At 42.2% G+C, this 144,179-nt stretch overlaps 1 protein-coding gene across 1 annotated transcript; it reads left to right on the top strand.

Annotated features, from left to right (window-relative positions):
* The first annotated feature begins 27,683 nt into the window (after nucleotides 1–27,683).
* Nucleotides 27,684–139,268, top strand: LOC135081335 (dynein axonemal heavy chain 1-like). The gene is made up of 89 exons (XM_063976053.1): nucleotides 27,684–27,895; nucleotides 28,520–28,630; nucleotides 29,077–29,199; nucleotides 29,783–29,928; nucleotides 30,987–31,128; nucleotides 31,973–32,058; nucleotides 33,745–33,849; nucleotides 34,289–34,433; nucleotides 35,475–35,601; nucleotides 38,052–38,173; nucleotides 39,168–39,257; nucleotides 39,760–39,839; nucleotides 40,138–40,225; nucleotides 41,802–42,020; nucleotides 43,969–44,086; nucleotides 44,803–44,944; nucleotides 46,140–46,281; nucleotides 47,293–47,385; nucleotides 47,766–47,900; nucleotides 48,503–48,601; nucleotides 49,062–49,205; nucleotides 50,110–50,311; nucleotides 52,822–52,970; nucleotides 53,995–54,094; nucleotides 54,786–54,977; nucleotides 58,075–58,252; nucleotides 60,918–61,050; nucleotides 61,491–61,579; nucleotides 62,146–62,284; nucleotides 63,452–63,590; nucleotides 64,477–64,655; nucleotides 65,164–65,327; nucleotides 65,850–66,026; nucleotides 66,662–66,785; nucleotides 67,620–67,717; nucleotides 67,826–67,898; nucleotides 68,443–68,560; nucleotides 70,955–71,133; nucleotides 72,209–72,371; nucleotides 72,885–72,995; nucleotides 73,471–73,562; nucleotides 74,172–74,326; nucleotides 76,014–76,131; nucleotides 76,582–76,785; nucleotides 79,346–79,559; nucleotides 80,448–80,610; nucleotides 81,412–81,530; nucleotides 82,809–83,014; nucleotides 83,980–84,142; nucleotides 84,638–84,798; nucleotides 87,038–87,256; nucleotides 87,844–87,938; nucleotides 89,336–89,474; nucleotides 90,088–90,250; nucleotides 91,003–91,172; nucleotides 92,041–92,262; nucleotides 92,764–92,925; nucleotides 94,913–95,090; nucleotides 96,165–96,295; nucleotides 96,671–96,776; nucleotides 97,239–97,393; nucleotides 100,971–101,159; nucleotides 114,485–114,614; nucleotides 115,724–115,871; nucleotides 116,600–116,703; nucleotides 116,963–117,039; nucleotides 117,173–117,240; nucleotides 118,068–118,197; nucleotides 119,366–119,509; nucleotides 119,990–120,156; nucleotides 121,774–121,999; nucleotides 122,659–122,854; nucleotides 124,256–124,449; nucleotides 124,952–125,109; nucleotides 125,354–125,453; nucleotides 126,274–126,406; nucleotides 127,216–127,349; nucleotides 127,948–128,025; nucleotides 128,216–128,279; nucleotides 128,492–128,616; nucleotides 129,251–129,415; nucleotides 130,305–130,457; nucleotides 131,106–131,241; nucleotides 133,163–133,298; nucleotides 133,851–133,946; nucleotides 134,570–134,700; nucleotides 136,197–136,378; nucleotides 138,389–138,518; nucleotides 139,054–139,268. The coding sequence occupies exons 1-89, from the start codon at nucleotides 27,728–27,730 to the stop codon at nucleotides 139,266–139,268; spliced, it is 12,576 nt and encodes a 4,191-aa protein (XP_063832123.1). The 5' UTR covers nucleotides 27,684–27,727.
* Nucleotides 139,269–144,179: the final 4,911 nt, after the last annotated feature.

Raw genomic sequence — 144,179 nt, 5'->3', positions numbered from 1 at the left:
CTACATACTAATATTTTTACAAATAAATAATAAAATAAGTATTAAGTTTGTATCCTTAATTATATATGACTCTTTTTAGATTCCATCTGGGGGCCGTGTATGTTATGCGTGCTGGGTCTCAGCACGAAGAAATGTGTAAAGAGCCCAGAACATTGATGAGGTGCGTCAAAATCCAGTTTCTGCACACCACCAAGATGATTCTTGTGCATTATGCCGCATGTCTTTGTTCCGGAGGCAAACGCATGCCATACCTACTGGGCCTGCGAGATATGAATTAGCAGCAAGCCATTTATCCACGCGAGGTATGTGATTACTTTTTAGTGTGAATAATTTACTATTATACGCTTAATATTAATATTTTATTTGTTATGATATTATTTCAATTGCAACGTAGATTGATACAAGGACTTATTTATTTGTTTAAAATATTATGTAATGATTATCTGTACCTTTCTCTTTTAGTTATCGGGGCACCTTTTGTGTACAAGTTGCTGGACTATATAAATGTTAGACGAAATGCATCCCAAATTCGTGAAGAAGCTTCACCATCTGGAACGATGATGGAAAATGTACCAGTAACAACGCCAGTGATGGAGCTTGATGATTTTACACACACTACAAATTCAAGTAGACATTGTTTTGTGTCCAACTGCACAAATCCTGAAAGGTACAATGTTCCAATTAGTCTTAGAAAGCGAATTTTAACGTCCCAAAAAATATTTGTATCAGATAATGCTAGTGTGTAATGAACACATACCATTATACATATAATTGGGAGTTTCTAGAACAGCATGAATTCTCAAAAGTGTTTACAAAAACTGAGATGCAGTCTATGCTAAGACTTAGTATTCGAGAAGTAGAAAGTCATTTAGATTTTGAAAGCATTGAACAAATTGATGATGTTATTTTTAAATTCTGGACAGGCTTATCAAAACATAACTATAATATAATTTTTAACCAAAACCGTCCAGCTATGGCTTGCAAAAAACCCCGAACTGCCTTAGGTGCTTACTTAATTAAAGCTCGTACTGGAGACTCCCACAGAAGAATCTCTTCTTTGTTATGTGTGGGGACGGATACATTATAAACGTTACAGGAACATACGATGCAACCTCTGATGCATCAATAATGCAGCAGATTTTACAAAACCACGACGGTCCTATGGAAGAGGCCCCGATTAATTATTTTTTGGAAGAAGGTGACGTCTTCATATTGGACAGAGGATTTCATGATAGTATTCCTCTTCTAGAGTCATACGGCTATGTTGCACATGTACCCCTGTCTGTAACACGCGGTGGTGAAAGTCAGCTGACAAATCTGGAAGTGATCACGAAGAGTCACATTATGCAGGTGGTCGTAGAGACAATTAACGGTCAATTCAAGCGCGACTTTAAAATATTTAGACACAAAGTATTTAATCGCACTACCAAACACCATGAAGGATTTTAAGATAGCCGCAGCCATCATCAACTGTTTTCAAGAGCCCTACGAGGACAGTAGGTACACAAACCAATTCATTGATATAATAAATAATGTAAATAATCACAATCATTTCCACATCATTAGCTTCTTTCAACTTTTCAAGTCCCATAGGAATCTATGTCTGCGCGTGGCCAAAATCGTAACTAATCTCAGGCCGCCATATCGTTGTTTATGTCGGGTGTAGTGAGCGTTTAGGAGTGTCTTGCGTTATTATTAGTTTTCAGTGATCAAAATGACTAATCGTCATGCCAAAAGTTATTAAAAGTGCCGGCAGAGAGATTGTTTTGAAGGTGAAACGTTCTTGTGAAGCAGAACGGACTGCTTTCTTGACAGGTAAATTTTTGGGTGACCATCGCATGGTATTTTGCTTTCGTGTGGGGTAATTTTTGTGTTTTAAGTATTTCAAATAATCATAATATATTTGTTCGTTTCAGGTATTTCTGAACGCACTGTCACTCAAATAACTCGAGAAAGTAATTTAGCTGAAGCTTCTAATTCGAAAATTGTAACTCCAGGAAAAAATAGAGACCGAAAGAGTTTTTTGGAAACAGACGATTTTGACTGTTACAACGAACTGACCACTGAACACTGTTACAACGATGGAATGGATTAACGTGTGTCAACACGTGGGAAAAATCGAAGACAAATATTTCGAATCCGACAGACTTATGGGTATAGAACTCGACAAAATATAATTGATCCGACAAGTGACGATGAAAGCTTAGACTCTTCTGACGACGAAATGTCCGAAGACTCAGAAAGTAATATGATGGAAGGCATTAACCCACTGGACGACCATAATTATACAAAATTTATAAGTACTGCTAGATACTCAATAAATGATTTTGAGAAGTATTAAATGTTTTATTTTTTTTCAATTAAAAACACTTGATGAAAAGTATATACTACAATACCTTTACCTGTACATATTAGTGGGGTATTTTTCAACTTTTTATTTAATCCTTATACCTATTATGTATATTTTAGAACTATTCTTGACTATAATTTGTACAATATTTTTATTTGTAGTTCATTTAACTAACTACTTGGATTTTTTCTCATCTCCTATTTTGTCTGTTGAATCATTATAGAGTTGAATCAGTACAGGGATTTGGGACACCAAAAACAGACATTTGCTCCAAATCAGTATTCTCTGTCTACGGGCAATATGGAGGTCGAAGTAACAGCTGCCGTTGCAATGTGCGCTCTTTGCCCCGATTGCGCTATTTTTTAACGTCTCCAATACATTGCCGCTTCTTTACCAGTTACGCTCCGTTTTTCATTCCAGCTGAGGTGCAAATTCGGTATCGCGGTAAAGACGAAACAACGGATTTAATCACTTTCCAATAAAAGTCCGAACACCTTATTTTTTCACTAAAAACAGCAAAATTAAATGTTCGTGAAGGCGTTTCACTTGAGTTTGAGAAAAAGTAGCTTTCAGCATTTACACAAAGAAGCAGTTGCGTTTTGTTTTCGTTTGAACTAGCTGTCACAGCGACACCGCGATACGAATTGAATGCTAATGTGGTTATGCAATAAACGATTGAGTATTGAGAATTTGTGATTTTCGTTCGTCGTCTAGTCGCGTTGTATGTAGTTGAAAATATTTAGCGCAATCGGGGACCTGGCATATTATAAGTACGTGAAATGTCGTCTGGAACTTGCCAAGAAAATTAAATATAAAAGACGGAGAAGAAGATGGTGGATGATTGCTATGCACAGAAACAGAAATAGGTTCTAAATGGGTTGATAGGAAGCCTATAACTTTTATGTCAAATTTACACGCCGACCAAACGATTGATGGCTGTGAAAGATGGTCCAAAAAAACAAAAAGGTATGTTTCGGTACCGCGACCACAAGTTGTTAAACAATATAAAGGTGGGTACTGACCAACGTTACGAGGTGTAATGTAACATGATACACAGCGAGCATTCGTGCAGTCAGTACGTCGTATTACGGGGAAACCAGCGAGCAACGAGCCGCTCGTTGTTCACTTTGAGTGCTCCACCCGGCTGTCGGTTTTTTGGCGAATCCTTTGAGTGTTACACGGTTCGGTCAGTACGCTCTTGCAAGTCGTCCCGAGCGCACGCGCGTCGCGAGTAATTACACGTCGTTCCTCTCGTATTTATTTCTTAACATGGAGTGGGACAAAGAAAAAACTCTGTATTTTATAGAAAAATACAGAGAAGAGGAAGTGTTGTGGAACCCAGCTCATACAGAGCATTATAACAAACTCAAGAAAGAAGACGCTTGGAATAGATTGGCTTCGTTACTCGACAGCGAAACAGAAACATGTCAAAAGAAAATGACAAGTTTACTGGCATCATTGAGGAGGGAAAAACAAAAAACTAAACAATCAACTAGTACAGGAAAAGGTACGTAATTATTTATTAAGTTTATAAGTACAGTCGGTTCCCTAATATAAGTATCCACCCCCACCAGTTAAGATTGAAATTTTCTAAAAATCGTGCTCATTTAATAGCCTAACTTTGAATTAATTATACGTTACGTATATTAAATTATACGTTGCAAAGACATGATGCTCTCTTAAACTACATATTTTTTTATATTTTACAGGTACATGCCAAAGAAAGCACCAGAACGAATAATCTGTTCACATAAAAATAAACGTCTAAAATGTTCAAGTTTGACGATGACTGATATTATGAATTTTCACACTTCGTTTTATTCCTCAAATAAACGGAGTGAACAAGATGCTTTGATACTGAAGTGCTGTAAAACGCAGAAGGTAAAAAGAAGACGTCCTACCAAAAACACAAGATTTGGTAGAGATTTTAATATAAAGTATAGCGTTTTCAGAGCTCGCAATGATTGTGTTCCTGTTTGCCAAAAAGCGTTCCTGAATATACTTGGCATAACAAAATATCGTGTAGAGTATGCTTTGAAACATTTATTTTATACGGGGCAGATTCCCAGGGAACGAAGAGGAATCGTAAAATAAATAAATTTAAAGATCAGAAGGAGTCCATTCGACAATATATTATGAAACTAAAATGTATCGAATCGCATTATTGTCGATCATCTTCTCAAGAACGCAAATACTTATCTAGTGACTTGAGTATAAACAAGTTATACAAAATGTTTAAAAACGAAAATCCTCAATCTCCTGTAAAACAGTCATACTTTCGCCATATTTTTAACAGATAATTTAATTTAGGTTTCGGTACCCCTAACACTGACGTCTGCTCAACTTGTATAGAAATAAATGAGAGAATCAAAAAAGAAAACGATCGAATCAAGAAAAATGAGTTAATGACTTCACTGAGAGTGCATAAATTACGAGCAAAAGCGTTCTTCAAAATGCTGCAGGAGCAAAAAGACGATATGATAACATTTTCCTTTGACTGCCAAAAAAACAACCCACTTCCTCGAATTCCAGACCAAAGTGCTTACTACAGTCGCCAATTTTACTTATATAATTTCACTATTGTGCAAGGAACCTCTAAAGACAAGCTTAATAAGAACACAACCTTTGCATACACCTGGACAGAAAACGAATTTGGTAAAACGGCTAATCAAATAGCATCAGCCGTCTATGATCGATTAAATAAAACGAATTTATCAGGTATCTCCATCATACGCTTGTTTGCCGACGGATGTGGTGGGCAAAACAAAAATAGCATAATGCTAAGTATGTTATCTAAATGGTTATTAGAAAATGTCTCTGTCAAACGCATTGAGATAATATTTCCCGTAACAGGGCATAGTTTTATGCCCCCGGACAGTCTTCGGCAATGTAGAAAAGGTTCTAAAGAAACGAGAAGCAAACATCCAACCAGAAGAATATTGCAACGTCATTTCAAGTAATGCGACGATCACGAATCTAAGGGATATTATTATGTTAGACTTTAAAACAGCCACTCAAGAGGTCTTTAAACCGACAGCGAAATGGCCATTCAAAATAACCCAATGCAAAAGATTCATTATAAAAAGATCGAAGATCTCAGGAAACACACTTATCCGCGGTGAACAGTTTTATAATTCAGAAATCGAGCTTTATATAATATAGATACAACTAAAGCCGTTAATGTCTGCAAATCTGGCAAAAAAACATGTATGCTCCAACCTACCACCATTCCAAAGGGAGTGCCTGTGTCGCAGGCAAAAATAACTGATGTGGGAAAATAATTGACAAAACATTTTGGATTAGAATGGCAAGAAAGAGAAGACTTACAATTTTACTTAAGTATTATTAGAGGGCCTGTTGTTGAAGGAAATCAAGATGTAGAAGAAAGTTTTTGTGAAGAGATAGCAGAAGAATCACCAGTCTTAAGAATATAATAAGGAGAAAACAATAAGTGCAACTATTTCATTTAATTGAAAATTGATTAAAAATTTTAAAATAATATAGCTGTTATTGTTTTTATTTATCGAACGTACAAGAACATCACTAATCCCCAGAACGCAAAATGGCGGCTGTCATGATCAAACTCAGTTAAATCCAGATAATTAGAATCAAATACAGCAATGTCCTTTAGTTAGAATCAAATACAGCTAAATGCAATTTTATTTTCACTCTGTACTCAAATGCAGAGGGAGTTGTATCATTTAAAATTTAGATTATTAGTAATATTATCATTCTTTATAAATCTGTTTTAAAATATAGAATTTCGTAGGTACCTCAACAAAGTTATCGATTTTTTTAGCTTACTGAATAATTGACAGACCTGGATTTAGCTGTCTTTGATTTTATAAGCCTCAATATAGGATACCTGCAATGAAAAATAAATTTCATCAATAATTTTTATGTAATTGCGTCGATACGCATTGGTCGATACCAATGGTAACGCGGGCGCGATTGTCTATGACGGAGTAACAGCTACAATGACAGATGACAAGATGGCGTTGCGCACCCAAAATTGTGGTTTCAATGTAAACAACAACAACAAAGACTATAAATATTCAAGGTTTAACTATTAAAAGTTTAGTTGATAGTGGTACTGCTGTGAATTTAATAACCTGTAAAGCATTTTTCACGTTAGGAATTACAAAGTTTACTCAGGAAAATGTAATGTTAACTGGGCTCGGAAAAAAGCAAGTAAGTTCTTTTGGCAGATTCACCGGAGTTTAAATGCATTTTCACATAATTCCCGATGATGTAATACCCTACGAAGTAATTTTAGGGCAAGAGTTCTTACGAGATGTAATAATGATTATGAATAAAGTTTTTTCCCCAGCTGAAAGTAACTGACGATTCATCATCATCATTTCAGCCACACGTCCACTGCTGTCAGTCTACGGGCAATATGGACGTCGAAGTGTATAACGAAATTAAATATTAAACACTACATTTTATAAAACTTAATATTTAGGCTCTTTAATTGAAATTCTAGTTATTTTCAGTATTTTCTTCAATGTTTATATTAAAATAACATTATAATGTATTTTGATTGATCGTGGATTCGGAACGTTCTAGAAATTTGACATATTCTGAGTGAAACGAAACGCGCGGGAGACGTTCCGAATACTTGTGTTTGTGTTTCTTTTATTTCTAAAGTTTATTAATTAATTAAATCTAAATCAGAGGAGCAGTATTGTGAGTTCTCATATCGAAATTATTCATTAAAAGGCTAGTTGACACAAATAGCACTTATTGAAAATAAAAATAAAAATAAAAATCTGCTCGATTTATTGACTGGCTAGGTTGAGAAGTTTGAAACGGAAGTCTGGTCACGGGTGATGACCGGCGCTTTTCGATGGGCCCTTTTCTTCTGCTGGCCGTGCTGGAGGTCAGAAGTTTCGTAGTGTATGGTGTTGTGGCATTCTGAGTCGGCTCTAAATGTGCCATTCCCAACTCAAACGGGCAGGGCACGCATATTATTGTGGTCGAAATAAGGGAATTCCGGTTGAACACCGAAATCCCGCTGTTCGCCGATTTTGTGGACTCACCGCCACGTGCTGGAGTTCTATTACTGAAGGTAAGCAGGTTCTATTCCAAGAATTACCTTGAGTTTCTTCCTGTTATTTTCTTGTTTGCATTGGCGGCATTGTTAACCAATGCACGTGGTTGTTATTCACAGATTTTGGTTGGGCAGTGCTCGGTGGCGAGCTCTGGGCTATGTCCTGCTATATAGCTGCTGTCGCCGGTTTTTTCCTCCGTTGAAGGTATGTTGTAATTTCTTTCTCAAACTCATTCGCCTCTCCGTTGAGTTAGGATAAATTATTAGAAACGTGGTACTCGGTGATGTGTCCGCAACTTAGTAAATTTTGTTCAAAAGGTGACGATGGTGCCTGGGAGTCGTTCCCTGACCATGACTGGCCGATATGTGCATTACCGAGGCCGTCCACCACGGTCCTGGGCTACCCTACTTCATAGGTTGGTTCCGTTTTCTATTGAGCTTGTTAACTATTTTAGTTTACTTTGAAAAAGTAGATTACCTATGTAATAATTACATTTTACCAAAATGTTACTTCTTAGATTTACCATTGTAATGTATTATCGATGGATTTTGTTGTGTTAACTATTTTAGTTTGCTTTGTAAAAGTAGATGATGTAATAATTACAATAATTACATTTTACCAAAATGTTACTTCTTAAATAGATTTACCATTGTAATGAATTACCGATGGATTTTGCTGTGTTCACATTTACTCCATCCTTGAGAGCGATGGATTGTTTTTTTTGTGTGTCGTAGTAATTTAACTAAGCGAACACAAGTAAATTAATTTCTTTATATTAATATACCTATTACTACCTGTTTAAGCGGTAGGGTATTAATGATACCTATTACTACCTGTTTAAGCGGTAGGGTATTAATGCACCAGTTGTACACTTACTGTTTTGATATTTTTTTATAATATATTTTTTTGTACACTAGGAGGTGTTTGGCACCGGCTGTCCCGCAGTGCCGGACGCTTGCTGCACCCGACGGGTGCGGAGGGGGTTGAGCCGAGTGGTGAAGAGTAGCGCGCTAAATTTAGTAACCTTAAGTTTTTAATTAGTACCAACCAAACGGCCCAACGACCCATCCCTTTTAATTTAGTTTTTTTTGTGTCACATACACAATAAATTGTATTGTTAAAAAAAATATTTTTATTTTGCCCCGGATTTTTTTTCAAATTTACAAACGGATTTAATCACTTTCCAATAAAAGTCCGAACAGCTTATTTTTTTACTAAAAACAGCCAAATTAAATGTTCGTGAACGTGAACGCCATAGCGCAATCGGGGCCCTGGCATATTATAACTACGTGAAATTTTAATGTCGTCTGGAACTTGCAAAGAAAATAAAAAATAAAAGACGGAGAAGAAGATGGTGGATGATTGCTATGCACAGAAACAGAAAAAGGTACTAACTACTAATAATTACTATTTAACGTGTGAGCTTTTTTCACCTGAAACACAGGTTTTTAACCTAGCTCAGGCTACAAAAGACTAAGAACTATATGTAAACTCTAGCATAATAAGTTCTTATAATGCTCTTATTTTAATGAAAAAATTATTTATTTATTTATTATATGTGACTGTATTTTTTAACTTACTTTTAGTAAAATTACTTAGTTTTACCAGGTAATTATGGCATCCGACGACCAAATACAACGCTGGCTGATGGAAAATGACCAAAACAATGATCATTTAACTGAAAGTGAAGAAGAAAAAGACCCTTCCGAGCTGAGATATCTACCTGAGAATTCTCCACACGTATTGGAAAGTGAACAAGAGGCTGAAGTTGCAAATGAAGATGTCTACCAAGATTCTTATGAAGATGATGTTCCTTTGTCCAGATTGGCTACTTATCAGTCCCGAAATGGTACAAAATGAAGTAAGTTTCCACCATGCACATTAAGAACACGATCTCACAACATTGTCGCTCGCCCACCAGGCATTTAACAGTTTACTTCACTTTAATAATCACCATCATGACGGAACATCTAGCCACGATTGTGGCCATGCAAACATCCAACCTTCAAACGATGCAAAAACAAATTAAAAAATTGGAAACTATAAGTGTTCCGTGGCCCATGTAAGATCATGGGAAAATTGTTGCCGAGTCACACAAATACAAGAAAGGCCAAAAGAAAAAAATATTTGAATTACAAAAATATCTAATTTTTGCAACCTGTAACGCCAACATCTATTCTATGGGGGAGCTGTAAAGTTGTAAACCCAAGGACCATCTTAGGAGCTGAACAGCGATTTCGCGAGTGGGGCTTATTCATGCCGGCGGGAGATGGTGAATTGGAAGAACATATTCTGAATTTCTTCCGTCGACATTCAACGGCTGCACAGCTGATGCAGGTGCTGCATTTGATGTGGCGCCGATAAGTGTGTTGTTGTTTGTAAGTTCGGCGTGTTTTACGCCGAAACGACAGCGACCGTTCCACTTTACGCTTGTTCAGGAGCTTAAACCCGCTACAGTGTCAACGAGTGGGTGGGGTTCCTGGGTGACCAGCTGATCGGGCCAGTATTTCTGGAACACCTCAACGGGCGAAGCTACCTGGAACTCCTCCAGACAACCTTTGTTGCTGGCAGTTTGGCCAGCAATCCTCTTTTGATATTGTTTATGGATTTTTATGATAATTCAAGAAGAGGTGGATGAAAGCCAATAAACATGAAGAAGTGTTTTTAAAAACAAGCCGCAGAAGCCCCGAACAAGCATTTCCGGTCATATCGGCTTAACTTTGCTAGAAAGTTTTCTAGAAAGGAACGCAATGTAGATAGGCTTTTATTAACATCAGACCCCTTGATCAGCTCCAGGAGACACATTAAGACCTTCTCGCAAAGCATTCCTTCCTGAAACAATGGAAATGTTGATGTGTGCCAAGCCAAGTAGCAAGTAGTGACCCAATGAGGAATGCTCTCAAAGTGAGATTGATATACCTACCTACTTATTGTTATTTTATAAAAATACAAAAATTTGCCAAGTGCGTGTCGTTCCAAGCGCAGAGTAGGGTTCCGTAGTTGTCAGTCGTTACCATAATATATTTCATAAGCAAGCAATTACTTCATCTAAAGTCACTTTTAATATTTTCTTCTAAGGATTTTTTATTAAGTATGAAATTTTACACGAGTTAAACGACTATTACTCTTGAACTAACTGATCTATCTTAACCGTCATAGTTTTCCTTAAAAGTTCATGAAAAGCACTATTATTATGAATTTTTCCAGATTTTTCAAACCAACACTTTAGTTTTTAGAGGGGGGGACGCCATTTTCGAAAAAAAAATTATCACTTTAAACTTTAATATTTTGCAAACGGATCACTAAATCAAAAAATAGTCTTAGAAACCCCTAAGTCATTTTAAATGACCTATCCAACGATACCACACACGATGGGGTATCAATGATAACAATGAAACTTTTTAATATATATTTTTGTTAAATTTCTATATTTAAGTGAAAATTTTTTTTATTATCATTAATAATAAAAGAAATCAGTCAAAAATGGTTTATTTTAATTTAATTATGTACTTTTAACTAATTTCAAGCAAAAAATATTTTTGGCCGCCTAAATCATTGAAATCTACCTATGTGCGTCGTGGGATGTATTACCAGCACGATGGTGCTACAGCACATTACGACCGTGCGGTACGCGAGTACATAACGGAGCAGTACGGGCGTCGGTGGATCAGTCGTGGAGGACCTGTAGCGTGGTTGGCCGTTTCCCAGACATAACAACACTGGACTTTTTCGTGTAGGGTCGGGCTAAAGATTTGGTGTACAGTGAAGGTGGACACACGATAGAAAGCGTTACTCAATTAAAGGAGCGAATTGTGAACGCTTTTAATATCATGAGAGGTGAAAGTGACTCTCTATTAAAAATCAAACGAAATTTATATAAGCGAGGCTGGCTCTTCATTAACGTCCAAGGAATCAATTTTCAGCAGTTTTTGTAAATAATTGTAAATAACTGTTTTTCTTTAATTGTGAATGAACTGACTTTTAAACACGCCAAGTACTACCTACCTACCTAATACCTATCTAAAAGTAATTACATACTTAATTTAGCTTCAACTTATAAAGCAAGTAGGTAAGTAGGTACTTGCCAGTCCAAAGCCTGTAAAAGTGTGATGGAAAGTCTTTATTTTATTGTAAACTTTAAATAAAATAAATGCCTTTTGGAATATAATGTTGAATTCTCAAAATGTTGAATTTTTCAACAATATGAAAGGGTACGTAATACTCTTTTAGTATGTAAGTAAAGTAACAGGAGACTACCACGAAGAAATGAACGCCGATAAGTTTGAAGAGAGGCTCATTACTCAACTTTTAGAAAATGTAGAAGAACCAAGTATTATCTTATTTTACAATGCCAAATACCATTTAAATAAACCGCTCACACCAATTGAAAATATGGTGACTATAGTGTAATGGCTGAATAAAAACAATGTACCAGCCAGCAGACTTATCGACTAAATGAAAAACGAATAAAACTTATAAATAAATGGGGTATTGCAAAATAACTCTGTATTGATTAATAACGGTATAATCATGCACCGTTTACCAAATACGTCCAGTCATTTTGGATGAAAAGTGAGTTTATTTGCATTTGATGTGTATTTGAAGAACGTTTGAGAACTTCTAAATTTCTAATTATGAGGAAGGATGGCAATGTAGCTATGCAAGCTCTGCTAACTCTGCAAGCATTAGAAGCTATTGAACGCATTGAAGGAGCAGAAAATGTTCTACGTCGTCGAAAGATTTACCAGGAGAGATGTGATACGGATCACTTTCTTTGCCAGATGTAGAGTTTAAACGACGATACCGTTTCAACAAAAATACCATGAACTTTATAATTGATCTCTTCAGGCAAGACTTGCAGTTGCACTCGCGAGGTGTGGAACATCACAGTTACAGGTGTTAACCGCTATATGATGTTGAGGTCGTCGTGAAGTACTCTACTTACAAGTATTTAATACATACATATAATTTGCCGCATTTTAATACACCTACATAAGTACGTTTTTAAATCTCTTTGTAACATTTTAGGTTCAAGATGATGGAGGAGAAATTCATGGGTTATCTCAACAAACTGTAAGTCGCATTTGTGCCAGAGGAGCGCCACTCTGAAACCTATATAAAAATGCCAGAGTCACTGGCAGAACAAGAAAAAGTAATGAGGGAATTTTAAGATATTCGGCGATTTTCTTGTCTTGGAGTGTATTGATTGCACCCATATAAAAATAAAGAAATATGGTGGTGACGCAGCTCAGTATAATATAGACAGAAAAGGATATTACTCTATGAACGTACAAGTAACTTGTGATGCCGAACTAAAAATAATAGACATTGTTGCAAGGTGATTTAATGAGTCCACTCGCTTTGAACGAGGCGAGTTCAGAGGAAGACTTTTGGGGGATTCTGGGTATCAACTAGTTATATCTTTTTACACCCATATTAAGGCCTCAAAATGAACAGGAACAAAGATACAATCAAACCCAGATTGCCACTCGCAACTGTGTTGAACGTTGCTTTGGTGTATGGAAATAGCGGTTTCAATGTTTATTAAATGGTTTAACAGTGCATATGCACAATGTAAAACCAACTATTGTCGCACTTGCAGTATTGCACAATATTGAAATAGGGAATGAGGACTTGGTATGCTTTCTTTTTGGTCATTTTAATTATGCTCCATTGAGATTTTAATTGTGGAAGGGAAGCGCATGCCACCTGTGCACATACTATTGAAACTGGATGTAACCACTGCAGCACCCGCGTCAACGAGCAACAAGTTCTGAATATCTCATCAATGAAGCTAGCAAGCAGATGAAGGAGACATTTAATACTTTGAATAAAGACCGAAGAACTGAAGAAGATGAGTGCGATTTGTACTGCAAGTTACTTGCCAAAAATTACGAGGGCTACCTGAAAATGAACGTACTATTATCATGTACGAGATACACGGCATGTTTATAAATAATTAAATAATCGTAGTACCTCATCACCCACAACGACCTACTTCTTCTCAATCTTGTAACTCTGAACCATTTCATAATGAAATGAGAACCCCAAAACGACCCAATTCTTCTTTATCATCCTATTCCGACCCAGCTATACCGAACAAAATTGTACCAAATCATAATATGTCGGCTCAAATAACATATATTTTATCCTCCACTTTTCCAATACGTCCCAATTCCAAATCGTAGCCCACAACCTATTTTGTCACATTCATCTAATTCCAATCCTATCAGGAATACTCCAAAACAACAAAATACTGCTCGAATGCCATCACCTAAGCCGACAACTGCACCGAATCATACAATATCCCTACAAACTACGTATCCTCCTGTGTTACATATTCCAGATTCGAATCATAACCCAGACGACAATTCACAATGAATTACATTTCATTCAATTACCGGTCAAAGATTATTTTCAAAATTTTAAGTGCAGTCAGGAATAATGGTTGTGGTTTGTGCACCTAAATTGAAAAAAAAAAAAAGAACACAGAGCCAAACAACAAGTAGAATATGAAGGTGAATCTGGCTGCTCAAGTCCTGAGCCACTCAGTAGCGGCAGGCATGTTTGCCAGAATAGCACAAGGTATGTTGATATTATTTTTAAACGATTTTATTTAGTAATTGTAAACATTTTGCTCATTGTGTGTGTTTTGAAAATAACCATGTTGTATATCTGTCACATTATTCACTACCATATTCTTATCAAAAGTGATCAAAAGTGTAAATTCATGAAATATCTGGTAGGTTTATAGGTTGTTTTAAAATTATTATTGTTTTTAACTTTATTTATTTTATTTTAGGAAAATTGTCCACTGAGGCAACACTAACTGCTGAACTTCTTTCAAAGATGGATAAATTGTTTAACTGTGTCAACAGTGACAGCTGTTGGATTTCGTATTTTTGCGGTTTGTAAAAATAAAATTATTGTAGGGTAAGCTTGCAAATATTTTAAATCTTATCATCTCCCATCCCTTTCCAACATGTCACTTTTGCTGTTGCCGTCTTCGTCTATCACCGCGATCTACGAATGTGCAACGCATACTTGTGCGGTGTGCGCATACGGTGGACATCACCCTTCCTATTTTGCGCCTACGCTGAGACAGACGTGTCCTGCTTAATTTGTGCGTGACCTATATTTTATATCGATTTTGTGCAAGACCGCTCTAAAGAACAGTAATTGCCAAGTGCTCGGCTCGGAACCATCGTTTATGGCTTGTGAAACCTGGAGAGTGCCCGACGGAGATATTATTGGTAAGTGCGCATGTTTCCTTTCCAAATTTCCTGTCGCCATTTTTCTTCAGTCTCTTCGTACCAGTTAGTATTTGCAAGCTTACAACTGCGTTCTTTAGGCATCTGTTTAAGCATCCGCAGAAATACAGTCCACTAATATATCGAAAACCTAGCCTAATAGGTCATGAACCAAAATTTATAAATTTAACCGCCATCTTATTTCAAACCAAAAATGATGTAGGATTTAGGCTACTACAACAGCAGTAAATTAAAAACGTTTTACGTTTTTAACATATCTATCTGAAAAATCACCCCATTTAGACCAGTTCAAGAAAATGAAAATTTTTTTGGAATCTGCTCAATTTGTAGGGTGTCAAATTTCACCTCCACTGAAACAAGGGTGGATCTGGACCCTTAATAGGATTGAGAAAATTTATCAAAATTTAAAAAAGAAGCATAATATTGTTTCCCTCTCAACACGTCTTCTTCAACAAGATCCTCTAGAAAATTTATTCGGCACAATCAAAGGAAACTGTGGTGCTAATTATAACTCAAATGCTGAGCAGTTTGTTGGTAGATTAAAAACGGCCATATTATCCAACCTTGCTCAGATGGGAACAGGAAATTGTGAAAAAGGCAATTTTGACACAATGTCAAACTTTAAACACATTTTATTACAAACTCCTACAAACAAAAGTGCTGAACCTGAAATTGAAATGACGCCGCTTCTTTCAGACATGCTATCTTCGATGGATACTTCATTTGAAAAAAGTTTATCTGATACAAGTGAATCTAAAGCCTGTGCGTATGTTTGCGGGTTTTTATTTAAAAATCTAAAGAATAATTGCCTCAATTGCGAAACAACTTTGAAGGCCTCAAATACGGACATTGCTATTTACACATTTATAAAATTTAAAGAATATGATGACATGAAGTTAAAACTTAAATAGGACATCTTTAGATTTAATTAAATGTGTGGAAAGTTGTGCCACTATGAGTAATAATTTTTATTCGGTATCATCATCTATAAATTTAAAACACAAGCTCTCAAAGAAACTGATTGAACAAATTAATTTCAATTTTTTATCAAAGTGTGAAACACAAAGATACCAATAAAACAATTATAATAAACAGTGTATTTCACATAACCATAAACGATTTTTTACATTGAAAAAACCGCGAGTTTTCTGAAGCTGAAATCACAAAAGACGTCGTACTGTTGCGAATCTTTGTATCATAAATTGTTTCAAGTCATAATATCATACATCACGTTCATTACTTCATTTTGGTACTTGAATGATAAGAAATATATTCATTTACACATTGTTTTTTTTACAGAATGATAAAATATACTTTCGTTATTGAATAATAATCATTTACATCAAAGGCGGTAATTACGACGCCATTTTCTCGCTCGCGCATGTGTCATCATTCTTAAATGACATTTCGTTTCCAAGGTTGAAGGCACAAAAAGGGTTAATAGAAGTTGATTGAAATTCAGTAAATCTCTAAACAACACAATCAAGTGAAAAAGGAAATACTGTACACTTAATATTATGTGACCTCACGCACAGTCAGTTGGAATGCTTGTCTGTGGAAATTGGTAAGAATTTAATCTCGCCAAGAAAAGTGTTAAGGCCCCAGTACACAATGGCCCAGCGATTCTGTCTTTTTTTTTGCAGTATGTCATTTAAATTCGTGAGGACAGTAGAAAGGGGACCTCAGTTATGCATTGTACCCGCTCAGTGGGAAAGTATTTTATTTCAATGAGCGTACCTCAAATTAAAAACGAAGACCAATTTATTTGAAATCCCCACAATGGTTGACCTGGGTACACTATTAAACATCATCCCATCGTTCGACCAAATTTATAGGTTAGTTAGATCTGGTGATGCGGCTTTCCAAAAGTGTCATAACAGTCCATACATAAAGTTTTTGTATGAGTTTCTGTCACTTTGCAGTAGATGAAAAAACACAAGGCAAGCAGACCACAGTTCCAACAATAAATAACTGGTTACGGACTATTAATAATGTGGAATATTTAATTGAAAAACTTTGTTCAGAATTTAGTATAAAATCTGTGTTTAAGAAGCATTTTAACCAAGATCCCTTGGAAAATTTCTTTTGGTTGATTCGAAGCCATGGCTTCAGACATACTAATCCAACCGCAGCTGGCTTTGAATTATCCTTTGCAGCATTATTAATTAATAATTTAAGTGGCCAGTACTCACCTGGATCTAACTGTAAGGATGATGGTTGCCAAACAATTTTTAAATCGATGTCATGTTTGTTTGCAATCTCAGAAAACCCCTCCATACCCACAGATGCAATAGATTTTGACTTTAAAGGAGTAAATGTAAATTTTGAGGAAATAACACAAAACCCCAGAATTTTAGCCACTTTGCAGTACGTAACTGGTTATTTATTTAAAAAAAAAAAACAAGAATAAATAATATTAAAAAATTGAAAAAAATGTAAATAATGTTATTACGATGAAAAAATGTCAGCGATTTTTTTAAAATACGAGAGTATAAAAAAGGAAAGACATATTTAACGTATCCAAAAATTGAGTTATTAATATGTTTTTAATTTTAGACTTACTCATTGATAACCAATTGTTTTTCTAGAGAATTCAATAGATAACAGGTAATTTACGTATTTTGTTATAAATAATTTATGATATCCCATAAAAAATAACCTTGAAAGTTTTGTGCTCAGCGTAACAATAACTGACGGTCGAGGTCTAGATGGGACCATTGAATTTATACGAAACATAAATAATTTATTTAATTACCTAAATTCCTGAAATATGGCCCAATATTATTAGGAACCTTACCATACCACCTACCGAGGTTCGGAAAGAAAGAAAAAGTATTTGAGTTTTTTGATAACAGGCTTATAGGTATAACATCTCAGAAGCTCGATAATGAAGACAAGACCCATGTCGTGAAATCAGATAGAAAAACCACCTTTACAGGGTTTCTAACCTACATAAAAAGTATGAAAGCTCTTTACAATGAGCACGTTGAAAACTAAAAACAATTGCGATATATTCCCGCATACAGGCTCAGTCAAGGTCATCTTTAACTTTTGTTCGGGAATATACGGGCACACAGTGGGTGTAATACCAACCCCACTGCAAGACAATTTCATGCGATTACTAACGCTAAAAGTGGAGCTCAGGGACATGGATACCGGAAATTACCAATTGCTTGAAAATATTAGTTATTGTGATTTACGTTTGATTTAGTAAAAGTGAAATCATAAAATTGTGTCTTATTTATACCCAGCTTCTACACATACTAACATACTCATCAACTTCAAAATGAAGTCGGTTAACAAATAAATATGTCTATAAAAGCGCGTTACCTTAGCGATAATTCTGAATAGGATGACATAAAGCCAAATATACGAACAGGCTCTTTATGAGATTCAGATACTCGTTAAAATCATCACAGAATTCGGCTCTCACGAAGAGGCAGTTTTTGATGAGGTTAATGTAACTTGTTACAAATTGTGACAAAAAGTTCCCAAAGTCAGACTTGTCTGACTTTCTGACTGATAGCGAATTGGACCAATCGCGCCTACACGGGTTGATGTGGTTGAAAATAATCAACAGTGACGAATGGTTTTTAAAGTCGTTCCTGAGAAATTTTCAAGAGAAGGCACTTTACTTACGAAGGACAACAATTTAGTTTCTTGGTCCTATCCTGAAGAACACCGAACAATAAGGCTAAAAACGTCTTGTTTCTTTTTGTATCAGACCAGCCGTTCTTTTTTCTTCATAGCCACTTTTCAACTATTTTCTTTAATTTACATTATGTTTCATTGCAGTCTTGACTGTGCCATTCCCAAGCAAACGGACAGGGCCCGCATAATTCTCAACAGAGAAAAGAAAATTTTGGAATAAAAACCGAAAACACCGTAATTTCGTGGACTCACTGCCACGCGCTACACTTGGGCCCACACTTACTGAAGATTTTGGTTGGGCAGTGCTCGGTGGCGAGCCTCTGAGCTGTGTCCTGCTGTATTAGCTGCTGTCGCCAGATTTTGGTTTGTGGTGAAGTAGACAGCGCGTTAATTTTAAATTTAATTTAATGGTACCAGACAAACGGCCCAACGACCCACCCCTCTAAATAAATTCTTTTTTTTTGTTGTTTAGTGGATAAACAATAAATTGTTATTGTTCTAAATCAATTTTTATTTTGCCCCGGCAATTTTCCAATTTACAATATCACTACATACAATGTCTTTGAATCAAATGAAATACCATCAACAAGAAAGTGTGAAAAAAAAACATCACATACAGATTGATGTGATTCGCAGTGTGGATTCGCAAACTACACCAGGCGGTTTATAAAAAAAAATGAGAAAAATTGCCGATGAAAACAAGACTTTTCATCGGCAAATTTTGTTAACGCTTCATTGACAAGAAAAGTAAACAAGTTGTGATGATTAGAGATGCAGTATTTCTTGAAAACAGTATAAGCCAGAATTTTAGCGAATCTCATAATTCTTCTGTGATGGAAAAAGAACTTAATAAAGCAATAGAAAAATCTATGACCAAAAAGCAAAACAGACCCCAGATGGGTGAGATCGGAGAGGAAGACAAATATTTTAAAACATTAATTCGCATTGAAATGACCCTGCATAAAAACGAAAATTTATTCTTGGATCAAAGAACGTATTTTCTTTAGTATTCTTAATAACCTATTACTTTAATAACTCATTTTGTGGTTTCTAGGGAGTCGATAAATAGTTTGAGTGTTTCTGCTATACAGTGTGAGTCACGTTAAAGTGTACATATGAAAATAGATGAAACTAGACCTATTTTTATCGACAAAAAAGAGGTCAAAAAATTTTTGAGATTTTTTTTAATTTTTTTATAGATTTTTTTTTCTTCCAATTACTTATTGTAAAGAAAACGTAATAACTTTTAAACTAAGCGGTATATCCTGATAAAATAAAAACAGTAATAATGCTAAATAACAGGCAATACTAAAAAAATACATAAAATACCCAGAAAATGCCAACAAACAATTGTGATAAATAGACTGAAGCAAGGTGATTGTTACGACAATCACCATACCAACACAATCAGAAGCCTAAGTCTGTTCCATCATGTGTCGCAGACCACTGTCTCAAGGGCTGTGAGACAAGTGACTGAGGCACTCAATGTGCCTGACATATTTAAAAAATATGTTGTCTGGCCCATGCAAAGGCAAGACAGGAACAAAATCAAGGCAAAGTAAGTAGACTTCTTCTATGAAGATATACATTTATTTATTGGTGTTTGAAAGAGGTATTCATTTTATACTTGATGTTATAGGTTTTATAGATTCGGGATTCCCAGAGTGTTGGGCTGCATTGACGGCACTCACGTGGCCATCCTGAGTCTGGTTATCCACGAGGAAAGATATTTTAACAGAAAGGGATACCATTCCCTTAATGTTATGAAGTTATATTACTATACCAATAAACAATTCATTTAATTTAAAACTACATTCTAATTTACCAATTACTTGTAGATATGTAATTCTGAACTGAATATCCTGTGTGTGGATGCAAGCAGCCATGAGTCAGCCCATGACTCGAGTGTGTGGAAAAGCCATCCCATATACAATCACATGAAGGAGTTATGTGATGCTGGGGAGCACGTGTTTTTATTTGGTAATATATTGACATTCAAGAATGAAGAGGTTAATTTTTAAATCATTTGCAAACATTATTGATATTTTTAAAATATTTAAGGTGATAGCGGATATCCATTAAGGATGACAATGATGACTCCAATATTAAATACTGTAAAAGTGACACCTGGAGCCTCATTACGCAGGCCTACGCTCAGAGTCAGTCTCGGATCTATAGGATTTGTTTTGGTGCGTTGTGAACTTGTTGGAAATGTCTGCAAGCTCTAGAAGGATGTGTTAACATGATGCCTCTTGGGTCAAAGACGAGAGGGCTTACTAAGCCTTCAAAAATTTGCCAAGTTGCAGAAAAAAATCTGAGAGAATTTGAGACTGTAGTACCTAACAAAAAATCTGTTGGGAAACCACAATATTTCTCAGAAAAGATCAAATATCACAAGGATTGTTACAAACAAACGTTCTTAAGATCTACATGAACATTCATTAGACAACTCTGTATAAATTGATTAGCAAACTCTGTTGACAAAGCAGAGAAAGGTATGGAGTGATTATAAAAATAAAAATAAAAGAAAACAGGCAAAAAGAAATAGAGTTGCAACCGGTAGTGGTGGCGGACCTTCAATCGTCGTTGCCTGATCTAGAAAACAGTTCTGCAAATAATTGGAGTGGTGGCAGCTACTGGCATAACGGTGGTGGAAGCCGGCTTTCAGCAGGTTTGCATTTATTTCAGTGTAGTGCAGCTTGAAATTGCTTTCAATCAGGTATATGCTTTCCAGATTCTTGAAGAATCACCAATCTTGACAAACCATATTGAAAACTGTGACGCAAATTTTCCTGAACAAGCCAAGACCAATGAACAATTCGATTCAGCACGTCAAGCTATGAATGTCGATCAATCACAGCTATTCCCAATAGAAACATGTGGAATTTATGTTAATAGACGAAATATCCATGGTACCTTATGAAATGCTGTACGTAAACTGGGACGTAAACGATACGTCAACTGAAAAAACTAATGAACCATTTGGTGTAATAGATGTTATTCTCTTGACCTTATGCAGCCTATGGAGCTCCATGAGTTCTGTTTATCTTTTGGTTTATATTAGAGTTCATTAAAGAATTTCCTTTTTTTTTGTTAAATTATTTGTTAAGAAATATATTTTATTTTCAATATTATAACTTGTTTTACTTGTATTAAATAATATTAGCTAAAATAAACCCATATCATTAATGTGTCCCGTCCTGCGCGAGCACTCAGGAGTATTTAGGGGTGCGAGCACCCTAGTGTTAAGTTATGGGATTCGGAAATTCGGTACGATATTGTGGAGGTAAACGAAACACACCTGTACTCATACACCAACAAATATTACAGGGGAAGGCTTCTACATAGCCAAACTTGGCCTTTCGGCTGCATAGCCTTTTGACCAAAAATGAACATGTCGAGCTAATTCAAAATAAAGATAGGCCCACATTGGATGCTATTGAGGGGTCGTATTACCTAGTACGATGTAATGTGTACCACCTATCTATGTATGTGTAATTGTATGTGTTATTCCCGATAGGTAGGAGTCAGTTGTGGAGGCGCAGGCGCATTGATCGGGCGCTGCGTCAATAAACCGGAATTTACTAAATACGACGTGCATCATTTACTATCCCATGTTCACGGCCGACATCCAGTCCTGACACTGGTGACCCCGAGACACGCAAAAGTCAACAATGTGGATACAAACCACCAAAACTCAGCCGATTCCACAACCACCGCCATCTACGAGCACAATGCCAGCAGCCAGCAGAAAGGCTGAGGACAGCGAAGTGTCAGTGTTATCAGTGAGCTCCAGAATTCCTGAGTTCTGGACCGACCAACCTAGTCTGGTTCATCCGTGCAGAGTCAGTCATTCTGCCATAAAAAGTGAACGTCGAGACACGGTTTAACATCATCGTGTCTAAGCTGGGCAAAGATGTCATTCAGCAGGTGACATACCTCCTCATCAAACCTCCGGAATCCAACAAAAGGACAAAAACATTGCAACAAAAAATACAATCTTACTAAAACAAGAAGCATCAGCCCCACCCTAATCATTCCTGACGATGTAGACAAAGAAACAGAATCAGAATTGGCTGACAGCCTCTGGTATTTTTCAATGGATATTTAGCCTATAGGCTATTAAAAGGCAATGATTGCAAAACATGCCCTTCTTCAAGAAAAAGTTGTTGTAGATAACCCAATCTACAAATATGCAAGTCTGAAAGAGTGGTAGAAAGACAAACGTTCTTTAACTTATCCATCCATAAACTTAGGGGTCATCCATAAAGTACGTCACACGTAAAGAGGGGGGGAAGGGGTTTACAAAGTGTGACATGGTGTGACAAGGGGTGGGAGGGGTCCTAAGTTTCGTGACATCACATTTCAATTGTTTTAAATATTTCATATAATGTTGATTTCATAAAAAAATGTACTTAATTTAAATGGAAATAAAACTAATTTCGGAACTGCTGTTAATTTAATAATTTTTCGATGTGAAATTGCAAAACATGTGACGTCACACTAGGGAGGGGGGGGGTCTCAGAAATGTGACCACCTGTGACAAGGACGGAGGGGGGGTCAAAAAATCATGAAATTCGTGTGACGTACTTTATGGATGGCCCCTTATGCCGAACTACTGAAGCTGCATTGCTTTGTTTAAAAAAAAATGAAAATTTATTGCATAATTGAACATTTTAGGGACATGCAATACATTTTGATTGATAAGGGATATGTTGATAAAATTACTTACCAAAATTTTAATTTGAAAGCAATGCCAAATTTTAAATTCTGAATTCATAAAAGCTGAAGAAACAGTGGCTAACACTTAAAATAGCACAAGCTCAATAATTAATAGTTCTTTGGTTCCTATTAATTATCCCTATTGGCAGTGATAAATGGATATAAAAATCCAACTATCCCTACCGGTGCAAATCGGTGGAGATATGTGGAGCAAAAGATTCCATATAACCCTACCGGTAGCTATAATTGAAAAAAAACCTAGTATCCCTAACAGTGGGGATATCTCAGTAGGGATATGTGGAATAAGAGATAATAACATTAGAACTCAAATGGCTATGCTAGCCATGGTCCATACAAAAGTTCCCATATTGTCTATGACGGATTCATATCATTCAATCTAACTGTTCAGATCATGTCATACCTTTACAAATATGTTGGGCATTAAAATTATATTAATCACCGTCTGTGTACCATGTTTGTTTCTTAAAAGTAAATTATTTTGTTTCATTATAACATTATCAACCAAAAAACACAGTAAGTACTTATTTTCTCACCTGAAACACAGGTAATCAACATAGTTTAGGTTAAAACTGACCGACTGGTTATGTATGAATGACACAACTTTGATTTACACATAATATGTAGGTACATCAATACTTGAAGATGCGTTTACTGGTCAAATTAGACAAAGTTAAAACAACGCTGTGTACTACAAAACAAGTTACTGTTTTCAGTAGGACACAAAAAATTAACTACAATAGACAAATACCCAAAGTATACGAGATGTGTGTGGAAACGAAGTGAAATTCTTTTTCTTCTCTATAGCTATTGTGTTTCCATGTTAGCCAATGTCGAAGTGAAGTTCTACATTATGTAGCAAAGATTCATTTTCATTGTAAGATGCCATTTGATTAGAGTATGTTTAACTTTAAGAACATATTTATCGAAAGTTTGATACATCAAATAACTAGTTATTCAAAAGATCTAACGAAAATACTGCTGCCTGTAGAAAAATTGCTTCATTTAAATGGGGATGTAGGTACACATTTCAACTCTATGAATGAATAATAAGAGATATACTGTTCCACCTATAACGTTTTACTGTTCCCACCTTCCGACCTGCGGTTTGTGGAAAATTAACTTATTTATTGTACTTTAACTACAGACATGAATAGAACACTTAAATGAACCGTACAGGGGACAATGGGGTTAGCAAATACGACTTGAAAATAACACATGAGAGACGAGACGATGTGACTACATCAAAACAACGACGAAAATCGATATCAACAAATCAAATTACTTAAAAACAAGGTAAGTATCTAAATCATGATTATTTCATGGTAAACCAACGAATTAAAGATCCAAATATACCAAAATAGACAACATTTGGTTATACACAAAGAAAAAAGAAGCACAACCAACAACCAAAACCAAGCGACGAAATCAAAAAGAGGAATGTGTGACATGTGTGAGATGTGTGTGTCAGTTGCAACTTGACATCTCAAAATGTCTATGGTGCATTCTCTCTGACCTTTAGTCTATGATATAGTAGGGATGTGAATCACAGATTAGAGCACAGAGCCCCGATTACGGTAACTTTTAACGTCTACAATCCAGACGCGTTTCTAATTCTGCAATACGATTGGTCAAAACAGCTGACGTACGCTGTTGAACGACCAATCGTATCGCAGAATCGAGAAGCGTGTCTGGATTGTTGACGTTAAAAATTACCGTAATCGGGGCTCAGGATATGGATAGATGCAGCATGTGAAAAAATTTGTATGAAGCCGAGCGTGCCACTTTTTAAACGTCATTAGTGTCATTCTAGCGAATTTTAGTGATTGCCGCAACGTAAAAATAATCGTATCATCGTACTGCATTCGCATAGTCATCGAAAGATATCAGGTGACTCGATTTGACAATTAATTAATTCCGATAAAACTGATAATTTGTTAAATACAAAAATCAAAAACATCTTTATTTACCTTTTTAAATAAATTAATTCTAACAAATCGTCAAATCTCGTTATTTTTTTTACCCTACCTGCGGGGCCGTTCAAGTATTACGTAAGCAGATTTCTTACCATTTTTTACCCCCCCCGCCCCCCTTGTCATCAAAAGTAAGCAAAGCACTTACCCCCTCCCCCTATGCTTACGTAAACATTTTGTTATAAATGTTTTTTATATTGTCATTTTTAAAATAGGAAAATTCATGAAAATATTAGGTTTTTACTGATACACATAGAGTAGGAACAAAAAAATATAATCTGAAAAAAAAAGAACACAACAAACATAATTGCATCAATTATGCATCAACATAAACACAAATGATAACTTTCAATGCTTACAATACGTTTAGTATCCAAACAAAACACGCGCGCGGGAGGCCGGCTTCGCGTATAATAATATTTTATGCGGACTGCGACTCTCAAATTTCAATGGGCAATGTCGGCACGAGAGTTAATTATTAGACAAGTGAATAGCGCACGGTAATATCCCTAATGTGCGGTAATTCCCCTAATCAGTTCTCAAGGCGAGTGCCTACGCAGCGTCTTTCCGTTCTATACATAGCCAGAACGCAAGGGTGTGAAACTAATCGAGTATAGTTTGGAGATGACTTTTTTTACTAAGCTCCTCCAAACTATACACGACCAGTACGCATATGCTGCGTACTGCTCGCGTATACTTTGTAGTGACTTAGGTCAATTATCTTACTCCAAAATATACATCGCCAGTACGCATGTATGTATTGTAATAAGTGCGTGATTACAATTTATACGCGAGTAGTTGCATGCTAGTCATTTTGTCTTATTGACCTCTCTTTCTATTACATATTAATTCATATCTGCGTGTCTACTTTAAACATTGAATCATCTTTCGACACGTATTCTGCCATAGAAAAGATATTTGTTTTGAGGCTGATATTTAATTTTCACCAATTCTCGAATAACTCTTAAATTAAGAATTATGTAGGTATGGAAATATGTCAAAATGATTTTGTTCTTGAGACAAAAGTTAATAAATAAAATAAATAATAAAAAAATATCCTTAGACATTTTACACTGCGCTTCTAGTCCCAAACTAAGCAAAGCTTGTACATAATACTAAGTATTAAACATACATACTTAAATACTTTTTTTTTTGTAAATACATACTTACTATACATAGAAAACACCCAGTCCAATACAAACAAATATGTTCATGCACACAAATGTTTGTACTGTGCGGGAATCGAACCCGCTACCTCCGGAATAGTAGTCCGTTTCGAACCACTACACCAAACGGCTGATAATACAAACCTAGCATTTAAAGTCTCGCATAATGTATTAATAATGCACGTTGAACTTTCTTCTCTCACTCTCTCTCATTTTAAATGAATTTATGATTACACTAATAATTGTTATTTAATTTGAAATCTACCTAATCAATTTAATTTAAAAAACCACTTACAATAGTGTTAAAAAACTAGATTTATTATAGATTCAGTAAAATAATAATATTTTATGTAATAATATCGAATAAATGTAATTTTAAATATAATTCCATATTTTACTAAATCAATATCAACTAAACACGCTCTAGTCAAGTGTAAGTGGTGTAGTAGAAACTAATCGAGTATAGTTTGGATATGAGTTTTTTTACTGAGCTCTTCCAAACTATACACGATCAGTACGCAAAATTCGTGTATAGTTTGGAGTCACAGATTTACAAACGGGCACTACAAAATATACACGAGCAGTTTCCTATGGGTGCGTTCTGGCCATGTATAGAACGGAAAGACGCGCCTACGCATATGTATTATTTGCGGGAATCCCCGAAAAAACGTAAATAACTAACGATGACGTAATCATCATCTAGACCCCCCTACCCCCCCATGTCATCAAAATAAGCAAAACAGAGACCCCCCCACCCCCCCTTGGTGCTTACGTAATACTTGAACGGTCCCTCGTTTCAAGACATAAATTTGTCAAGTGCATGAATACATGGATCAGTGTGTGTCTTATTGTTATGAGTAAGTACGGTTCCTTGGGATCGGTATGAGTGCACCACATACAGGGACCATGGTTTTAACTCTTAAGAGTACATCGCAGGATATGTATTAAAAACAATGCTACTTTATACTTCTTCTACTGCTACTTTTTCTAATTAATTATTTGTTACTTGTGCTGTTATTTACAATTCTCAATCCGTAAATAATTTCTTCTTTCTACCGTGTTCGTACTACTGTCCTCGTAAAATCATCGTAATCGATTGTTGTAATCGGATTACATGAACATCACTTGACCATGTATGTCCATTTGGACATATCGGAATGGCACGCTTTGACGATCAACTTGCTGTATCTACTCTAATCCATATCTGTGGATTAGAGAGTATGTCAGTGGGTCTAGACAAAGTGCAAATTATAATCGCAAACCAGTCGAAAAGTGGTCGAAAAGCCCCTTTTTTGTATGGAGTTTTGACGGATTCGATTTTCGATTCGATCAAAAAGTGCGTTTTGTCTAGGGGGGCTGATGTGAATGTGAACATAAATGTAAACTTTTTTGTTTATCAAACTGATAAATGCTTTAAAAAGAGAATTCTTGACAATGTCACACGTGACATCCGTTTTATTATTACAAAAGTAAAAATAAGTTAATGTTAATAATTATTCGAATAAGTTGTTAATTATTGATAATGTATAGTAAAAAGAAAAAAATAAGACAGCATGATGTGGTTTACGACAATACAACTAGAGATTCTATTCCTAAACGAGGATACTACTCCGAATTGGTTTCCGATATGTCAAAAGAAGACCCTTCTAAGGATATTTGCGCAAGAAAACGAATGAAACTAATTCTACAGGTTTTTATTCATCTTAGTTCGTTCGTTCGTTTCAGTTCAGTCAAATTGATATCCACTGCTGGAAAATGGTATCCTCTAAGGATTAACGACCGTCCTGCTCTGCTGCCAGCATCCAGATACTTCCCACGACCTTCACCAGATGGTCCACGTAGTGCGAGACCTACCCACACTACGTCTTCCGGCCCGTGATCGCCTTCGCCATTCGCCACACAAGAATTCTGCTGCTCCAACGGCCACCAGCTTTGAACGCGTTTTTGCCACATTTATTTATCTTATTCAGCTTAAAATATCTGATTTCATTAATATTTTATACGAATCCAAATGGCTTTGGATTCTGAAATATCCGTATTAATAAAAAGCCATCTTGTTCTGTATTTGTTCAGCATCATATCCACACGAACAAAACGAAAATCATCGATATTTCATTGCAATTATTTGAGGTATATTCAATTGAACAGGTAGGAAGCGGCAACACTAATTTGACAATGACAACTTTGAAACAAAAAAAAACAATATTGTTTTGGATTTTTGGCGCATTACTTTTAAAACTTGAGTTTACTATTTTTTGCATTCAAATATGACAAATAAGCATAGAAACTGTATTTTCTCATATATTTACCTCAGGCTAAGACGGATAAACTGGCGCCGACATTGGTTTCACTGCCGAAACCTCAAAAACCGAAGATTCTTTTGCCGCCGGGTCGGTGGACGACGTACAGAGAGGATGATAGCATTGTAAGCAGCTTTTGATGATTTAATTACATTAATTACTCAGGGTATGTTCCGATATAACACCGCGAGGACCCCTTAGTGCTCCACATCAACAGGTGAGAGCACTGGCTGTGATCGCAATGCTGTATAGGAACATACCCACAGTTTGATACGCGTGTACAATTAACTTATGGAATGCTTAAACGCAGACCTACGCGCGCTATTTGAGCGGTAAAACTATAATATTTCGCTCCGGTCATATACGATACATTTTAATCGATTTTAAAATTAAAATACAACTTGATACAGTCTGAGATTCTTTATTATATTATTCCTGACGAATGAACAATCTTTGATAGAACGTTTGTAGTCTTGTGATATTATAATCGCTTAATACTGTACCTAAATTACAAAGTGATACTATACTCATGTACAAATTATACCCATGGATGTATTTTGTTGATTTTCAGCAATTTCCATTTGAGACATTTGTGCCGAAGCTGCAATTTCTCAGCATTGTGCTGCCGAAGGAGTTACCAAGGCTCGTGAAGATTGAGCGCTTGCGAAGGAAATTTCTTGCAGCTAATATCAAGGTATAGTGCAAATGTTTATCTGAAAAACTTATTACTACACTAGCGAAAGTATGGAATCACAAGGATGTTCTGTTCCATGTGATTTTACGAACTGAATGTCTATGCTTGTCCGTGGTAATAGTTTAAAGTATATAATTTTACCTTTAAAATAGTACCACTTTCATGTATCTTCTATTAGCAATTTAGTTCTTAAGGTTGTTCAAAACAAATAGGGGGATTCCATACTTTTGCTTGCGAGTGTAGATGTGCCTACGATTTAGAACGACTAAAAACAGTTTGAATAATAGCCTAGTCTTCCTCGTCAAAAGAGCTATCTAACACAAATTATTTTTTCAAATCAGATCAGTAAGTAGTTTCTGAAATTAGCATGTTCAACCAAACAAACTTCAGCTTTATTGATGATTTCTTGCTGTCTTTCCCGCCCTGGCTTCGCACAGGTTCAATGTATTATGCTTAAAAACCTTCCTCTTGAGTCACTATCTATTAAAAAAACTGCATGAAAATCATCCATAGGGACATAGGGACAGACAGAGGGAAGCGACTTTGTTTTATACTATGTATTGAAGTATAATTTGTTTTTTAGAAAATGCTGCAAGGTCTAGGCATACAACCGTACTGGCTTCTCCCTCCGTCTGAGTTCCAGCTGAGCGACCAGGAGTACTACGGGTTATACAGCCCGTTCCCTAAGATGGAACTGGAGATTTTTGATAACACCGACTTTGATTGCCGGTATGTATTTTCTCTGCCAAGTTAGTAAATGAGCTGATGTATATTTATTTACATTTGCATATCCATCAGATTATAATATCGGGCTTCATGTTAAAGGGGCATTATACAAAATTTTAAATTTTATAATGCCAGTTGGTTAATATGATAAAAATATGTAAACAAAATCACTGATATTTCAATAGTGGTGTCTAATTTAACTTTAAATTGAGCTGAAGTGGAGCTTGATCATTACAAAATTTTATTAATCTATGCTGTAGACTTTACTAACACTAAAACCAACCAAAAAGTTCGCAACTCGTTTATGTTTATATCCGTTGTCTAGTACCCATAGTTTGGGGCTAGTGGCGCAGTGTAAAATTTCCAAGGATATTTATTTATTTATTTGTTACGGTTGTGTTGTCAACTTTTTGGCCACTGGGTGTCACAATGCTGAGTGAACATTGATTCACCAAGGCACATGACTATCTTAAAAGGTTTTTAATGGTTTTCTTCTTAATCGGGCACTCTTGAGTGGTCGTGGTTGCGCTGACGAGACATACGATGGAGTGTTTGATGTCATATCCGAGGGTAGCTCTCTCTCATGGCGATGTGCTTCCATCTCTGACAGTTAGAGACGTGGCGAGTACACTGGACCATGGTGGACTCAGTAGCCTTTGTATGGCAATGCCATCATGGCATCTATCCAGCGGGTTGGCGATCGACCGCGTGCTCTCTTGCCTTCCACTTGGCCCTGAATTACCAGTCTCCATCGAGTTCTCATTTCTAGCTCTCTTTTAATGTTTCGGCCGTTTGGTGTAGTGGTTCAGAACGGACTACTATGCCGAGAGGTCCCGAGTTCGATTCCCGGCCGGGCAGAAATTGAAATAATGAATTTTAATAATTCCTGTGATGGGTCTGGGTGTTAATATGTATATTATGTATGTATTTACAAAAAAAGTATTTGAGTATGTTTATATCCGTTGTCTAGTACCCATAGTACAAGCTTTGCTTAGTTTGGGACTAAAAGCGTAGTGTAAAATGTCCAAGGATATTAAAAAAAAAATGAAATGGTGTTACAGTATCCCGGAAGAATGGCTCTCCCTGGGCATGATCGAGGGTGAGCAGTATCCGTGCCCCGGACTGGCCTTCATCCCTAAGGAGGAGGGCAAGGCAGCCAAGGGCGCCGGGGACACGATACAGATGCTCAACAATTTGTATGAGGTGGGTATAGGCGGGTTTTAGGCTGGTTTTAGTCACGCTGACGCACGCTGACCGTCAGCGCTGACAGCCGAATTGTATGAAGCGTCGGCGCCGAGCGATCAGCGTCACTCAGAAAGTGCGGTCGCTGATCGACGGCGCTGACAGATCAATATGTATGTAATTGAAGGGAACGTTCCTGAGTGACGCTGATCGCTCGGCGCTGACGCTTCATACATTTGGGCTGTCAGCGCTGACGGGCAGCGTGCGTCAGCGTGACTCTAAAACCAGCCATAATCTTGAACCTCTACATCGTTCGTTTCAGCCGAAAGACGTCCACTGCTGGATAAAGGCCTCCCCTAAGGATTTCCACAAAGACCGGTCCTGCGCCGCTCGCATTCAGGCACCTCCCGCGACCTTCAGATCGTCGGTCTACCACGCTACGTCTTCCGGCCTCTACATGCTATTACGAAAAGGAGACATATGATAATAATATTACCTATGTATTAATGAATAATTTTGTTTGACTATTTTGTCGAACGTCGGCATTCGCTTTCCCTGCTACTTTTCAATCAACATTGAAAGCATTGGGGGAGGCCTATGTTCAGCAGTGGACGTCCTATGGCTGAAATGATGATGATGATGATGATGATGATGACACAAATATTTATAGCATTGTGTAACTTCTCTAGCAAGCAGTAATTATGAAAAAAAGCTGTAGATCCTGGCTGCACAGGAGTTGCAGCGGTGGGAACGACAGGTGGGAATAGTCCCGTAGTCATTATGAAAATGATCACAACAGGGTATTGAGCCCACAGGGACAAGTAAGCAAACTATTGAGTAAAAAGCATTTTGTTTACTGTTTCAGTGGACTAACGTGGCTGCGTTCAGTTACGACAAGGAAACTGATCTCTGGGAGGTGATGGCGTTGGACGGAACCAAAAGAAAATTCAAGTGAGTTGTGCTTTGTTATTATCTAAGCTTGTGTAACTATCCAATTTACAATGTCAGTCCACTAGTCAGTTTTTAAAGCGACGAACCAACTAAAAAACGAATTGTACAGTTTCTAATTGGGTGTAAGCAGCTCTGCTTCAATTTATTTATTTCCATGTCCAACATCGCCAATTATTAAATAATACAGCATTCCGCTAATCCTAATACGTGCGCTTGATATTATTCTGTAGCTCGACTTTCGCCTGGCGCGGCATCCCCATAAAAAGCCGGACAGGCCGGACAAGACAATTTTTGGCCGGACACGACCGTAAAAAGCCAAACATGGCAACTCTAGGTGGGGCGCTTCTTCGTGGATAAAACGATCTATAGGTATCTACGTGGATGTCATGAGGCGCCTACAAAATAGAATCTTCTAGAAATTGTATGAAAACTATTGCCTTTGCAGTGCTACCTTACGCGTCTGATTTGAAGGCCTAAGGCCCGGTTACCACCAAGCTAGGTGAATCGGGCCGGGATGATTTCATTCAGAATGAAATCTAATTGGTTATTTAAAACATTTCTCCGCCCCGCCTTGGTGGAAACCGGGCCTAAGATTCATACGAAACTACGTAGGCTACTATTTTTATGCGATGTCGCGTTGCGATGCCGCGTTTGTCGTTCACCTAGTTTCTAGGTAAACTACAAACGGTCCTAGAATAACGGGTTCTAGGTCTAACGTTTCTAGGTCCTAAAATAATGTGTGAGCGACAAAACGCGATATAGAGCGATGTTGCGCGACGTGACGTAATGCGACCAATAATAAAGTTTCAACTACACCAACGTGTGCACATCACCATCGCCGGCGCGATCAAAGGCCAATGACAGGTCGCGCGACCCATGACAGTCCGCGCGACCTGTCATTTGTCTATGATCGCGCCGTGATCGCGCCGGCGATGGCGATCTGCACGCGTTGGTATTAGTGCCTTTTCACACGTTCCGGTTGCCGGCTATCCGGCGCCGGGTACCCGGTCGTGAATGTATGGGCATGCCGGATTAATTACGCCGGAACATGTGAAAGCTCCGTACCATGCCCATACACTTCACCACCGGGTACCCGGCGCCGGATAGCCAGCAACCGGAACGTGTGAAAAGGCACTTAGGGATTGCAATCCGGTATCATTTTCAATCCGGCCGGATTTCACCGGATTGACGCTAATCCGGCCGGATCCGGACGGATCTGAGTCTGACTCTCACTTATTGCTGTATGTAAGTATCTGAAAGTGCTTAAGTAATAATAATATTAAAATCTTATTAATAATAATCTAGGTACACAGACTTAAATCAACAAAACAGTCTTTTAAATTTGTACTTATAAATTCAACTTCAGTTCTTTTTAAGAAACAATCTGACTCCTAAGAAACAATAAAACAAGAAGCATTTATTTTTGCAAAGGAAAATACAATGTAGTGTCGCGGCGGCACGTCTAGCGATCTGGAAAATGCGCGCGCGCTCGACTTTCCCAGTTCACGTTCGCCTATTTTTTGCTTTACCGGATCCGCCACCGGATCCGGCGCCGACTCACCGGATCCGGTAGGTCCAAAAACACACCGGATCCGCCGGATTACCGGATCCGCCGGACCGGATTGCAATCCCTAGTTGGTAGATATGGTTGAAGTATAATTAATAGTTTGGATTTTTCCTAACTAGTATCCCGCGCATCCGGCTGATGTTCAAGGCGGATGATCCGGAGACGTTTGCGCAGCGCGTCAAGTTCGCCGTGGACCTACGGAGAGAGGTCGAAAACAACTTGCGGTTGGTGGTCACTTTATGTTTTTGTTCCCGGTTTGTCTATGAAATGCTAACTTATACTTACGAGCAAAGTATGGAATCACCCCATTGTGTTTGGTTCCGTTTGGAAACTGGAAACATTGAATTTACGGATAGATCCAGTTTATTTGTAATCTATTATTGATACCGTTGGATAGAGCTAGAGAAACACTTTCAGGATTATTAACCAGTTTCTGGATTTCCACCCTGTATGTATAATGTATACGTATACACAACGTAATTTGTTGTCTAGTACCCATAGTACTTAGAGAAACGATGGCGCAGTGATTTTTTTTTCAAAATTGGATATTGGTCCAGTGGTCCTGTAGGAAATGTATTTTTATTTGAAGAATTAACTCTTTGGTTGGATCAAGTAAAAATATTACAACCTTTATTTATGTCCGTTGGTGGTGTGCCGTGGCAGGTTCTACTTATACTTGGACTGTCTACTGCTGGAGGGTCTGCCGATGATGCCTCTGCACTTCATGCCGGCAGTATGGCGCATGGTACGCGTGCATCGCCAGGCACGCTCGCTTGATGAGGACCACGCGCAGGCTCTCAGGAAGGAGGTAATCATAATCATGATCATAATAATCATAATCATAATAATCACAATCATAATCATCCCAATTTTGATAATCATAATCATCACAACAATTATAATACCAATCATAATCATGATCATAATCATTTGATATCATCCCTACATTATCGACATTGCAGCTTGCACTAAGCGTTTCGATAACTCTTTTATAATCTGAGGTGGAATTGTGTAAAGCAATTGTAATCATTTGACAGTTAATAACGTACAATAAAGTCAGTTAAACAAAACATTTGACAGAATAATCGTACGTCCTGTCCTGTACGTACCTGTCAAATGATTACGATTGCTTTACACAATTCCACCTCTGAACTGGACTGGAATTCGCTGCCGGCTGAATAAGCACTTATAGGGCAGGGGCATGTATTTACCATCCTAGACTGCATCTCACTTAACACCAGGTGCAATTGCGGTCAAATTGACCATAATGATGATCATAGTCATAACTGTTACGCGTTTCCACCGCCAGACGCTCTCGCTGGATGATTACCACGCGTAGGCGCTCAGAAAGAAAGTAGCGTCATAATCATAATCACGCGCGTAATCATAACCGTGTTACGCATGAAGATGGTATTGGCATAACCATACATGATTAGAATCACTATCATAATCAGAATCAGAATCACAATCATGGTCAGAATCACAATCATAATGGCGCATCCACACATGCCGGGCGGCACGGCCGGCGGCCAGGACGGCACACTGGCAAGACATTTTGAAAGCCGGCGGCAAACCCGGCGGCATGTGTGGACACGCCATAATAAGAATCACAATCATGATAGCCCAACGGTGCGGGTTTGACTTTGACCCCCCTGCCGCCACTGGAATATTGTAGTAAACCCACTTGTAACACAAGCTTTAAAATAACGATGCTTGCTTATGTGAAGCAGCAAATCGAACGCACAGCGTTGATAGATCTCTTTGATTGGTTCGTGTGTTACCCTGTGCGTCGACGTGCACTGTGAGACATCATAGTAATGTTTGTAAATGCGGGCGATTATCATTACAGGCCGAGCTTCTGTACAGAAAAATGGAGGGCAAGATGAAGATAATATACACGATACAAAAGTACAGGGACTTGTATAACTTCATAGACGTGCCGACCAAAGACTACGTGGCGCCCGTGCCTGATTATGGTGAGACAGCAGACTAGATATTGACCGCGGCTTCGCTTGTGATATTCGGTCTGTCATAGTAAGACTATCCGTTGACCCATTTACTTCTATGTTCAATACTCAATCGTTTGTTGCATAACCACATTAGCACATTCACATTAGGTCTTACAATTTAGACAGTTATACAATGTGGACCCAGTTAGGGCATAGCAACTTTAGGAAGGAGACAGAACGACGATCTTAACAGTTTCAAAATAAATTAATGTACAAATTGAGTTTGAATATTTTTCCCTGTATGATTTCTAGTGCTCTGAAAAGGGCCTGCATGCTAATTAAGGATCTGATTTTTTTTTAAATTTTTTTGATGGCATAGTGTAAAATGTCCAAGGATATTTAATTACTATTTATTGTCTGTTCAGGTATAGGTCGCTCAACAAAAGTTGAGGCGTTTGTTGTTTTGCACATTCATTCAAGTTCAAATATTGAAGCTACCACGCTCTTGTAAATGTCTGTAAGCGAGACAGAAAGCATTGTTATAGTCTATCCAATATAGCTTGATTAGAATGACAGCTGCCATCAAAAGTAACGACATAACTTTGTAGTAGCGATCAATGAGAGCTAAATATTGGCGGACAAGAAATAATTCACGTCTGACCTACAAACAATATTTTCGACGACAGTGCTTCCAATAAAAATGATAATTTCGTGTAAATGCAGCGTTAAATTACACCAATAAGTAGTAATTCGAAATTATAAAAATCAAGCTAGAGTATTAACGACGTCTCTACAAGGTTATCTCGAGTTACAAAAATGTTAGTGTTGGGACATATCGACAAATGTCATATTAAATTAAAACTACACTCAACATCAAATAAACCGCACCTTCCGCGACGCGAACTTTAAGGATTTTCTTCTGACACAATCATGGTACCCCAACAATATTGGTGTTATTTGAAAGCCCAATAAATATCCTTAAAGAAAAATACATTTCATTTCTAAATAAGTGATTAACATATACCATAAATGTGACTTGAAAATAGACCTCACTTTGGGCTCACCTCTGGGATCAATTAGACCAATTTTTATGGTTATAAAACCAAATAAAGATCTCACGTGTCCTCTTTAACAGATGGATAGCGATTAATCCCAACTTAACAGTTTTATAGTCATAAAAATGGCTATAGCGTGACTACCTATTTTTTGAAGAAGTGACTCTGGATCCTTGTAAAGACACATTTTTGGGGTAAAAACCTTTCCTTTAATGAAATGAAGCTTAGAACTAGGCTTTCAAATGGTACCAACGTTGGTGGGAAGTGGGGATGCATACGTTTGATAAGTGCTTGTCGCGGGAGGTGCGATTTATTTGATGCCGAGTGTATTTTTTTAACATATTTAACAAAAATTTTTTCTAACTAATTTTTTAACATATTTAAGTCAAGTTATACGTGTTTCTAAATGTTCACTATTAAAATCCAAAAAACATTTCATTCTTAAATAATCAAACATCGGAAATCAATCACCGGTAATTTTTTGGGTATTCATAGCACCGTTGCTCTAGAAGAGATGCCCACCGCCCTCTAGCGAGAGGAAAAAACCACTGAAGAACACTGATGATAATGACTACGACTTAGGTTGTACACCCTTGACATGAATTTTAAATTTTACTGTCTTTAAATTTAAATCATAATTGTCATTTTCTATATATATAAAAGAAAGTCGTGTTAGTTACTTCGCTTATAACTCAAGAACGGCTGAACCGATTTAGCTGAAAATTGTCCGGGAGGTAGTTTAGAGCCAGGAGAAGGACATAGGATACTTTTTATCCCGTTCGAAATTAAAAAAAAGTCTGCTTATTTATTGCCATTAAGGCGGAACAAAGTTCGCCGGGTCAGCTAGTTATGAATAAAGATATGAAGAAAAATTGGGTGCATTTTTTTATATCATTTTTTCGAAAACTTATCGATACATCTATGTGAACCGTACGAAACATACCCATCACTAGTCACATTCGTTTGACAGCCGTCATTCTAATCAAGCTATATTGGATAGACTATAGTTCGACAACACAAGATGACAGCGCAGAAAGCATACTGATCAATACAAGTCTTTTAGTCCAAGAAGGGACCGTAAGATACCCTACTTCATTTGATACTAAGATAAGCTCTATGACACACGTTCAAAAATGAATAATTAATTATTAATAAACTCCAATTTGGGCGAAAGTAAAAAAAAAAGCAAAATTATGTTTGACATAATTAATGGGCATGTTTCGGCCATATAAACCTTGGCAGACTAATTTATACTCAAATGTCGAGTTGATATCTCTAAACGTGTGCCATGGAGCTTATCTTAGTATCAAGTGACGTAGGGTATCTTACGGTCCCCTCTTGTACTATTTGCTTGTGTTGATGGGCTCAACTTTCTTTGCGCGACCTATACAATAATAATAATTACTGTTTACTTCTGTCCAGGACGCTATCCGTGCGTGATGGAAGACTTCCAAGGCAGGATGGAGTACAACCAGTGGTATTCTCTGTACGTGCTCACGGAGGCTGTGTCCTGCATACATCTTGTCGTGGACGAGTGCTTGAAGGTTAGGCCAGGACTTTGAATTAACAACTAATTTTGGACTTTGTGTTAAAGACTTAAAGCTTAAACTTTACTTGAAGCAATAAAGATATTATGATTATGATGATTATGAAGCTTAGAATCCACTGGCCTGATGACGACTATTATTTAAATGTCACAAACATTAAGCTTATCAGAAGTATGCGCTCGACACGGCCCGATCGCGAACGTCGGTCTGCAACCGACGATTGCCAAACGGCTAGAGTACCTTCTGTACTCGCCACTCTGCCCGGTGAAGCTGGAAAAGCTCTTCAAGCTGCTGGTAGCTTGAAGGTAGCACGTCCCTAAAAAAAAGCTTATCAGAAGCCGCTTTTTAATTGTCCTACAAGATTGACATAAAGGGTAATAAACCTTTTCAAGTTTCGTATTTGTATTTTGCCAACCACTCTTGTTCCGTTCGAACAGTTCAACGAAGTTTCTACATCGAAGGGAATGCCTTTTCCCTTCGATGTAGAAAATGCAAATAAGGGGCAAATATGAGTACATTAGTGCCCGTTTTCACCATCAATCCCTAATTTTAAGTGACCCCTATGGTAACATTTAAAAGGCATTTTGTTTACATAGGTGTCACTTAAAAATTAGGGATTGATGGTGAAAACGGGCATAGGTCTCTCAAACCCGTCTAACCAGCATGGGGATTGTAGGCCAAATCATCCGTTGGCTTTTAGTAAACTATAGTCTGGTCCGGGAGCACGTAGAATTTTGTCCAATGACCCCAAGCTACCCATCCTTATCGCTCGCGCGTAATTATATTGCTATCGCGACTGTAGGACGGGCGCCCGCAGTGAGTGTGCGAGCGTGACAGCAACATAATTACCCGCGAGCGATAAGGATGGGTAGCTTGGGGTCATAGGTCAAAATTCTACGTGCTCCCGGACCAGACTATAGAAAGGTTGATGCTCATACAGTGGAGACTAATGATGATGATGATGATGAAAATTCCTTTTTTTCATCATTAGGTGGAGTCGATGCTATTCTTCACAGCCAACTATGGCCGAAATGTGAGCTTAGCGGAATTCGATGCGGCCCAACAACATTGCACCTCTATGGTAAGTGTTACCTAGTATTATCTGTGGTGTTACTAGAGACCTTAGTATTGAGAGAACTGAGTTTCTTGCGCTGCTTCTTCTCAGCACTGGCCCGTTTATTTTCCTCAAGCAGTGGTAGGGTTAAAAGTGCATTTTTAAAGCCTGTTTGCAGAAATAAATGAGTTTTATGAGATTTTAATGAAAAACCAATCAGATCTCCTGTTTCTTGAATAATGTTTGATTGGTTTTTCAAAACACTTCTCCGGTCCGCTCCTTGGTGGAAACCGGGCCCAATGTCCGTTTTCACCATCAATCCCTAATTTTTAAGTGACCCCTATGAAAACAAAATTCCTGTTATGTGCTACTACCATAAGGGTCACTTAAAAATTAGGCATTGATAGTGAAAACGGGCATAGTCTTTCGTGATATTGTGTGCTAGTTCTACTTTGATTTGCTGTTGACTGATTTAAAACACCATACTAGTGTAGTACATCATATTGCATGGCTTTTTGTGATATTGCAGATGCTGAAATACCTAAATATAACTTGGTTGAACAACACAGCGCATGCGATCAGAATGTCCTTCAGGGATGTCGGTAAAGGGTGAGTATGAAAATGTACAGGGTGACTATGAAATCATTGGCATTCTTTTAGGGCTATATTTCACCGGGACACCATGGCGGCGCAACCAGTCGCCGCTACCAATAAAATGTATACAGCTTTGCGCAACCAAACGGACACCAGGTGAGTAACTCTCTATAGAGCTGTATACATTTAGTTGGTAGCCGGCGACTGGTTGCGCCACCATGGTGTCCCGGTGAAATATAGCCCTTAATAGACTCTACACATGATACATAGTGCATTCCCCAAATATGACTATTCAACTGAGTGTTTTTTGTAGGTGGTACAATATTTACGAGAAGAAGTGGGAATTCTACGGCGTAAGCAAGCTTTGTCGGTTCATGCAGCTCGTCAGGTTCCGAATGCAGGTTGGTTTTGTTCTTATACGTTCAAGGAATTTAATTGTCAATAGTGTCCAATATTGTAGAACTGCTTTTATAGAGACGATTGACTAATAAGTACTATTGTCCAACTACAACGAATCGTCCTATCTGTGACATTGACAGGGGGCGCCACCGTCAATACCGGATCGCTGTTTTCGATTTTGGCCATGTTGAAAACTATAATACTTAGTAGGATGAGATGATGGTGGCGCCTCCCTGTCGATGAGTTTGGTGGGACAGTTCAGTGTAGTTCATCTATAATATCGGCTCAGGAGAGCAAGTCTAGATAACAATATAGATGTTTGGCGTTGAATAAAATTAGTTTATCTCTGCCCTATGTCCCAAATTCTGAAAAGACTGCTGCAATTGACCGCAGAGTTCAGAGACATAAGTATTTGATGTTAATTTTAATTTCTTCCACGAGTTCCTAAGTGGACGCAGGACAACAAAGTGACCCTAAAAGGCTTCCGTTTTTTTAAGCTACGGAATCCTAAAAGTAATGAAAAGTTTTAACTTTTTTCTCTCACCCTTACTGGGTTACACTTATGCCCGTTTTCACCATCAATCCCTAATTTTTAAATGACCCCTAAGGTAACATCTAACAAAAAAATTTGATTTCATACTTAAAAATAGAGATTGATGGTGAAAACGGGCATTAGTGTTTTATAATTTGGGCGTAAATATATTGTTTCTTGTCAGGGGCGTAGCTATCGTATCAGCCGTATCAATAATAGGTACAGGGCCCCCGGCCTATAGAGGCTCCAGGGGCGGACTTTTTCGAATCAGTCCGAGTTGGCAACTGCTTAGGGTAGATCTGCAATTTTGCAACGATCCTTTTCTTGATGAATTAATTTAAAAAAAAAATAAAACCGACTTCAAATGCGTAAACACAAAAAAAAACTAAAAATTGAAAATATTGCGTATAAAAAAGTTCATCCCCAATTTTCCACCCTTGGGGGTGAAATATTTTCTTCAAATTCGCATGAAACCACCCTTTTGATAATACCTATTCAACAAAAAAATAATCGTTCAAATTGATTTATAATCGGCGGAGATATTGCGTATAAAAAAGTTCATCCCCAATTTTCCACCCTTGGGGATTGTTTTTTCTATTATTAAATTTAAATGGGACCACCCTTGAGGTATTACCTATACGCAGAAAAAAGATTTGTTCAAATCGGTTCATAATTGGCGGAGTTATCGCGTAACAAACATAGAAAAAAAAAAAAAAAAAACGGGTCGAATTGAGAACCTCCTCCTTTTTTGAAGTCGGTTGAAAAGGCCTTGATTTTTTAGATTGTCCCTTATCAATGTCTTTATGTGTTAAAGCCTTGGTAACCTCTTCAATATACACACTGCTCATTTTTTGGGATATATTTTCAACAACTCCCACTGGTCTCTGGTAGGATCCAGTTGCGTAAAAAAATTAGTGCAAATAAAAATAAAGTTTAAGTTATGGTAATGTTTAAGGTGTATTCTCAAAAATAAAACACTGGATACATAAGTTGCACATAAAAATCACAGATAAGAGAGTTAAAACACGCTATGCCATTGTTTCCAGTACGCCCTTCGCTTCTGCATCGAGCAATCGATGGCGATGTTCGTTGCTATGTGTGAGACTCCATGCCTCTGTACCTACTGGTGCGAGGACGACTGGGAGTGGGACCCCTCGGACCTCATCAACTCGCCCTTCCGCAGCGCGGCGCCCACGCTGTTCTACTTCTACCTGACCATGGGCGCCGACGGGCCCTACTACACCACCAGCCCGGCGCAGTTTGAGGTGAGACTCTACCTCCTGGTGCGAGGACGACTGGGAGTGGGACCCCTCGGACCTCATCAACTCGCCCTTCCGCAGCGCGGCGCCCACGCTGTTCTACTTCTACCTCACCATGGGCGCCGACGGGCCCTACTACACCACCAGCCCGGCGCAGTTTGAGGTAAGACTCTACCTCCTGGTGCGAGGACGACTGGGAGTGGGACCCCTCGGACCTCATCAACTCGCCCTTCCGCAGCGCGGCGCCCACGCTGTTCTACTTCTACCTCACCATGGGCGCCGACGGGCCCTACTACACCACCAGCCCGGCGCAGTTTGAGGTAAGACTCTACCTCCTGGTGCGAGGACGACTGGGAGTGGGACGCCTCGGACCTCATCAACTCGCCCTTCCGCAGCGCGGCGCCCACGCTGTTCTACTTCTACCTCACCATGGGCGCCGACGGGCCCTACTACACCACCAACCCGGCGCAGTTTGAGGTGAGACTCTACCTACTGGTGCGAGGACGACTGGGAGTGGGACCCCTCGGACCTCATCAACTCGCCCTTCCGCAGCGCGGCGCCCACGCTGTTCTACTTCTACCTCACCATGGGCGCCGACGGGCCCTACTACACCACCAACCCGGCGCAGTTCGAGGTGAGACTGCTGCGAGGAGTCTTGAGTGCTTCAGGACATCCAGTATTGATTATAGGCCTCCCCCAATGATTTCCACATCGCCCGGTTGGTAGCGGCCTGAATCCAGCGCCTTCTTGCTATCTTTATGAGGTCATCGGTTCACTACTACTTCTACGTCACCATGGGCGCCGACGGGTCCTACTACACCACCAACCCGGCGCAGTTTGAGGTGAGACTGTGGAAGCTGGGAGGAATGAGGAAATCCGTAAACGAACTAAAGTCGCTGATATAGCCCGACGGATTAGCAAGCTGAAGTGGCAATGGGCAGGGCACATAGTACGCAGAACTGACGGCCGATGGGGCAGCAAGGTTCTGGAATGGAGACCGCGTACCGGAAACCCAGCGTGGGACGTCCACCTACAAGGTGGACCGACGACATCGTAAAGGTAGCAGGAAAGCGCTGGACGCAGGCCGCTACCAATCGATCAACGTGGAAAGCATTGGGGGAGGCCTATGTTCAGCAGTGGACTATGGCTGAAATGATGATGATGACGATGATGGACGACTGGGAGTGGGACGCCTCGGACCTCATCAACTCGCCCTTCCGCAGCGCGGCGCCCACGCTGTTCTACTTCTACCTGACCATGGGCGCCGACGGGCCCTACTACACCACCAACCCGGCGCAGTTTGAGGTGAGACTGTGGAGGCTGGGAGTGAGTTTTGTGGGTCTTTTAGAATGGTGAGGCCTGCTCACTAATACCTGAAATGTCTACCCGAGCCTTAGGAAGGAACTTCTAGTTATTGTCCTGGGCTAAAGTCCGGTCGCCGAGCAGATAGAATTTCGTCTAATGACCCCATCCTTATCGCTCGCGTGTAATTATATTGCCGTCGCGACTGTACGACGGGCGGCCGCATGAGTGTGCGAGTGCGAAAACAATAAAATTACGCGCGAGAGATAAGGATGGGTCGCTCGGGGTTATTGGACAAAACTCTATCTGCTCGGCGACCGGACTTTAGTCTTTTGGAACGCCTCCCAAAGCATAGCTCTCTAGCAGAACGGCCCCAAGAGAGTAGGCTCCCAAATATCCCACCACTATCGTTCCAACGTTACATTGCCTGTGTAACCAGCATTTACCGATTTATATGATTCAAGATTAAATAAATGAATATTTATCACTTCACGGGATTTATTGCAACAAAATCTTTTTAACGGTAAATAAGATATTTACCCTCCCGACGTTTCGGCTCGGTTGCACGAGTCATGATAATTTTATAGTAAAAATGCAACATAATAGTTTAAAATATTAAACAAATATTTATAGTTTAACCGTTTTCTTTCAGATCGTAATCCAGCGGTTATTCCGTGAGATGCTGTATCGGTGCCATTTCATCCCACAAGTGCACCCCATGATTATGACCGGGCTGGTCTTCGACAAGGAGCTGTTCCTCACTTCGATCGGTAAGCTAAATCAATCAACTACAATGTGACTTTCCCCATTGCACTTCCAGCTTAACTACTTAGGCTGAGTTGTATCACCTTAACCGTAATTACAACTTTAACCGGTGTTTTTGTAAGGAGTTTGACAGACTTTTGTTAAAGTTATAGTTTAATAATTTTGAAACGTCAAATGGCAAAGATCGGAACCAGTAAGCATTGATGGCAGCGCCCTCCTGCAAATGACATTTCAGTGTTTTCCAACGTGGCAAAAAGCGAATTGACGGTGGCGCCCCCTGTCAATGTCACCCAACCCAGGGATAATAAAAACAAACTTCTTGCTTCATTTTGGAAATAACGAATTTCTGTCAACTTACCAAACAATTAAAACAGCGCTAGATCGTTTATAAAGAATGTCTAAGTCGCACTAAAGTAACGTGTACGGATGCAGTACGGTTAATTTCAACATAGCGAGTGTTATTTAATGCCACAATCGCGAAATCATATGCGTAGTACGTATACATCGATGATATTTTGTAGGTAAATAATTCAAAACAAAACTCTTTTTTTTTCTTAACTCCAGGGATAGATTTCAGTGCGCTTGGGTTTACACATTAGTATAGGCCTGAGGAACAAATTGCACTATGGGTTGATTCTGGGCAACACTTGGTCCAGACCCTGGCACCATCCTTTATTCAAATTGGTTCAGCAGTTAACTAACTTTCGCTAACATTTATCAGGTCTTATGGAGCCGAACGTGGTGGAATACCGCGACCGACTGCTCAAGGCGTATCGCAAAGCCATCATCCCATTAATAGCGTATATGCGCCAGTACGAGTGCTACAAGGAAATATACTTGCTGGACATCGAGGAGTACGTAGAGTGAGTGCTGCTAGTATACAACAATAGTTTTTTATACCTTCTTAACCCTTTATAGAAAGAATAACGAAAAAAGTTTATTGGTACCTGGCGTGTTGCCAATATTGTAAAATCCAAATGTAGCAACATGATGCAATAAACGTTTATGACTATGACCATGACTATGACTATGAATACGACTATGACTATGACCAGGCCTGTACATCTCCGCGAGTTTGTATCGAAAACAAAACACGCGCGACTACCCCTCCTGAGGTACCTAATCGACAGGGACAATCACGAGCGAGTATAGACGGACGCACGTGTATTCTTCACCCATTTGCATTGTAAAGACAATAAACTATATGTAAAAACGGTGGTCTAATTAATACTGTGCAGTATTTTAACTGCCTGAATAATAATAGAAACACAAAATATAATTCATGCTTATTCATGTATTTCCTCCGCCATTTTCCGCAGTTTGGCACCTCACGTCACACAATATTTTACCGAAGTCAGCCCTATGGCTTCGGCGCAGTACCGATCACTGACGTTTGTCAACAAAATGGTGCTGGACTCTTGAGACAAGCTAAATTACACCATATTGTTAAGGACATTGAACATACATTTTTTTACATACCTTCGCGAAGAAAATGTTCTGTACGAAATACTTATTATTATTCTGTGGTATTACAACAATAGTGTTTATACCTTAACCCTTCATAGAAAGTAAAAAAAGAAAGAAAGAAAAAGTATTTATTCGATACAAGTAAAAAATAAAATAACACATAGTTGTAATAAAACCAAACAGTAAGGTACATGCACCAAAATGGCATCAGTTCAGTATAAGCCGTGACGGCTCAGTATTGTAAGATCCAAATGTACCAACATGATGCAATAAACGTTTATGACTATGACCATGACTATGACTATTGCCACCAGAATCTTATTCACGCAAGTGAATATAAACATTGCATTGATTTTTGATCTCATCCTTCACGGTGTGGATTTTTATTGGTGGTCAAGTTGTAGATCCTGGCTACACCAGAGTTGTAGTGGTAAGAACGAGAGATGCTAATGGTCCCGTTATCAAGGCTAGAATATTATCTTCGAGAGAAGATAGGTCTTGGTATTAGCTTAATTTTAATGATTCGTTTGTATGAGTTCGATCCCCTATTACATAGTGTCAAAGCATCTCTAACAACTATATTATTGACAGGAACTTCCGCCTGGAAAAGCACTCGGCCTCAGAGACGCGGGAAGAAGTTCAGATGCATTACGACGCGAAGCAGGACTTGATTTGGCGCCTGCCTCAGTACATCAACATTGGGCCTTTTGCGCTGAACGTAGACACGCTTAAGGTATCTTATATGTCTTCTATCTTATTAGGCTCTGTTTTGAATTAAGTTTAGCTTCGAATAACTGAAAAAATACACTGGTCATCACAAAAATCGACTCCCGCGACAAGCACTTTCAAACGTATGCATCCCCAGTTCCCACCAATATTGGTTCCATTTAAAAGCCTAGTTCTAAACTTCATTTCATTAAAGGAAAGGTTTTTACCCCAAAAATGTGTCTGTAGAAGAAATCAGAGTCACTTCTTCAAAAAATAGGTAGTTACGCTTGAGCCAACTTTTATGGCTATAAAACTGTTAAGTTGGGATTAATCGCTATCCATCTGTTATAGAGGACACGTGAGATAATTATTTGGTTTTATAACCACAAAAATTGGTCTAATTGATCCCAGAGGTGAGCCCAAAGTGAGGTCTTTTTTCAAGTCACATTTATTGTATATCGCGTTTATGTTAATCGTTTATTAAGAAATTAAATGTGTTTTTCTTTAAGAATATTTATTGGGCTTTCAAATAACACCAATATTATTGGGGCACCATGATTGTGTCAGTAGAAACGAGTTTTCCTGTAAAACGTAGGTGGGCCGATTTTTGTGATGACCAGTATACAGGGTGTTAGGTAAATGGGTATATGAGCCGACACTAGCCCATGTTAACATGGGCATATAAATGGTATGGTGAAGTCAGAAATTTGATATCATAATTTTATTTTTTTTAATTTTCATACAAAATAAATAATATAAAATCCGATTTGTATGAAAATTAAAATAATTAAAATGAAGATATCAAATTTCTGACTTCACCATACCATTCATATGGCCATGTTAACATGGGCTAGTGTCGGCTCATATACCCATTTACCTAACACCCTGTATATTGGCCATGCGTGTGTATGTATTATAGTTGTAATGCGTCCCATTTTATTTATGTGTATGAATTTTATGTGGTCAATATTCATAAATATCAGGGAAATAAAGTTCCCTAATTTAAAGAAGTTCTAAATTACGTTTTATTCCACAGCAACTTCTGGTGAACAAGCGGTCAGACATTATCAAGGCCTTACTGACGATGTGGGCGGAGGAAGTGCGAATGGTGGTGGAAGACTCCATCCAGGTATGATGACAATCAATGATTTCTTGTGCTGCTTCTTCTTAGTACTGGCCTACATTATTGTCCTGAAACAGTGAAAGGGTTTCATTTGGGCTTATAAGAGTGCTTTTCAACCCTAAGAGTAGGCGCACACCGTTGATTTTTAGTTGACCGATAGTTGTGCCCGATTTTAATTTGTATGAAGAATCGGCCAAATCGAATCGGCGTAGTGTGCGCACTCCCATACATGCCCATACTGATCAACTGCCCGACTAAACTATCGGCCGACGAAAAATCAACGGTGTGCGCCTACTCTTAACCAGACTTAGGAATTATTTTTTTCATTGATTTTCAACGGTATCTTCACAGCATAAAGTTTAAATTGATCTCTTTTTTTACGCCAGGCCTACAAAAGCATAATGCGCAAGCTGGGTGAAAAGCCAAACACCATAGAGCACGTATTCGAGATCCGAGAGTGGATGGAGTCCATTCCATTCGCGCTCAAGACGCAGGAGGATATTATGAAGAAGGTGCACACGGTAAGTGACACCTATTTATACATCAGTAAGCGCCATGATAAACTATTATAATGAGGGTTTTCGCGATTGGAAAATCCGCCAGATGGCAATACCTACGTATTGCCATCTGGCGACTTCCCGTCTACACGGGAGGTCCAAATGCTGCGTGATTGGTTATTATTTGACATGACATTGACAGATATGTCAAAATCCACCAATCACGCAGCATTTGGACCTCGCGTCTACGTATTGCCATCTGGCGGATTTTTCAATCTCGAAAACCCTCATTCGTTCCATCCACGAAGACGCGCCCCACCAATTTTTGGTCGAGGGAAGTGCGGGGTGCGGGGAGTTTGATCCGAGCAATCCGAGCGTCATTATTGTAGTGTGCGTGTGCACTCATGGATAATTTAGCGTGTACCCATAACACTCAAACATTAGCGGAATAATGGTGAAGCGCGTCTTCATGGATGAAACGATCTATATCGAGGCATTTTATTGAGTTAACGCGATAAGTCATTTGTCGTCCAAAATCATCAATAAGATTTTACTATATGTAGAGCGCATCCTAACCTGTGTATAAAATTAAAAAACAAGAGCCTATGTTACAACAATTTTTGCAGGATTATGAAGTTCTGGATGCCTTCTTCATGCCATTAGAAAACGATGACTTCAAGGCTTTATGGGAAGCCATCGGATGGCCGTTGTCGATAACAAAACAGGTTAGATGGTCTTCTGATGATTGTAAATTAATAAGATTAGGATCTTGCTTATTACATTTTCCTGTTTTAATATTCTAGTGTATGCATGACTAAGCAGTGATTTCAGAAGTACCTTTTAGGCTTGTTTTAGTGTCACGCGGACTGTCAGTGCGGATCGCTCCGCACAGCCGATCTGTATGAACTGCTAGGGAGCGAGCGGTTCCTCCGGACCGCATTATTTTTTATTTTATTTTATTTGTTTATCTCTAAAACGCTCCCTAGAAGTTCGTACAGATTGGCCGTGCGGAGCGGGTCCGCACCGGACGGTCCGCGTGACACTAAAACCAGCCTTAGTTATTTAATTTCCAATCCACGAAGAAATACATAGGATTAATGATATATTCTCAAATCTTGTATCATATTTGATTCACGTTGTTTCACATCACAACATACATAATGCTCGATTTGCAATGCTATCCAGGTGGACGTAACGACCGAGTTCCTGGAGGAAGAGCAGGAGAAGTTCTGGAAGCTTCACCAGATAGACGAGCAGACTATGTTCGATAAGATCGACATGTACAGCGCACAGTGCATGGCCTTGACGCTGCAGAATGACTTCGCCAAGGTATGTATTGTGTATCATAGACACGAATAAATCGTCTCATCCACGAAGACGCGCCCCACCATTATTCCGCTAATGTTTGAGTGCTATCAGTACACGCTAATTATCCATGAGTGCACACGCACGCTACAATAATGACGCTCGGATTGCTCGGATCAAACTCCCCGCACCCCGCGCTTCCCTCGACCAAAAATTGGTGGGGCGCGTCTTCGTGGATGAAACAATCTATATCGAGATATTTCCCACCTCTCGTTCCAACCGCTTCAACTCCTGTGTAGCCAGGATCTACAGCTTGACAGCCAATAAAACCCATCCAGTGAAAGTCAAGTTTGTCCCGGGGAAAGTGAAACTGTCATTGGACCCGCAAAAAGATTAATCAGACGATCTATTCGTTCACCAGATCGTCGGTCTACTGTGTGGGAAACCTTCTCCATATAGTTAGTTCATTTCGGCCAAATGACGTCCACTGCTGGACAAAAGCCTCCCCCAAGGATTTCCAAAACGACCGGTCTTGCGTCGCCCATATCCAGGCACCTCCTTCACCAGATCGTAGGTCCTTCTAATGGGGGGCCTGCGTCTTCCGGCCTGTGGTTGCTACTGGAGAACTGTCCTGCCATTTCTCCATATCATAAATACATAAGAGCATCGTGCTTCGAATCCAGATCAGATTTTCGCCAGACCATCAGCGGCTATCATTTACAACTACATCAGCGGTGTCCTAACGTGTCAACATTGTTCGCGCACGTTTACCAACAAGATTTGCTACTGTAGCCATGTTAGGGCACATGATAGGGCAGCCCAGCGTAACCCTTTTATTGCGGACTAAAGGAACTTTGTGGTAGTTACCGTAGCCGATAGCGGCTTGGGAGTATAAAATATAAATACTTAATTTTCGAATTCTTTGCAGGTCCATGAGATAGCTAACGACATCAAGAAGGCGTGGAAAGGGATGAAGGATTCTCAGGAATGGGGCCGTATCTTAAATCAGCGTCAGAAGCTGTTCGGGCAGCCCGTGATACCGTTTACGGATCTCAACCGCCTGGTGAAGGAGTTCGAACCCTACAGGAATCTTTGGGTCACGGCTTCAGGTAAGAATCAAATATTTTGTGGCATTGAAGTGAATAGGGTGGTTAATTTAGTTTTAGTCGGCCGTTTGGTGTAGTGGTTCAGAACGGACTACTATGCCGAGAGGTCCCGGGTTCGATTCCCGGCCGGGTAAAAATTGAAATGATGAATTTTAATTTCTGTGACGGGTCTGGGTGTGACTATGTATAGCCTGACCAGGAACATAAAAACCCTCGCCATGTTGCGGAAAACTGATGGTACTAATTTCTTTTAATGGCAACAGTAACTGAAAACTTCATTGACATGTCACCTTGCATGTCAGTCTATTGCTGTCAAAGTGTAAACAAACTTTATTTTAAATGTGCGCAATTGATTTTGTGAATGAAATTGCTAAAATCTTTTTATAGTCGTGAAAGAAAAGTGGTTCACAATGTGGTAAAGTATTTGTCGAAGAGAAATACCAAGGGTTCGGACAATATTTTCATTGAATAATGTTTCCAACAAAGGTTGTCAAATTGACTGACATGTTTACCGTATAGTACAGTCCACTATGAAAATTAGCTGTGGTTTGTTTCAACTACCTATTTTAAAGTTTTTTGTCACTTTCTAAGTGTTGAATTTTATGGAATTGGGAAAGAAGTACCGAGTTTGAAGCGTTCATGAGCAGACATTGCAGTTGAATATTCAAAGTTCTGAATTTGATTATTGATGAATAATAAAATAATCCTACTATAGTCTATCCAATATAGCTTGATTAGAATGACAGCTGTCATCAAAAGTAACGACATAACTTTGTAGTAGCGATCAATGAGAGCTAAATATTGGCGGACAAGAAATAATTCACGTCTGACCTACAAACAATATTTTCGACGACAGTGCTTCCAATAAAAATGATAATTTCGTGTAAATGCAGCGTTAAATTACACCAATAAGTAGAATTCGAAATTATAAAAATCAAGCTAGAGTATTAACGACGTCTCTACAAGGTTATCTCGAGTTACAAAAATGTTAGTGTTGGGACATATCGACAAATGTCATATTAAATTAAAACCATGGGGTCCAAGCGCTCGTTCCTTTTATAAGGAACTGGCAAAGAGGCTCACCGAGGTGACCGGTGATCAAAAGGCTGGCAGCTATTTCGGTCAGAGAATTAGCCTGGCCATTCAACGTGGCAATGCTGCCAGCCTTTTGGGCACCATTCCTGACTGCGGCGCTGGGGGTGAAGTATTTTTATTTTGTAAATAGTTTTTATCATTAGTAATTTTAAAATTTTAGTTTTTAAGTCATTTTAAATTAAAACTATTTTTTTAACATATTTAACAATTTTTTTTCTAACTAAATTTTTAACATATTTAAGTCAAGTTATACGTTTTTCTAAATGTTCACTATTAAAAACCAAAAAACATTTCATTCTTAAATAATCAAACATCGGAAATCAATCACCGGTAATTTTTTGGGTATTCATAGCACCGTTGCTCTAGAAGAGATGCCCACCGCCCTCTAGCGAGAGGAAAAAACCACTGAAGAACACTGATGATAATGACTACGACTTAGGTTGTACACCCTTGACATGAATTTTAAAATTTACTGTCTTTAAATTTAAATCATAATTGTCATTTTTATGAATAAATATATATGAAGAAAAATTGGGTGCATTTTTTCATATCATTTTTTCGAAAACTTATCGATACATCTATGTGAACCGTACGAAACATACCCATCACTAGTCACATTCGTTTGACAGCCGTCATTCTAATCAAGCTATATTGGATAGACTATAGCTCGATTGATGGTTTCATTTAATTTATTTAAACCAGGTTACCTATAATAATATTTTTTCGTTAATTTATGAAAATATCAAATTAGCCCGTAATCCTGAATCCTGATACATAAAGTTAGCCTATTAATTCAACACAGGTACGACTGTACTCAGTGTTGCACTATCAAATGCAATTGACGCGCCTCTATGCCAGGGTTTTTATGTTCCTGGTCAGGCTATATAATGTTTATGTATTTAAAAAAAAAGCATATAAGTAGTATATCCGTTAAGCTAGCACCCATAACACAAGCATTAAGTTGCTTACTTTGGGGCTAGCTGGCGCTGTGTGAAATTGTCCAAAGATTTATTTATTTATTAATTCCACCATTCCGTTCGAACTGTCAAACGCGATTCGCCTACCCCCTTATTAATAAAAAGTTACAACTTTGGATTAAAATGACATTTCCATACTAAATGACAACTTAAGCCAGAGTTCGACTAAGGTGTAACTTGTATTAAAAAGGGGGCTAGTGTACATATTTTTATTTGGGGCACGACTTCAGGCCTGAAACTCGCTTTTTTGTTACAATAAAGTGAATGAATACTTGACACTAAAATTGATTGAATTGTCGTACTTTTTATGAGCTGTTAAAACTGGATTCAATCATTTTAGGGCAGACTTTAAAAGCCACCAATCATCTAATAAAATGTACTCCATTATGCGCTATATCTTTGGTTGACGTATAATCAGCTAAGCAAAAATAAACTTTTATTTGTGTGCAGATTTCCTGAAAGCGCGCGAAGTGTGGTTCGACAACCCGCTGATGTATGTAGACGCGGACTCAATCGAGCCGCTCATCAACGAATACTACAAGACGATCGTCAAGTGCGTGCGCACATTCGCAGACATGCCCAAAGTGCAGCAAGTAGCCACTACTATACGGGTGAGTGGGCAGTCTAACGTGACAGTCGTTATACACGGTGACTGGTAATTAGTGGCGGAGTCGTTACGGGGATACCTCCCCTCCCCCGCCGATGGGGACGGCCAGTGGGTTATGTGGGACTCTCCCCGCCTACCCACTAAAGGTGGGGCCTACCCACTAAAACCCGACGGTTTTCACCAGAGCCAGGCCTGTTCATCTCCGCGAGTTTACATCGAAAACAAAACACGCACGATGGCCCACCTACAGGATACTATTCGACAAGGCCTCACATACGAGCGAACATTGACTCACGCACGCGTATTCTTGTGTATGATAGAAGAAAATAAAGAAAATGGTGTACTAAATACTGTGCAGTATTTAACTGCCTAAATAATAATAAAAACACAGAATGTACTTCTTTAAGTTGCCTCAAGACACTGAGAGATAAATAAGTAGTTAATATTATTCGTGATAATTCATGCTAAATCATGTAGTTCCTCCGCCATTTTCCGCAGTTTGGCACCTCACGTCACATCATTTTACCGAAGTCAGCCCTATACAATCGGCGCAGTGCCGATCACTGACGTTTGTCAACAAAATGGTGCTTGACTCTTGAGACAGGCTAAATTACACCATATTGTTAATGACATTGAGCATACATTTTTTTAAATACCTTCGCGAAGTAAAACTTCTGTACGTAGTACTTATTATTATTCTGTGCCAGAGCCCACAGAAACGGAGCCGCGAGTTATTGTACTAGTTGCACATTCGTCCGCAGCTTCGTATGCAGGCTAGAAGCTCGCTCATGAGCGATCCTCCCTGGCTTCGAGGGAACCCCCAATCCCCTCCTCCAGTTGTTTTTATAGAGGTTTTTTCCTCGCGGCCCTGGTACAACAGGACCCCCGGCCCGCCGTAGCGGGTTACAGTCTGCTCCATGCCGCTGCTCAGTCATTTCTGCTGATCAGAGAAGTACCGAGAGCGGCCCTCCAAAGAATGGGCTATTTGAGCTTTATTGTCGTATTTATATATTTTTGTTTGATTACAGGACGACATCGACGAATTCAGACCTCTAATACCTGTCATTCAAGCGGTCAGAAATCCGGGTATGAAGGAGCGACATTGGAATGAGTTCATGGAGAAAGCTGGTAAGATACTTTCATTCACAGTGGATATGTTAACGTAAGCCAAGCATGGTAATGAATGTCGTAAGAGGCGACTAAAATAGAAATATGTAGGCCTTCCCAACAAGTGGTTTGGGAAGGCCTGCTCTCTCTTAGCCAGTGTGTATGCCAAATCCTTCATTTGCCTCTAAGGTCTAGTTCAACAACGCGCGATAACCGCGTGGTTCTCATTTTCAAGGCACTGAAGCTGAAACTGAAACTGAACCGCCTCTGTGGTCTAGTGGTAAGACCACCTGCTTCAGACGCAGAGGCCCCGGGTTGGATTCCCAGTGGGGGCAGATTTTTCTGTTTGTTTTGGTTGGTGGTAGGGCTTGTTTTAAGTCCGCCTGGCTAGCTACCACCATCTTACCTAAGTCTGTCGCCATAAAAACTGTTAACAGCATTGTTGTGTTCCGGCAGTTAGAGGTAAGATAGCCAGTTCCTCCGTGGTTGAGGATTCCGGGTGAAGCTCGCTTCCACCTTCGGCCTGATCATTACTTACCATCAGTTGAAATACAGACAGGCCAAGAGCTTCCTCGTTGTGGATAAAAAAAGCGGTAACCCTGCGGTTACGGTTTTGCAAGTGTACGAGAAAGAGCGCTGTGTCTGAACCAGGCCTAAGTCTTGTCGATTATGAATATTAGTGATAGAGCTATACCCCTCTATCTTTCTCCAGGTATAACCGTGACGATGAACGAGAAACAAACATTCACGATGTGTCTGAAGCAAGGCATGGCTGCCCACGGCGAGCTGATCGCCGAGATTGGGGAACTGGCCAGTAAAGAATATGTCATCGAGCAGTCCCTGGACAAGATGCAGGGCGACTGGGCCAACAAGGCCATGGAGATCGCGCCCTACAAGAACACTGGTGAGTGGTGACAGCTGACGTCACGTGTGTCTTAAGGCTATTGAGTGGTGACAGCTGACGTCACAGTGTCTCCAGCGAGGCATGCGAGCTGGCCAGCAAGGAATACGTCATCGAGCAGTCCCTGGACAAGATGCAGGGCGACTGGGCCAACAAGGCCATGGAGATCGCGCCCTACAAGAATACTGGTGAGTGGTGACAGTTGACGTCACGTGTGTCTTAAGGCCATTGAGTGGTGACAGCTGACGTCAAGAGTGTCTTAAGGCCATGGAGATCGCGCCCTACAAGAACACTGGTGAGTGGTGACAGCTGACGTCACGTGCGTCTTAAGGCCATTGAGTGGTGACAGCTGATGTCACAGTGTCTCTAGCGAGGCATGCGAGCTGGCCAATAAAGAGTTCGTCATCGAGCAGTCCCTGGACAAGATGCAGGGCGACTGGGCCAACAAGGCCATGGAGATCGCGCCCTACAAGAACACTGGTGAGTGGTGACAGTTGACGTCACGTGTGTCTTAAGGCCATTGAGTGGTGACAGCTGACGTCACAGTGTCTCCAGCGAGGCATGCGAGCTGGCCAGCAAGGAATACGTCATCGAGCAGTCCCTGGACAAGATGCAGGGCGACTGGGCCAACAAGGCTATGGAGATAGCACCCTATAAGAACACTGGTGAGTGGTGACAGCTGACGTCACAGTGTCTCCAGCGAGGCATGCGAGCTGGCCAGCAAGGAATACGTCATCGAGCAGTCCCTGGACAAGATGCAGGGCGACTGGGCCAACAAGGCTATGGAGATCGCGCCCTACAAGAACACAGGTGATTGGTGACAGCTGACGTCACGTGTGTCTTAAGGCTATTGAGTGGTGACAGCTGACGTCACGTGTGTCTTAAGGCCATTGAGTGGTGACAGCTGACGTCACGTGCGTCTTAAAGCCATGGAGATCGCGCCCTACAAGAACACTGGTGAGTGGTGACAGCTGACGTCACGTGCGTCTTAAAGCCATGGAGATCGCGCCCTACAAGAACACTGGTGAGTGGTGACAGCTGACGTCACGTGCGTCTTAAGGCCATGGAGATCGCGCCCTACAAGAACACTGGTGAGTGGTGACCGCTGACGTCACGTGTGTCTTAAGGCTATTGAGTGGTGACAGCTGATGTCACAGTGTCTCCAGCGAGGCATGCGAGCTGGCCAGCAAGGAATACGTCATCGAGCAGTCCCTGGACAAGATGCAGGGCGACTGGGCCAACAAGGCCATGGAGATCGCGCCCTACAAGAACACTGGTGAGTGGTGACCGCTGACGTCACGTGTGTCTTAAGGCTATTGAGTGGTGACAGCTGATGTCACAGTGTCTCCAGCGAGGCATGCGAGCTGGCCAGCAAGGAATACGTCATCGAGCAGTCCCTGGACAAGATGCAGGGCGACTGGGCCAACAAGGCCATGGAGATCGCGCCCTACAAGAACACTGGTGAGTGGTGACCGCTGACGTCACGTGTGTCTTAAGGCTATTGAGTGGTGACAGCTGACGTCAAGAGTGTCTTAAGGCCATGGAGATCGCGCCCTACAAGAACACAGGTGAGTGGTGACCGCTGACGTCACGTGTGTCTTAAGGCTATTGAGTGGTGACAGCTGACGTCAAGAGTGTCTTAAGGCCATGGAGATCGCGCCCTACAAGAACACTGGTGAGTGGTGACCGCTGACGTCACGTGTGTCTTAAGGCCATTGAGTGGTGACAGCTGACGTCACAGTGTCTCCAGCGAGGCATGCGAGCTGGCCAGCAAGGAATACGTCATCGAGCAGTCCCTGGACAAGATGCAGGGCGACTGGGCCAACAAGGCCATGGAGATCGCGCCCTACAAGAACACTGGTGAGTGGTGACAGCTGACGTCAAGAGTGTCTTAAGGCCATGGAGATCGCGCCCTACAAGAACACAGGTGAGTGGTGACCGCTGACGTCACGTGTGTCTTAAGGCTATTGAGTGGTGACAGCTGACGTCAAGAGTGTCTTAAGGCCATGGAGATCGCGCCCTACAAGAACACAGGTGAGTGGTGACCGCTGACGTCACGTGTGTCTTAAGGCTATTGAGTGGTGACAGCTGACGTCAAGAGTGTCTTAAGGCCATGGAGATCGCGCCCTACAAGAACACAGGTGAGTGGTGACCGCTGACGTCACGTGTGTCTTAAAGCTATTGAGTGGTGACAGCTGACGTCAAGAGTGTCTTAAGGCCATGGAGATCGCGCCCTATAAGAACACTGGTGAGTGGTGACAGTTGACGTCACGTGTGTCTTAAGGCTATTGAGTGGTGACAGCTGATGTCACAGTGTCTCCAGCGAGGCATGCGAGCTGGCCAGCAAGGAATACGTCATCGAGCAGTCGCTTGACAAAATGCAGGGCGACTGGGCTAACAAGGCTATGGAGATCGCGCCCTACAAGAATACTGGTGAGTGTACCTTTAAGGGCTAAAATTGCGCGGGCGCACAGAGCAGGTACCCTATAGGTAGGTATAAAGTATGGCCAACGAGAAGCGATACCAAATGTAAACAAACCCAATGTCATTGTCATTTAGAATAGTAGGGGTGGGTTGCACCACCTATCTTTACCGGTAACTATGACGATAACCGGTGCTTTTTGTATGGAATTTGACAGATTTTTGACGTTTGTCAAAGTTAAAGTAAGATGTTGCAACCCAGCCTAAGGGTTTGACTTTGACATATTTTGGCGGGAGAACGAGACATTACGACAAATACACAAGAAGGGAAGAGACAGAATAGATTGTCAATTTGAAAGTCGAATCGACCTTTTGTATCGCTTCTCGTTGGCCGTACTTTAGATGTTAGCAACCAGTTGCTAGTAGCGTCAGGGTGACTTGTCGACAGTATGTCACTCTCACTCGCGACTCAATATCTGCGTCATACCATCGATGAGAATGTTACAACATAGTTGCTCCACAAACCTTAAGCTAGGTTGCACAATCTTACTTTAACTTTGACAAACGTCAAAAATCTGTCAAACTCCATACAAAAACACCGGTTATCGTCAGTTACAGTCAAAATTAACTAGGTGGTGCAACTCAGCCTTAATTTATTCAAAACATTCTCCCCACACAGGTACATTCATAATGAAGATAGCGGACGAAACGCTCCAGTTATTAGACGAGCATCTTCTGGCCACGCAGCAGCTCGGCTTCAGTCCCTTCAAGGCGGCATTCGAGCTGCGCATCACAGAGTGGGACGAAAAACTACGTTTGACGCAAAAAGTCGTGGACGAGTGGATCGAGTGCCAGAAGTGAGTCAGAGAGTACAGATCGAATCTTTAAATTGAAAGAAAGAAACATTGCAATGAACATCACAAAAGGCAAAAGAGGTAAATAAAAAAAAAGACAGAGGGAACACATAAAACATACAATGGAAGAGAAAGTAAATCGAGCAGTGCCACCCAGTCGCACAGCGATGCCCATCGCAACGGGACCCCACTCAGCATATGCCGTGGCCCACGGTGAGGAAGGCAACGACGCTGGTTTTCAGTGTGCCCCATGCCGAGTAAATTGCACAATTACTGCTCAGTTTAGGCCCACCAGTTGGCGCCACTGTTAACAGATCCTGTCACTCGCAAGACATTGGTAAGTGTATATTTTATAGGTATCTTTAGTGACTTTAGTAACGCAGCAGCTCGGCTTCAGCCCCTTCAAGGCAGCATTCGAGCTGCGCATCACAGAGTGGGACGAAAAACTACGGTTGACGCAAAAAGTCGTGGACGAGTGGATCGAGTGCCAGAAGTGAGTCCTTTTCTTCTTTATACACTCAGCGGCACGGAATTTGGCCCAAGCCTAAATAACCAGATATGAGCCCAAATAGGTGTTGTATGCCTAAGTTTCATGTGACATGTTAACAGAACATTTGTTTTTGTTAATTTAAGAGCCTAGATTCATAAGTAAATGCGTCTGTTTAACTTTTGTGACTCTAGAAACGCATTTCGTAGTTGGGGCGCAAAGAGTACTGGATGTTTAAATTCGATATTAAATGTTGTAAGGGTCTGGCGTTTGTTTTTTATTTTTAAATTAATCTTATGGTTATTCTCATTTCTAGAATTCCAGATAATGCCCATTACTCCAGCTCAAGTTGCTCAAATAGTGTTGCTTAGAAGTCAATGGCGTACGCAGCGGAAAATGGCTGAAACTTTAATTTTATCACGTACAATCTTAAGATAAGCATTATAAAAGCATGACCAGACTGTCCTTTACACAAGAAGACCAGGAAGTGGGGAATTAAGGTGTATGTCAGCGCGCGATGACCGGATTATCGTGCTTGCAATATCAAGGAATCGGGTTCTCATTACGGTTGAGATACGCCAGCGTTTACAAACAACAAGCCCAGTGAATATCAATGAGCACACAATAAGAAGAAGGATGGAGGAACGTAACCTGTATATTCTAAGATAAGCTCGAGGACCAGAACTTCTCCGACACTTTTGCGAAGTGCAACTAAGGTTTTCTAGAGAACATGCAAATTGGACGCAAGGCTCATGGAGTAAACTTTCTATGAAAACTGGCAGTTTGCGTAGTAACCCTTTTCCGCACCTTCTCCATACACTTTCACGGCCGTCTGGAGCTCTTAAGGTGGCTCTGCAATCATCGATCCATAGAACTTTATTCCATGAGCCTTGCGTCCAATTTGCATGTTCTCTAGAAAACCAAAGTCGCACTTCGCGAAGGTATCGGAGAAGTTCTGGTCCTCGAGCTGGTCTTCGAGTTTGTAGGTTACGTTCCTCCATCCTTCTTCTTATTGTATGCTCACTGACATTCACTGGGCTTGCTGTTTGTAATCGCTGGCGTATCTCAACCGTAATGAGAACCCGATTCCTTGATATTGCAATTACGATAATCAAGTCATCGCGCGCTGACATACACCTTAATTCCCCACTTCCTGGTCTTCTTGTGTAAAGGGCGGTCTGGTCATGCCTTTAAAATGCTTATCTTAAGATTGTACAAGATAAAATTAAAGTTTCAGCCATTTCCCGCTGCGTACGCCCTTGCCTTCTAGGCAACACTATCTGAGCAACTTGAGCTGGAGTAATGGGCATTGATCTCAAATTCTAGAAATGAGAATAACCTTAAGATTAATTTAAAAACAAAAAACAAAACGCCAGACCCTTACAACATTTAATATCGAATTTAAACTTACCCGTACTCTTTGCGCCCCAACAACGAAATGCGTTTCTAGAGCCACAAAAGTTAAACAGACGCATTTATTTATGAATTTAGACTCTTAAATTAACAAAAACAAATGTTCTGTTAACATGTCATACGAAACTTAGGCATACAACACCTATTTGGGCTCATATCAGGTTATTTAGGCTTGGGCCAAATTCCGTGCCGCTGAGTGTAGATGGATGATCTGCCGCGCGATCTTTCAGGACTGAGGACAGAGAGAACCTTTAGAAATTACAGTATAGGCTTGGGCAGACCAAGTGCGGCCATATTAGCATGACACACCGGACGCAGGGCGGTAGCAGCGCGTTGAAAGCGGTTTTCGAATATTTAAATTTTTGACAAGCGCCCGCAATGCAACTGCTTTGAAACTGCGCTGCTTTCAGTGTGCCTCAGCCGCGCTGCAACTGACCCACACTTTTTGGTCTGTGGAAGCCTTAAAAGGTTGGTCCTACTGCTTGGTGATGACGCTTTATTTGAGACTATCAGTCGACGCCATTGGCAAGTAAGATTCTGTCCCTTGGCTTTTAACGGGCTTGGTCTGGTGTTCGCATCCAAATATGTAGCAATTCGCAAGTAAAAAGTTCTTCACACTAGAATCATATCTATTTATTTTGATTTGCAATGGTCTATGTGTGATGTATTCCCATTCTCTGGTAGGTACTCGTACTACATTACTCTGCTTGCGAAAAGATAGTGCTGTATGTAACACCCAAGGGTATTCATCATACATTTCACATCCAGGGAATGGATGTACCTGGAGCCTATTTTCACGTCAGAAGACATCTCACGCCAACTGCCACTTGAAGCCAAGAAATACGGCACCATGGAGAGGATATGGCGGCGGATAATGGGCACTGCTGCTGCTTGCCCTAAGGTCGGTTATCGAATGAGTTACTGAATGAGTGATTGCAGAAGATAATATACGTTTTAAAATTAAATAGCATTTTGTGTTAGGATTTACCCTACATAGGTAGATAGAATGTACTCCGAAATGTGAAATGTTTACATTCCCTGTAAAAATTACGGATATTTCAGTTCCTATTAGTTCATTGCAACTTATCCTGATGTCACAGATTCCATTTATATCAATCATTAACTGTATCCTTATCATTTGTTGACCATATTTCGCTATTAACCCTACACTGTGGAATGCTATAAATTATTAAGTATTAAAAAAACTCTAATAAGGCAAGGGGAATATAGTTCCCACATTATTGTGAATCTTATCCCCTTGTGTTAAGGTTCTATAACAATTTTAGTTTAAAAAAAAAAGGAGATATTCCTGCAGTTTAGTGCATAATGTATCTGTTCCAGTTAATGTTGATCTGCCCGGACAGCCGGCTTCTAGACAGTCTGGTTGAAGCGCGGCATCTGCTGGCAGTGGTAGCGAGAGGATTGGCGGAGTGAGTTCTAAGTTCATCACCCTTTATGTTTGCTTTACATATAGAAGAAAGGTGTACGCATGAAGTTTACTGAAACTGGCATGATTTAAAAAGCTAGACGGATGTGTCAAATGAAAAAATTCCCCTGTGTTTAAACACTTCGCATTAGAGTCGATAGATATTCATTCCAGTCTAGATTGGTTTTCTAAATGCAACACCATCTTTTGGGGAAAACTATGTAGCCTATGTTTTATTATTTATTAATAAAGCTGTTTTTGCTTTTTAAAAAATAGATCTGCGGAAACGCTGATCAGTCCGAGTATATACCTAACTTTAAAAAAGTACTTTATAGATCGTTTCATCCACGACGCGCCCCACCATTCTTTCGCTAATGTTTGAGTGTTGTCGGTACACGCTAAATCATCCATGAGTGCACACGCACACACTCGGATTGCTCGCATCAATCGCATCCCCGCACCCCGCGCTTCCCTCGACCAAAAATTGGTGGGGCGCGTCTTCGTGGATGAAACGATATAGTAAATATAAACACAGGACAAAACAGAATAAATATCTTCTATTATAACCAGGTACATGGAATTAAAACGGCTGCGTTTCCCTCGCTTCTTCTTCCTGAGCGACGACGAGCTGCTCGAGATACTGTCTCAGTCGCGCAACCCGCGCGCGGTGCAGCCGCATCTTAGGAAGTGCTTCGAGAATATTGCCAAGGTCAGAGATAATAGGATCTTGTAAGATTTTACCATAGATATACAGGGTGTTAGGTAAATGGGTATATGAGCCGACACTAGCCCTAAAAAATATATATATTTTTTTATCCACAACGAGGAAGCTCTTGGCCTGTGTCCCACCTTATGATATCAAATTTCTGACTTCACCATGCCATTTATATGCCCATGTTAACATGGGCTAGTGTCGGCTCATAAACCCATTTACCTAACACCATGTATACACCACTACATTTTTATCACCAAAAAAAAATTCTGGGTAATGAGTTATTGACACTGATCCTATTTATGCAAAAAAAAAGTTAAGTAAAGTTACTCAAAATTTCATCCCACAATTGGTAATTCATGGACACACGCGTCGCTAGCACTATTTACGTAAGATTTACACTTATTAGAACTCAAAATTACTTGAAATGTTGCTTTACAATGGTCTAAGTAAGTAATAATAATAACTCTGGAAGCGTGGTCGAGGCGTGAGCGAGACAGACAGATCGGGGCAATGAGCGCGTACGACTACTCTAGCGAACAGCGGAGTGCCCCAGCTGTGACGCGTAAAATACGGAGTAAAGAAAATTTCATAAAAAAATTAACTTTATTAAAAACATATTTTTTTTCCTTCAAATTTTCACACATTTCTACATAACCTGTTAAATTTTTTTCGGTGATAAAAATGTAGTGGTTTGGAGAGATGTCAACTGCCGGTAGAATCACCGGACCGGAGCAGTGTGAACAAGTTTTTCCGGAATCAGTCACCCGCCCGCCCCGCCCGTACTCCCTTCGGCCCTTTTCACATGTCCCGGTTGCCGGCTAACCGGCGCCGGGTACCCGGTGGTGAAGTGTATGGGCATGGTACGTAGCTTTCACATGTTCCGGCGTAATTAATCCGGCATGCCCATACACTTCACCACCGGGTACCCGGCGCCGGTTAGCCGGCAACCGGGACGTGTGAAAAGGGCCTTCGTGTCATGCGGCTCGCATATTTTGATGAAAGTAGACTGACTTGACTTTCTTGTGGGATCCGGCATCCGGCGTAATGTGAACACTTTGTCCGGCATCCGGTTCCCGGAAAATTTGCCAGTCCGGCGTAGTGGGAACCGGGCCATCTTACATCATTTGTACTATTCTATTGTAATTGAATTTTGTCTGCCAGGTGACCTTTGAAGCGGATCTCAGGATCAGCCACATGCACTCCAGCGAGGGAGAAATTGTCGAGCTCAAGTACAAGTTCTATCCCTCGTCCAACGTGGAGCAGTGGCTTTTGTTGCTAGAGGATACTATGAGGCACACAAGTGAGAACACCTTGATATACTATAGCATCATCATTGGTCATTGGTCCTTTGAGCCGGATCTCAAGATCAGCCACATGCACTCCTGCGAGGGAGAAATAGTTGAGCTCAAGTACAAGTTCTATCCCTCGTACAACGTGGAGCAGTGGCTGTTGTTGCTAGAGGATACTATGAGGCACACAAGTGAGAACACCTTGATTTATTATAGCATCATCATTGGTCATTGGTCCTTTGAGCCGGATCTCAAGATCAGCCATATGCACTCCGGAAAGGGAGAAATAGTTGAGCTCAAGTACAAGTTCTATCCCTCGTACAACGTGGAGCAGTGGCTTTTGTTGCTAGAGGATACCATGAGGCACACTAGTGAGGACATTTTATTACCTACTAGGTGGCTCGGTGAAATTCGGGCCGCCACAAAATTTCTGTTAGATTAATATTTTTTTAAAAGTTATACAAACCTTTGTTTCTTGCCGCGGAGGAAATGCTTTGCGTACCGCCTCCACTGCCGGGGGCAGGGTCGTGTGTAGGACTTCCTTGGGTAGACTTCGCGGTGTTTAGCTTACCATCAGAAAGATATTAATATCACTTTGCATATACACCCCTCGAAAGTAGCGAGGTACCCTTGTCACATTAATTTTACAGTCGTGTTTGCTCATACATCTCGGTTTTTAAGCACCGAGGGTCAGTGTGCGGTCAGCGTTATTCTAAAATAAGCCTTAGAAATTACTACGCCTACGCTAAAACTTGCGCGGGTGCAGCGTGTAATCGCTTCGGACGACAGACGCGGGCCTACGCTCAGCAGCTGGCACCCGTCTATTAATGCACGCAAATTAATGCATTAGTTTTACAGTAGGCCCTTAAATAACTACATGGTCTGTCTGCCATCCAGTCCGGCTGACACTGGTAGCTGGTCTAGAAGAGTTATGGACGATGCCGCGCGCCGAGTGGGTGCTGCGCTGGCCGGGGCAGGTGGTCATCGCCGGCTCGCAGACCGCCTGGACGGCCGGCGTGGAGGCCGCCATCGAGGACTACCGCATGGACCAGTTCTTCGAGGAGAACCTGCTCATGGTGAGTGGTGGAGGGTGCAGGTGGTGATAACAGGCTTGGAGAGATGTGAAGATGTGATGAGACCGTCTTTAGCTGCTAAAGAGGACTACCGAAAGGACCAGTTCTTCGAGGAGAACCTTCTCATGAAGAGTGTTGAAAGGTGCAGGTGATGATAGCACGCTTAGAGAGATGCGTGGCGTCGTAATGAGACTGCTTCTAGCTGCTGCATGTACTGTATGGAGTTCCTTGAGGTGAACCTACTTATGGTGAGTGTTAGAGGCAGCAGTTGCAGGTGATGAAAATATGCTCGGGGAAACGTAAAGTTGATGAAGGTATGATAGCTAGTTCCTCTATGGTTGAGGACTCTGGATAAGCTAGCTTCTACCTTCGGTCTGCCAAGTCAATACCTGCCCCTAGGACTTGATTAGTATCACGCCCTTTTTATCTATATTCGTACTCGTCCTTATCGATCTGAGTGTTCCAGGAACAGTCGCTCTATAGCTATTCTTGACATAGCCATTTGTTTCAGCTGGACAGCCTTCGCGGTCTGGTGAAGGGCGAGCTGACGTTCTTCCAACGCGAGGTGGTGTGTGCTCTAATCGTGATAGAGGTGCACGCGCGTGACGTCACCAGGACGCTGGTGGATGAGAACGTGAAGAATGTGTCTGACTTCCAGTGGACTTGCCAGCTTAGGTATGCATTTTTCGCAAGTTGAATCAAAACATTTGCCAACAGGCTGGCCTAGCTTGTTTGAAAGAAAGAAACAATTATTACGATGAAAATCACAAGAAGGACAAAGAAGGTATAAAAGGAATGAAGGTGTTTGCACCAAAATATCAGTAGTTTTTTCCATTGGCTTTGGTCAATTACCAAAGTAAGGATTTTTAAAATGTTTGTTTTTTAAGACATCCCTCCTAGCTCTTTTAGGAAGGCTAAATATAGATATGCTTAGGTGGGTGGGTTCACCACAATAGTCTAGACGCTCTTAGGGACCGAACTAGTATTCTCCGGATTCGGCAGTCGACCTCAACAGATACTCAACAGTTTACTGTTGAGCTAATGTCACCTGTCATTGACATGTTTAAATTCTTCCAATACTTGAAAACTTGTGCAGGACCGGTCTTTGTGGAAATCCTTGGGGGAGGCCTTTGTCCAGCAGTGGACGTCTTTTGGCTGAAACGAACGAACCTGACAACATGAACGTGTCTCCACCAGGTACTACCAAGTAGTGAAGCCAATGTACGAGTTTGAGGAAGGCGAGTCCCGCGAGATCTACCAAGATGAGAACCGACTAGACACCGCGCCTTATTACCGCCAGTTCAGCCAGAACTACTGCGACGTTAAGGCGTTAAACTCCGTGTTCAAATACTCCAGCGAGTACCTTGGGAACAGGTGATAAACACAGGCTACTATAAACATTGTTTTCGTATTATTGTTGTCTTTCAATTTAAAATATCCTAGGCACCCTCGTGCGTTGTTTACCTTAATTTTCCCGCCTACCCGCGCTAGTTTTAGCGGAGGCCCTCAGTCTGCATGTTCTCACAAATCTCATTCTAATAGCTCTGTATACTAGTAGCTAGATATAAGTCGCGTTATGCAAATAATTTGTTTACTAAACTCTTATTAAAGTTTGGAAATAAAAATAATGGTAATATTTCGCAGTATTCTTGAAGTGACCCTGGCTTACATACTTGAAAATTTTCGCAATGACCGAATGATTAGCAAATGACCTTTCGTTTGCCGGGCAACTAAGCCTAAGCGCAGACCATAGATTATTCGTCGGCCAATAGTTTAGTCTGGCAGTTGATCAGTATGGGCATGTATGGAAGTACGCACATTACAGCGATCTGATTTGGCCGATTCTTCGTACATTAATTTGTACGAAGAATCGGGCCCAACTATCGGCCAACTAAAAGTCGGTGGTCTGCGCCTAGTCTAAAGGCAAGCGAAAGATCGTGGCGATCTATCTATAGTGTCCATTTGCAGTGATAGCTCTTAGTGACAGTTCATAACAATACTTATTACAGTGGGCGGCTGGTGATCACGCCGCTGACCGACCGTTGCTACCTGACGCTGATGTGCGCGATGCATCTGTACTTCGGCGGCGCGCCCGCCGGGCCCGCCGGCACCGGCAAGACTGAGACCACTAAGGTATATCAGCCAGACGATATCAAATTCAAATTCAAACATTTATTGCATAGAATAGGTATCTTCATCATCATTTCAGCCATAGGACATCCACGGCTGAACATAGGCCTCCTCCAATAATTTCCATGTTGATCGATTGGTAGCGGCCTGCGTCCAGTGCCTTCCTGCTACCTTTATGATGTTCGGTCCACCTTGTGGGTGGACGTCCCATGCTGCGTTTTCCGGTACGCGGCCTCCACTCCAGAACCTTGCTGTCCCATCGGCCGTCAGTTCTGCGTACTATGTGCCCTACCCATTGCCACTTCAGCAGATATCGCATTTTATGTGTAGTTGTTATATGGATGAGTTTGCAGCAAAATGTAGGTACAGTCCGTGTCAAATAGTTCGTGACACCCGAAGTAGCCAGAAAGTTCGCGACACGCCTCTGTAACAATCGGAAGAAGGTTGTGTTGACAACTTTTTGTGTCATAAACTATACTTACGAGCAAAAGTATGGAATCACGCCGATGTGTTTGGTTCCGAGCCATCTTAAGAACTGAATGATTATGTATATATTTATAGTATCAATTTAAAGTGTAAAACATTACCTTTAAAATGGTACCATTTTTAATTATCTTCTATTAGTCATTTAGTTGTTACGATCGCTCGGAACAAGTATGGTGATTCCATACTTTTGCTCGCGAGTGTATTTGATGCTTACTGTACCTATGTCTGTTGTGCTGTCATGTGCTGGACTGTACAATATTCGTGTGTGCTATGTGTTCTACGTTCTATGTGCATGCGTGACCTTATATACTACGTGATTTTATAATAGTTTTTACTTATTATTTTTAATAGGATCTGGCGAAGGCTCTCGCTGTGCAATGCGTTGTGTTCAACTGTTCAGACCAGCTCGACTTCATGGCCATGGGAAAATTTTTCAAGGGACTGGCTGCGTAAGTGATTACTCTTTGTATACATAGATGACTCCCTGACCATATTCACATAATGGAAGTTAAAAGCTCGTAAGAATTGTTATTATTTATATTATTTTTTCATTACAGGTCTGGAGCCTGGGCGTGTTTTGATGAGTTCAACCGAATCGATATTGAAGTGTTGTCGGTGGTCGCTCAGCAGGTATTATTAAATACATGATATTCATGATTTAACCAAACGTTACTTTATTACTTAGTACGCGTGGATCCCATTTTATCCCCTTAGGGGTTGAATTTTGCAAAATCCCGTCTTAGTGAACACCTACGTTCTAAAAGGAACCCCCATGCAAAATTCGAGACTCCTAGCACTTGTAGTTTCTGAGATTTCACGATGAGTGAGTGAGTTAGTAAGTCAGTGACCTTTCGCTTTTATAGATATAGATTACTAGCTTTCCGCCCGCGGTTTCGCGCGCGTGGAATTTTGTCTGTCACAGAAAAACTTTATCGCGCGCGTCCCTGTTTCAAAAACCGGGATAAAAACTATCCTATGTCCTTTCCCGGGATTCAAACTATGTCCCTGCCAAATTTCATCAAAATCGGTTCAGTGGTTTAGGCGTGAAAGAGAGACAGACAGACATACTTTCGCATTTACAATATTAGTATAGATTCACAACGTAGAAGCGTGCAATTTAGTTTTCTGTGGCTGCAATTATGATCAAAATTAACAAATCAAAATTAAAATCCAGGTGGTGACTATTCAGAAGGCTCAAGTGGCTCACCTAGAGAAGTTCATGTTCGAAGGCTGCGAGCTCCCTCTGAAGGCGTCTTGCTCCGTCTTCATCACCATGAACCCTGGATACGCGGGTATGACGTCATCTTTCGCGATAGTGTAGATGACCATAGAGTCCGTAGTCTTTCTGCTAGAATTGTTATGACCAATATAAATCTAATCTGTTAAAGTTTCATCCATCCGTTCGGAAAATATTGTTAAACAGTAATAAATATCCATACATCCTCAAACACTTTATTTTATTTTATTTTTTGTACTACACTTGCGAGCAAAAGTATGGAATCACTTACATGAAGTTGTTTCCACGCGATCTTGTGTGCAAACCAATTTGTTAATAACAAAAAAAGTAGCACCATTTTAAAGATTAAACTTTTAACTTTAAATTGATACCAAATTCATTTAAATCATACCAGTATTTAAAAAGATATCCCGGCTGATGTAAAGAAGTAAGGAAAAATACATGTATCAACTGTTTGATACGTCGCGAGTTGCGGCCTATTTACCCCCCATAAAAGCAAGTGTTTTCGGATTTTTGCTTTCACACGTTGATCCATACACATCTCCGCTTCTTTTGACACTTTACCTGGGATTCTACACCTTCAGAAGCAGCACAAATCGTTGCACTATTGCAAGAAGGGCTCAGCCAGAGGGCTGTCGCACGTCAGCTCCACATAAGCCAGTCCTGGGTTTCGAAAGTTTTAAGACGCTTTCGGGAGACTAGTGGCTTTATCCCGAGACTAAGTTCTGAACATTGCCGGTGCACATCGCAGAGGGAAAACCGTTTTTTCATGTCAACTTCTTTACGAAATCGTCATTTGACTGGTATCGACGTCCAGCAAGAGCTCAGAAATTTTCGTAGGATAGCTGTTAGCAAGTGGACAGTTCGTCTAAGATATAAACAATAGAATTTGACTCCAAAAAGGCCTGCCACAGGCTTGAAACTGACGGCAGGTCACCGATAAGCACGCTTTCAATTTGCTCCTACACATCTCGATGGGAAGTCGAGCAAGCCACCCCCATAAGCCAATGTTTTAGCGAACCAGGACTGCACAAATCGCTCCCCAGGCCGTCTATAGACCCGACCTCTTCGACTGCTGCACTGCAAAAACAGTCTGCATTCAACGGAGAACAAAACTCGCCTCCATTATTCGCCTTCCGAGTGCGAGCTAATTGAAAGCGTGCTTGTCGGCGACCTGTCGTCAGTTTCCAGCCTGTGGCAGGCCTTTTTGGAGTCAAATTTTATTGCTCATATCTTAGACGAACTGTCCACTCGCTAACAGCTATCCTACGAACATTTCTGAGCTCTTGCTGGACGTCGATACCAGTCAAATGACGATTTCGTAGAGAAGTTGACATGAAAAAACGGTTTTCCCTCTGCGATGTGCACCGGCAATGTTCAGAACTTGGTCTCGGGATAAAGACACCAGTCTCCCGAAAGCGTCTTAAAACTTTTGAAACCCAGGACTGGCTTATGTGGAGCTGACGTGCGACAGCCCGCTGGCTTAGCCCTTCTTGCAATAGTGCAACGATTTGTGCTGATTCTGAAGGTGTAGAATCCCAGGTAAAGTGTCAAAAGAAGCCGAGATGTGTATGGATCAACGTGTGAACGCAAAAATCCGAAAACACGTGCTTTTATAGGGGGTAAATAGGCCGCAACTCGCGACGTATCAAACAGTTGGTACATGTCTTTTTTCTTACTTCTTCACATCAGCCGGGATATCTTTTTAAATACTGGTGTGATTTAAATGAATTTGGTATCAATTTAAAGTTAAAAGTTTAATCTTTAAAATGGTGCTACTTTTTTAGTTACTAACAAATTCGTTAGTACACAAGATCGCGTGGAAACAACTTCATGTAAGTGATTCCATACTTTTGCTCGCGAGTGTAGTTGATACTTTCTTTTTTGTATGTTCGTCAATCGTTTTGCTTCTTATATGTACCTTAAATGACTGACACCCGTAATCACAAACATTACTATGAGGTCTCACAGTGCGCGTGGACGCACAGGGTGACACACGAACCAATCACAGTTCTATTCAACGCTCTGCGTTCGATTTGCTGCTTCACATTTGAATACGGGCGTGAATGTTATTGAGCCATTCGATTAAGAAGTTTAATTCAATGAGGGTTTTCGGGAATGAAAAATCCGCCAGATGGCAATACGTAGACGCGAGGTCCAAATGCTGCATGATTGGTTATTTTTGACATGACATTGACAGATATGTCAAAATCCACCAATCACGCAGCAGTCAGACCCCACATCCTCGTCCCGCCATCTAGCGGATCTTTCATTCGCGAAAACCCTCATTGAGCTCTCATTGACACCTGTGCATTATATCTTGTATTGTGTATTGTGCCAAATAAACAATATTCTATTCTATTCTATTCATTATAGAATGCAATAAATGAATTGTATCGATCTACCTCCATTTTCAAAAATAAATTGATTTGATTTGATTTAACTTCAGGGCGCACGGAACTCCCTGACAACCTGAAAGCGTTGTTCCGACCGATTGCTATGATGGTGCCGGACTATGCTTTGATCGCGGAGATCTCTCTGTTTTCGTACGGGTTCTTCGAGGCCAAGATCTTGGCAGGGAAGATCACCACCACCTTCAGACTGAGCTCGGAACAGCTGTCGTCACAGGTCAGTCGCACTTGTAGCATTTGGAACCTTCAAGAATATGGTACTTTATTTTATTTTATTTATTAGGACAACCAACAACACAAACACGCATACATGGAATTACTATAACCACAGAATAATAATAAGTACTACGTACAGAAGTTTTACTTCGCGAAGGTATTTAAAAAAATGTATGCTCAATGTCATTAAAATTAAGGTGTTATTTAGCCTGTTTCAAGAGTCAAGCACCATTTTGTTGACAAACGTCAGTGATCGGCACTGCGCCGAAGCTATAGGGCTGGCTTCGGTAAAATGATGTGACGTGAGGTGACAAACTGCGGAAAATGGCGGAGGAAATACATGATTTAGCATGAATTATCATGAATAATATTAACTACTTATTTACCTCTCAGTGTCTTGAGGCACCATTTTATTTATTTTCTTCCATCATACACAAGAATACGCGTGCGTGAGTCAATGTTCGCTTGTATGTGAGGCCTTGTCGAATAGTATCCTGTAGGTGGGCCATCGTGCGTGTTTTGTTTTCGATGAAAACTCGCGGAGATGAACAGGCCTGCTATAACTAAAAGTGTTTAGATCTTAGTGTAGTTCATCATCAATAGCCCTTTACAGTCCACTGCTGGATTATGAACCTCCTCCACTTTAGTGGAAGATTTTGCCATAATCTCCACGCTTGGAAGGCGGGTTGAAGATTGCAGTTTAAGAGATTAATGTTTATTAGAGAGCGCTGCTGCCCGTTCTCTGTTTAATGGGCAAGTCCCTAAGTTGCCTCTTACGATACCCGCGGGTATAGTAAATGTTCATACTACTAGTCATTTGATATAGGAAGTTAACCTTCTTGAGTTTCGAAATCGCGACAATCCCATAGAAGGCATAGACAAGCTACGATGTCACGTTTTCGCAAACGAATTAATACAAATGACATTATACGTCGCGCAGCGAGAGTTGAGCCGAATAATACAAGCCAAGATTAGTGTTTATGTATTTGTATACGCTTGCCGCACTGACGTTGTGCGTAGCCTGATAAGCGCTTTTTATCACGCTTGCATAATCGTTATACTTGATCTGCTTCCAGGACCATTACGATTTCGGCATGCGTGCGGTGAAAACAGTGATTCTCGTGGCCGGCAACTTAATTCGTCAGATGCCAGACGGCGAAGAACGGCAGATCGTGCTACGCGCGCTAAGAGACGTCAACGTGCCCAAGTTCTTGGCTGACGACTTGCTTCTATTCAATGGTGCGTGACTCGTCATCAAATCATTTAGTCTCCATGCTAATTTACCAGGGGCAAATAAAGGGTTTGTGAAGCCTGCAGAAAGCCAGAAGCTGGTCAAACGGGTTTGTGAAGCCTGATGTTCGCATATTTGTCCTTTAGTCGTCTCTTACGATATTCACGGGAAGGGTGGGGGTGATCTTTTTTTTATGCATAACAAGGCAGTTATTTGACCACAATCGCACCTAATGTTAAGTGGGATGTAGTCTAGATGATCCTATTCTACTGTGCTTGTACAAATGGTGCTCGAGTGTGTTATATTGTTACTTACCTATTTTGGCCTGTATGATGGAAAATGATGATCAGGCTGAAGGTGCAAGCGAGCTTCACCCGAAATCCTCAACCACAAAGGAACTGGCTAACTCACCTCTAACTGCCAAAACGCAACAATGCTGTTTTCAATCGATATAAGCGATATTTTGCGTCACATGATTTCTAGGATTAACAAATGAAATTCATAAAATTTTAAAATTCCAGGTATTATATCAGATTTGTTCCCACGTGTCGAGATTCCAATCGTGGACTATGGCATCATGGAGCAATCCATCAGGAATATACTCGTGAAGAGGGGATACGATGATCTTTACAGTAAGTTCATGAATCGTCTATTTGTTAAATTACTACATATATTAAAAATGTGTAAAATTCTTACACCCATATTCCTAAATATTACTATGAGGTGTCACAGTTCGCGTGGATGCACAGGGTCCCAAAAATCTATTCAAAGACAATACTTGAGTGGCATGGCAGAGTGACACACACGAAACAATCATAGAACTCTAAGAATAAGACTAAAAACATATTTTTAATATTCATTATAATGTCAAATTGTGAAATTGTTAATAAATTAATAATAGTCAAATTTATTGCACAATCACTCAATAAAAAATCAATACAAATAATGTCAGTTTTCAATACTCTAATCAACACTATGCGTTCGACTTCGCATAGCGTTGCTGTTTCAAAAAAAGCAAGCATTGTTTGTGAATACGGGTGTTAATTTAGAGGATTTTATTGAACGTATAGAATTAAGAGAGGATGTCAACGTAAGTTTCTTTTTCAGCGTTTATTTTCAAAGTGATCCAACTCTACGAGACGACTGTCGTGCGACACGGACTGATGTTGGTTGGCCCCGCCGGCGCTGGAAAGACTAAGGTAGGGAAAACTTTGCTATGTATTATTTAATTTTATTGTGTGTTCTTGTGGCTTCGCCCGCATTAATATTCTTGTCCGCGTGAATTTCTGTTTGTAACAAAAAGTACCCCAATCCGTCCCCCGGACACTGCCTGAGCCGAGGTCCGAGCCCACCGTGGCGCCCTCAGGCCGCGTCCGTAGTCCCCTCGATCGGGCCCACTAGAGTGAGCCCGCCGTAGGCTGGACTTTGGTCCAACACCGCGGTGGGCAACCCTCTAGTTGGGTTCGCCACTCATCGGGCGCCTTATGCGCTCGATACGGCCCGATCGCGAACGTCGGTCTGCGACTTCTACCTACATCCTTCTAAAAACCGGAAGAAAAAATATACTATGTTTTTCGTGGGTCTATACCAGTCTATATCGTAAAACAATCCATCCTTTTTAATTAACTTTATATCTACTAAAATTATAAATGTGAAAGTTTGTGAGGATGGACGGATCGTTGCTAGTTTTCATAATTATTAACATAGTTTTCTATGAAGTCTTTCTGTGGCAGACCAAAATTCACACAGCCGAAGTCGTGAGCAAAAGGTCGTTATAAGGTCTTAAAATCAAATGTTAACCCCGCCAGTGCTACGAGATCCTCCGAGATGCTTTGACCGCAATCAAGGGCAAGCTAGCGCCAGATGGGTTCCCGTTCACGCCGGTACACACCTTCGTCGTCAACCCCAAGTCGATCACCATGGGCCAGCTGTATGGGGAGTTTGATATGCAGACCCACGAGTGGTGAGCACTTTGTGTAGTTCTTACTTATCCCGCCAGTGTTACGTGATCCTCCGCGATGCTTTGACTGCGATCAAGGGCAAGTTAGCGCCGGACGGGTTCCCGTTCACGCCGGTACACACCTTCGTCGTCAACCCCAAGTCGATCACCATGGGCCAGCTGTACGGGGAGTTTGATATGCAGACCCACGAGTGGTGAGCACTTTGTGTAGTTCTTACTTATCCCGCCAGTGTTACGTGATCCTCCGCGATGCTTTGACTGCGATCAAGGGCAAGTTAGCGCCGGATGGGTTCCCATTCACGCCTGTGCACACCTTCGTCGTCAACCCCAAGTCGATCACCATGGGCCAGCTGTACGGGGAGTTCGATATGCAGACACATGAGTGGTGAGCATCCTGTGTAGTTCTTACTTATCCCACCAGTGTTACGTGATCCTCCGCGATGCTTTGACTGCGATCAAGGGCAAGTTAGCGCCGGATGGGTTCCCATTCACGCCTGTGCACACCTTCGTCGTCAACCCCAAGTCGATCACCATGGGCCAGCTGTACGGGGAGTTCGATATGCAGACCCACGAGTGGTGAGCACTTTGTGTAGTTCTTACTTATCCCGCCAGTGTTACGTGATCCTCCGCGATGCTTTGACTGCGATCAAGGGCAAGTTAGCGCCGGATGGGTTCCCATTCACGCCTGTGCACACCTTCGTCGTCAACCCCAAGTCGATCACCATGGGCCAGCTGTACGGGGAGTTCGATATGCAGACCCACGAGTGGTGAGCACTTTGTGTAGTTCTTACTTATCTCGCCAGTGTGACGAGATCCTCCGCGATGCTTTGACTGCGATCAAGGGCAAGTTAGCGCCCGATGGGTTCCCATTCACGCCGGTACACACCTTCGTCGTCAACCCCAAGTCGATCACCATGGGCCAGCTGTACGGGGAGTTTGATATGCAGACCCACGAGTGGTGAGCACTTTGTGTAGCTCTTACTTATCCCACTAGTGCTATGAGATTCTACGCGACGCTTTGACTGCGATCAAGGGCAAGTTAGCGCCAGATGGGTTCCCGTTCACGCCGGTACACACCTTCGTCGTCAACCCCAAGTCGATCACCATGGGCCAGCTGTACGGGGAGTTCGATATGCAGACCCATGAGTGGTATGTACCCAGTATTAGTTGTGATTTGGTAGCATTAATTCACATAAATGAATAACCTTTAATCTGATTTTCCACAATGACCTGCCAGAATTCAGGTGCTTTCCGTGACCTTTATCAGACCTTCGGTTCACCGGATAGGAGTACTGCGTTTTCTGGCCTATGGTCGCCACTTGAGAATATTTCTGCACTAACAGCTGTCGGTTCTGCAAGCTATGTGCATTTTAATGTGTCTTTCTTTATGTAGGCTTCTAATTGATAATAATCTGGGTGTGCAGATGCGATGCTACTTGAAGGTTAACGGGACTTTGCTCACCTCTCGTTCCCACCGCTGCAACTTCTGTGTAGCCAGGATCTACAGATTGACCGCCAATAAAAACCCAACCAAGGAGGTCCCACAACCCAGTAAAGTTTGTCCCAGGGCAAAGTTAGTCATTGGACCCGCAACGAAATTAATTAGAAGGAGTTTGAAGTTAAGCTTCAGGGCTGTATATCTTCTTTCTTCTTACTCTTATTAGGGTTCTTTCTTTCTGTCAATCTCCAGGACGGACGGCATCCTGTCGAGCCTGGTGCGCGGCGGCATCGCCGTGGAGGACATGGACAAGCGCTGGTACGTGTTCGACGGGCCCGTCGACGCCGTCTGGATCGAGAACATGAATACTGTAAGTTTTACTACATACAGGGTCAAAACGTTAAGTGATTTCACTAGATTGTTTTTAAACTATGCTAGTTTTCGAAAAACTGTTTACTAATTCTGAAAGTGCTTCACGAGCTCTATAAATCGGTATCATTAATAGTTTACAGAATAAACTGGATCTATCCGAAAATTCAATGTTTCCAGCTTCCGTACATTTAGTACAGCCACAGAGATTACATATAAGACCGGGTCTGCAGTGAAACCAGACAAAACAACTTAGATTTTACTGGTGTTGTTCTCCACTGGTGGATATCGCAATTTTTTTTCCCGATTTCTAAGCCAGTGGGGAACAAATGGTATTGGTTATTTTTCATCCCCAATAACAATAGAATCGAGCTCTGCACAGGTTCTAATTAATTGATGATAACGAATTATAACACAAATACATACAATATAATTATCCCGTTTCTACCAGGTGTTAGACGACAACAAGAAGCTCTGCCTATCGAGCGGCGAGATCATGAAGCTGACCGACCGGCAACGCATGATCTTCGAGGTGGCCGACCTGGCCGTGGCTTCTCCCGCCACCGTGTCTCGCTGCGGCATGGTCTACCTGGACACGAGGGTCGTGGGCCTGCCGCCGCTGGTCAGCGCGTGGCTCAAGAGCAACATCCCGCCGGTGAGTGGTGACGTCATATAGATGCAGCAGCTTACAGGTGGCAGCACATGTCTTCGAGGTGGCCGACCTGGCCGTGGCTTCTCCCGCCACCGTGTCTCGCTGCGGCATGGTCTACCTGGACACGAGGGTCGTGGGCCTGCCGCCGCTGGTCAGCGCGTGGCTCAAGAGTAATATCCCGCCGGTGAGTGACGTCATATAGATGCAGCAGCTTACAGGTGGCAGCACATGTCTTCGAGGTGGCCGACCTGGCCGTGGCTTCTCCCGCCACCGTGTCTCGCTGCGGCATGGTCTACCTGGACACGAGGGTCGTGGGCCTGCCGCCGCTGGTCAGCGCGTGGCTCAAGAGCAACATCCCGCCGGTGCGTGACGTCATATAGATGCAGCAGCTTACAGGTGGCAGCACATGTCTTCGAGGTGGCCGACCTGGCCGTGGCTTCTCCCGTCACCGTGTCTCGCTGCGGCATGGTCTACCTGGACACGAGGGTCGTGGGCCTGCCGCCGCTGGTCAGCGCGTGGCTCAAGAGCAACATCCCGCCGGTGCGTGACGTCATATAGATGCAGCATCTCACAGGTGCACCTAGACACCAGGGTTCAAGAGGCTCAAGGGCTCAAGAGGCTCAGGTGGCTCAAGAGGCTCAGGTGGCTCAAGAGGCTCGGGTGGCTCAAGAGGCTCAGGTGGCTCAAGAGCAACATTCCGCCGGTGAATGGTGACGTCATATAGATGCAGCAGCTCGCAGGTGCACCTGGACACGAGGGTCGTGGGCCTGCCGCCGCTGGTCAGCGCGTGGCTCAAGAGCAACATCCCGCCGGTGCGTGACGTCATATAGATGCAGCAGCTTACAGGTGGCAGCACATGTCTTCGAGGTGGCCGACCTGGCCGTGGCTTCTCCCGCCACCGTGTCTCGCTGCGGCATGGTCTACCTGGACACGAGGGTCGTGGGCCTGCCGCCGCTGGTCAGCGCGTGGCTCAAGAGCAACATCCCGCCGGTGCGTGACGTCATATAGATGCAGCAGCTTACAGGTGGCAGCACATGTCTTCGAGGTGGCCGACCTGGCCGTGGCTTCTCCCGCCACCGTGTCTCGCTGCGGCATGGTCTACCTGGACACGAGGGTCGTGGGCCTGCCGCCGCTGGTCAGCGCGTGGCTCAAGAGCAACATCCCGCCGGTGCGTGACGTCATATAGATGCAGCAGCTTACAGGTGGCAGCACATGTCTTCGAGGTGGCCGACCTGGCCGTGGCTTCTCCCGCCACCGTGTCTCGCTGCGGCATGGTCTACCTCGACACGAGAGTCGTGGGCCTGCCGCCGCTGGTCAGCGCGTGGCTCAAGAGCAACATCCCGCCGGTGCGTGACGTCATATAGATGCAGCAGCTCGCAGGTGCACCTGGACACGAGGGTCGTGGGCCTGCCGCCGCTGGTCAGCGCGTGGCTCAAGAGCAACATCCCGCCGGTGAGTGGTGACGTCATATATACTGGTCATCACAAAAATCGGCCCACCTACGTTTTACAGGAAAACTCGTTTCTACTGACACAATCATGGTGCCCCAACAATATTGGTGTTATTTTAAAGGTCAATAAATAACCTTAAAGAAAAACACATTTAATTTCTTAATAAACGCCTAACATAAACGCGATATACAATAAATGTGACTTGAAAAAAGACCTCACTTTGGGCTCACCTCTGGGATCAATTAGACCAATTTTTATGGTTATAAAACCAAATAATGATCTCACGTGTCCTCTTTAACAGATGGATAGCGATTAATCCCAACTTAACAGTTTTATAGCCATAAAAGTTGGCTCAAGCGTAACTACCTATTTTTTGAAGAAGTGACTCAGGATTCTTCTACAGACACATTTTTGGGGTAAAAACCTTTCCATTAATGAAATGAAGTTTAGAACTAGGCTTTTAAATGGTGACAATATTGGTGGGAAGTGGGGATGCATACGTTTGAAAGTTCTTGTCGCGGGAGGGTCGATTTTTGTGATAACCAGTGTAGATGCAGCAGCTCGCAGGTGCACCTGGACACGAGGGTCGTGGGCCTGCCGCCGCTGGTCAGCGCGTGGCTCAAGAGCAACATCCCGCGGGTGAGTGGTGACGTCATCTACATAAATTAGCCGCCAGTGAGTATGTTGGATGACGTCATCGATGTAAACATCATCACAAGATAGCAGAAACAAGGGAAGGTCGTGGAGAAGAATACTAGGATACCTGCAGCAGCAGATCGACACCAGTGGTACCAACGGTGAATTAAAACTCAGAATGCATATTTTTGTAATCGGCATTTGAGTTCATGTTTCAGTTGGTCGTAGAATTAACTGTCCTACGTGAAGTAACATTTTGTTTGCCATGTCTTCTGAGAAATTTTTCGTACATGACACGTAGCCACCGCTGTTTAGGTTCTTATTTCGCTCGTAGAGAATTAACTCCTATGTGAAGCAACGTTTTGCTTGCTGTGTATTCTAAGAAGTTCTTTGAATATTACTTGCACTTTCGTAGGTAGTAACTATTGTGTAATTTAACACACATATTGATGTGAATATACCTCTTTTCACTTCAGATAGGCGAAAGCCTCCGCAAATACTTCCCCAACCTGATAACGAACTACCTGTACCCGTCGCTGACGCTGCTTCGCTCGCGGCTGACGGAGCTGGTGGTGTCCATCGACTCGCAGCTCGTGCTGAAGTGTTTAGAACTCCTGGATTACCGCATGCGGCCGCTGACTGGGAAGGACGACCGCCCGCCGCCTGGGGCCGCTTTTATTGCTATGCTACGTGAGTGTCGCTTAGTGTACCATTAAGTATCTAGCCAGGAGAAGTGAAGAGGAGAGGGGGTGTCTTCATCGACTCGTAACTCGTACTGAAGTTGCTGGACAACCTCATGCAGCCGCCGCTGAGTGTCGCCTAGTAGTAACTTAGAGGTAGGGGGGAACTGTCTTTTTTTTTATTCAGTTTAGACCACAAGTGGCACTTTTGAACGTCAATAGAAAATAATAAAAAAAGAAAAGGTAGCCCTTATGGGGCACTTTACATGTCTCCTTATCTTTTGGGCCCTACCAGCGCTTCGAAACAAACATATGGCAAGTGCTGAGAAGAAACGCCGGAACAAACTCAGTCTACATTGACTAGCAGCTGGTGCTGAAGTGTCTGGAGCTCATGGATTACCGCATGCGACCGCTGACTGGGAAGGACGACCGCCCGCCGCCTGGGGCCGTTTTTATTGCGATACTCATCGCTTACAGTGTAAGCCTTACACACATAGTATCCTACTTTCTAAATCAGCGAAAAGCGAGATGTGACGTGCCGTAGCAAGCGCGACGAGCGGGATCAAACCGGCCCGACACTGGTGTCGCCGACTTACTGTAACTAAAGGTACAGGAAATACGATACGATCATAAGTTTTTCTACTCTACGGAAAAGCTCTTGGCCTGCGTCTCACCTGATAGAAAGTTATGTTCAAGTTAAAGGTTCGAGCTTCATCTGGAATCCTTAATTTCAGAGAACATTATCTCTAACTACCGAAATAACATGCCCTGCCATCAATCAACTTAGCAGATAATTTTGTCTTGAACCTGGGAATGGAACCTAGTACATCTGGATCTGGGATAGGTGATTTTACCATAGACCACCTAGGTTAAATGTGTGTTTATTGTCACCTTGCAGCCAAACTAGCGCCGTGCTGGGTGGTGTGGGCGGTGATATGGTCGGTGGGCGCGACATGCGACCACAACGGGCGCGCGATATTCTCCGACTTCATGCGCAAGCTCACCGAGGAGAACGGCCTGAAGCCGCTGTTCCCTAAGGAGGGACGCGTGTATGATTATACGTGAGTTGCTTCTTGTGATACATAAAGCTTGTAATGAGGGCTATCGTTTTTATACTTAACAGTTGGCACCCCTGGCGATTGACAGGACCTTACTCTACAGTGGCGCCATCTTGATGAGTGCAAATGCGATAGTCCTCCTACCACTTTCGCGCTCACCAGTTGGTGCCACTGTCTTCGCTACTAGCAAGTGACAGGACCTTACTCTACAGTGGCGCTAACTTGTGAGCGCTAAAACGATAGCCCTCATTGTAATTGTCTTGTAATAAATAAATAATAGCTCGTTGCAATATTGTCACGGTGAGATTCTCATCCCCATTTTATTTTCTGTGTATCAGAAATCGCAATATTGTACTGACTAAAGCTCTGTTCTATTAGATGGTACTGTATTCTTATGCCCGTTTTCACCATCAATTCCTAATTTTTCAGTAACCCCTTTGATAACAAAATTCCTGCTATGTGTTACCATAGGGGTCACATAAAATTAGGGATTGATGGTGAAAAGGGGCATTAGCCTGTTATGATGAGAGAAGTGATCGTCGGAATACATTATGAATCCGCTCTTTTCCTAACGGGACTGTGACGATACGTAACTGGCTTGTTGTAATACAGGGTGTGACAAGTAGTCACCAATAAATGTTCCTAGTTGATAATGCATTGGTTATAGGATACGGGAATATGTGTCTTAAATTTTTGAACATTTGGTTTCTGCTTTATGTAGGCACTCCGAGTTATCATATCAGTTCACTGACGTGCTATAAATACATAGACAACAAGCAATGAAATACTATGCTTATTTCTTAGACTACACGATGGAGGTTTCACTGATCCGACCGATGATGGAGAGCCAGCCAACCCATACTGGTACAACTGGATGGCCAATATGGAGGAGTATGAGGTCGACCCTGAGTGGCAGTTTGCAGGTTAGACAAGAAACTAGACTACACTTTTGTTGTAAAATCGTACTTATTACAACTAGAGAAAGTGCATCACATTGTTTCAAGATAAACACCACCATCCTCAGATTGTGGTATGGTTTGTTGATTAGGACCAAACCCGCTCTTCCCGTTGATATCGTAAGAGGCAACTAAGAGAGGAATAAGCCGACATCAGGCCTCCCCAACCCGTCTGACCAGAGGCAACTAAGGAAGGAATATGCCAACATTAAGCCTCCCCAATACGTTTGGCCAGCGTGAGGAGTGTTGACCAAATCCTTCTTCATCATCATCATCATTTCAGCCATATGACGTCCACTGCTGAACATAGGCCTCCCCCAATTACTTCCAAATCACACGGTTGGTAGCGGCCTGCATCCAGCGCCTTCCTGCTACCATTATCAGGTCGTCGGTCCTAAGGGAGGCATCTAAGGGAGGAATATGCGAACATCAAGCCTCGTAAACTCGTCTAGCCAGCGTAGAGAGTGTAGGCCATATCCTTCTTGCCTTCATGGTACTAATTGCCTCAGTAAGGGCTATCGTTTTTATAATAACAGTTGTCATTGACCAATGACATTATTTTACTCTACGGTGGCGCCATCCTAGCGAGTGTCAATGCGGTAGCGTTTCACCGATTCGCGCTCATCAGTTGGCGCCACTGTTTTAGCTACTAGCGAGTGACAGTACCTTACTCCATAGCGGCAATATCTGGTGATGGCAAATACGGTAGCCTTAATTAGACACATGTCCGTTTTCACCATCATCCCTAATTTTTAAGGGACCCCTATGGTAACACATACAGGAATTTTGTTTTCAAAGGGGTTACTGGTAGGCCGGGTTCCCACTATGCCGGACCGGCAGATCTCCCGATCCGGTAAAATCGCCGGAAGGCCTAGCGGCGGTACAAATTGTATGAAGCTGTTCACATTATCCCGGATCCGGCTTTTTCGCCGAGCCCGGCATTTTTACCGAGCGTTTTGTCGCTACAAAATACCGGCAAAATCACCGGACCGGAGTAATGTGAACGAGTTGCGGCCCACCCCGCCGCGCCCGTGCTTCCCGCCCCGCCCCGCCCGTGCTCCCCGCACTTCATTCGGCTCGGATTTCGGATCCGGTGATCCGGTGTAATGTGAACACCCTTGTCCGGTGTCCGGTTTCCGGCAGAAATGCCGGTCCGGCATAGTGGGAACCCGGCCGTATGGTATGGTAAGCTACTGCTGTAGGGAGTAAATGATCCTATGATGATGTTTGACCCTTCCTCCACAGATATCGAAGTCCCCACGCTAGACAATGTACGCAGCGCGGCTATGCTCGGCTACAAGATAGCTAACTACAACCACGTGATCTGCGTCGGGCCAACGGGCACTGGCAAGACTGTCACGATCACGTCTAAACTGTCACGCGGGCTGCACAAGAAGTTTATATGCGAGTTTATCGTGTTCTCCGCTAGGACGTCCGCTAATCAGACCCAGGTATGATTAGTACCACTTTATTGGAATATTATAAGCTTTACTGGATATCGAAAGGTCGATGCTTGGCATCTGAAATGAGGTCATTCGACAGAAGGCCGTTACTGTAAAACGCTTCTTATAAAACATACATACGCTTGCGTCAGTGTGATTTTATTAGGAGTACACACTATAAAAGTTTGGCGATCGGTGGGTAATGATCTTGCGACTTACAAATCGGCAATTCAATGTCGACACCGTTCGCTCTTTTGTAACCTATTTAGTATTGAAATTAATTGTGCCGTCTTTATTACGTTTTCTTTTTTGCGTGGTGTACATTAAAGAGTGTTAAGACCTACGCTAAAACTCATTCGGGCGTCCGCACGTGTCTGTATCGAGTATGAGCAGCGCAGGACGCGTGCGATGGGCTTCCATACGCGCGTCGGGGGCGCATTTTTCGAGCGTGCATTAATAGCCGCGGTGTCCGTTCCGTGCGCCCGCGCAAGTTTTACCGTAGGCCCTTTGTTATGAAATAAAGTCAGGAGACGTTTGGTAAAAGGTTTTGTATTTCACACGCAGTAGTTTTACAGTCAGTGGTTCGAAAGGGAATGTAAAAATGGCCGTGCAAGCAGCACGGACGTAATGTGTAGCGCCATCTATGGTTCTTTATATGAATTAGTTTGGTACTTTAGTTAGTTCGGTAAGAAAGTAAGAAGAATCATAGATGGCGCTTTACAAACTTTTTATAGAGATGGCGCTAAACATGTGTTGGTTTGGAACGCCCTTATCTGTCTAATCAACTGAGGGCTGAGTGTGAGTTTACATCAAACGCGCTCACTAGAGTCACTAGTAAGCACGTTAAAAAATGTAGATATTAAAATTTTAGTTTTTGAACGTTTCCCGCTAGGGGCGCTGTATAATCCGTCATACATTTAATGTCATCGTTTGATGTAAACTCACACAAAGGCCCTCTGGTCAATCGTTCCCAGGACGTGATAGACAGCAAGCTGGAGCGGCGGCGGCGCGGCGTGTTCGGGCCGCCGCCCACCAAGCGGCAGGTGTTCTTCATCGACGACCTCAACATGCCCGCGCTGGAGGTGTACGGCGCGCAGCCGCCCATCGAGCTGCTCAGGCAGTTCATGGACTTCTCCGGTGAGTATATGACCAAATTAGGCCCGGTTTCCAAAGCGGATAGGAGACAATACGAGCGGAGAGGAAACGAGACGAGTGGAGAGGAGACGAGAGAAGAGGAGACTGTGTGTAGCTGTCAGTCTTTTGCTCTCTACCATAAGTCTGTATCATGACCAAATTAGGCCCGCCTATAAAGTTAATATACCTTCGGAATAGAGCAACAACCACGAGCTGTCAAAGGAACCGATTTTAGGATGTCACTGGATGTCATTTGTGTGTCAGTGTCAGGATTATTTCACCGTTTCTGAAAACTATTTCTCATAAACACCCACGATTTCACTCGCGTAAAATCTGAAAAAAGTCTCAGAGTTCAATAAGTGCTAACGAACTATCAAATAGTTGCAAAAAACAGCTCGTCTTCTCTCGCCTCGTCTTTGCCTTGTGGGAAACGACCTTGCTGCGGGAGCCTTAAATGATGCTGCCTTAAATGAAATCAAGTGTTTATGTTTGTCTTAGGCTGGTACGACCGCACCAACATCGGCGAATTCAAGATGCTAGTGGACGTGGGCATCGTGGCCGCCATGGGCCCGCCCGGCGGCGGCCGCAACCCCGTCACCATGCGCCTCATGCGACACTTCCACTACGTCTCCTTCACCGAGATGGAGTACGCCAGCAAGGTAGGAGCGTAGTCTACAGCGCTACAGTCGCGTCACTGTCGCGCTACAGTCGCGTCACTATCGGGTTCAGTTCAAGATGCTGGTGGACGTGGGCATCGTGGCCGCCATGGGCCCGCCCGGCGGCGGCCGCAACCCCGTCACCATGCGCCTCATGCGACACTTCCACTACGTCTCCTTCACCGAGATGGAGTACGCCAGCAAGGTAGGAGCGTAGTCTACAGCGCTACAGTCGCGTCACTGTCGCGCTACAGTCGCGTCACTATCGGGTTCAGTTCAAGATGCTGGTGGACGTGGGCATCGTGGCCGCCATGGGCCCGCCCGGCGGCGGCCGCAACCCCGTCACCATGCGCCTCATGCGACACTTCCACTACGTCTCCTTCACCGAGATGGAGTACGCCAGCAAGGTAGGAGCGTAGTCTACAGCGCTACAGTCGCGTCACTGTCGCGCTACAGTCGCGTCACTATCGGGTTCAGTTCAAGATGCTGGTGGACGTGGGCATCGTGGCCGCCATGGGCCCGCCCGGCGGCGGCCGCAACCCCGTCACCATGCGCCTCATGCGACACTTCCACTACGTCTCCTTCACCGAGATGGAGTACGCCAGCAAGGTAGGAGCGTAGTCTACAGCGCTACAGTCGCGTCACTGTCGCGCTACAGTCGCGTCACTATCGGGTTCAGTTCAAGATGCTGGTGGACGTGGGCATCGTGGCCGCCATGGGCCCGCCCGGCGGCGGCCGCAACCCCGTCACCATGCGCCTCATGCGACACTTCCACTACGTCTCCTTCACCGAGATGGAGTACGCCAGCAAGGTAGGAGCGTAGTCTACAGCGCTACAGTCGCGTCACTATCGCGCTACAGTCGCGTCACTGTCGCGCTACAGTCGCGTCACTATCGGGTCCAGTTCAAGATGCTGGTGGACGTGGGCATCGTGGCCGCCATGGGCCCGCCCGGCGGCGGCCGCAACCCCGTCACCATGCGCCTCATGCGACACTTCCACTACGTCTCCTTCACCGAGATGGAGTACGCCAGCAAGGTAGGAGCGTAGTCTACAGCGCTACAGTCGCGTCACTATCGCGCTACAGTCGCGTCACTGTCGCGCTACAGTCGCGTCACTATCGCGCTACAGTCGCGTCACTATCACGCTACAGTCGCGTCACTGTCGCGCTACATTCGCGTCACTATCGCGCTACAGTCGCGTCACTCTCGTGCTAGTCGCGTCACTATCGCGCTACAGTCGCGTCACTATCGCGCTACAGTCGCGGCACTTTCGCGCTACAGTCGCGTCACTATCGCGCTACAGTCGCGTCACTGTCGCGCTACAGTCGCGTCACTATCGGGTTCAGTTCAAGATGCTGGTGGACGTGGGCATCGTGGCCGCCATGGGCCCGCCCGGCGGCGGCCGCAACCCCGTCACCATGCGCCTCATGCGACACTTCCACTACGTCTCCTTCACCGAGATGGAGTACGCCAGCAAGGTAGGAGCGTAGTCTACAGCGCTACAGTCGCGTCACTGTCGCGCTACAGTCGCGTCACTGTCGCGCTACAGTCGCGTCACTATCGGGTTCAGTTCAAGATGCTGGTGGACGTGGGCATCGTGGCCGCCATGGGCCCGCCCGGCGGCGGCCGCAACCCCGTCACCATGCGCCTCATGCGACACTTCCACTACGTCTCCTTCACCGAGATGGAGTACGCCAGCAAGGTAGGAGCGTAGTCTACAGCGCTACAGTCGCGTCACTGTCGCGCTACAGTCGCGTCACTATCGCGCTACAGTCGCGTCACTGTCGCGCTACAGTCGCGTCACTGTCGCGCTACAGTCGCGTCACTATCGTGGTCATCATGCGCCTCATGCGACACTTCTGCTACGTCTCCTTCACCGAAATGGAGAACGCTAGCAAGGTACTTACAGTAGACAGCGCTCAGTCGCTATCGCGTCACAGTAACGTCGTTATTTATTTATTTATTTTTATTTGCTCTGCAGTCGCGTTGCTATCACGCTGTAGTCGCGTCGTCAGCGCGCTGTAGTCGCGCCGTTATCGCGCTGTAGTCGCGCTGCTATCGCTTTATAGTAGCTTTTCAGTTGCGTCACTATCGCACAGCAGTCGTGTCACTATCGCGCTGCAGTAGTGTCATTGTTGCGCTGCAGTTGTGTCGTCATCCCAATGCAGTTACTTTGAGCAAGCGAAGCAGAAAACTATGATCTACCTCATATTTTACAATATTAAAAAATGTTATTGTTCTAGTACGCAATATTCAACACAATCCTGTGCTCGTGGACGCGCTTCATCGAGAAAGACGTGAAAGTCCGCGAGGGGCCGTTCCTAAAAGCATCCATAGACATATTCGCGTCGCTGGTGGAAGAACTACTTCCCACGCCTACCAAGTCGCACTACACCTTCAACCTGCGCGACCTTAGCAAGGTGTTCCAGGGGATACTTATGATGGATCCCCATGCCGTCAAGGTACGCTACTATAGAGCAGGGTTTCCCATTTTTTTTTGCCAAGGAACCCTAATTTATTATACTTTTCCTAGCGGAACCCCCGTACTACTCCGCCCGCACGCCCTGCCCCTCCCTTGTGCGTAAACAAGTCGGTGCGCGCGAACAACGTCGGTCACGAAACGTGGGATAGTATTTTTTACGGAACCCTTGCGGCCTTTCCACGGAACCCCAGGGTTCCGCGGACCACCTTTCGGGAACCGCTGCTATAGAGTATTATTAGTAGCAATAAATATAGTTAAGTACTGTGCCATGTAGAGTTAAGATGAAGGTTTAGATTTTTCTTGATGTGCTTCAGACATGTATGCGTAGCATGACAAGTCCACTAAAGCAGAAATCTGTCCAGTGAAGTGTCATTATAGCGTGTAATGGCATAGCGCTCTTTTGAATTTTGGGGCGTCCAAAACTCCAACCAAAACGCAATGAACAGTTTGCCACACCTGCCTAATGGTTAAATTATCCCTTCATCATTTGAATTCTTTTATTATGAAGCTGGGAGTTTTGAATTTTAAAGTTGAGTTTTTCCAAATCCGATTAGTCATTTTTTCCAGGACGAAGACGACGTAATCCGACTATGGTACCACGAGCACCAGCGCGTGTATCAAGACCGCTTGGTCTGCACAGAAGACCGCGTTTGGTTCGTGAAGTAAGTAATACAACAGAATAATAATAAGTACTACAGAACTACAGAAGTTTTACTTCGCGAAGGTATTTAAAAAAATGTATGCTCAATGTCATTAACAATATGGTGTAATTTAGCCTGTCTCAAGAGTCAAGCATCATTTTGTTGACAAACGTCAGTGATCGGCATTGCGCCGAAGCTATAGGGCTGACTTCGGTAAAATGATGTGACGTGAGGTGCCAAACTGCGGAAAATGGCGGAGGAAATACATGATTTAGCATGAATTATCATGAATAATATTAACTACTTATTTACCTCTCAGTGTTTTGAGGTAACTTAAAAAAGTACATTTATTTATTTATTTATTTATTAACACCAACAAGACATACACCATTTTAGACAATATTATACATGCTTATATAATAGGTTAAGTGCTATCTTAATTATAGGCGTTACACAAAAGAAATTGAAGTCTGTGTTTACATTCTGTGTTTTTATTATTATTTAGGCAGTTAAATACTGCACAGTATTTAGTACACCATTTTCTTTATTTTCTTCCATCATACACAAGAATACGCGTGCGTGAGTCAATATTGGGAGCATACGCTGACAAACTTTCAGCTTTTATAAAATGACGTAGGTCTGGGGTTCACCAGCTCTTAGGCTGAGTTGCACCACCTAACTTTGACCGTAACTATGACGATAACCGGTGCTTTTTGTATGGAGTTTGACAGATTTTTGACGTTTGTCAAAGTTAAAGCACAGAATAATAATAAGTACTACGTACAGAAGTTTTACTTCGCGAAAGTATTTTAAAAAATGTGTGCTCAATGTCATTAACAATATGGTGTAATTTAGCCTGTCTCAAGAGTCAAGCACCATTTTGTTGACAAACGTCAGTGATCGGCACTGCGCCGAAGCTAATAGGGCTGACTTCGGTAAAATGATGTGACGTGAGGTGCCAAACTGCGGAAAATGGCGGAAGAAATACATGATGGCGGAAGAAATACATGATTTAGCATGAATTATCATGAATAATATTATCTACTTATTTACCTCTCAGTATCTTGAGCCAACTTAAAAAAGTACATTCTGTGTTATTATAATATTTAGGCAGTTAAATACTGCACAGTATTTAATACACCATTTTCTTTATTTTCTTCAACAATACGCGTGCGTGAGTCAATGTTCGCTCGTATGTGAGGCCTTGTCGAATAGTATCCTGTAGGTGGGCCATCGTGCGTGTTTTGTTTTCGATGTAAACTCGCGGAGATGAACAGGCCTGGTTAAAGTAAGATGGTGCAACCCACCCTTAGTCTATAATGGTAACCAGTGCTTTTTGTATGGAATTTGACAGATTTTTGACGGTTGTTAAAGTCAAAGTAAGATGATAACCCAGCCTTATTTTGTTATTTATATAGCTTGCTGAACAAGAAGATTCGTACGGAGTTTGGGAAGAAGGCAGCGGAGGTGGTGGGCGGTCGATTGATGCTATTCGGAGACTTTATGGACATCGGCGCGGATGAACGGAAGTACGTCGAGATCACTGACCAGGAGGAGGTGAGTACTTGCCATATATCATTGTTGATACTATAAAATAAGAATAGAAGTCAATCAGTTTCAACCAAAGGACGTCCATTTAGACTAAAACCTTCCCCAAGGCTGGTCAGACCAGTCGCTTGGGAAATAAGTGTAGCAGTTGAACATTTTGTGAGATTATTTACTAGATCCAATCGAAGAACTTGAGATCCGTAGGAGAATCAAAGTAACCGTCATAGCCCACAGAATTGCCAATTAAGTGGTTGTGGGCGGCACTTGTGTAGCTCATATACTTACGAGCAAAAGTATGGAAGCACCACCTTGTGTTTTGGTCCGAGCAATATTAATATTAAGAACTTAATGACTATGTATGTATCTGTGGTATCAATTTAAAGTTTATAATATTACCTTTAAAATGGTACCATTTTTATTTGTCTTCTATTAGTCATTTAGCTTTTGTGAGCGCTCGAAATAAATGGGGTGATTCCATATTTTTGCTCGCGAGTGTAGATTTGAAAGCCTTTGGGACAGAAAAGTTCTGGAGTCCTTGTGACAATCCTTTGGCCAGTCTTTGTCTAGTAGTCTTTTGGCTAAAATGAACGAACAAATTAGATACCACAATTTCGTATTCCAGATGGACTACGTGCTAAGCCACTACCTAGTGGAATACAACTTATCCACGACTGTTCCGCTGGACCTGGTGTTGTTTGAAGATGCTGTAGGCCACCTGTGTCGTGTTGCCCGCATCATGAGGCAGCCGATGGCTAACGCGTTGCTGCTTGGGATGGGTGGCTCTGGTGATTATAAATATAATTATTTTAACTTGAGTAGATGTCAGATAGGTGAAAAGCGCAATGCAAAGCTATGGGTATGGGATAGCATGTAAATCGTCATCATCTATCTGGTCATTCATGTAGTCTCCACTTTAAGGGTAGTTACTAGAGAAAAGAGGAGGATTTGGTTTATATAAACCCACTGACCAGACTGATGGAGCCTGAGCGTATGCTAAAACGCTGTATTGAATAATAGACAGTTTGACACCATACCCCAATAATTCGAAACCACAACTTTTTTAAAAAGACCCTTTAAAATTAAAAAAAAAACTTAATTAATTTTAAATTACCTGTAAATTACGATTTTTGTTCGCATTGTAATTTAAAAAAGTAGTTTGATTGAGTTGACAAAATAGTGACGTCACTTGCTTGTAGTGCCATACAAAATCTATGGGAGAGTTTCGTTTTGACAGTTTTAAAAAGTACGTCAATTGATTGGTGGTGTCAACATGTCTATTGTATGAGCAACGCAGCGTTTTCAGTTCCATGAGTACTCGATTCATAGGTGCGTTAATAGATCTAACAGGCGAGCGCTGGGCATCTTCGGACTCCCGACACGGGCACCCGTTCCGTACATCCTCGCAAGTTTAGCGTGGGCTCTTATTCGCCTCTTAAAAAATCCGCGGGAAGACCCTATTCTATTCTGTTGGAACCATAGGGATCATTAATGCATGTTAATCAATTCTCTTTTAATTAACAAATAAATTGTCCTTCAGGTCGCCAATCCCTCTCTCGTCTTGCCGCCAACATGGCGGAGCTGACGTGCATCCAGATTGAGATAACTAAAGCGTACGGCCAGACCGAGTGGCGCGACGACCTCAAGCAAACCATGATGAAGGCAGGCGCTGACAACCGCGGCATTGTGTTCCTGTTTTCGGACGCGCAGGTCAGTATTCAAATCGGGTTTCAGGACTAAATCATCATCATCGTTTCAGCCACAGGATGTTCACTACTGAACGTAGGACTCCACCAATGATATCAACATCGCCCGGTTGGCCAGTATTTTATCCAGCGACTTCCTGCCTATAGCACGCTATGCAACTTTTTATGAGGCCTATACGGGACTATTCCCACCTCTCGTTCCCACCACTGCAACTCCTGTGTAGCCAGGATCTACAGCTTGACCGCCACAAAAACCCAACCAATGAAGGTCAAGTTTGTCCCGGGGGAAAGTTAAACTGTCATTGGACCCGCAACGAAATTAATCAGAAGAACATAGGAGTTCGAAATTAAGGTTCGACTTCCCTCCATTGCAAAGCCAATGACAGGTGACAAACATATAGTGAGAGGCCACGTTTTCGGAACCATATTATGTCATCACTGGTAACACAACAGGACTAAATACAATAGCAATAAAACAATATGTTTCCACCCGCCTGGTGGGGGCGGGCTAGCAATAATAGGCGCGTGCAAGCCCGCGTTGGACATCTTTAGCGGGATTTGCTCCCGCGCACGTTTAAGCGTAGGCCCTAAAGTCAAAGACTTTGACCAATGATTCCTAGTCCCAAAAAAGTATCTGAAAGAACAAAACATTGTAGCCCTGGAAACTCTTTTTTTTTTTCAAACAAAATACGATGATTAGCAGCTTAGACAGTCATAAAGAATTGAGTTGACGAAAATCCGACGTCATAGCCTGTGTATGCCTTACAAAATTTATGGCGAGTAACTTTTTGCCCTTTCATTAAAAAGTACGTCAATAGTCTAATGGTGCCAAGTAATGATTGGTCTATTAATTGTATTGTAATTGAATCCAGATAAAAATGGAATCCTTCCTAGAAGACCTGAACAACATCCTCAGCTCAGGGGACGTGCCAAACATCTACGAGGCGGAGGATCTCGACAAGATCTACATGTCAGTGCGGCACGCGGTTATGGAGATGAATCTGGCGGCCACGAAGACCAACCTGTTCGCTTGCTACCAGCGCCGCGTCCGGAGCAACCTGCATATTGTGGTGGTCATGAGCCCTGTGGGAGAGGTGAGTTATTAATTACACATCTAGGACATAGCGCATAATGGACTGATCAAGTAAAATCGGCAGACGGAAACCGCGTACCTGACTGCACCAAGGAAAGATGGCGGGAGATCTTACGACCACAACCGCTCTGCTAAGAGTGAATCGAGGTATGAGAGCGGCACGGTGACATGACGTAACAGAGCATACATGTCTAAAGTTCATCTGAAATCTCGCTGACGTTTGACGTCAAAAAAGCACCCTCTCTCGTACCGTTTTCATACTTCAGACACTGATTCAGTTATGCTTCTTCTTAGTCGTTTTGCTTTTGGCATAGCGGCTGTGGTCACGTTGAGACGTTCACGTTGGTTGTAGAGGCGGATATGGCTCTCTGACTTAAGAAATTAGAAAAAAAAAATTAAAACATCTTCCCTTATCGTTCCTAAGTAATATCTAAGTTGAAACTTTAGTCCCTCTTGTGAATATTTATGCAAATAAACATTTGAATTTGGACGTTGTTCATAGATATTCCGCGCGCGTCTTCGTCAGTTCCCGTCGCTGGTCAACTGCTGCACCATCGACTGGTTCAGCGAGTGGCCCAAGTCGGCGCTGGAGTCGGTCGCCACGCACTTCTTCCACAACATGGGCGAGCTCGTCACCACCGACGAGATCATCGACTCCATGGTGGTGAGTGTCTGAACTAAACCCTAACTTCTATGTGATACGGTTGGAAATGACAAGCCACAGCTCAAAATTAGCAAACAGAAGCCATTTGCAAGCGCCGTCAAGCCGAGACTATTCTCAGTACGCGATTGCTCCTAGCAGCGTCAAGCAGCGTTTCACAGCTCTGCCCGATGACATGCGTCTACAGACGCTAGCGTTCCCGACGATTTAGGGATGCTTGGAATCTAATGTTTTACCAGAACTACGCTTCACTGCGCCTCGTCAGGTCTGCGCTGACCCAAGCAGGCTAACAGGTGCTGAATGCAGCAGTTGGATGCTCTTCCGCACGCACCTACGTCAGTTTCCTTTGTTGGTGATCTCTTGGCTACGCTTGGAATCTCATGCTTTGCGACCAGAACCACGCTTCGCGCCTCGCAAGGTTTGTGAAGGCCCAAATAGGATGTTTCTCAGCGTCGCTCCTGATCCTGGCTACATAAGAGTTGCAGCGGTGGGAATGAGAGGAGGGAATAGTCGTTATATCCGCGTCAATAGACTGCATCACTCGGACGCTACTCCGCCAGTCCCGTCGCTGGTGAACTGCTGCACCATCGACTGGTTCAGCGAGTGGCCCAAGTCGGCGCTGGAGTCGGTCGCCACGCACTTCTTCCACAACATGGGCGAGCTCGTCACCTCCGACGAGATCATCGACTCCATGGTGGTGAGTGACCTAAACAATACCCTAGTTTCTTTGTCAGACGGTTGGAAAAAACATGCTTAAGCTCAAAATTAGCTGATGACTCTAAAAGCACGAGAGCCGTGACACTTCTGGTGGTGCCACGAGACACTTCTGGCGGTGCCACGAGACACTTCTGGCGGTGCCGCGAGACACGTCTGGCGGTGCCGCGAGACACTTCTGGCGGTGCCGCGAGACACTTCTGGCGGTGCCGCGAGATTATTCTGGCCTGCACGCTAACTTTGACAAAGCCTCTAAGAAGAAAATGCTTCAAACAAAACCCTAAGCGCCGTCAAGTTGCCACGAGAGCCGGAACGCGATTGATTTTATCAGCGCTCTGCGGCGCTTGACATTTGTCTACAGACGCAAGCATTCAGCTCCGCCCGATGACATTTGTCTACAGACGCAAGCATTCTCGACGAATTAGGGATGCTTGGAATCCAAAACTTTACCAGAACTACGCTTCGCCGCGCTTTGTCAGGTCTGCGCTGAGCCAAACAGGCTGACAGGTGTTGAACGCAGCATTTGGATGTTATTCCGCGCGCACCTACGTCAGTTTCCTTTTCTGGTGATCTCTTAGCGACGCTTGGAATCTCATGCTTTGCGACCATAACCACGCTTCGCGCCTCGCAAGGTTTGTAAAGCCCAAATAGGACGTTTTCTCAGCGACTCTCCCGATCCTGGCTACATAAGAGTTGCAGCGGTGGGAATGAGAGGAGGCAATAGTCGTTATATCCGCGTCAATAGACTGCATCACTCGGACGCTACTCCGCCAGTCCCGTCGCTGGTGAACTGCTGCACCATCGACTGGTTCAGCGAGTGGCCCAAGTCGGCGCTGGAGTCGGTCGCCACGCACTTCTTCCACAACATGGGCGAGCTCGTCACCACCGAAGAGATCATCGACTCCATGGTGGTGAGTGATGAACTAAACCCTTACTTCTATGTGATACGGTTGGAAATGACAACTCGACAACACAACCCCGAACACAACACTTCGCCGCTAAAGCGCCGCGCGAGCTGCCCGCTGGTTTCGAGAACGGGTCTGCGTTGCCCGCCCCGCTCCCGCGCCGCCGCCGCCGCCGCCCCGCTGCCCGCTAAGTTCGAGGCTGAGGCCTTAGACACCGACTGAGCACTCGACTCTCGACTACAAATGGGGGCGCTAAAAAGAAATTATTCTCAAAGTGGGCAGTAGACAAAATAAGTTTAGGAACCGCTGTACTAAACGGTACTCGTTACTCATTCCGTGGGCAGACACTAATTACACCTAATCCCTTCCAGTCGGTGTGCTGCTTCGCCCACCAGTCCGTCGTCGACGCCAGCGCCAGGTTCCTGGCTCAACTGAACCGGCTCAACTACGTCACGCCTATGTCGTACATGGAAATGCTTGGCGCATACGCGGAGATGTTCCGCAAGCAGCGACAGAACATACTCAACGAGTCCAACGCGCTCAAGACTGGTAACACTCGACTTTGACCCGTATTACTATACTCGTAGCGCTCAATGTTCTTAACAGAGTTATTCCGCAAGCAGCGCCAGAACATATTCAAGGAGTCTTAACGCGCTGAAGACCGGTAATACTCGACTTTGACACGTATAACTACAGGCGTAGCGCTCAATGTTCGCGGAGATGTTCCGCAAGCAGCGGCAGAACATACTCAACGAGTCCAACGCGCTCAAGACGGGTAATAAGCGACTTTGACCCGTATTAGGCCGCATACAGAAAGAAAGCTGGAAACTTATAGCGCTGGTCCGTTCGTTCACAAAGGAAGCAAGTTGAATGGCATTTTATATGGCAGCGTCCAGCGCTGACCAGCGCGCGTGTTGAAACTTGTCGGCGCCGTTCAGCGATTATCGGCGCGCGTTCAGCGATTATCGGCGCGCGTTCAGCGATTATCGGCGCGCGTTCATATACTTTCCTGCGCGGGCGCTTATAAGTTTCCAGCTTTCTTTCTGTATGCGGCCTTACTATACTCGTAGCGCTCAATGTTCCTCACAGAGGTATTCCACAAGCAGCGCCAGAACATATTCAAGGAGTCTATCGCGCTGAAGACCGGTAACACTCGACTTTGACACGTATAACTACAGGCGTAGCGCTCAATGTTCTCGGAAATGTTCCGCAAGCAGGGCCAGAACATACTCAACGAGTCCAACGCGCTTAAGACTGGTAAGATACTGCTGCTCGACTTTGACACTTATTAGTACAGGCGTAGCACTCAACTCAGTATGTTCTTGCTATAATAGAGCGGTGCAAGATGGTATGTGTTTCAGTCAGGTCTGTTTTCCACCGAGCGGGGCTCTAGTGTTCACAGCGATGGACACGAGAGTATTAGAATTCCCGCTAACTCGATAAGTCCTAGGTTCACATTACAAACACAAAACTCGATTTAATCTCAGTTATGGATACTGTTCCCGTGATTGATATAAATATTCAATCATTCAATCAGAAGCCTCCATCTAGGCTTGAAATTCAACCGAGTTTGATCTTCGTCCTGTATGTCCTCTTACAATAAATGCATACTCCACGTCACAGGTTTGGACAAGCTGAACCAGACAGAAGTAGAAGTGAAGCAGCTACAAATAGAGTTGGCCGAGCTGAAGCCACTCATGGAGAAGGCTGCCGAGGAAACTAGGAAGGTCATCGACCAGATCGCAATCGACACGGTGAGTGCCAGATGAGATAGGTCTAAAGCCTGGTCCGTGAGCACGTAGAAATTTGTCCAATGACCCCAAGCTACCCATCCTTATCGCTCGCGCGTAATTATATTGCTGTCGCGACTGTGCGACGCGCGAACGCAGTGAGTGTGCGAGTGCGACAGTAACATAATTACGCGCAAGCGATAAGGATGGGTAGCTTGGGGTCATTCGACAAAATTCTACGTGCTCACGGACCAGGCTTTAGCGGTTTCCTTTCCATACTCAAGACGAGACTCGGAGCTATAGGAACAGTCGAATCAAATCAAGTTTTTAACCTTAAATAAGAGTGCCAGATTCGTTCAATCCCTCAATAATGCTAATCCTGTATGTTTCTTTTAATAGGCTATAGCAGAAGAGGCCCGCATTAAAGTGGAAAAAGAACAGTCAGTGGCAGAGAAAATGGCCGCGGAAACCACCGCTATGGCTGAGGACGCGCAAAGAGACTTAGGTTAGTGTTTATAATAATTCTGTGATAATAAAGGCATAAAATACATGTCGCATCTCAAAAAGAGATGTGCCGTGAGTCAGTGTAGGTTTGTCAATTGTATTTGATAAGAAACTTTCCACATTCTATCAATATAATATGAACTGAAGCGTATGTCGGTACAACCTTAGCATTAAACGGGTCTTTAAGGAAATGTATGTACAACAATGCAATGTAAGCAATGTAAAAAATGTTAAAGTTGTTAAATAAACTTTTTTTTTTTTTTTTTTAATTCGGCGCTATAGCGGGAGATCAAGATAACGCTCTTGGGGAAACTTTAATACGTTAATGAAAGCCATAAAACCTCATTTACGCGTGCGTTTTCTGTGAGCATGGCCGCAATTGATTTCTTTTTGTTATTCTATGTACTACTATTACTACTGTATTTACATAGAATTGCTTTTGTTAAAGGGTGATTATTTTCAGATGAGGCGATGCCCGCTCTTCGCGCGGCGGAGAACGCGTTAAAAGAGCTGAACCGCAACGATATCGTGGAGGTGAAGGCGTTAAAGAAGCCGCCCGGTGGAGTCGTGCTCGTCATCGAGTCGTTGTGCGTGGTGTTTGACATCAAGCCCATCAAGGTACGGTTTGTTATACAGGGTGTCCCAAAAACAATGACCCTGCAACCAGTGATAGGCCTCCTCATGATCTCTGTAATATCAAATTTTGACCTTGGTAAAAATATCATAGTTTTAACTTTTTTTGTTTCTTTAAAAAATGGAGTGCATTACCGCAGCAAAATTTTTATAAATGTTGTGCTTTAGAGAGTCGAGAGTATAGCAGATAATTAGTCCATCGTGAGCAGAAATTTGTCCACTAATAGCAAAATTCGTTCAAATTATAGTTTTAAAGTTATTAGGAAAAAACAGATTTTGCTGGGGTAATGTTTGAAACATTACCCCAGCAAAATTTTTTTTTGAAAGTCGTTCTATCCCGGAACCAAATACATGGATAGATAGCTTTTGTTGCGTAGTAATTTGTCCACGAATAGCAAAATTTGTCCGTGTTCCGGTTTTCAAGTTATTCAGAATTTTGCTGGGGTAATGTTTTGTGATGTCCCAGATCTCGTAAATGGCTCAACGCAGAAGTTTGAAAAAAATACCAATGATAGACCTTGATATGTCCAAATTAGTTCAAGCATTAGTCATTGATTTGAATGATAAACACCAGTGTAATTAAATGATTTCGAAAATCAGATAAAACGGATTTGTGAGTAAACCAGTACTCTTACAATCGAATAAAAAGGTGTAGCATGTACCCTTGGTATACCTTTATAACCACAGTAAATATAAATGATGTGGCTTTGCGCAAAAGAGAGATTTCAAGAAATTTAATTTATTTTAACAGTCTTACTTTCGTGGCCGAATACGCAATTCCCTTATAACAAGGGAAGATGGCATACAATGGACAAATTAAAATGTTCCTTGAATAAGCTATCCTGTTAATTTCAGCTTTATATTACGGCTTATAAGAAAGTTATCGGACTGCAAAAAAATATCAGGAATTCTTCTATAAGCCGACCAAATTATAAAGGTCACAAAAAAGCGACCGTTCCATACATAAGGCTTGCCATCTTAAATCAACGGTATGATATCGAGCTTTCGTCAGTACAGTTGCGAACAAATATTTTTTAAATACATTTTAAAAATAATTTACATTACACATAACAATGAGAGGATGACATTGCAAGGTGGTGCCAGTCCAGTCTTAAATCCGTTGATATATGCTGCATCTGCCATCTTTTTGACTAAAAGATTCTTCTATCTCGCAGCTTAGACTTTTACTACAGACCTTAGACAGTATTTTTGGAAAATTCTTACGCATGGCGGAGTAAGGGACGCTCTAGAGACTCATGTCTACAAGGAGTCACATGAACTCCAGTTTTAAATCCGTTGACATCTGCTGCATCTGCCATCTTTTTGGCTAGAAGATTCTTCTATCTTGCAGCTTAGACCTTTAGCTACAGACCTTAGACAGTATTTTTGAAACATTCTTACGCATGGTGGAGGAAGGGACGCTCTAGACACTCAAGTCTACAAGGAGTAACATGAACTCCAGTTTTAAATCCGTTGACATCTGCTGCATCTGCCATCTTTTTGGTTAGAAGATTCTTCCATCTTGCATCGTAGACCCTTAGCTACAGACCTTAGACAGTATTTTTGTGAAAATTCTTACGCATGGTGGAGGAAGGGACGCTCTAGACACTCAAGTCTACAAGGAGGCACATGAACTCCAGTTTTAAATCCGTTGACATCTGATGCATCTGCCATCTTTTTGGTTAGAAGATTCTTCCATCTTGCAGCGTAGACCTTTAGCTACAGACCTTAGACAGTATTTTTGTGAAAATTCTTACGCATGGTGGAGGAAGGGACGCTCTAGACACTCAAGTCTACAAGGAGGCACATGAACTCCAGTTTTAAATCCGTTGACATCTGCTGCATCTGCCATCTTTTTGGTTAGAAGATTCTTCCATCTTGCAGCGTAGACCTTTAGCTACAGACTTTAGACATTATTTTTGAAAAAAAAAAACGCATGGTGGAAGGACGATGAAGACTGATTAGAAATTTAATATTTAAAAATCATTTGCACGAATTACAATATTCCACATAACTGTACAAAACATTGACAGCTAAGCTACTAATTTGCGAAGTATACCTGTATGTATGGAGTGATCGCTTTTTTGTGACCTTTATAATTTGGTCGGCTTATAGAAGAATTCCTGATATTTTTTTGCAGTCCGATAACTTTCTTATAAGCCGTAATATAAAGCTGAAATTAACAGGATAGCTTATTCAAGGAACATTTTAATTTGTCCATTGTATGCCATGTTCCCTTGTTATAAGGGAATTGCGTATTCGGCCACGAAAGTAAGACTGTTAAAATAAATTAAATTTCTTGAAATCTCTCTTTTGCGCAAAGCCATATCATTTATATTTACTGTGGTTATAAAGGTATACCAAGGGTACATGCTACACCTTTTTATTCGATTGTAAGAGTACTGGTTTACTCACAAATCCGTTTTATCTGATTTTCGAAATCATTTAATTACACTGGTGTTTATCATTCAAATCAATGACTAATGCTTGAACTAATTTGGACATATCAAGGTCTATCATTGGTATTTTTTTCAAACTTCTGCGTTGAGCCATTTACGAGATCTGGGACATCACAAAACATTACCCCAGCAAAATTCTGAATAACTTGAAAACCGGAACACGAACAAATTTTGCTATTCGTGGACAAATTACTACGCAACAAAAGCTATCTATCCATGTATTTGGTTCCGGGATAGAACGACTTTCAAAAAAAAATTTTGCTGGGGTAATGTTTCAAACATTACCCCAGCAAAATCTGTTTTTTCCTAATAACTTTAAAACTATAATTTGAACGAATTTTGCTATTAGTGGACAAATTTCTGCTCACGATGGACTAATTATCTGCTATACTCTCGACTCTCTAAAGCACAACATTTATAAAAATTTTGCTGCGGTAATGCACACTAAAAAATGGGAAAAAAGATGAGATTTAAGGCAGGGTTCCTCCATCTTAGACACTTAAGAACAAAACAAAAGGCAGGTATTTAGGAACCTACAATTTCCAGTGGCCTAATTAAAGACGTTTAGAAGTCATCCTATTAAAAAACAGTCCTAAATCCGTATTCACGTGTCATTTCGATAGAACGATTACTCGATAGGATCGCAACTCAGCGATTTGTCATTTGACGTTTAATCACTGTCTTCCGATTAAACCAAACTTCAAAATAGGTAATAGGTAAATACCGCGAAGGCAACGATTGAATACGCATAAAAACGAAATCGAAACAAAATCGAGCGATTAACACGTGAATACGAAAAGTTACTCCAGCGATCAAATCGCTTGCATGTCGTTGAAGTTTTGTTACGTGAATCAGAGGTGGAATTGTGTAAAGCAATCGTAATCATTTGACAGTTCATAACGTACGATAAAGTCAGTTAAACAAAGCGTTTGACAGAAAAATCGTACGTTATGAACATTCTAATGATTACGATTGCTTTACACAATTCAACCTCAGGCCATTGGATTTTTAACTTACCCTCCTCTGGGCCCTTCGTTTATTCCCATGTGTATTGTATTAGCAATAACATAACAGCTTCACCAAAATGTCCTTCCATATTTCAGGAACCCGGCACCTCATTCGGCGAGAAAGTCCTTAACTACTGGAAGCCCGGCTCGCAGATGTTAGCCGACCCGACCGCCTTCCTGGACTCGCTCATGAAGTTCGACAAGGAGTCCATCACCGAGGACATGATCAAGAAGCTCAAGCGGTTCATCGCCAACCCGGACTACGAGCCCACCAAGATCCTGAAGGTCACATCTAGTTTCTACTAGACTTTACCTACAGCCGTGTCACGAGCCGACCATGCTGTGACGTCACGCTGTAAGTGCTTGGAGCATAAAGCCCCTCAACTACTGGAAGCCAGCACCAAGAGTCCATTAAGATCCTGAAGGTCACTTCTCTCTCAGTGTCTAGACTTATCGACCTCAGGCGTGACTGTTGCTGCAGAGTGTCATGCTGTGACGTCATGCTGTAAGTCAAGTTCAAGTGCTGTGTCAAATGTAAGTTCATCAACTACTGAAAGCCAGCACTACGAGTCCACCAAGATCCTGAAGGTCACATCTAGTGTCTAGACTCTAGCGATTTCAGGCGCGACTGTTGCTGCAGAGTGTCATGCAGTGACGTCACGCTGTAAGTACTCACAGTAAGAAGGTCCTCAACTACTGGAAGCCCGGCTCGCAGATGTTAGCCGACCCGACCGCCTTCCTGGACTCGCTCATGAAGTTCGACAAGGAGTCCATCACCGAGGACATGATCAAGAAGCTCAAGCGGTTCATCGCCAACCCGGACTACGAGCCCACCAAGATCCTGAAGGTCACACCTAGTGTCTAGACTTACCGACCTCAGGCGTAACTGTTGCAGACTGTCATGCTTTGACATATTATGCTGTACGTACTTAGACTGAGAAGGTACTCAACTACTGGAAGCCAGCACTATGAGCCCACCAAGGTTACAACTCTCTCAGTGTCTAGCCTCACCTCAGGCGCTACTGTTGCTGCAGCCGTGTCACGAGCAGACTGTCATGCTGTGACGTCACGCTGAAAGAAGGTCCTCAACTACTCCACTGCTGGAAGCCAGGACTACGAGCCCACCAAGATCCTGAAGGTCACACCTAGTGTCTAGACTCTAGCCAGACTGTACAATATCAGGCGACGATTGTTGCTGCAGCCGCGTCATGCTGTGACGTCACGCTGTAAGTACTTACAGTGAGAAGGTCCTCAACTACTGGAAGCCAGGAATACGAGGCAACCAAGATCCTGAAGGTCACATCTTGTGTCTAGACTCTATCTAGACTGTACCGATTTCAGGCGCGACTGTTGCTGCAGCAGTTTCATGCTGTGACGTCACGCTGTAAGTACTTAGAGCGAGAAAGTCCTCAACTACTGGAAGCCCGGCTCGCAAATGCTCGCCGACCCGACCGCCTTCCTGGACTCGCTCATGAAGTTCGACAAGGAGTCCATCACCGAGGACATGATCAAGAAGCTCAAGCGGTTCATCGCCAACCCGGACTACGAGCCCACCAAGATCCTGAAGGTCACACCTAGTTTCTACTAGACTACCTACAGTCGTGTCACGAGCAGACTGCCATGCTGTGACGTCACGCTGTAAGTACTTAGAGTGAGAAGGTCCTCAACTACTGGAAGCCCGGCTCGCAAATGCTCGCCGACCCGACCGCCTTCCTGGACTCGCTCATGAAGTTCGACAAGGAGTCCATCACCGAGGACATGATCAAGAAGCTCAAGCGGTTCATCGCCAACCCGGACTACGAGCCCACCAAGATCCTGAAGGTCACACCTAGTTTCTACTAGACTACGTACAGCCGTGTCACGAGCAGACTGTCATGCTGTGATGTCACGCTGTAAGTACTTAGAGCGAGAAGGTCCTCAACTACTGGAAGCCAGGACTCCGAGCCCACCAAGATCCTGAAGGTCACACCTAGTTTCTACTAGACTCTACCTACAGCCGTGTCACGAGCAGACTGTCTTGCTGTGACGTCACGCTGTAAGTACTTAGAGCGAGAAGGTCCTCAACTACTGGAAGCCAGGACTCCGAGCCCACCAAGATCCTGAAGGTCACACCTAGTTTCTACTAGACTCTACCTACAGCCGTGTCACGAGCAGACTGTCATGCTGTGACGTCACGCTGTAAGTACTTAGAGCGAGAAGGTCCTCAACTACTGGAAGCCAGGACTCCGAGCCCACCAAGATCCTGAAGGTCACACCTAGTTTCTACTAGACTCTACCTACAGCCGTGTCACGAGCAGACTGTCTTGCTGTGACGTCACGCTGTAAGTACTTAGAGCGAGAAGGTCCTCAACTACTGTAAGCCAGCACTACGAGCCCACCAAGATCCTGAAGGTCACATCTAGTGTCTAGACTCTAGCCAGACTGTACAATATCAGGCGACGACTGTTGCTGCAGCCGCGTCATGCTGTGACGTCACGCTGTAAGTACTTAGAGCGAGAAGGTCCTCAACTACTGGAAGCCAGGAATACCAGGCAACCAAGATCCTGAAGGTCACACCTAGTTTCTACTAGACTTTACCTATAGCCGTGTCACGAGCAGATTGTCATGTTGTGACGTCACGCTCTAAGTACTTAGAGCGTACTCAACTATTGTAAGCCAGCACTACGAGCCCACCAAGATGCTGAAGGTCACATCTCTCTCAGTGCCTAGACTTATCGACCTCAGGCGTGACTGTTGCTGCAGAGTTTCATACTGTGACGTCATGCTGTAAGTCAAGTTCAAGTGCTGTGTTAAATGTAAGTTAGTACTTTTTGCTCCTAGTGGAGCAAAAAGTTCATCAACTACTGGAAGCCAGGACTACGAGTCCACCAAGATCCTGAAGGTCACATCTAGTGTCTAAGACTTGCCGACCTCAGGCATGACTGTTGCAGACTCATGCTGTGACGTCACGCTGTAAGTACTTAGAGCGAGAAAGTCCTCAACTACTCAACTACTGGAAGCCAGGACTAAGATCCTGAAGGTCACATCTCTCTCTGTGTCTAGACTCACCTCAGGCGCGACTGTTGCTTCAGCCGTGTCACGAACAGAGTGTCATGTTGTGACGTCACGCTATAAGTACTGCCTGGACTCGCTCATGAAGTTCGACAAGGAGTCCATCACCGAGGACATGATCAAGAAGCTCAAGCGGTTCATCGCCAACCCGGACTACGAGCCCACCAAGATCCTGAAGGTCACACCTAGTTTCTACTAGACTACCAACAGCCGTGTCACGAGCAGACTGTCTTGCTGTGACGTCACGCTGTAAGTACTTAGAGTGAAAAGGTCCTCAACTACTGGAAGCCAGGACTACGAGCCCACCAAGATCCTGAAGGTCACAATTAGTTTCTACTAGACTTTACCTACAGCCGGGTCACGAGCAGACTATTTTGCTGTGACGTCACGCCGTAAGTACTTACAGTGAGAAGGTCCTCAACTACTGGAAGCCAGGAATACCAGGCAACCAAGATCTTGAAGGTCGCATCTAGTGTCTAGACTCTAGATTGTAGCGATTTCAGGCGCGACTGTTGCTGCAGAGTGTCATGCTGTGACGTCATGATGTAAGTACTTGGAGCAAGAAGTACCTTAACTACTGGAAGCCAGGAACACGAGGCAACCAAGATCCTGAAGGTCACATCTAGTGTCTAGACTCTAGCGAGACTGTACTAATTTCAGGCGACGACTGTTGCTGCAGCCGTGTCATGTTGTGACGTCACTCTGTAAGTGCTGCCTGGACTCATTAAGTTCGATAAGGAGTCCATATCACCGAGGACATGATCAAGTGGTAGGGTTAATACTGGGACGTGTAAAAGTGCTTTTTTAAAGCCTACTTACAGAAAATGAGTATTTTTAGAAGCTCAAGCGGTTCATCGCCAACCCGGACTACGAGCCCACCAAGATCCTGAAGGTCACAACTTTCTCAATCCCCTTGTACACGCTAAGAAAAGTCGCCAGGCCTACGCGAAAATTCGTGTCGCTTCTACACACGAACCGTGTACTTTGCTCCAGCGCTGACCAAGAAATAATTCTAATATACTAACATGCGGCGGACGCGCACTGTGTGACGAATTTTCGTAGCTAGATCCGACGACATTCTTGTCTTGTCTGCAGACACGGTGAAATTTCTCAGCGTGTCCAAAGAAGCCTCAGTGTCTAGATTTACCGACCTCGGCGCGACTGTTGCTTCAGCCGTGTCACGAACAGTGTCTTGTTGTGACGTCACTCTGTAAGTACTGCCTGGACTCGCTCATGAAGTTCGACAAGGAGTCCATCACCGAGGACATATCAAGAAGCTCAAGCGGTTCATCGCCAACCCGGACTACGAGCCCACCAAGATCCTGAAGGTCACATCTAGTTTCTACTAGACTTTACCTACAGCCGTGTCACGAGCCGACTGCCATGTTGTGACGTCACGCTCTAAGTACTTAGAGCGTACTCAACTACTGCAAGCCAAGTCTACGAGCCCACCAAGATCCTGAAGGTCACACCTAGTGTCTAGACTTACCGACCTCAGGCGTAACTGTTGCAGACTGTCATGCTTTGACATATTATGCTGTACGTACTTAGACTGAGAAGGTACTCAACTACTGGAAGCCAGCACTATGAGCCCACCAAGGTTACAACTCTCTCAGTGTCTAGCCTCACCTCAGGCGCTACTGTTGCTGCAGCCGTGTCACGAGCAGACTGTCATGCTGTGACGTCACGCTGTACGGTGCGTCACCGTACAATTGCAAACATCAGCAATATATTGCTATGCGCGGCTGACCCAATTTTATATTTTATGTTTTACATTATTTTAAGTTTAGTGTTCGATTTAGCAGCCTAACAAGTGGCCGCGACTCTCGTTAATCAATTATTGTACCTTTATACGTAATCAAGTAATAAACATCTACATTCAACAAGGAGTTTGAATCATTCTCTTCATAATCAACATAATCAAGAAAGGTGTATAGCTAGCAATAGACCATACATCTTTATTCGAGCCGGATTTATCTACAATCAAGAAAACTCAGTGCTTTGTGAATCTCGCGTACGGAGCGAATCGGTCCATTTGGCCTCCCGGAAGAGGGTCTCACCAACTGGATTGAGAAGGCGCATAATCTGTACAGAGTTCGCAAGGACATTGGGGACTAGTACCTAAACAAGAAATCAAGAATCAAGCAAATACATCAAACAAGAAATCAAGAAACAAGTAAGCATTCATCAAACAAGCAAGCAATCAAGAAACAAGTAAGAAATCAAGAAACAAGTAAGCATTCATCAAACAAGCAAGCAATCAAGAAACAAGTAAGAAATCAAGAAACAAGTAAGCATTCATCAAACACTCGAACACTCATCAAAAAAGCAAGTAAATCAGGTACAAATACAATTTATAGCAAGCAATTTCAATCAATTTCAAGCAATAATCAAGCATGTCTTCAATGGAAGATATTTTAGCAAACCAAGAGCAACTCATAGATGCAATTTACAAAATCCAAACCAATTTCAAGAAAGACGGACGTGAAAGAAAAACAGCAGATTATATTAAACGCAAAATATCTACTTTAGACAATTACTGGGTAGAATTCAACAACAATCACATACAGTTGTGGGCGTGTCAAGACAAGTCTCATGCCTACTTCACCGAAAACAAGTATGAACATATGAAGTCGACGTATGAAAACATCAAAACAGCTCTGCAAATGTACGAGCCAATGACAGAATCCAGGCCGCCGACTCCCCTACTCAAACCTGCAACACCATTAGCAGCACCATCGACATCCACGGCTCCAGCTACACCCAAGGAGTCGCGTGGTACTAACAGCAAAACAGAAGACTTACTGAAAAAGCAAGCAAGTAACTTCAGAGCGTTTCATAGAACGACATCCAATATCAACATCGATTCTATAACTGAGAAATGGGAGTTGGAAGACCTGCTTAATTCTCTGCAATCACGCTGGTCAGCCATTGACAGTCTCCACTGGGAGATTGATAGCGAAACTCAAGGCACCAGTAACAACGAATACGATAGAGCATTTTCATCATACGAGCAAATGTATAACAACATCAAACGAACCATAAACAGCAAGCTTTGGTCGGTATCCCATCGGGAAAAATCCACTCCTCAGATGGATATACCTACCTTCAGTGGAAATTACCATCAGTGGACCTCCTTCAAGGACTTGTTCGTTGAAACAATACACAACAACCCCTCGTTATCGAATGCCCAGAAAATGCAGTTCCTCAAGGGCAAGGTGCGAGGAGAAGCAGACAGGCTGATACAACATCTACCAATTAGTTCCGACAACTACAATATATGCTGGGAAATACTCAACCATCGATACAATAACAAGAAACTTATCTTCACTTCATACATAAACAACTTGCTATCAATTCCTGCCGTACAGCAACAGTCCTTACACCAAATCAAGCGCCTTCACGACACCACATTGGAAACCCTCAATGCCATAAAAAACCTAGGCATTGATATCAGCACATGGGATCCGTTGCTAGTACATCTACTTTCACAAAAACTGGATAATGAATCATTCACCGACTACAATGAATGTCTGGAACAAAAACGTGAACTACCAACGATGTCAGATTTTTTGAACTTCCTGGAATGCAAGTTTACAACAATGGAGTCCTCACGTAGAAAACAAGATTCACCAACGACAAGGCCTTTAACACATCAAGCTTCGCCAAAGCCAAATAAAACAAGATTTCAAGTATACTCAAACAATAACAACATGGCAGAACAAAACACAAACAACAATCAACTAAGAACTTACAAGTGTTCCTTATGCAATTACAACAATCATGGAATTTATTTTTGTGAAAAATTCTTATCAATGTCGCCACAACAAAGACTCAATACAGCATCAAGACTCAAGTTATGCTTCAATTGCCTAATAAAGCACCAAGGAAACTGTAGAGTGCAAAAACGATGCCGAGAATGCCAAGGTCAACACAACACAGTATTACACGAAGCCTTTGCATCAACAAATAACACAGCAAGACCAAGTACATCAAGAATGGTCAACCACAGCAACTCCTCCACGACTACTGTTCCCATTCAACAACATAAGTCACCCGAAGTACTGTTGGCAACTGCGATCGTACAAGTTCAAGCCGCCAATGGCAACTACTACAAACTACGAGCACTACTCGACCAAGGATCGCAAACATCAATTATCACCGAGAAAGCAGCACAAATTTTATCATTACCACGACGTCAATGCACTGGAGTCATAACTGGAATCGGAGCCAAGGAAAATAACTGCAAGGGAATAATAAACATAACTATCAAGTCAAATAACTGCGAATATACATTACAAACCGACGTGCTTATTATGAAAACGCTAATTAACAACCTGCCAAGTAACACATTATCGAAACCATCATGGGAGTTCCTGGAAAACATACAACTAGCAGACCCTGAGTTCTACAAAAGTCGCCCCGTCGACCTACTTTTGGGGGCGGAGGTGTACTCTAACATCATTTTGGATGGCATCTGTCGAGAAAACAATCAAACACCAATAGCGCAACAAACGCGATTTGGTTGGATATTAAGCGGAAGCGCCAATACAACTACATTACAATGCAACGTCTTATTAAACAACATTGAAGATATACAACGATTTTGGCAAATTGAAGACATTACACAACAAGAGTCATCATTGTCATCTGAAGATCAAGCATGCATAGAATTTTACAAAGCAACAACCGTTCGACGAGAGGATGGGAGATATCAAGTAAAACTTCCTCTAAAACCCAACTTCATACAAGGATTGGGAACGTCAAAACACAAGGCCATTGCGCAATTCAATCAACTGGAACAAAAATTTACGAAGCAAAATGACACCGCAATTAATTACAAAACGTTTATCGACGAATACCTAACATCAGGTCACATGCAACTTGCACGTGGAAACACGACACCGGAATACTTTTTACCTCACCACTGTGTCTTACGCAACGAGTCGACAACAACTGCACTTAGAGTTGTGTTTAACGCATCTGCAAAAACTTCTACTGGGATGAGCCTCAATGACCTCATGTACAGAGGCCCTAACCTACAAGATCTACAGTTTTTAATCTTAAAATGGCGACAATACAAGTATGCATACACAGCTGATATCGAAAAAATGTTTCGACAGATATGGTTAAATGAAGAACATCAACAATATCACAAGATTGTATGGCGAGACAATCAAACGAAACCAATACAAGAATACGAGTTAACCACCGTCACCTACGGCACCAAGGCCGCGCCATTTTTGGCGATGATGACGCTTAAGCAACTCGCAGACGATGAAGAGCATAATTATCAAGAAAATCAAGCAGCTACTATCTTACGAGATTGTTTCTATATGGATGACCTCATTCATGGAAGTCATTCATTATCATCAGCCAAACAGTTAAAACATGACCTCATAAACCTATTGAAGTCAGGAGGCTTCAATCTAAGGAAGTGGTCATCTAATACACCAGAGCTAGTCGAGGACAGCAACAAGAGAGACAATTTTGATTTTCGTGGACTTGAATCAACGAAAGCATTGGGACTTCGGTGGAACCCACAAGAAGACAGTTTTACCTTTGAATCAAAAATACCAACAAGTCAAACAAAAACCACGAAAAGAACATTATTATCTGCTATATCAACCATCTTCGATCCTCTCGGTTGGCTCTCACCTCTCACTATCAAGCTAAAACTCCTATTTCAATCTACATGGCTGTCAAACATCGACTGGAATGATAACCTTCCGGATGACATTAATTTGGAATGGTTAAAAATCAGAGACGAGATACAAAATATCAATCAAATCAAGGTTCAAAGATGGCTCGAAACGCAAGAAAACGATGTCATTGAACTGCATGGATTTTGCGACGCATCAATAAAAGCATACGCTTGCGTCATTTACTGCAAAATAACACGAAGAGGCCAAAGTACAGTGGTTCTGGTCGCCGCGAAAACGCGACTAGTTCCGGTCAGCAAAACGGTCACATTACCTCGGCTGGAGTTATGTGGCGCAGTTTTATTATCGCAATTAATTGACAAAGTTAGAAAAAGTTTACCCAATTATCAAATCAAGACCCTGGGCTGGACTGATTCAACAGCAGTTTTGGGGTGGCTGCAAGGTGATCCAGACAAGTGGAAGACCTTCGTAGCGAATAGAGTCAAGCAAGTGACTGAAATATTGCCTGGAAGCGACTGGCGATACGTCAAATCTCAAGATAATCCCGCTGATTGTGCTAGCAGGGGTCTGACAGTCACTCAATTAGAAAAGCATTCTCTTTGGTGGCAAGGTCCAAGCTGGCTACATTCATACGAAGATCAACCCGAACAAGCGTCGTTCGAAACAAGTGAAGATCTGAAACAGAAAAAACAAGTTAATACATCTACATACCAAGAAATGAGCACCATCAAGGAATTAATGCAAAAATATAGCACGTTCAAGAAACTGATTCACATCTTAGCGTGGCTATACAGATTTAAATTGACTACACTAAACAAGAAAAACTTACCATCATACCTTACCTTAGAGGAAATCCGTTTCTCCAAGTTGAAAATAATTCAACACGTACAGCAAGAATACTTCTCTCAAGAGATAAATGACCTGAAAACTAACGGGATCATCAACTCAAAAAGCAGCATACTTAACCTCAACCCTCATCTTGACGAACAAGGCATCCTCCGTGTTGGCGGAAGACTAAGACATGCACAGATAAGCTCGGAAATGAAGCATCCTATCATCATTCCACATGCAAGTCATCTTACCGACCTCTTAATCGATGAAGCTCACGCTCTCACTTACCACGGTGGGGCACGTTTAACGACCTCATTCCTTCGTCAACGATACTGGATTGTGGGTGGCATCAGGGCCATCAAGAAGCGCCTACGTGGGTGCGTCAAGTGCAGGCGATACGACACAAACAAGAAACATCAGATCATGGGTGACTTACCACACGCTAGAAGCAACCCATCCCGCCCATTTTATCACACCGGCGTGGACTTTACGGGTCACATCATGATAAAGAGCAGCAAAGGGCGCGGCATCAAGTGCACAAAGGGTTATGTGGCAGTGTTCGTGTGTATGGCGACCAAGGCTGTACACTTAGAACTTGTCTCTGACCTAACCACATCAGCATTTCTAGCCGCTCTAAAGAGAATGGCTGCTAGACGAGGAAAGCCACATCATATCTACAGTGATAATGGCACCAACATTATCGGAGCAAGTAAAGCCATACAGCAAGAATACGAGATACTTCAATCTACTCTTCATCAAAACAACAACCATTTTATGCAAGAAATAACAGAAATGAACATTCAATGGCATTTTAACGCCCCTTCCTGGCCTTCAGCAGGCGGCCTCTGGGAGGCCGCAGTAAAGAGCTTGAAATACCACCTCAAACGCGTCGTCGGCGAACAAAAACTGACGTACGAAGAATTTTCGACCGTATTATCACAGCTAGAAGGGTGTTTAAACGCAAGACCATTGTGTGCCATCAGTGAAGATCCAGAAGATCTGGATTACCTAACTCCATCGCACTTCCTATCAAGTGGACCTGTGCTAACATTATTTGAAACAGAGCAAGATCTCAGAACAAGATGGTATCTATGTCAAAAAATATATAACGACATCTGGAAGAGATGGCGTTCAGAGTACTTAACTCAATTAACTACCAGAGGCAAGTGGAAGCAAAATCAAGAAAACCTCAAAATCAATGATCTGGTAGTCATACACGACGACAACTTGCCATCGGGACGGTGGGCCATGGGGCGCGTCGTTGAACTCCACCCTGCCCCGATGGACACGTGCGAGTAGTTTCATTAAAAACCAAGAACGGTTACCTTAGACGTCCGGTAGTAAAATTATCTTTACTGCCTATCAATCAGAACTCAAATCAAGACAGCAAACAAGTTAATACAGCAAGTGTATCTCCAATACATGAAGAAAACAAGAAACGCGTGAAAAACATTGGTTTCAACTTTAAATCAATAGTATTGGCTCTACTTTATTTTATGAGCATACTTACAACAGCATCATGCACCTTCGTAAACACACCGCTGAAACAAAACCAAGGAATTTATTTCGATAAAATTTCGGATATGCAAGTAATAAGAGACGACTGGACTGTAGTGGTTTATTACAAGATGGAACCATACTGGCAAGGGATGAAGACATTCGAAAATTACTTCAATTACTTGGAAGATACATGCAAGAAACTGAACGAAGAAGTGCATTGTGACGTCATTCTATGGCAGCTACGTCACAGCTACGACGAACTGCAACACTATAATACGATACTGATGACGCAACACACGCGCACACGCTCGCGCAGGCGACGCGGTCTAATCAACGCAGTGGGCTCAGTGGCTAATACACTGTTTGGAGTCCTAGATGAGAAGTTTGCCGAGCAGTATCAGAAAGATATTACTCTCATACATGATAATGAACAACATTTGGCATCACTGTGGCGAAATCAAACTTCTATCGTCGAAGCCGAATATAATTTACTGAAAAGAAGCGAGGAAGCCATCAATAAGCAACACAAATTAGTAAACAAACACCTAATTAAAATAGAAAACGCCGTGAACATACTTAATTCAGAGGTGTTCAACATTTCACAAGCAAATTACATGACGTTGACCGCTGTAGCTGCAAGTAACATGATACACGAACTGCGAAATATACAAGAAACCCTGCTGAATACGGTCACCGACGTTTATCATGGAAGATTCAACTTCCATCTCTTATCACCTGAACAACTTAGAAACGAGCTAAGTGTCATAGCAAGTCAGATCTCAAGTGAACTAACTCTGCCCATAGAGAATATACATGTTAGTTTACAAAACATATATCATTTATTGAATATCAAGGCCAGAATGTGTGAAGATTACCTACTGTTTGAGATAAAAGTACCTTTAGTCGGCAGAGATTCCTTCGAAATATTTCATCTCATTCCCGTACCAACTGCAACAAATCATAGCAAGATGATAGACACGATCCCAATATCAGAATTCTTGGCCATCAACTTAGCTAAAGATGCTTATATCACGATGATAAAAGAAGACATCTCCTCATGTCATCAGCAAGAGCAGACTTATTTATGTCAACTCAAGAAACCTGTATATCACCTCAAGCAAGAAGAAAGTCTTTGTGAATTAGACATCAATAAGAAACAATGCAAAACAGTTGTTCACCCCTGCATCAATAAGTGGGTCGAATTAAACACATTAAACAAGTACTTGTACTTTTGTTGTGAGAGGTGTCAGTTACGAGTGATATGCGCGGATCAGGTGACCGCGCCACAGCTGGAGCAAGCCGGCCTCGTCAGCATTTCACACGGGTGCATTGTCAAGTCCGACCTATTTACAGTGCACGCTCGTAACCTTGATCGCAATGTTATCAAAACAAACGCCGATATCCAGACACAAGACATCAGTCCGATCAACAATATCATCAACGCATCGATCCCGATAACATCTATCGTAGACGACACAATTAACGAACGTCAGAGACAACTTTCGGACATCAAGAAAGGTCTGAAAGATTTGAAAGAGCAAGCAGTATTGAACATAGATGTATCATACCACGATGTACATCAATACGCTCTAATATACATCATCATCGGCGCCGCAGTCATCACGGCAGCGTGGCTGGCGTGGCGGCGAGTGCGACGCGCGGCGACTGTCGCGCCCCCGGAGGAGCGCACTACCGTGCGCCTCTCATCCATTCGAAGCAACTCAAGTGAAGACGAAGACCACAAGAACAAGAATAACAAGATACATAGTGTTAATACGATACATAATGTTAATAAGTCTACGTCGCCCATAGCAACTAGTAGTGCATCTCTATTTTCATAAACTTTACTTTCATCCCGCCTCCATCTCTGGTGGCCCGGAACATGTACGGTGCGTCACCGTACAATTGCAAACATCAGCAATATATTGCTATGCGCGGCTGACCCAATTTTATATTTTATGTTTTACATTATTTTAAGTTTAGTGTTCGATTTAGCAGCCTAACAAGTGGCCGCGACTCTCGTTAATCAATTATTGTACCTTTATACGTAATCAAGTAATAAACATCTACATTCAACAAGGAGTTTGAATCATTCTCTTCATAATCAACATAATCAAGAAAGGTGTATAGCTAGCAATAGACCATACACACGCTGAAAGAAGGTCCTCAACTACTCCACTACTGGAAGCCAGCACTACGAGCCCACCAAGATCCTGAAGGTCACATCTAGTTTCTACTAGACTTTACCTACAGCCGTGTCACGAGCAGACTGTCATGCTGTGACGTCACGCTATAAGTACTTAGAGCGAGAAGGTCCTCAACTACTCAACTACTAGAAGCCAGGACTACGAGCCTGCTAAGATCCTGAGGTCATAACTCTCTCAGTGTCTAGACTTACCTCAGGCGCGACTGTTGCTGCAGCCGTGTCACGAACAGACTGTCATGTTGTTACTGATAAGTCATTGCGGCTGGTCTGTGCTCCTCAGCACTGGACGTCCACGATTGAAAGTCAATCACTTTCTTTCCTTATTTAGGTGTATCCTAATTTTAAACTCGTCTCCACAGGTGTCCAAAGCGTGCATGTCTCTATGCATGTGGGTGCACGCCATGTACAAATTCTACCACGTCAACAAGGCCGTAGCACCCAAGAAAGAGGCTTTAGAACGCGCCACCAAGGACTTGGCGGCTGTCGAAGGTATGTAACGTCTATCTTCGGGGTGATATGACATCCTGTGGGCTAAGGATGTGTTTGCCCATATGTAAGCTACGTTTGCGCATCATAGGTCCGCAGTTCATGAGGATACGTATTGGCGCGTATATACATATACGCGTGTTGGTATTTTTATTTATTTTATTTTACATTTTTTTGGAAAACTTACAGCTAAGTGTTACATTAAGTAATGTTTATAATTAAAGTAAGGCCAATTAAAAGTTCCCACCTATAGTTATACAATTAATTAATTTTATTGCGGACAGAAAACGATGATAATTTATGAAGTTCAAACTACTATTTAACAAAGAAAAGATTATTAAATTTTGTTTTAAACTGGTTGATAGGGGTATTGAACAAGTCTAGTTCCATGTCATCACAAACAGAATTAAATCGATCAGGAACTCTAATTACAAACGAATTTTTGCGATAGTTGGTTCGAGTCAAGGGTGCCTGCAGTATTTTAAAGTGTCGTGTAACTGGGGGTATTAATATGAAAACGACTTAAAAGCTCTGAGGAGTCCACATGATTTTGAAATATTTTTAGTAGGAATGCGATGTCGTTTAAGTCTCTTCGCATATACAATGGCAAAAAGTGGAAGCGCCTGCACCGCTGTGTGTAGTCTTCTATAAAGACGCGGCATTTGTATTGCAGATGCCGTAAAAATCGTCTTTGTATAGACTCCAACCTTGTTACGTATGTTTCATAGGCTGGGTTCCACACCTGCGAAGCATACTCTAAATGACTGCGCACGAAGGCACAATAAAGCATTTTCACAGTCTTTATGTCGGTAAACTCAGAGGACATCCGCAGAACAAAACCCAGCGCCTTACTGGCCCTAGCAACAACCGAGTCAATGTGGTTCTCAAATAGAAGTTTGGGAGTCAAATACAACGCCGAGATCTCGCATATTATCAACTCTAGAGATGATGATGTATCGAAACGTATTATGAGCAGCACAGTGTGACGGGTCTCCACACGCGCGGTAAGGGGCGTGCATCATAAGAGGGCACCCGAGAAAGTTTTAGCGTAGGCCCTTAATCTCTTTATCCGTTTCTGCGTCTATTTCCATAGTTCTCTCGTTTCCCAACAGCAATGCTGGCCAACGCCAAAGCGAAGATGCAAGCATTGCTCGAAGGCATAGCCAAGCTGAACGCGTACTTACAGGAGAAGGAAGAAGAAAAGCGTAAGATGGAGGAAGACATTAACCAGTGCCTGGCCAGGATGGACCGCGCCAACCGGTGGGTTTCTGGACATGGGTCTAGCTAGCCCAACATATAGCTACTATCAACCATGATTTGGCGACGGTTTGTTAAAGTTCCCCAACCCACCTAACTAGAGCGAATTACTGCAACCGTCTACGGCCGGCTAAACTAAATGAAAACTAAACTCAGTGAAGTAAGCTAAGCTAAACTAGAACTACGTTGTCCGTCAACCAATAAATAAGCTAAAACTACGTTAATGATGGTCAGTTTGTGCTAGAACGTCGAGTTAACCGAGCTAAGTTAGTTTCACTTAGCTGGGGCATTTCACGTAGCTTAGCTGGCATAGTTTGCGGTGGACGCACATGTATGAAAAACTGGCTCAACTATGCGGGCTAAGCTAAACTAACTTAGTTTAGCCGACGGTGGACGTTCGGCTTTACGCGGGTTGCAGACCAAGAGCTCTTTTCAAGGTCGGTAAATTCTTTGCGCATACCAGGTTATGTGGGATTCTCCTCGCATGCTCTGCTGATACATCAGGACCCTCGGCTTGCCGTAGTGGGTTACCAGACCAAGAGCTAAGCTAAGCTAGTTTAGCTTAGCTCGCATAGCTGACGCAGTTTTTCATAGTTGTGAGTAAACTGCAAACTATACTAACACTTTAAGAAACTGCTCAGTTATGCGAGCTAAGCTAAACTTATGCGCATAAGGAAGATTACTAGACCATTGTGGTGTTTAAAATGTAAAAGGGATATGTTTGTGGTCAGATTACTCAACGGGTTGTCGAGCGAGCGAGTGCGCTGGATAAGCACGATCAAGAAACTGGATGTGGACATCGTCAGCTTGATCGGGGATATTCTGATCAGCGCCTGTGAGTAACTTCCTTCCTTTTAAATCGAAAGACGTCGTTCACTTCGGTTCATCGAGTGAGGCTCCTATGTCTTTCAGGTACATAGATGTGAAACCAATCTTTAATTTATTCGTCTGCACTCATTATACAATCTTTATCTTTTTAAAAATAAATCAATTCCTATCTCTACCCTCCACTAGTAAGGGCGAAAAGTAAATAGACATTATGTTCTTACTGATATTCCACGTGATCATTTATTAAATCTTTTAACGTACTACAGGCGCTGTCGGCTACATAACACCATTCACTGACGAGTTCAGAAGAGAGTTACTTCATGAATGGATGAAGCACATGGAGGTATGTTATTAATATTTAATTCTCTATTTCACCCTCTTCAAGTCTCATTTTGCTCCAAAATGTTACCCAATTTCTCCAAGGTCTCATCCATAATATTTTAATATTAAAATATTTATTATTATTATGTTCGTAGGAAGTGGCAGTCCCTCACACAGATGGCGCCACTCCACTTTCGATTCTTGGGGATCCTGTGCAAATCAGGTAAGTCTGTTCCGTACAAACTCAATGATTGCCATATAATATTTGTATACAACTTATACAAAAACGTGGGGAGATTTGATATTATCATGCCACCTCTTTATTAAAACTAAGACCCCGCAGACTACATACTTTTAGTCGGCCCATAGTTTGGCCCGATTCTAATGTGCGCACTTTCATACATCTCCATACTGATTAACAGCCCGACCCAACAATCGGCCTACTAAAAGTCGGTGGTTTGCGCTTAGTCTAAGGAAGAAAAATATTAATTTACTATTTCATATGAAAGGTTATACGAAAGCGCTGGATGCGGGCCGCTTCCAACTGGCCAATCTGGAAGTCATTGAAGGAGTCCTTTGTTCAGCAGTGAACGTCTTGTTGCTGAAATGAAACTGATTCGATCGTTCGATTCAGCTGAATGGCGTCCACTGCTGGACAAAGGCCACACCTAAGGATTTCTTTCTACAACGACCGGTTCTGCGCTTCCCGCATTTAGGCACTTCCCGCGACCTTCACCAGATCGTCGGTCCACTTAGTAGGAGGCCTACCCACGCTACGTCTTTCGGCTCGTGGTCGCCACCTCAAGAACTTTCCTGCTCCAGCGGCCTCTACGAGCTATGTGCCCCGCCCACTGCCACTTGATTTTAGCGATTCTGCGGGCTATGTCAGTCACTTTGGTTCTCCTGTGGATCTCCTCATTTCTGATTCGATCACACAAGGAAACTCCGAGGATAGCACGCTCCATCGCCCTTTGGGTGACCTTGAGCCTAGCAGTGGACGTCATATGGTTGAAATGATGCTGATTACTATAATTTTATTGTTTCATATAGAACGTGGCAGATGTACGGACTGCCGCGAGATCCGCTGTCAGTCGAGTCTGCAGTACTGATGTCTAACTCCCGGCGCTGGCCGCTCATCATCGACCCGCAAACGCAGGCCAACAAGTGGATCCGCGCTATGGTTGGTTCATCATCATCATCAGCTCCAATAGAAGTGTCAGATGCCGCGAGACCCGCTGTCAGTCGAGTCTGCAGTGGTGATGTCTAACTCCCGGCGCTGGCCGCTCATCATCGACCCGCAAACGCAGGCCAACAAGTGGATCCGCGCTATGGTTGGTTGATTATCATCATCAGCTCCAATAGAAGTGTCAGATGCCGCGAGACCCGCTGTCAGTCGAGTCTGCGGTGCTGATGTCCAACTCCCGGCGCTGGCCGCTTATCATTGATCCCCAGACGCAGGTCAACAAGTCGATCCGCGCTATGGTTGGTTCATCATCATCATCAGCTCCAATAGAAGTGTCAGATGCCGCGAGACCCGCTGTCAGTCGAGTCTGCAGTACTGATGTCTAACTCCCGGCGTTGGCCGCTCATCATCGACCCGCAAACGCAGGCCAACAAGTGGATCCGCGCTATGGTTGGTTCATCATCATCATCAGCTCCAATAGAAGTGGAAGATGCCGCGAGACCCGCTGTCAGTCGAGTCTGCGGTACTGATGTCTAACTCCCGGCGGCTAACAAGTGGATTCGTGCTATGGTTGGTTCATCATCATCATCAGCTCCAATAGAAGTGTCAGATGCCGCGAGACCCGCTGTCAGTCGAGTCTGCGGTACTGATGTCTAACTCGCGGCGCGGGCCGCTCATCATCGACCCGCAGACGCAGGCTAACAAATGGATCCGAGCTATGGTTTGTTGACTCTCAAAAATAAAATAATTGTCTGTGTACACATCACGTTTCAAAAACGCCATTCTATGGCTAGCTTTTTTCCTAAAAAGGTCTACAGGCTACATTTGACTTTCGTGTGTATCGCTATAAACGCGCGAGCAAGTGGTAAAAAATACTAAAATTCTTTGGATTATTTACATTTGCCATAAATTAAATCCGTCACACTTTGGTAAGTTTTTTACAATAAAAGAATTCGTTATAAACGTGAAAAGTAGCCGTCAATTTGTCACGAAAAATATTATCGAAAATACGCGTGATTTTTATGTGACGGATCGACTTTGTGGCATATTGACCTTTTGACAATAACTCAAAAACACTCCCTTAGTCGCCCGCCACAGTTTTCATCACAGTTTACGTAGACTGATACGCAAAACTTTTGTATTTACAAGGCACTTTTTATCCTAGGGCAAAATCGAAGGCCTAGTGGTTTGCAAGCCGAATGACCGCGACCTGCTTCGGAACTTCGAGTCTGCGCTGCGCTTCGGGAAACCCATTCTTTTGGAGAATGTCGGGCAAGAGTTGGACCCCGCATTGGACCCGGTCTTGAAGGTAATCTTAAAACCTTAAAAGTATTGAGAGCACGGCACAAAGCGTCAAAATATTATTTCGATGATTTGGTGCGGTGTGTGTCTTTCAGGGCAGTCGTTGAAGCGCGTGTCGTTGCGTAGTACCTACAACCTGGTCGAGTTAACTACGTACCAGGCGGCCGTGACGTCACATTGAGGTGCGCAGTTAACTCACCAGGGTTGTAAGTGGTTTGCAAGCGCTGCTCGCTTTTGCGTTCCGATCTGTATTGTCAACATTGTTATAAAAAAAATCATGAAAACAAATACCTTGATTTTCACCCCCACAGTTTAGTTACAAAATCTCGATTAATTGCTTTGTTTTATCGACTAGTAAGATTTATGTTATTTAAAAGTATCAAAGTTTTAAAAACTATTTTATCTTAAGATGTTTACTGCCTGAATAATAGGGCTTATATCTCAATTTCCATCGGCCAAATATTTGCAAGTAACATATTGTTTGCAGCGGCAATACTTCCGCCAAGCCGGCCAGATGGTGCTCAAACTGGGCGACTCTCTCATCCCCTACATGCCAGGCTTTCGTCTCTACATCACCACCAAGCTGCCCAACCCGAAGTACACCCCTGAAACCTCCGTCAAAGTGCAGATCGTCAACTTTGCGCTGGTGCCCAGGTCAGTACGGGCTTGCATCAAGCTAAATACTAGCTTATTTAGCTCTAATAGGTGCTACTTTACCATATACAGGGTGTTAGGTAAATGGGTATATGAGCCGACACTAGCCCATGTTAACATAGTCATATAAATGGTATGTTGAAGTCAGAAAATTGATATCTTCATTTTAATTATTTTAATTTTCATACAAATCGGATTTTATAAAATTTATTTTGTATGAAAATTAAAAAAATAAATAAAATGATGATATCAAATTTCTGACTTCACCATACCATTTATATGACCATGTTAACATGGGCTAGTGTCGGCTCATATACCCATTTACCTAACACCCTGTATAGTAGTGTGTTGTTTATGCCAAACCCGTTACACTCCTGAAACTATGGCCAAAGTGCAGATCATCAACTTTGCGCTGGTGCCTTGGTCAGTACGGGCATGCATCAAGCGAAATACTAGCTTATTTAGCTCTAATAGGTGCTACTTTACTATAGTAGTGTGTTGTTTATGCCAAACCCGTTACACTCCTGAAACTATGGTCAAAGTGCAGATTGTCAACTTTGCGCTGGTGCCCAGGTCAGTACGAACATTTCGTTTACATTTGGCAGCAAAATAAACGTTATTCTATTCTATTCAATTCAATTCAAATCTATTCTATTCTGTTCTGTTATGTTCTGTTCTGTTCTGTTCTGTTCTGTTCTATTCTATTCTATTTAAACCGAGTTCCACAAAGGCCTAAAGAATTCTACGAATTTCCATGATGACCGGTCCTGCGTTACCCGTATCTAGGTGCTTCCAGCGACCACTACAAATTAAAAGTACCGTAGGAGAACAAAAGTAATCGACGTAGCCCACAGGAATTTTTCAAATCAAATCATATATTTTGCGAAAATGGGTTTACATCATTCTAAAGTTTTGTGACTGTGTGGCAGAAAAATTCTCGAGTGGCAACCTCGAACCAGAAAACGGAGTGTAGGTAGACCTCCCACTTGGTAGAAATCAGAAGAGTAACCGAATTCTGTGAAATCTTTTTCCTCTCGCTGTTGACTAAAAGCCGCGCGCATGACGTGGTGACATAAATACAGTGTGAGTCACGTTAAAGTGTACATATGAAAATAGATGAAACTAGACCTATTTTTATCGACAAAAAAGAGATCATTGCAAACGTTGTGATAGGGATAGAGACATGCGATTTTTGGTTTGACGAAGATAATACGATAGAGAATAATACAAAGTAATAAAAACCACCGGTTATAGGGCATTTTTTGGAGAAATTTATCAAATAACCAAAAAAACACGAATTTAAAAGCAGATTTTTTTCAAAAAGTTTAATTTTTTATTATTTGTTGGCTCTTTTTGTGTATTTTATGTATTTTTTTAGTATCGCCTGTTATTTAGCATTATTACTGTTTTATTTTATCAGGATATACCGCTCAGTTAAAAAGTTATTACGTTTTCTTTACAATAAGTAATTGGAAGAAATAAAATTCTGTAAAAAATAAAAAAAATAAATCAAAAATTTTTTGACCTCTTTTTTGTCGATAAAAATAGGTCTAGTTTCATCTATTTTCATATGTACACTTTAACGTGACTCACACTGTATATCTTCTTTTCTTCCAGCGGTCTAGCAGAACAGCTGCTATCCATAGTAGTAGCACAAGAGCGTCCAGACTTAGAAGAGCTACGCGGTCAGCTGATCGTATCTCGCGCGCAGATGTCAGCTCAGCTGGCTGAGATGCAAGCTGATATTTTATACGGGCTGTCCAATAGCGAGGGATCGCCTGTGGATGACGTACCGCTTATTCTCACGCTGGAAGCTATCAAGATTAAGAGCGCTGAGATCCTGGTGAGTTGTGACCCTTTCGTTCATTTCAGCCGAAACTTCCACTGCTGGACAAAGGCCTCCCCTAAGGATTTCCACAAAGTCCGGTCCTGTGCCGCTCGCATCCACCCTTTATCATCAGGTATTACTCAGTCATTGGTAGTGAACGGAGGATTAAGTGTACATTCTTCCCACCTTGGAGGTATAAGCTATGGGGGCGTAGCTGGCTGAGATGCAAGCTGATATCTTATACGGGCTGTCCAATAGCGAGGGATCGCCTGTGGATGATGTACCGCTCATCCTCACACTGGAAGCCATAAAGATCAAAAGCGCTGAGATCCTGGTGAGTAATATTGAAGGTTATATCTTCAGAGGCATCCTTCAAGGGCTATCCTATAGCGAAAGCTCGCCCGTCTATAGTGTTGCTCATTCTTATGAAAAAGGGCTTGATATGATATGAAAAACCTAAGGTAGGGTTCTCCTGACCTACTTGTGAAATTTTTTTTTGTCCGTCAGACAAGTAATAAAAATATTGGACACGTATTCATTTCAAGATTCCTATGATTGTCTAGGAATACGTTTCTTGTGACCTGACGTTTGACGCTACAAAAACACCCTTGCGTGCCGCTTCTACACCTCGGGGTATTGACTGAGTTAAAATATCGTATTTTTGTTTCTTCCAGATTAAAGTGGAAGACATAGAGCGAACCACGATCGAAATAGACGTGGCGCGAGAAGACTACGTGCCGGTGGCCAATCGAGGGCAGATCCTCTTCTTCTGTTTATCAGGCATGGCCAACGTCGACCCCATGTATCAGTACTCGCTCGAGTGGTTCGTCAAACTGTTCATACGCAGCATGGCTGAGACCGAGCCTAATGGTAAGAAATGTTTGAGTTGCCTCAGTAGGCAAGTTGTAATTTTATCAATAACTAGCGGTTTCGTACGCGTGGATCCCGATTAACCCCCTTAGTGGTTGAATTGTTAAAAATCCTAATGAGCACCTACGTTCTAAAATAAACCCCCATGCAAAATTTGAGACTCCTAGCACTTGTAGTTTCTGAGATTTCGTGATGAGTGAGTCGGCCAATCAGTGACCTTTAGCTTTATACCTCTTACAAATTGTGGTTCTCCCTTATCCGTTCCTAGCGATGAACTACCTAAACTGGCGTTACAATTTTGTATTTCTCGTCATAAGATAGTGGTTGCCCTTGTTAATGAGGGCTATCGTTTTAGCGCTCACCAGTTGGTGCCACTGTAGAGTAAGGTCCTGTCACTTGCTAGTAGCGAAGACAGTGGCGCCAACTAGTGAGCGCGAAAGTGGTAGGAGGACTATCGCATTTGCACTCATCAACATGGCGCCACTGTAAAGTAAGGTCCTGTCAATCGCCAGGGGTGCCAACTGTTGAGTATAAAAACGATAGCCCTCATTGATATACTTTTTTACAAGCTTTTATGTATTGACTTCACTTGTTAGTATGTGTGGGACAAATCTTGCAACTGAAATTAAGACTAGTTCTCCTCGACCGATTGAGCTAAATTGGCAATGCCAGATTCTAGAAAAATAATTGTATTTTATTTTATTTTATTTTATTTACGGTATACCAACAATAAAAGAGGAATAAATTCCATGCGCGATACAAGCTTTCGAAATTTTTTGAACCTTGCATACAATTATTTTTTTCGTTTTAGTACAACTGCATTTCAGAATAAAGCTTGTTTTTAAAAAAGATTTTGCTAATCAAGTCTCTCCTTTTTTATGTGAAAAAGAAGCTATGAAGGCACTCTAGCTATTCGATCGGCCACTAAAAACTGATTATGCAGAAAATGTTGTTGTCAGTCTTCTCAGCACCAGCCCATAATGTTGTCCCAAAGTGGTGGTAGGGCAAGCTATATTTTGGACGTGTATAAGCGCATTGGAAAGGACCTCAGCACCAGAGTAAATACAAATGAGTAGGGTATCTTCATAGAAACGCACCGAGCGCGGTTTGTATGTGAGCGCGCCAATACGTATGCGGCGCGCACGCACACACTGACAAAATTTATCGTGGATTATCGGGGAGCCAGTCGTGATTGCACCGAATTTTGTCAGTGTGTGCGTGCGCGCCGCATACGTATTGGCGACGCGCTCTCAAAACCGCGCTCGGTGCGTTTCTATGAAGATAACCTACTCATTTGCATTAACTCTGTCAGCACTGAAGAAAAGCATTGACTTTGACTTTGAAAGATAAAAAGAAGCTCACTCTTTTCAGGTTCCACTAATTATTGAATTTTTGTTGCAGAGGACATAATGGAACGCGTGTACATAATAATCGAGCACTTCACTTTCTTGCTATACGTGAACGTGTGCCGCAGTCTGTTTGAGAGGCACAAGCTGTTGTTCGCGTTTCTGCTCTGTGCGCGAATTCTGCTCGACCGCGGCTCGATCAGGCTCATAGAGTTCAACTTCTTGCTGAACGGGGCTAAGATTGAGGAGGTGAGATACACACGATGTATTTTGCATTTGTGTAAGTCATTACCAAAAGTAAAGCCCGGTCTCCGAGCACGTAGAATTTTGTCCAATGACCCCAAGCTACCCATCTCGCTCGCGCGTAATTATGTTACTGTCGCGCTCGCACACTCACTGCGGTCGCCCGTTTCACAGTCGCGACAGCAATATAATTACGCGCGAGCGATAAGGATGGGTAGCTTAGGGTCATTGGACGAAATTCTACGTGCTACGCTGGTACGAACGTACGCTACTTAGACACTGAATGAACCCGTTGAAATTTTCAAGTGTAATACGCTGTTACGGCCAGCGTTTGTTTCATCAATATTGGGTATACCTACCCTTAAATCATTAATTATCATCCAGTGTCTAAGAAGCTCAGTTGGAAGAGCAGTCGCCCGGCAAGCGGAAGGTTGTGGGTTCAATTCCCGCTTCGATTTTTACAAGTTATGTATAATTTTCAAATCACTTCTAACTTTGGACTTGACAGGAGCTGGAGAACCCCGAACCAAAGTGGGTGTCAGAGAGGATGTGGCTGGACATGCAGCAACTAGCTTCCATCCCCACCATGAAGCAGTTCGTGCTGGAAGACTTCCCCAACCAGATCAAGTTCTTCCGGACTTACTACGACGCCTGGAACCCGCACAAGTGAGCCTCCAAAACCAGCTATAGTCTGGTCTGCGAGCTGCTAATTATATTGCTGTCGCGACTGTGCGACGGGCGCCCGTAGTGAGTGTGCGAGCGCGACAGCAACATAATTACGCGCGAGCGATAAGCATGGGTAGCTTGGGGTCATTGGACAAAATTCTACGTGCTCGCAGACCAGACTACAGTGCCATGTATGTAGTACCAATATTGGAAAATATAAATTAACCTTTTTTATCGTTTCCAGGCTCCCATTCCCGAAACCATTGGACACTCAACTGGACGCTTTCCAGAAGTTGCTCGTGCTGAAGTGTTTGCGGCCTGACAAGCTGGTTCCAGGTCTCCAGGTACGTGGAGTTATTGTTGTTGAAATGTACCTTGTGATGTGGCTATTCGCAAACCAGACCACCATAATGGTGCGTCCACACTGAGCGAACAACTCGCGCGGCAAACTCGACATCTTGCTCACTCAAGAGCAGAGTGAGCAGGATGTCGCGGGTTTAAGCGTAAAAAGATGCCATAGTCCGACAACTTCGTGTGCGACCGTCTTGCGGTGGACAGGCGGTGGCGAGGATGAGGTTGCGTCATAGCACGTAGCAGTTTCATCAGAATCAGAATTTCATGTCATGTAACACATGACATGAAATTATGATTCTTCCCTGCTACACCACTCGCTATCCGTTGACGTCTTAATACCTTCTCCACCACCATCACCACTATCTGTTTCCCCAAAGAAAAATCGCACACGAATTTGTCGTGTGGGGTCGTATTACCTATTATTATGTACCACCTATCTATGTATGTGTAATTGTATGTGTTATTCCCGATATGTATGAGTCAGTTGTGGAGGCGCAGGCGCATTGATCGGATCGGATCTTCTCAGCACTTGCCAAATGTTGGTCTCGAAGCGCTGGTAGGGTAAAAAGATTATGAGACATGTAGAGGCTCCTTAAGAGCAAAATGACGATTTGTAAGAACTATTTATTAGTCTAAACAAATAAAGAAATTTTGACTTTGACTTTGACGCTGCGCCAATAAACCGGAATTTACTAAATACGACGTGTATCATTTATTTATCCCACGTTGTTCACGGCAGACACGCAGCCGTGACAGTCGGAATATGGAGTTACTTTCTCATTTGTATTATTAGTTCGGACTTGTTTTCAGGATTACGTGGTGGTGGGCCTAGGCGGGCGCTTCGTTGAACCACAGCCGGCAGACTTGGCGGCGTTATACGCGGAGTCCGACCCGCTAGCGCCTATCATCTTCGTGCTGTCCACTGGCACCGACCCTGCTGCTGGTGAGAGTTTAATATAGCTTGTATACAGGCTTGAAGGGAAGTCGAACCTTAACTTCAAACTCCTATGTTCTTCTGATAATTTTGTTGCGGGTCCAATGACAGTTTAACTTTCCCCCGGGACAAACTTGACCTTCACTGATTGAGTTTTTATTGGCGGTCAAGCTGCAGATCCTGGCTACACAGGAGTTGCAGCAGTGGGAACGAGAGGTTGGTATAGTCCCGTACAACGTGTACAGACGACAGCACATCAAACTGAACACTGTTGCATCTTGTACGGTTGTAATAGATGCTATTTTGCAACAAACATGTTTAGTCTGATGTACTTTCGACTGTACAAGTTGCTCAGGATTTCAGAAGGTTGTTGAACCGCATATTTATTCATAAGAAAGCTAAAGGTTACCCCAAAGGCAATAAAGTATAATACACTCCAATAGCAGCTCGGAGTTTTTCTGCGAGATTGAATCAGAAATGAGGAGAAATGCCGGAAAATCAAAGTGGCCGATACAGCTTGCAGAATTGCTAAAATCAAGTGGCAGTAGGCGGGGCACAAAGCTTGTAGAGCTGATGGCCATTGGGACATAAAATTCTCAAGTGGAGACGACGGGCCCGTATGTAGACGCAGCGTGGGCAGGCTTCCCACTAGGTGGACCGCCAATCAGGTGATAATCGCGCCAAGTACCTGGATGCGAGCAGCGCGGTACCGGTCATTGTAGAAAGCATTGAGCGAGGTCTTTGTCTAGCAGTGCCATTTAGCTGAAACGGCAATGTGGAATTTATAGATAGGAAATTATAGAGATTGTAATGTGCAGATCTGCTGAAGTTTGCTGACAAGATGAAGATGGGCAAGCGCTTCGAGAGCATCTCGCTCGGGCAGGGCCAGGGCCCGCTGGCCGAGGCCATGATGCGAGTCGGCTGCGACTTCGGCAACTGGGTGTTCTTCCAGGTCAGTCCATGTACACACGATCACCTTCTAGCGTAGATCAGATCTGCTGCTACAAGATGAAGATGGGTAAGCGCTTCGAGAGCATCTCGTGAATACAACGGGCACTATTCTACCTAAAGCTTCAAATATAATAACACTGAGGGCCCTATCTCATCAGGTCAGTATGGTGACGCCACTGATCAACCGCAGCAATGCCTAGAGGTACCAAATACTTAGCTACATTTGTCGTTGCCAGCAGCAAATTGGTTGCGCAACAAAGCTGATACCAGTTGAGGTACCCTCCAATACACACGAGTATCACATTCTAGCTTTAGATCAGATCGGCTGAAGCTTGCTGACAAGATGAAGATGCTAGGTGTTTTTCCAGGTCAGATTTAATGGTGAATTGAAGGAGGGTTATTTAAAGTTGCCACTAAAATAGCACCAAGGGCCCATCTCACTAAGCCACCACACTTTTGTGGTGGCCCCACAGTGGTGTCTTGAGCTACCAAATACTTACGATTGTTGATTGCGAACGTTAGGTCCTAACCCGTCTGGACAGTGTGAGGAATGTAATATGTATTGAGACTAAATGACCTGATGTGTTTTTTGTTTTTAGAACTGCCACTTGTCGCCATCTTGGATGCCGGTGCTAGAATTAAACGTTGAGCATATCCAACCGGAATTGGTTCATAAGGTAATCATAGATTAATAAGCATACTTACCTAGATACTTTTTGAAATAACCATCATAATATTCTAGCAAACAAGCGTAACAGTTGATCTGAAATAATTAATCGTATTCATTATTTCAGATTTTATATTAATTTTTAAGATTATTTTTTCATATTTTAATTTTTTTTTTACTGAAACTGTAATTTTCCACAGGATTTCCGTTTGTGGTTAACCGCAATGCCTTCCCCACACTTCCCAGTCGCATTGCTGCAAAATGGTACGTACTTTTATTCTTCTAAAGCCTGGTCCGTGAGCACGTAGAATCCCGTCCAATGACCCCAAGCTACCCATCCTTATCGCTCGCGCGTAATTATATTGCTGTCGCGACTGTGCGACGGGCGCCCGCAGTGAGTGTGCGAGCTCACAGACCGGGCTTTAGTCATTACACAAACTTTCATAAGTCATAAATCGATGACTAACAATACACAGGCTACAAAATGACAGTGGAGCCACCTAGAGGAATCAAGGCGAACTTGCTGAAGGCCTACATGAACCAAGTGCCTGACTTCGCGGATTACTTCAACTCTTCGGATAGCAAAGTTCCTAATTTCAAGGTTCTAAATCTGGTTATTGAAAATAGCAAGTAGAACTGTAGTTGCTACTTTAGTAGCTTTGTGTTTTATGTAAATTTTAGCTCAGTAGCACCACTGAATCTTTCAATCGACCTTTGTGACCTCACATTCCACCAGTGACGTGTTACATTCCAACAAAAAAGAAGATAACTTTTATGTTATTACCATGTTCCTAAACAATGAGGGTTTTCGCGAATGAAAGGTCCGTTAGATGGCGGGACGTGGATGTCGGGTCTGACTGCTGCGTGATTGGTGGATTTTGACATATCTGTTAATGTCATGTCAAAAATAACCAATCCTGCAGCATTTGAACCTCGCGTCTACGTATTGCCATCTGGCGGATTTTTCATTCGGGAAAACCCTCATTTCTTCCATTTGCCTCTGGTGAAGTAGCGTCAAATAGTTCCTGAGTGACACCCAAAGTGGCCAAAAACCTTATTCCAAATGTAACAAAGACGTCTTGTGAACTTTTTGGCTACTCTGCGTGTCACGAACTGGGTGTCAGCACTGGCCCATTTATAGTCCTGAAGCAGTGGTAGGGTTAATATTGGAACGTGTAAAAGTGCTTTTTAAAAGCTCACTTGCATAAATAAATGAGTTTTATTGTTCTGCCCAGTGGCTGCTATTCTCGCTGTGCTTATTCCACGGCGTGGTGCTAGAGCGGCGCAAGTTCGGGCCGCTCGGTTTCAACATCCCATACGAGTTTACCGACGGTGATCTGCGCATCTGCATCTCACAGCTTCATATGTTCCTTACGGAGTACACCGAGGTGCCGTTAAGGGTGAGTTCTTGACTATTCGCTATAGTTGTAGCGCTTTACTGACTAGTAGCACTTAAATTCTCGGCATATACTGGCCCGAGAAAATCTCCAACGACGAGCTATTGGAACGCTGCCACGAGATTCCGATCGACCGCTGCAAGTGGAGTTGGATCGTCAACACTCTCCGAAGGGATCCCGATTACATCCCCAAATATAGAGAGATGCCAACTAATGCGCTGAGTTTGAAACTCAGTGTCGCATTAGAAATTCACACACACAAAGTAATCAAAATATTTACTCATTATCCACTGCAGTATCAGTACTCAACGTTCGAATAATCTTTAGTATTACGCAAGCAATGTAAACTGTTTACATTATGACATCGTTGCTGTCACGAGCAATGTGTTCTGTTTTTGGGCATATTGCATCGACACCGGCCCCGCCCCCTTGTCACATCTCTCTTTAGTTTCTGTGATCTATGTATGGGTTTTGCAGTATTTTTAGAAGGCCATATATTATCTTAAATTCTGCGGGCTTAGGATGTGTTTGCGTGTGAGTTAACAAGTAATATAATAATAATAATAATATCCTTAGACATTTTACACTGCGCTTCTAGTCCCAAACTAAGCAAAGCTTGTACTATGGGTACCTACTAGACAACGGATATAAACATACTTAAATACTTTTTTTTTGTAAACACATACTTAATATACATAGAAAACACCCAGTCCAATACAAACAAATATGTTGATGCACACAAATGTTTGTACTGTGCGGGAATCGAACCCGCTACCTCCGGAATAGTAGTCCGTTTCGAACCACTACACCAAACGGCCGACAAGTTTAGCTTGCACTCTCATCTTCTTGTGACACATGAGTTGAACAGCTATATCACCCGTCTGCCTCCCAGATGTTGACTTACACCGCCGGGCACATAAACTACGGCGGGCGCGTGACCGACGACTGGGACCGACGATGCCTGCTGTGCCTGCTGGCCGACTACTACTCCACCCAGGTGCTGTCCGACCGGTATATGTTTGACGAGAGCGGAGCTTACAAACAGGTGACTATTTTTAATATGTACAGACAGCGTCAAATAGTTAGTGACACCCAAAAGTGACCAAAAAGTTGGCAACACGACCTTATTCCAATAGTAACAAAGACGTGTTGCGAACTTATTGGATACTTTGGGTGTCACGAACTATTTGACCCTGACAGTATATTAAGGTACACTGTGGCATCTTAACATCGTTCTAATAGGTGCTAATTTGCAACAAAAATCGGTTGCGCTGTCTACGTGTGCAATCGACGGCCCAGTGATACTAAACAGAGCCATGTTCGACACGTGAGACACTGTAGGATTTTATTTTAACACAATAATAAAGAGGTGCGTTTTGACAGCTCATAAAATATATTGGTTAAATGACACTACCAGCCATTGACATCCATTTTATGAACTGTTAAAACGCGACTCCCATAGATTTTTTATGGCAAGGGAGATTACGTCTTCAGTTTGTGAACTCGAATCGATTGACTTTGTAGCCTAAAACTATTTCAATTTATTGATTACAAAGCTACTAAAAATCTAATATTTACTGACAATCTGAAAGTAATTCAGCTTTCAGGGTCATAACTCAGCACTATGTGTTTTAAAAATATCCCTTTTGATTTAATGTCAGCTACCCAAATAAATTAATACATTATTGTTCAGCAAACGCCCTCATCGAACATCGAGGCGTACACGACATACATCCGAACGCTGCCGCTGAATGACGACCCGTCGCTGTTCGGGCTCCACAGCAACGCAAACATCAGCTACGCCATGTCAGAGACAAACACATGCCTTGGTAAGACTTACTTCATCATTATCATCATCGTAATTTCAGCCATAGGACGTCCACTGCTGAACATAGGCCTTCCCCAATGATTTCCACAATGACCGGTTGGTGAGACTTATTTCATCATTAATCTAGCCACAGGACGCCCACTGCTGAATATAAGCCATATAGATCGATTGGTAGCGACTTGCCTTCTGGCCTGCCACCTTTGTGAGGTCGTCGGTCCACCTTGGACCACAATATTCGCACGCTGCTGCTGAATGACGACCCGTCGCTGTTCGGGCTCCACAGCAACGCAAACATCAGCTACGCCATGTCAGAGACAAACACATGCCTTGGTAAGACTTACTTCATCATTATCATCATCGTAATTTCAGCCATAGGACGTCCACTGCTGAACATAGGCCTCCCCCAATGATTTCCACAATGACCGGTTGGTGAGACTTATTTCATCATTAATCTAGCCACAGGACGCCCACTGCTGAATATAAGCCATATAGATCGATTGGTAGCGACTTGCCTTCTGGCCTGCCACCTTTGTGAGGTCGTCGGTCCACCTTGGACCACAATATTCGCACGCTGCTGCTGAATGACGACCCGTCGCTGTTCGGGCTCCACAGCAACGCCAACATCAGATACGCCATGTCCGAAACAAATACCTGCCTTGGTAAGACTTACTTCATCATTATCATCATCGTAATTTCAGCCACAGGACGTCCACTACTGAACATAAGCCTCCCCCAATGATTGGTAGCGGTCTTTGGTTTGTGGTTGTGGTACCGTGTGCCTGAGGAATGGAAGCACCACGGGAGGGTATTTTTTTTTATCCACAACGAGGAAGCTCTTGGCCTGTATCTCACCTGATGGTAAGTGACGATCAGGCCGAAGGTGGAAGCAAGCTTCACCCGGAATTCTCAACCACGGAGGAACTGGCTATCTTACCTCTAACTGCCGGAACACAACAATATTGTTATGGCGACAGACTTAGGTAAGATTTTTGTGCCGACAAACGTCAGCGAGACTTCAGGTGTGCTTCAGACTTGCATGCTCAGTTACATCACATGTCACTCCTCCCGTGCCGCTCCCATACCTCAGGCAGTAACTCAGTTATGCGCTGGACTTGTAGTCGTCATCATCGTTCCAGTCAAATGACGTCAATTTCTGGAAAAAACAACCCTCTCAAGGATTTCCACAATGGCCAGTTTTGTTTCCCGCATCCAGGTGCTTTCTGCGATCTTCACTAGATCGTCAATCTACCGAGTAAGGAGGTCTGCCTGTTTCTTTACGCCTTGTGGTCGCCATATAAGAACCTTTCTGCCCCAACGGCCATTATAGTCCAGTCATTATAGTAAGTTCACCTCGGAATTCGAGATACCCAGCTGTAAGTCTGTAAATACGTGTAAGTAATTACCGAAATTCCCACGGGAATTAGCGGGAAAATCCTTTTGTATGAAAAACCTAAACCGCTTAAGTTGACCTGAAGTGATGCAGTGACCGCGCGCTCTCCGCCCTCTATCTCGAAAACGATTCACCGTATAAAAACATTTTTTAAACTAAATTTGTAGAGAATTTAGTATTCTACAATATTGATAATAAATACAAATAGCAAAAAACCCATAGGAAATGAGATATTTCTAAAAAAAGCGCAAAAAACCGATTTTTGTGACCGTTGACCTTAAAATTTAATAGTTGCTTACACCCTACCATATGTAGGTTTTGAGACAACTTTTAGGGTGTCAATATACAAGTATTTACAGACTTACAGCTGGGTATCTCTAATTCCGAGATTCTTACCTAATTTAAGCTTAAATGACTGGACTATTAGTTCTACGATCCCACTGCCTCTTAAGTTTGGTAACTGTGCAGACTTTTAGTATATTACAGTTTCGCTCCTACAGTAGGGATTAAATGATTTAAAAATGTCATACAGGTATACTCCGCAACCTCCAGCCGAAGGAAGTAAGCGGCGGCGGTGGCCTTAGCGCTGAAGAAATGACAGAACGAGCGGCTAAAGAAATCTTGGAGATCATGCCCCCTATGCTGGATCAGAAGTACATTGCTACCACGTGAGTGTCCTATCCTAGGGACACATCAAACAGAGAACGGGCAGCAGCGCTCTCTGAAAAACATCAATCTTTAAAACTGCGATCTCCAACCCGCCTGCCAAGCGTGGGGATTATGGCAAAACTCTCCACTATAGTGGAGGAGGCTCATAGTCCAGCAGTGGACTGTAAAGGGCTGTTGATGATGATGATGAGTGTCCTATAATATCCTGCAGGAATACTATACATACATAATATCCTAGCCGTGTGGTTTCTGCAGAGTGCCAGAGTAGAACAGTATTACCCCCACTCTTCCTGTAGATGTTGTAAGAGGTGACTAAGGAAGAAATATGTGAACATCAAGCCTCCACAAACCCCAAGCCATCTGGCTAAGTCGGAAGTGTAGGCTAGAGAGAGTTGTGCTCAGGGCAGTGGAAACTAAAATGATTTGATAATGTGACGATTCTATTGAAGACGTTAAAGTGTTTTGCTTGCTGATTCGTCTTCTGTACTTTCCTAATTCTATCTATTTTAGTTAGATTGGTTACAGTGACTTATTCTGTCTGATTTTCGCAGGTACCCGGTGTCTTACAAGGAGTCTTTGAACACCGTGTTGATACAAGAAGCTATTCGGTACAACAGATTGTTGTCGGTCATCAATAATTCTCTTAGGTAAGCATTTATCAAACCCCAATAAGTTAATTCCACTTGAGAACAGAACTCGTGATCAGTAAGTAAGATGCGCGCCGTGATAACTTTTATCGACGTCAAAATGTATGAGCAAAATCGATAAAATGGCGTGATAACCGCTTATTGCGGCGCGCATCTTATAGACTAAGAGCTAGTGAACGCCAGACCTACGTCATTTTATAAAAGCTGAAAGTTTGTCAGCGTATGCTCCCAATAGGTATAGGATATAATGTTGGTGAATTATGAAGTTTGGGTCATGGTGGCTTTGGGAGCTACCCTAAAAAAACTGTCTGGCAAGGAGTTGGAACTGTCAAAACTGTCTGGCTGTTGGGGAAAATACTTCTAATTATTGCCCAAATATTATACATAAAAATCAGATTTTATGGTATAACGTTAGTATAATTACAGTCTATTGAATATACAGAAAAAGCCACCGTAAAAGTTAGACTTACGTTATACCATAAAATCAGTCAATCAGCTTTTATAAAATAACGTAGGTCTGGCGTTCACTAGCTCTTAGTCTATTAGGCCTACTGGCCAAGAAAGTTTCTTACAAGGCGTTTTTATTTTGTCCACATTTGCTAAGACTACTTATGTCTTCGTAGGGACTTGCTGAAGGCCCTCAAGGGTCTGGTGGTGATGTCAGAAGCGCTAGAGAGCATGTCCGGCAGCCTGGCGCGTAACGCCGTGCCTCTGATGTGGAGCTCCAAAGCGTACCCCTCGCTCAAGCCGCTAGGTCAGTCAAAACAGTCGCTGCTACTTATAGGGAAGAAAATGGCCTCATCAACTGATCTGAACTTTATGCAGTGAATATACGGTTGAAGACTACAGTTTTTTTCCTGAGTCTAGTCAAGGAAAAGGGATTTCACTACCCTCGGCTGATGTACCGGGCCGTGTACTCTGGTAATCATTCAGGGAGACTTGTGTTCTGCAGTGGACGTCCCTTGGCTGAAGTGGAGTGATCCTTTATTATAGTTCATTCAACTTATGATGGTGATTTAGACAGATAAAACGTTTCGTTTTATGATTCTAACTTTCTACGAATAAAAATATTGAGTTGTAAAAATCAATTACTTTTGTGTGTTTCCATCCTTCCAAAATATCAATCACTAATCTTTCTCAATTAACCTAAACAAGAATTTCTAATTATTTATTAGTTTATTATTTAGAAAAAATTGTGAAAAAATATTAAATGAATTGCTTCTGCGTTAGTCGGAACTTTTGCTCATAGGGATGGGACATAAACAAACGCAATAAATCAGTAATCGGCATGGTAGTCATCTTACCATCGAATCACGATTATTATCTCGGGCAGGTCAAAGCTAAGTCAGTACGTGTGCGTTTGCCTTTGATGACGGTTTTGTTTTATGCGATTTCTCCACGTATTGTTTGTTATTGTTATTTTGATGTTTTATTGAATAAAATGCATATATTTAATTCTTTGTGATTTATTTTGTACCACTAAGAATATTCACGTTTATTCCATTTCCAGATAGTTCAAATTCATAGATATAATTTTGATCAAGATTAAAAATCAAACAAATAAAAGGCGATTAGATTTCTATAGAAAATATTCTCGATTCTAAAAAATATCGATTAGTTTTATAAGGAGCGCCTCACTAAATAGAACTGTCATAATCACCATCTTACGCTGAATGGACTATAACCAACTGGCATATACCCAGCGTAACTGTCTCTCCAACTCGTCTGGCTAGCTTAAGCCAAGCTCAAGCCAAATCTTTCATTTGCATCTGGTACATTAGAGAGTCCTCCTGCAGTGATCACTAAATGACTTGATGATGATGACGACTGGTAAATTAGAGAGGGTCGTTTTCAGTGAAGACTGGAGACTGAATGATCTAATTATGATGATGGTAATGATGATGATGTATTTCCAGCGGCATGGGTAAAAGACCTGTGTCTCCGGGTCTAGTTTATGCAGGGCTGGACCCCTCCTACAGTGGAGACTGCAGACTGATGCCCGTATTCACAAACGATGTTTGCTTAAGTGAAGCAGCAAATCGAACGCACAGCGGTGAATAGAGCTCTGTGATTGGTTCGTGTGTCACCCTGTACGTCCTACTCACACTGTGAGATCTCATAGTAATGTTTGTGAATACGGGCGTTAATGTAATTTTTTCACGCAGTCGTTAGCAAGCATACCTAAAGTAAACTCATGGTAAGCAAAGCACGCTGATCATGGAGATGGTAATGATGAGGATGTATTTCCAGCGGCATGGGTGAAGGACTTATGCCTACGAGTCCAGTTCATGCAAGGCTGGGCGGACGCGGGCATCCCCAAGGTGTTTTGGATATCGGGTTTCTACTTCCCGCAGGCGTTCCTCACTGGTGCACTTCAGAACTACGCCAGGAAGCACGTTATTGCTATCGATACCATCTCGTATGCATTTGAGGTCAGTGTGAAACCCAACCTATATTTATTTATTTAACTAGCGGCCGCCCTCTAATTCGTACGCGTGTATCCCATTTTTCCCCCTTAGGGGTTTAATTTTGCAAAATCCCTTCCTAATGATTCTAAAAGGAACCCCCATGCAAAATTTGAGACTCCTAGCACTTGTAGTTTCAGAGTTCGTGATGAGCGAGTGAGTCAGTGACCTTTCGCTTTTATTCGCTGGGTGCGAAGTACTAGGTGGGGGTAACATAATCTATCGCAGCGCTCATGGTGGTCAAAAGTAGAAATAATGTAAGCTCTGTCATTAGATGTATCTGTCAATGGCAAAGCGATTCTACATAATACATTTTAATATCATTAATTAATCGCATGAAAAGGGTCCTACTGGGTACTTAAATAAAAGAGTGGACTGTATTTCGATAGGGCTGGTTTAATAGCCGTTTACAATTTGGAAATAACTAGACTATACAACGTGGTAGTACAATAATTAACTTTTTAAAAAAATAAAACCGACTTCAAATGCGTGAACACAAAAAAAACTAAAAATTAAAAATATTGCGTATAAAAAAGTTCATCCCCAATTTTCCACCCTTGGGGGTGAAATATTTTCTTCAAATTCGCATGAAACCACCCTTTTGATAATACCTATTCAACAAAAAAATAATCGTTCAAATTGATTTATAATCGGCGGAGATATTGCGTATAAAAAAGTTCATCCCCAATTTTCCACCCTTGGGGGTTGTTTTTTCTATTATTAAATTTAAATGGGACCACCCTTGAGGTATTACCTATACGCCGAAAAAAGATTTGTTCAAATCGGTTCATAATTGGCGGAGTTATCGCGTAACAAACATAGAAAAAAAAAAAAACATACGGGTCGAATTGAGAACCTCCTCCTTTTTTGAAGTCGGTTGAAAATGAGTCACAGTAGTTGTTGTGCACAGATGTTTGCCTTATGATGAGAGCGTGAATTATTGAACTCTGCCCTTGTTTTGTTCTTAATTATTCTACATCTCGGACTTGTCCAGCCAATATCAACAACTTTCCTTTAAATACGGTTTGTGGTTGGAATTTGATATTGTAACACTCACAAACCCGGTCTTCAAAACAATACTCATTTCGATCTGAAAACGATATTTAATTTATTACTAGCGATACAGGAACATTTAAATATATTTACTGTAATATAATGAAACCGATAAAGTAGCTTTTTGTTTTTGTTTTACTGTAAAACTACAACTATAAATGAAGTAAACAAACCCTGACACAATCAAAATCAAACACACTTTTCGGACTTACCTCATTTGATTTGAGTGACCAAAATGATTTCAAAACCTTTTTTCCACCCAAATCGTGGTATCACAACAATTTATTAGTCGAAAATATTTGTTATTTTTTCATTTTGATATTTTTTCACAATTAAACGACCTAAATGTCAATGTGACAGAGCCCACAAAGTTATAGACGCTAGTTGGCGCTGTAATCGTGCACAGAGCCAATAGATATAGATGACATGATGATAGGATTCATTGTCGACGTCTTAGTTTGAAATGAATGTACGAGAGCGATACAAGCTTTCCTGCTTAGTGCAGAGACCGTCAGAATAATTTGTACAATGTGACATCTTTTAGTAATAAATACTTTTTTACTTTTTTTACTTAGATATAATAATTGTATCGAAAAATGCAGCGGGTGACATCCACCCACAAGGTAGACCGAAGACCGCATAAAGGTAGCAGGAAGGCGCTGGATGCAGGCCGCTACCAACCGGGCAATGTGCAAATCATTGGAGGAGACCTATGTTCAGCAGTGGACGTCCTGTGGCTGAAATGATGCATATGATAAATGTACGAATGTTCAGTCAGACCCTGGCTACACATAAGTTGTAGCGGTGGGAACGAGAGGTGGCAATAGTCCCGTTGTCAGAATCAGAATCATAATTTATTTGCTTTAAATGTGGTACAGAAGATGGATACAGATGTCCAGTAGTATAGTTGAAACTGTTTGACAGGCGCTCCCGGGGGCTCCAGCCAAGAGGCCAGATGACGGGTGCTGCGTGCGTGGACTGTACCTCGAAGGCGCGCGTTGGAACATGGGCGACATGTCGCTGGAAGAAAGCCGTCCTAAGGAGCTGCACACAGGTAATATAGAACAGGATCGTAGGATAAATTAAACGCTTGTTTATTGATTAGGACCACCCCGTCTCTTCCCATGGATGTCGTAAGATTGAGGGACATATATGCGAACGCCAGGTCTCCCAATCCCACCTTATTAGTGTGAGAAGTGTAGACCTATGGCTATCCCTCCTCCATTTACGTGTGGTAAATTAGAGGGAAGTGTGTGTTCCTATGGAGACCACTAAATGACCTGATGATGATAATAATGACGCCTCTTTGTTTGTAAAATCACATTGCGCAGCACAAAGATCGTAGACAAAGGTCACTTTTAATTTGCCGAAATTATGATGCTTATTTTGATAGCTCCAGTATCCCGTTTTGGTAGCGATTGGAATGTTAATCGTTATTGAACCTATTTGATCATCGATTTTATAAAACTTGGAAGCATATCGCTTGGTATGATTACAATAAAAACTACATTTTATTTAAAGAAATAAAAAATAAATAAATGTTGTTTTGTTCTACGCTCATTTCGCTCACACTATAAAATTTCACACAGAAATGGCGATTATCTACATGAAACCGGAGCAGAACCACAAGCTTCAATCGGGACTTTACGAGTGTCCCACTTACAAGACTTTACTGCGAGCCGGGACACTCTCCACTACGGGACACTCAACCAACTACGTCATGACCATAGAGCTGACTACCCACAAACCGCAATCTCATTGGATCAAGCGTGGTGTGGCGCTGTTCTGTGCTTTGGACTATTAAAGAAACCAAAGCAGACTAGCTCTAATCGCGACTGTACGAGTGTCCCACTTACAATACTGTCCACTACGGGACACTCGACCAACTACGTCATGACCATAGAGCTGACTACCCACAAACCGCAGTCGCATTGGATCAAGCGTGGTGTGGCGCTGTTCTGCGCTTTGGACTATTGAGGAAACCAAAGCAGATAAGCTACAATCGGGACTGTACGAGTGTCCCACTTACAATACTGTCCACTACGGGACACTCGACCAACTACGTCATGGCCATAGAGCTGACTACCCACAAACCGCAGTCGCATTGGATCAAGCGTGGAGTGGCGCTGTTCTGTGCTTTGGACTATTAAGAAAACCAAAGTAGACCAGCTCTAATCGGGACTGCACGAGTGTCCCACTTACAACACTATTCACTACGGGACACTCCACCAACTACGTCATGGCCATAGCTGACTACCCATAAACCGCAGTCGCATTGGATCAAGCGTGGTGTGGCGCTGTTCTGTGCTTTGGACTATTAAGGAAACCAAATCAGACAAGCTCTAATTGGGACTGTACGAGTGTCCCACTTACAACACTGTCCACTACGGGACACTCGACCAACTACGTCATGACCATAGAGCTGACTACCCACAAACCGCAATCGCATTGGATCAAGCGTGGTGTGGCGCTGTTCTGTGCTTTGGACTATTAAGAAAACCAAAGCAGACCAGCTCTAATCAGGGCTGTACGAGTGTCCCACTTACAACACTGTTCACTACGGGACACTCGACCAACTACGTCATGACCATAGGGCTGACTACCCACAAACCGCAGTCGCATTGGATCAAGCGTGGAGTGGCGCTGTTCTGTGCTTTGGACTATTGATTGCTGTCTACAAAAGTAGTGAGTTGCATTGTATTTACTATTTGAACTACTTTATTAAATATTGTATTTACATTATTATGTTTTCATTATTCAATATAGTGATCATATTCGAAATAATTATTTATGTTTTTGCACTTGAATATTATTATCTAAATCAAGTTAGTTTGGACGGCGTAAGACACTTCCAAACTTTGTTTGGGACGTCTCTGAAACTCAGTGGTTAGATCCAGCTTTCGCCTAGCACACGAAAGTTAGTGGCTTCAAGCACAGAATAATAATAAGTACTATAGTCTATCCAAAATAGCTTGATTAGAATGACAGCTCTCAAACGAATGTGACTAGTGCTGGGTATGTTTCGTACGGTTCACATAGATGTATCGATAAGTTTTCGAAAAAATGATATCGGCCATTCTCAGATTAGCTAGTTTTTGCGTGTCCGGGCTGTTAAATCCTTAAAAATGACAAATTAGAGACATGCAAGTATTTTTATATGTTACTTAACAACCCTATCCAGTTCTGCATAAAATCATAGGCCTCTATTTCAAGTATAAGTGGCTAAATTAATTTCATGAACCTCTATTCTATAATTACCGTGACGCGTCCGCACACCGACTTAATGTTAAAAGTTGGCTGTAATTTTTATGTCGTATAGATTTGATTTACTCCATTCAACATTTTAAAGAGTTTATAAAATTGTCTTATGCTTGGCAAAATATCTATTCAATAGAACCATTCTGTAAATAATTATAATTAAAAAACCGCTTGTCCGAGCTAACGTCCTAATTACCGTTACGTTTTCTGTTCGTGGTCACACTAGCCTAATTAATAGTATTTGACACATCATTACCGCACGCGGCGCTAGCCCTTAGTTAGTGCCTTGACCTGTTAGCAAGTGGATGTCTATTGCGTTGGCGTACCGTCGATGAATTGCGTAAGAGTATAATTACCGTATCTTTGGTTTTCAATTTTTCTAATTACCATGTCCTTATTTTTATACTAGATTTATAAAGGTAGATCCACGTTGTTAGTTTAAATAGAAACATTACTTTGGCCTCCGTACATTGTAGTAAAACAGTATTTGCACACCCTGCAGATTTTGGAAATTTTGAAGAAAAACTATCGTTTTATAATTTCCATGTACTAATTACCATATATTTCTAATCACCGTTGTAAGAAATTATTACCTACAAATTGCACTCGCGATTGAATAAGTATCATGATAAAATACCAAGGCATAACATCTTTACGGACTTTTCTTCCAATCTAACATCAAAATTTTGAAAAGCTTTCGTTAGAGTTACCTCGAAATAGATTCGATTTCATGACGAATGTTCAGCTTCAGTTGCTGCATGGTTGTTGGATTATAGAGTATATTTTAACTCTTAAGGTAACCCCACAAAAAGAAGTTAGCTGGAGTGAAATCGGGGCTTCCTGATGGCCAGGAGATGTCACCCCTGCGTGAAATATGTCTCGTACTAGATATTTATTTTTACTATTAATATCATTGATATTAGCATGTTAAATCATTAATTAATATTAATATAATACCATTAAAATCTAACCTTCGCCCTAAGAAGGAGGAACACATTAAGAACAAAAGGGAACAAATGAACAGATAATGGGCCTTTTCAAGGTGAGAGTGCATAGGCATTTTGTACCATCCTAGACTGCATCCTACCTGCCTTGTTATGCATAGAAAAAACTTCGTGATATGCAATAAATACTGGGCAGAAGAAGCTTGGAGAACAAACTATTTACAAATGCATCCTAAGATCCATGTAGACTTATGGCATCGACCGTTTTCAAAATAAAGTATTAAAAATCTTGAGCTGTGCACCTTGGATTACAAAGCCCACTGAAGTGATACCAAACATCAAAGAGGTTGTAGAAAATTCCTGTAAAGCTTACAAACAAAGACTAGAGCGTCATGAAATCTATTTGCTGCATCCCTTCTAAATTCTGAGAACTCTAAAGTCTGAGAACTCGATTCAGGCTCAGGAGAAAGCGAATAGCATCAATCTGAAAACTTATTGTACAAGAACCGTGATGACAAATAATGGGATGTGCAGAGCTGGAACTGTCATTAACTGTCATCGATAATGGCTAATGGCTGATGGCTGATGGCTGATCGCAGATAGATTAAAAAGAGGAAAAAAAACACTGATATGATTAATTAATTTTTCGATATGCATATCTGAAAAGACAAATTTGTGAGACCTGATCCATTATCTGTATCCATCGTTTGTCAAGTACTATATTTAAAGCAAATAAATGATGATTCAGATTCTGATTCAGCTAAATGCTCTCATTTGAAATGTGACACGTAGCCCCTTCTTGCTGAAACTTTCCTGTTATAGCCTCGATTCTTGCAATGTACTGAAAATATCTTGATTCAATAAATAATAGAAATTAGTGTTTTTCTTTTTACAAAGGGTTAGTTATTAAGAGTACCTACAGCGTTTTTTATGACGCTATATATTTGTGTACAAAGGAGTTGTCCCAAAATGTATGGAGCCTAGGCCCACAACCTGTACACCTACCAAAAAGAAGGGCTTTTAAATGTACAACAGTTTCTTATTATTCAATTTCTTTTAAATAGCTTAGTTTATTCGCTTAAAACAAAAGATTGTTAAGAAAATAGCAATACTCAACCACAAAAACCATCATGGTGGACGAATGTCATTTTGATGACATCTGTCACTTTTGACATTAAGTCGTATCTTGGTGGAGAGTGACAGATGAAATCTGACAGCGACTGACGTTTAGTTAGTCTATGGTTCATCTTTTTTTTTTATCTGACGCCATACGCCATCTTGTGTATGCATTTGAGAATGATAATTCATGAATAGTTTTTGATTTTGAGCGGCTAAATTATATGCTAGATATAGTTATTTATATTTTTCCCTTAATCAGTAGATTTTTCTTGATTTTTGATATGGCGTACAACCTCCGGGCCGAAATTGGGACAACTCCTTTATCAATGCAAGATGTTGTTTTTTTGTTATTTAACATATCTTTTCTAATTACCGTTAGATTAAGTATTAGCCTTATCTAATTACCGTGACCATAAAATTTTTGGGTCTCATTTACGCGAAAACCGCTTTGAATAATTTGACGCCTTTACGATTGTTAAATTCGTAGTTTTGAGGTGTTTTATTTTTAAATGCGTTTAAGTCAATTAAGCCAAATTTCAAAAATAATATGGTAATTAGGCTGAGAACGCCTAATCGTGAGAATGACCGATATAAAAAAATGTACCTAATTTTTCTTCATATCTTTATTCATAAAAATGACAATTATAATTTAAATTTAAAGACAGTAAAATTTAAAATTCATGTCAAGGGTGTACAACCTAAGTCGTAGTCATTATCATCAGTGTTCTTCAGTGGTTTTTTCCTCTCGCTATAGGGCGGTAGGCATCTCTTCTAGAGCAACGGTGCTATGAATACCCAAAAAATTACCGGTGATTAATTTCCGATGTTTGATTATTTAAGAATGAAATGTTTTTTGGTTTTTAATAGTGAACATTTAGAAAAACGTATAACTTGACTTGAATATGTTAAAAAATTAGTTAGAAAAAATTTTAGTTAAATATGTTAAAAAATTAGTTTTAATTTAATATGACATTTGTCGATATGTCCCATCACTAACATTTTTGTAACTCGAGATAACCTTGTAGAGACGTCGTTAATACTCTAGCTTGATTTTTATAATTTCGAATTACTACTTATTGGTGTAATTTAACGCTGCATTTACACGAAATTAACATTTTTATTGGAAGCACTGTCCTCGAAAATATTGTTTGTAGGTCAGACGTGAATTATTTCTTGTCCGCCAATATTTAGCTCTCATTGATCGCTACTACAAAGTTATGTCGTTACTTTTGATGGCAGCTGTCATTCTAATCAAGCTATATTGGATAGACTTTACGTACAGAAGTTTTACTTCGCGAAGGTATTTAAAAAAATGTATGCTCTATGTCATTAACAATATGGTGTAATTTAGCTTGTCTCAAGAGTCAAGCAAGTTTGTCAGAAGTTTTGTTGAC

This window comes from Ostrinia nubilalis, chromosome 19, assembly GCF_963855985.1.
Source record: "Ostrinia nubilalis chromosome 19, ilOstNubi1.1, whole genome shotgun sequence".
Lineage (NCBI taxonomy): Eukaryota > Metazoa > Arthropoda > Insecta > Lepidoptera > Crambidae > Ostrinia > Ostrinia nubilalis.
This window is presented reverse-complemented; position numbering and strand designations above follow the sequence as displayed.

Excerpts from the sequence above, each read along its gene's own strand:
- LOC135081335 (XM_063976053.1), top strand. The coding sequence starts at position 27,728 with ATGTATAGTAAAAAGAAAAAAATAAGACAGCATGATGTGGTTTACGAC. Across the intron at positions 66,027-66,661 it reads AGCGAGTACCTTGGGAACAG|TGGGCGGCTGGTGATCACGC; the intron begins GTGATAAACACA and ends TACTTATTACAG. Across the intron at positions 91,173-92,040 it reads TCCTGTTTTCGGACGCGCAG|ATAAAAATGGAATCCTTCCT; the intron begins GTCAGTATTCAA and ends AATTGAATCCAG.